The sequence below is a fragment of the Triturus cristatus genome, chromosome 8 (genome assembly GCF_964204655.1).
Source record: "Triturus cristatus chromosome 8, aTriCri1.1, whole genome shotgun sequence".
In the NCBI taxonomy this organism is placed as follows: Eukaryota; Metazoa; Chordata; class Amphibia; order Caudata; family Salamandridae; genus Triturus; species Triturus cristatus.
Genome location: NC_140591.1, coordinates 1,468,698,591 through 1,468,842,769, shown reverse-complemented (window position 1 = coordinate 1,468,842,769; position 144,179 = coordinate 1,468,698,591).

Here is a 144,179-nt window from a genome sequence, read left to right as displayed (position 1 = left end):
AGTGAATTATTACGAATACGCATATCTTGGTTTTCTATCGTTTGGTCTCACCGTATTCATTTTTATAAAGATACTGTTATTTTTATGAAATCAGTGTGGTGTCCATTTGTGGTGTTATCACTGTGTTACTGGGAGTGTGGTTGCAAATACTTTAAACAGTGCCTTGGAGATAAGCCTGGCTGCTCGTGCCAAGCTACCAGGGGGTGAGCAGGGGTTATCTGAAGGTGTGTCCTTCCTTACCCTGACTAGAAGCAAGGGTCCCTATTTGGACTAAGGTACCTACCTCAGCCAACTAGAGACCCCCAGTCCTAACACCCATAGGAGCATATTCTCAAGGATCAATCGCTGAGTTATCGGCAGTTTATCGCAGTGAAAAGTCGCGATAAATTTATGGCCCCATTCACAAGCTGGTGCTAACAGCCCATATCACCAGTTTACCTGCTATAGCAGTCGCAAAAAACATCGCCACAGATGACCCCGGCAACTAATGCTTATGATATGCAGAGTAGGTGTTCCCGTGCAAAAAGCCGTGACAACACCACTTCGCAACATTCTCAACAACCAGCCAGATCGGCGATAAGATCACAAAACATGTGATAAGGTGCATTAGCAGCAGGATTTTAACACCTGCTCTTACCTGGTGTAAAGTTGGACGACAACCGGCACCAGACAAGGGAGCACAGCCCATAGCCACACATGCAGGACAACAGATGCCCTGGAGCAACTGATCATGCAGCCCAGAGCCCCAATAACTCAACAACACCCACCACCACCACCCCCAGGACTCCACCAAACCCCTCCCCGGACCCTACCCCTGGCATCCCACCCACCCCCGTCTTTGGACAAAGATATTGCACATCAACTCTACGAAATCATGAACCAAACAATTCGCCTGTAGTCGCACAATCACAACACCTAACATACATGTGTGGTCAGAAAAAGGGAAATCATACATTCATCTCATAATATCCAAATAATACATGTATTTCAGAATACACCCAAAACAACAATTCTGATGAGTCATGGCGGGTCTTCTCAGGACATTCTGTAAGTCACAGCCTGCAAAACAGAAATCTAGATAAGAAGGTGTGTCATGCGCCCATCAAAGTACAGAGACAGAGAGTGAAAGAGAGAGGGATAGAGATAAGGAGAGAAAAAGAGGGAGAGAGAGAGAAAGAGAGAGTGAGAGAGAGAGAGAGAGAGAGAACAAGAGAGAAAGAGAGAAAGGGAGAGTGAGAGAGAAAGAGAGAGAAAGAGAGGGAGAGAGGGAGAGAGTGAGAAAGAAAGAGAGGGAGAGAGAGAAAGAGAGAGAGAGTTCCAACACAGTGGAGCCAGGCCTCACTGCTCACCTGCTACCACCACTGTATCTCCAACCACATGCCGGTATACACTGCAGTCCCCTAGGTCCCTTATTTGAAACATTTTCCAGAGACATGAATGGCAGAGTCCATGCAGTTGCACACGCCATCATCGCTTGCCTGCTCCTGCGCACACAGGCTGCTGCACCCCTGCCCCTCGCGCCGCCCAGCGGTGATTGCCCGCCCCTGCGCAAGCAGGCCTCACTGCTCACCTTCCGCCACCGGCGTATCTCCAAGAGGGCCCACCATGTGCCGGTGGGAGCTCCAAGCCCGGGGCCCGCGACCATGGCACCCTCCACATCATGCAGCCCCGCACTGCGGGCCACCAGGTCACACACTTGATTCTGGGTCTTGATTTTGCAATGGCAGAGACCATATCAGTGCACACGGCATCATCGCAGGCTGTACACCTGCTCAGCTCTTGAAGTGCCACTAACTCTGTGAACTGCGAGGCAACGCCACGTGGCGGGAGGCCCGCACTGCCCACTGGCTCAGGCCTACACTGCGGTCCAGCAGGGCTCACAGTAATCCTTACCAGTCCGGACCACCAGGATGCTGTATCATCACAGGCTGCACACCTGCTCAGTACTTTAGGTGCCCCTACCTCAGTGCACCGTAAGACACCGTCCCGTGGCGGTGTACCTGTGCCTGCCGCAGTGTATCCGGTGCCACCAAGTCTGTGCACCGCTAGCCATGGACCCTTTATGATTGAGTCCCTTGATGCGGATGTCATTATGTCAACCCCGGCACTGGGCAATGTGCTGTGTCTGGGCCCTAGGCCCTCATGCATAACCACACGGAGACACCCAGTTAGAGTGGAAATGGCATCCAGCACGTGCGCCAGGCCCTTTTTATTGGCAGGGTCACATGTCCTGTGATGCCAGTGCTGGATGGGTGTGGTGTGAGTGTAAACCAGCCGTGAGGGAGTGGCTGAGGCATGCTGACAACTAGACCTGTGATCAGCAGACCACTACAGGGAAGACCTGGGACATGTAGCGTTGTCCCCCCCCCCCCTGTGAACGTAAGCAGAGTGTGCTGTCCTGACTTATGCCAGTCCAGCGTAAGGATGTGAACAATGAACCCGAAGCTCTGGGCGTGGTTCCGTCCTGGGCTCGACAAGGAAGTAACTAATGTGTGTGTGTCCGTAGTAGTGTCGGCGCCACCCGGCCCGCAATCAGCAATGTTTCACCCTGTGACTCAAGTCCCACAGCATGAGCAACATGGACATAAGGGGGAATCACTGACCCTACATTCATCCATACTTTCACACTTGAAATATCATAGACATGACACATCTGTGTGAATATGAATGTTTATTGCACATTCAGTGGAGTATTGCAGCTGGAGCAGTACAGGGCCATGCAAACCCCACTTTACATTGGTGGCCCGTGGAGGGCCAGCCAGAGTCCTTCAGGGAATGACAAGTACATCAGAAGAGGAGGAGTTCAGTCCGCAGTCTGATAGCTGTGTCATTGGTGACCAAACAGAAAATGGCAGTCCATGTCGAGGTCCAAGGTGAGTGTCGCAGAGTGCATCGGGGGACAGTGGAAGGGGATGATGCAGAGGGCAGAACCAAGCAGAAACAGGCCACATGGCGGAGATGAATGCTACCACTTCCTTCTGACCACGAGGGCAGATTTTTCCGCATCTTCGTCCTCTGCTGTTTAAGGTGCCTCACGTGTGGGTGGTGGTGTTCTGTCCCCAGCACTGTGTGGCAGTGACGCCTCAGGGGCCGGAGGTGGAATGTCTGCCGCACTGTGTGACACTGACACATCAGGGGCCAGAGATGTGGATGGAGTGGTAGCTACAGCATGCATCAGCGCAAGGCCTTGAGGCAGCAATGCCATGAGGAGGGTCTTTAGGGCATTGAGGGACCCATCTACCTCTCGCTGGTGTGCAGCCGTGTCAGCCGCTCTTTCCGCCTGCGTCCGCTCCATGTTCTCCATGACCCTCTACATGTCTCCCAACTCCTGTGCGAGATCGCTGGAGACACTCTGACTAGACAGTCGTTCTTGTCGCAGAATCAGGACTCTAGCGATGTCAGCCATGGTTCGTTGGAGAGCATGGAGCAGACTGTGGGTGTCCGTTAGGGACTGTGAGTGGTCCCTGATGGGACTTAGACACCCACGTATGGCGTCTAGTTTGAATGCCATACGGTCCAACCACACCTGCACCTGTTCAGCCAGCTTCTCCTGGCACCCCAACACACGGCGTTGGAAGGCCATGTGTTTGTTGTGGGGGTCCTGGGAGGCAGCTGTGGTGGTGGGTGCTGCCTGCTGAGTGTTCTGTGCAGTGGATGGGTTCTCCTCGTAGCAGCTGGGCTGCCCTGCTCCTGGAAGTGGGCTGCGGAGGCTCTCCACGAGCTGTTGGAGGGCATCGGAGTCGAAGGTGTGGTGGTCCTCTTTGTCATCAGAGAAGAGAGGTTCGGCCTGATCTCCAGGAGGTGTTGGATTTCCCCCTGCAATGTGAAGGGGAGATGCAGTTTAACATTGTGTTCACATGTATGTTGATGCATTGTACATGTTGACATTCAGACTGCATGACAGTGTACATTGTGACTGTTTGGGGGAGCGGCCTATTTGATGCGGGAAGTGGACATTCCGACAACATCACGGATGTATGTTTGTTTTTGTACATTGTCAACTCACATTTTCCTGCAATGCCAAATGTGATTGGCCAGTTTCTATGCACATGCGGCACCAGTTGTGTCCTCTGTTCTGTTATGGACGTGTTGCGGTATGTACCACTTCATTGTCAATGTTGATGTGCTCTGCATGTAATGTGTGTGTGCCAAAATTGGGGGAATCGCACCTGCAGCTCTGATTTAGCTGCCCCTTAACCCTTACATGCGGTGTGCCTCTGGCTTCTGTGCTTATACAGTGCTGAGATGTTGCATACTTGAGTGCATTGGTCTCTTGGTGGGAGTTGGGGGTCTGGGGCATGGTTTGTCTGCAGATGTGCTATGCTTAACTGTGCAGTGTGCCATTGTGCCCATCTCCCCTCGTCCCCCCAGTCCTTGGTCGTTACTCACCCTGTTGCTGTTGTGTCCGGTCATGTTGAGCAGTGTCCGGGCCCCCAACTCCTGCCACCATCTCCCCACTGATGACTGTGGACACCATTTCCTCCATCGCATCCAGGTCCTCCTGTGGCGCTGGACTCCCACCTCCAGTCTGCATTGCTGCCTTCCGGTTGTTTGCGAGTTTCTGCTTGGTTTTGCGCTTCACATCATTCCAGCGCCTCTTGACCTCTTCCATTGTCCTCTTCAGCACTCCGACTGCATTCACCTTGTCCACGATGGTCTGCCATATCCCATTTTTAGTTGCCATTGACACAGTGGAGGTGAGGAACAGTAGTTGATGGTGTTCCACCACCTCCGTTATCAGGATCCTGTTTTCCTGCGGACTGAACCACTTCTTCCTACGCTTCTTGTCCTTGCCCTTCCCTGACCCCGAGGTCCCAGGCTGGTCCTCCGGGGGGGCTTGTGGGGTTCTGACTGTCCTCTGTACTTACTCCGGCTACCTCCATTGTGCTTCGTTGTTTTTGTTTGTTTGTTTTTTTTCTTCTTTTATAGTGCATTTTCCTGAATGACGCGTGGGAATTGCAGGCCTGTGGCTGGTTTTCGCCAATTTTTGTATAGCGAATGGCGTCATCGCTACTATTTTCGCGTTTGTGTTTCACATTTTTGTGGCATCGCGTTGATTTTAACACGTTCATTTGACGCGTTATCGTGAGACTATCGCATGATACCGCCATGTTGGGAATACCACGTTAACACTGCGTTATTTTCCAGTGATAGACTGCGATGTAAAGAGTTGCATTAAGCTAATTTTGCAGTAGTTATCATACGTTCTTGAGAATATGCCCCATAGTGTCTCTAAGGGGGAGAATTGGAGCATCATAAAGGTGGGGGCAGGACAGCCATGGCAATAGTCAACCCACCTGTCGCATTCACTTGTGTCATGATGATGTAAGCTGCAGTGTCAAACCAGAATAGGTGCTCTAACAAACCTGCGTATTTATCTTTGGCAGTGTTTAAGCGAGCTGCCAAGCTGGGATTTGTCATGACATCATTCTATAGCGCCTGCATGCATAACTCCTAAATGCCTTCTGTGAATACCAAAAGTCGTAAAGTTAGGATTTTTCTCAATTTAGGAGTAGTAAAGTTAGGAGTCCTAACTTTACTACTCCTAAACTGAGAAAAAACCTAATTTTAAGACTTTCGGTATTCACAGAAGGCATTTAGGAGTCCTAAAGTTAGGAGTCCTAACTTTACTACTCCTAAACTGAGAAAAATCCAAATTTTAAGACTTTCGGTATTCACAGAAGGCATTTAGGTGTCCTAAAGTTAGGAGTCCTAACTTAACTACTACTAAACTGAGAAAAATCCTAATTTTAAGACTTTCGGTATTCACAGAAGGCATTTAGGAGTCCTAAAGTTAGGACTCCTAACTTCTGTGAATACCGAAATGAGTAAGTGCCTTCTGTGGATACCAAAATGAGTAAGTGCCTTCTGTGAATACCAAAATAGTAGTAAGTTTAGGATTTTGTCTTAAGTCAGTTCTGTGAATCGGGCCCTAAATTAGTAGGATATGGCAAGAAACCAATTGAGGTTTTGGGTTATTTTTATTCTGACCTTAGCTTTAAAGGTAAAACTACAGCTCCTAAAGTTTACGTAGCCAAAGAGGGATCTTGTCTTTTAGGTTGGCCACAGCAACGAGATCTGATAATAACTTTAGATCCAAATCATCCGGATCAAGTATTGGGTTATACTGATTTGATTGTTCAAGTTAGTAATAGTCCCAATACGGAATGGGAGAAAATCTTTCCTAAGGTATTTTTCCCTCAGTTGGGATTATTAAAGAAATTTGTACACAAAATCATATTAAAACAAAGTGCCATAAAGTCAGAAATATTCCGTTTCTATTGAGAGATTCTGTTAAGAAAGAATTAGAGAGATTATGTCAACTAGATGTTATTGAGGAAATAGAATATTCTGAGTGGCTTTCTCCTGTTGTCATGCACAAGCCCAATGTAAAAGTTAGGTTATGTGTGGACTTAAGAGATCTGAATGCGAATGTATGGGTTGACAGACATCTACTACCAAACATTGGAGAGATGTTTGCTAAACTCAAAGACGCCATAATATTTTCTACTTTCGATTTATCAAATGCATACCATCAGATTGCATTACATGAAGATAGCAAACAGTTTACGTCCTTTATTACATCAGAAGGTGCTTTTAGGTATATAAGAATGCCTTTTGGGCTAATTTCAGCTTCCTCCGTATTTCAGAGGGTTATGCATAAATTGTTCAAAGATATGAATAATGTCTTGTATTTTCAGGACGATATTTTAGGCTTTGGAAAGGATGCACAAGAACACACAGAGATTCTACACAAAGTTTTGTCTATTCTACAAGACAATGGTTTAACCTTAACTAAGGAGAAATGTAAATTTGGTCTATCCATCAGTAAGAATGGTATTTCTCCAAAACAAAATCTAGTGAAGGCTATTGAAGAAGCTCCCAAACCTCAAAATAAAGATCAATTGAGGTCTTTTCTAGGTTTGGCTGAGTACTACGCTAAATTTATTCCTTCTTTTGCAGACAAAACAGTGCATATGAGGAATCTAATGAAAAAGCACCAAACGTTTATGTGGGATTTCAGATGTTCTGAAGAATTTTCTTTTCTAAAAAAATGTATATCCTTGGCACCTGCCTTGTCCCTATTTGATACTTCGTGTGAATCTGTTATTATTTCCGATGCAAGCAATGTTGGCATTGGTGCAGTACTTATGCAAAATCAAAAAGGACATCTTGTTACCATTGCATTTGCATCAAGGCCACTAAGAGGTGCTGAAGATAAATACTCCACACTTGAAAAAGAAACTCTTGCTTGTTGGTGGGGAATTGAATATTTTCGTAAATATGTGTACGGTACGACTTTTAAAGTCAGAACTGATCATCGTCCTCTGGTGGATTTATTTACCACTAAAGGATGTGGGAAAGCAACGGCTAGATTTGCCAGATGGCAATATAAATTACAAGAATTTCACTTCAAAGTAGAATATATTCCGGGAGTAAAAAATGTACTGGCTGACTGTTTGTCAATATTACCTGTTGAGGATGACAATGTTATTATTGACGATAGTGATGGTGAAAAAGTGATATCTATATGTGAAGTATCTAATGGATGCATAAAAGAAGATCAATGGAGGTTGTCGTGGAATAACGATGAGGATATTAACAAAGTCATGTCCTTTGTTAGATCTAACTGAGCCAAGAAAGCTGAGTTGTCTCAAGGTCTCTTACCTTTTTTTCAGGTGACAGATGAATTGTCCATTCAGAATGACATTTTAATGAGGGGTTTACAGTTACTGGTACCTCGTGATTTCAGAGAAATTGTTTTAGATATGGCTCATGAAGGACATCCTGGTATGACCAGTATGAAGAGGAGAATTAGAAGCTAATTCTGGGGGCCTGCTGTTGATAGATGCATTGAGAGAAAAGTTAGATCTTGAATTGAATGCAATATTAGTGATAAATCACAAAAAACTTTGGTTTACCATCATGCTCCTGTTTCAAGACCTACACAAGTGTGGGAATATGTGTCATTAGATATTGCTGGACCAATGAGTTTAGGTCATAATCCTGTGTATGCTATAGTCTTGATAGACCAATTATCTCAGTGGCCTGAGGTTAAATTATTTTCACAAGTTACTTCTAAAATTGTTATTCAGTTTTTGAATGAAGTATTTGAGAAAGAAGGTTTTCCTGAATGTATAATAACTGATAATGGTGTACAATTAACTTCTATGGAAATGAGGTCATTCCTTGAGTCATGGTATCACACATAATGGGTCTTCTGTTTATTATCCTCAAAGCAATGGAATTGTAGAGAGATGGATAAGAGTGTTGAAAGAAGGATTACAACTTGCCATTAACAATGGGAAGAATTGCCATGATGCCATAAATAAGTTACTTTGGAATTATAGGAACACACCCAGAAGTGAAGGTGACATATATCCCTTTGAAAAAATGAGAGGTAGGAAGAGTTTATATAATCTGAGTCGGAGATGGATGAGGTATTTAATCTACAAACGTAATGAATTTGGAAAACCTGATGTAGATCAGTCTTTTGGTATGGTTAAATATTCTGACAATGTTTCAAACAAAGTTTCTTCTTGTCCCGTGCAAGTTAATGATTGGGTGCGTGTGAGGGGGAATTGTGAGGTCAGGTGAATCTCGGTTTTCTGCTCCCATGAAGGTTGTGAGGGTTGGAAGACAAGTGGTGGAGTTGACGGATGGTAATGTTTGGAGTTTTTCAAAAGTTGTAAAAGTTCCTAAGGGGTTTTCTTTCAATGATGTTAACAGTGGTGTTCATCCATTACAAGACCAAAAAGTATCACGAAAAAATTTGAACTGGCGAAAAGGTAATCAATATTCTCCCAGTTTTGGAAGAAGGCATGTTAATGTGAGACGAAGACATGCACCTATATGGTGTAAAGATTATGATATGAATGTATGATGATTTCATGATATACTATTTTTATATTATTATAATTATTATTATTGTTTTTTAAAATTTTATTTTCTCTTTTTCATTTGATTTTTCTTGTTCAATCTTCTTTTGTTTGTTAGATAATTTTATCTCATGTTCAAAATGCTATTAACGTTAAACTGTATTTGGTGTTTATAAAATCTTTCAAATGTTTTGTGAAGATGGGAGATGTTTGGTATCCTGCATGCCTAGTGTGGAATCTGGTACACTATTTGCGTGGTCCAGATTCCACAGAAGGTCAGTTGGCTCAGGCTTGATGAGACGACTTTATCTTGATCTCCTGATTTTAATAAATTCAAGAAACCTACAGCTGCTAATTGTATTCATTGAGGAGGATTCTTCAAATAGGTCTTGCATTTAAGCAAGTTTGAGCTATTGACATTGCAAACGACAATGCCTTTTATTTTTTTCCGTTTTTAAAACAGAAAATCAAAGGCATTGTGATTTACAATGCCAATAGCTTAAACTTGCGTAAATGCGAGACCTATTGCATTTGAAAATGCTTGTTAGGACTTGTGCCCTGGACAGGAGATCAGGGGGATGATAGACCGGCATGACAAAAGAAGAAGGGGGAGGCAACAGAAGGGCAGGGGTGGAGACAGAAGCATGGGTAAAGACTAAGGCAGGGAGAGAAATAGAATAGGAGGGGAACAGACAAAGGTGCAGGGGTGAAAGAGAAGCACGGGTAAAGATACAAAGGCCGGGGAGAAACAGAGTTGCAGAGGTAGAAACAGAAGCACAGGAAAGACAGGAAGGCAGGGGAGAAGCAGCAGGTCAAGGGGAGAAGCAGAAGGGCAGTGGTACAGACAGAAACACGGGTAAAGATAAGAAGGCGGGGGAGAAACAGAAGGGCAAGGGGAAAAGCAGAAGGGCAAGTGGAGTGAAAGAAGGGCTGGGGAGAAACAGGAGCCGGATTAAAGACAGAAAGGCTGGGAAGAAACAGAAGGGCAAGGAAAGTGACTGATGGGCATTAAGTAGACAGAAGGGTAAGGGGAGAGAAGGTTATAGGAAAAACAGAATGTTAAGGGAAGAGACAGGCGAGGGGAGAATCATATAGTTGTTGAAAGAAACAGAAGGGAAGGAGGCAGTACAGAAGAAGGGCAGTAAGAAAAGGTTAGGGTATTCCTAGTTTTCATTCCGTTCATAGGGGCTGCACGTAATTTTACTGTTTATGGGCAGGGTGGGCTCAGTACGTGCACCAGAGCACACATGGCAGCGGTACGGCGCTCATAGAGCTGTGCACAAGTGCTCCCGTTCACAAGGGCTGTGCATTATTTTACTGCTTATGGATGGGGCATGCTTGGTGCGTGCACCAGAGCACACATGTTATTGTGTACAGCGGTCACAGAAAGGGTGACTGCTCCCATTCACACAGGCTGCATGTTATTTACTTCCTGCCAAAGCAGTAGCGGACAGGAAATGAGCAACTAGGTTAAAAAGGAACAGGGTAGTCACGGTGCTTAATTCCTGACAACCTGAAACACTCACAAAAACGCTCGTTACTGCTAACCCTGGAAAAATGAGTCTACATTATTGCTAAAAATATAGAACTGGTCGAGACGTCCCTGCTCCGGCCCATTTTAGTATCTCGCAATTATCTACTGGAACCCACTCTGGTCAGATGAACCTTTTTACTTGCCCAATAGCGTGGAGGGAAAAACACAATTATCAAAATTACTGTCCGCAATTTGCCATAATCAAGGACTCGAGACTTAATCTCTTGGCTCTCTGGTTTTTATTATCAGCATAAAGATTTGCAGATACAAAGTCCTCAATACGAGGCACAACAAGTACATAGGCACTAACACAAAAGCTACTCTACGGAGAATCCGCATACGGCTAAAAATAACTAAAAGTACAATCTCTAAAAGCATGAGGTAGAACACCACCAAGCAAATGTCGATACTAGGGACACTGAACCATACCATCTCTGTCCCTACTCTGCACTAGATGACATCCCTACTTAGCAATCCCTTGAGACCCTCATCGAATAAAAGGTGTCAGAGTGAAACTTCATAAGAAGACTTCACTTAGAGAGCTTGGTCTAAGTTGCCCCCTCTATCCCTTCGCCTAGCCTTCCTCTGCTCTGGGCTGCTCTGATCTGCCTCCACCCTCGGGGCGCTGTCCCTAATACAGAACCCCAAATCCCAGAACACGCCCTCTGCGCCTCCTCTTCTGCGGGGTCGACTTTCAGAAATTTTCCACAGAACGCTGTCCAGTTCCATCGTCCATCGCTTGGCCTTGAGTCCCAGACGCCATCCACACTAGGAGTTACGATTGGCACATTCCAATACACTCCCATGTCTGGCTTTTACTACATAAGTCAATTTGTGAACAAAGAGCTTCTCTACTAACGAGCAACTGTCCTTGCACCTGGGGTGAGATCATGCAAAGCAGACATTCTTCACATCTTTTAAGTTGCAATTTACTACAGCCTAAAACCTCTACTGGAATAAATCCTTTTTGGCCTATTGCCCTTGGCTAACATAAGAAAATACCAGGCCTTTCGCCTCAACGATATATGCGAATTCTGGCCACTACTTCGGTTACACAAGCAGGTTTAAATCACAGTATTGACATTTACGTCTTTCTTTCATGTGTGGTCAAACTAAACAGTCTACAGACACAAATTCTAATCTACACGTTTTAACATCACATTGTTCAAAAAGGACTAAGCTCTATGCATGGCTTCAATATATACATAAGATGCTTGTACATAGCTAACACTTCTATTAAAATCGACATAGATTATACAATTCGTAATACATTGCACATAAAATACCTGAGCACACATTTGATTATATGCGGGTGCCAACTAACAGTGAATATAACGCACCCCTACAATTTTCAAACTTTTAAGCGCTACATCAGTTCCCCCCTTTGATGACATCCGTCATCACACCATTACATTTCTCTTCTTTAGAACTGATTTAGACCGCGCTAGTCATAACCTTGCCATGTCGAACTCCCTCCAGTTTCTTAAGACTCTCATATTGCTGCTCCTGGAGCTTCGCCATCCTTTTCTCGTTTGCCCTAAGAGCCCTTTCAACCTTGCCTCCTTGATACCACTTCCATGCCTTCACGCATCCCCACAAACAAATCACGCAAACCACAGCAATGATAATCGGCTTCAACACTGATCCCAGAAATCCTCTTCCCAAATTCGCAAACCAAGTTCCCACTCTTCCAAATCCTAATCCAATCTTCTCCCACACATTCTCCTCCGTCAAATCCATAATCTCCTTGTGAATAGTCGTGATGTTATCTATGTACTTCCCTATCTCCTTCGTGTTGTCTGGAATATATGTGCAGCATTCCTGAACCTTCAATAATTTGCAGACTCCGCCTTCTTTTGCTAATAATACGTCTAAAGCAAGGCGATTCTGCATAACCATATTCCGTATCGACAACATCTCTCCAGCCACCAACAACAAAGATCTCGCAGTGTTCATAGACAACTCATCAACCACAGTCGCCAACCTCCTGATCTTCACATCATTCAACACCACACCCATACTAGGTATCATTGCTCCGTATATGTCCCCAATCACTGCACCGGCGTTTGTAGCCCTACGTTTCCTAGACTGTCGCTTCGTCTCTAACAACTCCAAGTCCTCGGTGTGATAGATCTTCGGGAATATAATGGCCAAATAGCATATGCCATACCAATTCGCAGGTAGCCTGACATAAGCATTCTTCCCACATACATAATATACTGTCGGAATTACCTCTATTGGACCTACCATAAAATTCTTAGCAGAAGCTTCCACTGTGAAGGTCTGAGAACAAGTGCTATGTCCTACTGCGACCTTATCCGTATCGGATTGAGGCCGTCCAATACACAAATTCCCTCTCTGTACCTCATCTAACGCTATTGGTCCATAACTTCCCTTGGATCTGTGAGCCCTCTCCTCGTCTGTCCAATCTACTGGACTATCTCCGGTGTGTCGTGTCTGGGTCAACTGTCTGTATCTGTCCTCTACCTGGTCTATGAATTTCTTCTCTATCGCAGATAACGCACATGTCAGGTTATTCCTGTGAGCATGCGCCGTATCCAACTTCATAGTCGGTCTAAAATACTTCAGGAGTCTGTCCTCTTTCTTATTAGAATCATATTTGTTCAAATGCTTGATTGCTGGAACCTCAGGAAGTACCGTATCAAAATTTGAAAAGAAATACTCGAACTGTCTCCTGTCATAAAATAAACTGAGCAATAAACTACAAGAAATCCCATATGTCAATGGGAGATGATGATACTTGATACCTTCATCCACTGAAGCAGGCAACTGCATACACACATAGCAATCCTTCACATCCATCGCATCAACATACTCATACAGCAACCTTGCATACGCGTTAAGCTTGAAATCACCCTTGGACAAATCCATGTGGAGTCTGCGATCATCCCTCAACTTCGATATTTCCTGTTCTCTAATACTGACACCACTCTGCCCTGGGGTAATAGGTGTGGGTGCTCCCTGAACCTTCCCTTCTTGCCTGTGAGCCACCATGTATGAACTTATCACTACCGCAAATATGGTGACTATCACAACTCCTACCAATGTGCCTATTATCAATTTAGCCCTACGATGTGGGGTTGCAGGATCTGCCATCTTCGGAATATACTCAGCGTCCAATACAGTCTCTGAAAGGGTAAGTCTCTTTCTCATCAGTGTCTCTTTCGTGAACTTTAGGCAAACCTCCCTAACTTTTCTTCGTTCTATAACGGAAAAATCCCTAATTTTGTTCTTCTTCCGCTCGGATCTAGGTTATCTTCTTCTCTGCTTGCAACCTTCTCAAATCAATCTAACATAAGCGCTGGCCCCAACAGTTCCAGGACTCCCTGCAATATTTCGAGCTTAAGAATGATCAGTTCCTGTGGGTCTGGCACAGTCGTGAACGTCGGGAACTCCAAATTGTCCAAGATCATACCTCGAATGACACTCAGGAATGGCGGACTCGGAATATGAATCGTCAAAATTCCTTCGATCTCCAATCCCGGAACCTTCAGCAACACTTCCACCCTCTGGAGCGGGACACTGTTGACCAATGTCATCGACCTCAACCTTCCCGTGCTCGGTAACCCTGGCATCAGTCACTTGATATGCCCACTCTGGTGAAGCGTACTTCCGACTTGGCACTCGAGTTCTCTTGGACCTTCTCACACCACCTTGAGGATTCTCCTCGTCACCTGATTCTTCTTCTGGCTCTTCCGAAACTGGTGCAAGGTCTGTGTCCGGAGCCAACCTCAGGTTTACCCGGTTCTGTCTTGCGGGCCAAACCCTCTCTGCTTCGGTAACACCTCCGGTCTTCTCTTCAATACCCGGTGCACTGACCTCCTCTTCTTCGGCAGAACTTGATTCTGTACTACCCACTGCACCTCTTGCTCCTTCGCCGGTTTCTGGGTCAGTACTTCTTTCACGCTCTTCCCCAATACGATTCAGTGCATCATCAGCCGCTTCAGCAACCCTTACAGCTTGACTGGCCCTCTCAGGAGGCTCTGTCGGCTCACTGGGATCTTTGTTCTCGAGAGGGGCTGTATCTCTCAAGGGTGCTGGAACTCTACGGGTATGAGAAGCATGCATCCAGTTCGGTAAACCTCCACACTTGACGGCTGTGTTCGTGACAAGAATCACTTGGAACGGGCCGCGCCACCTAGCATCCAAACAACTCTTCCTCACGTGCTTTCGGACTAGGACCCAATCGCCTGGGTCCAAGTCGTGGCACCGGTCACTCGCAGCTGGAACCGTTGCTGTCTGCACCTGCTGAGACACAGAACGGACCACGTCAGCAAGGCCTTTACAATAGTCCAGGATCATATCATCAGTGATATTTATCAGAGCAGTAGCAGGTATTGCAGGCAAACGCATCGCTCTTCCCATGAGGATTTCATGGGGTGACAACCCAGTCCTTCTATCAGGCACACTTCGGAGGCTCATAAGGACCAAAGGTAATGCATCAGGCCATTTCAGAGACGTAGACGAACACACTTTCGCCATCCGAGCCTTCAGAGTTCCATTCACCTGCTCCACTATCCCTGAAGCTTCTCGTCTATAGCTACAGTGTAACTTCTGATCTATATTCAAAGCAGCACAAAGCAACTTCATAACTTCGCTGTGGAAATGAGTTCCTCTGTCCGATTCAAAGGACGTCGGGAACCCGTACCTTGGAATGAGTTCTCTCAATAATAGTTTCGCTACTGTGAGTGTGTCACATCTGCGTGTAGGGTACGCCTCCACCCACCTGGAAAAGACACATACTATCACTAATATGTACCTCAACCCATTACACTTCGGCATTTCGACAAAATCCAACTGCATCCTATTGAAAGGTCCCCCTGACCTCCCTATGTGGCTCAACGTCACAGCAGTTTTTTTCCCTACATTCATCTGTTGACAAGTGACACACCTCTGGCACACAGTTTCAGCCACTGCACAAAACTTCGGATTGTACCAAGTCTGACGAAACACTCTCATCATGGCATCCCTACCCAGATGTACAGCACCATGTATCAACCTCGCCATGGGATTCAACAAACTTTCCGGCAACACCGCTCGTCCATCATTCGAAACCCATATATCCACATCTCCCTTCTCACATCCCGCTCGTATCCAACTGTCACGTTCCTGATCCGAGACCCCTTCCTGAAGCTGTTTCAGTTCCTCCCATGAGTCTGCCATTGCTAACATCTGACCGTACACCACCTCCTCCCCAGTTTCCTCGACGTGGGTCTCAGTGAAGTTGCATCCCTGTTCTGCGCAAAATCGAGCTACTTCATCAGCGTAGTTGTTTCCCAACGAGACGAAATCATTTCCCTTTGTGTGGGCAGCACATTTAACAACAGCAATTTCATCAGGACCTTGCAATGCTTTTAACAGTTTCCGTACATGTTCACCATTTCTTATAGGAGAACCTGAAGAGGTCACAAACCCTCTCTGGGACCATAGCTGTCCGAAGTCGTGAACCACACCAAACCCATACTGGCTGTCCGTGTAAATCGTTACACGGATCTTGTCGGCTGCCAAACAGGCACGAGTCAAGGCAATGAGCTCAGCCACCTGCGCGGAGTGTACTCCTTCTAAACAAGCGGCTTCAACCACACCCGTGATGGTGCATACAGCGAATGCTGCTCTCAATCGACCGACACTGTCTCTTAAACATGAACCGTCTACAAAGAAAATCTCATCTGACACTGGGAGCGGTTCATCGACAATGTCAGGTCTCGGTTTGGTGCATAGTTCAGTCACATCGAGACAATCATGGTCCTCACAATCTTCATTATCATCGATAATTGGAATAGGTAACAATGTAGCAGGATTTAAAACAGCACACCTCTTCAATGTCACATTATCGGCTGCAAGGATAACTTGCTCATAACGAGTCAGCCTATTATTCGTGAGGTGCTGCGTTTTAGTCCTAGTCATCAACAGTTCAACAGAATGTGGCACATGTACAGTAAGAGGATGACCCATCACAATGCTCTCACATCTCTCGATGCTGACACCCGTTGCCGCAACGGATCTGAGACATCCGGGCAACGCAGAAGCTACTGGATCTAAAGTAGCTGAGAAATAAGCAACTGGTCTACGGACACCTCCATGATTCTGGGTTAACACTGCTAATGCGCAACCTTCTCTTTCGCAGCAGAATAATGCAAATGCCTTGTTGTAATCCGGCATTCCCAACGCAGGAGCGCTACACAAGGCTTCTCTCAGCCTCAGAAATGATTTCAAACAGTCGTCGTCCCATGGTACCGGATCACTTACATCCTTTCGCGTCAGCCGCTGTAAAGGCTTCGCTTCAAAGGAAAAGTTTGGGATCCACTGGCGGCAATAGCCCACCATTCCCAAAAACATTCTAACTTCCCTCTGCGTCGAGGGAACTGGCATTCTCAGAATCGCATCAATGCGATCTGGAGACACTTTCCTTTTACCCTTTTCAATCCTGTGCCCCAAATACTGTACCTCAGGTAAACAGTATTGCAACTTGTTTGGAGACACCTTGTGACCATTCTCTCCCAGGAAATTCAACAAGGCGATGGTATCGACCCTGCAAGCGTCTTCTGTCTCCGACGCGACAAGCAGGTCGTCAATGTATTGCACCAAAACAGAGTTTTTCGGCAACACAAGACCTTCAAGATTCTTCTTTAAGAGCTGATTAAAAATTGACGGGCTCTCCGTATACCCCTGTGGGATACGACACCATGTTAATATCCGATTCTCTAGCCTAAATGCAAAAAGAAATCTACTCTCTTCATGTAGGGGAATCGAAAAGAATGCCTGACATAAGTCAATCACTGTGAACCATCCAGCTTCGCATGGGATCTGGAACAGTATCACAGATGGATTCGGTACCACTGGACAACATGGAACAACTATGTCGTTTATTTTCCGCAGGTCTTGCACTATCCTGAACTTCCCACTTGGTTTCTGCAATCCCATAATGGGTGAGTTACATGGACTGCCCATGATCTCCACCAGTATTCCCTGCCTAATCATAGACTCAATCACAGGTTTAATCCCTGCAACTGTTTCAGGCGATAGTTTATACTGAGGTGTTCTCGGGAATTCCGCGTTTGGCTTAACCTGTATCTTCACTGGTTCCACTCCCCTGACTAAGCCGATCTCCTCTCCGCTTAGATCCCACACATCGGTCGATACAGACTCCCTCAAATCCGGTGGAAGCTCCTCCACTGTCAAAGCCGGGTACATTTCCACGCACACCCGCTGATTTGCAACCTTAAAGGTCGCGTCATCATCCCTTGTCTGTACCTCTACTCCTTTCGGGGTACAGTAGATTGTGCAATTGAGCTTACACAATAAATCTCTTCCCAACAGACAAACAGGACTAGAATCGCACACCACGAACTGATGTCGATCCCTAAAGTTTCCTATCCTAACTGGAATCGGTTCCGTTAAGGGGCTCACTAGCCTCTTGTTCGCCACTCCAACCACTTGTATGCATTCCCCCGAAAGGGCTACCCCCGGAATTACTGCTGATCTTATAGTTGACCTGGTAGCCCCCGTATCTACCAAAAAGGTGGTAGGGTGTCCATCGAGTTCTGCTTCCACAAAGGGTCCTCTCTGACCTACCTCTAGAATAGCCCTAAGTATGCAATCATCATCCTGACCTAAACTTAGCTGCGCCAGCAAATCTGCATCCCTCTCCTCTCCCACTTCGAACATGGGCATCTGCAAATAAGTCCGAGCTCCCTGCTGTATGTTCTGCATCCTGGGTGGCTGGGGAACCTGCACCTGCGAGACGCCGGTCCCCCCTTGCATCATTCTCGGTACAGTCACCGTCTGTACCTGTTCTGCCCCAGGGACCTGACCCATTCCTCCCTCCATCTGCGGCTGATTATAGGGGTTCAAGGGACACTCGCGCCTCCAATGTCCCACCTGGTGACACTGGTGACAAGCTGTCGTCTTCTTCAAGATTGCTACATCTATGCCTGTCCTAGGGTCCACGGGCCTCGGCCTTCCCTGACCCTGCGCGTTCTGATTCCCTGTCTGATAGTTTCCCTGTCTCCGCACCACCGGACCCCCATTCGGCGGTCCCTGAGCAGCTTGCATCTGAATGAGCAATAGGTTGTCCTTCATCTTCTTGTGCTTGGACTCAATCTCATCCGTGCAGTACCTGGCGTACCGCAAGATCTCATCTACAGGCTTATTCTGCCAACAGATCAAATGCTGGTGTATCATAAGACTGACCTCGGGCTTCAAACCCAGCACGAACTTAGACACAAACTGTCCCATGTCCTTCGTTTCCAGCTCATCTAAACCACTGTACTGCTTAAAAGCCTTCAAAAGTCTCTCATAAAATTCATGTACTGTCTCCTTTGGCTCCTGCACTGTCCTGTCTATCTTCACCCAATCGATGTCCTGGGGTGAAACCTTCGATTTCAACCAGGTAATTACCTTATCGTACAGCCTCATTACCACGGGCGACGGACCATTTGTAACCATGTTCCTATCAGGCTCATAGTCCGGCCAATCAACAGCAATTTTACATGCGTTCCACAGATCTCCCGGAACCACGATATCGAATAAGGTGTTCAGATCTATCCACAACACCTTCGAAATTTTAACGAAACGCTCAACTTGCTTGTACCACTCTGCAGGCTTCTCCCTGAGCCTGGGAAAATCATTCGTAAATGATGCCAAATCCCCCCTGCTCCATGGTACATGCACATATCCTCCATTCGCCACCTCTCTCAAGGGAAGGATCTTTACCTCCTGCATATCTCCTTCAGAGCTCCCTCCTTTCGCTCCCCTAGAATTCTTTTTCCTAGCCCATTTCTCTTGCCATTTGTCAAGCATCAGCCATATTCTCATAGCTACAATCAGTTCCTTGGTATGTGACCTTAGACCAACAACTCTTTTTTCTTCCAATTCCCGCTCAGTACAATGCATCCTATGGTTCCCTTGTAATGCTCTAGTCTTGGACAGATCCACCCCATATTCTCTAGCCAAACCCGCCAGTTTCTCATGTGCCGCTCGTGCTTTACGAGTCACATCTTTTGCTACAAAAAGCAATTCATCTGGAGTATATGTCACTACTCTCTCAAGAGGTAGATTCCCATATATTATTTCATCCGCCTCTGCTTTAAGTCTTACTACATCTATCATTCCTGCCTTCAAGGCCCCTTTCAACACCTGACAACTTGCTCCACATCCCTCATCATACTCGCATTCTGGTTCCTGCTCTCTCCTTTCTTCTGGTGGTTCTATGGGAGCAGAATGGCTCGTAAAGGCAACTGGGGTTGTCCCCGCTTTGCCCATATTCCAGCTCATTTGCTTCTTTGGCGGTACCCATGACCCTAAATCTGATCTCGACTCCATCAGAGTCCTCGGCCTCACCGGTCTCTCGTCCTCTTCGCCCCTAGATGTGTCTGACACCGCTGCTAATGGTGTACTCCATTGTACAGGGCTTGGAGGTCGGGCCGTTGCCCCTTCCAACTCACTTTCCCCGCTTTCTCTCCTCGTTCTTTCTGCCACTCGTTCTGACCTCTCTCTTTCTTCTGATTCCGGACTGTATATCGACACAATCGGTCCAATGGTGACCGGTACCCTTAAGGCATCCGGTAACCTCATCTCTCTTTCAATCCTCCCACTGGCCTCAGACTGACCCTGTGAACTCGCAGTTTCAAACGAAACCAACCCTTCCACTCGGGTCTCAGGCTGGATTGTTACCCTCCTAGTTTCTCCCCTCTCACCCCACCAATCATCCGCTTCATCTGGATTATAAGGGGGTGGTCTCTCGTCTAGCAATCTTTGCAATACCCCATCATCAGAATCACTATCCTCTTCCTGTGCTTTCCCATGCCTTATCCCAGTCTCCTCCATTAGCGCGGGATACAGTTTCGCTTCCTCAATTGTCTGCACTCTCCATCTTTTCTCCGCTGCGTCCCACTTGGCATCCTGAAATGCCCTAATCGACTTCCTGATTCTCTCCTGACTTCTTCCCTTTTCCTTATCATGCGCTGCTCTAATCCACGCATGTAATGCTTCAAACTGTGCTGGTCTTGGCAAGGGTTTTAAGGACCCCATCACCGTCTTCAGTTGGTACAGCACTGCTAGTCTAAATGAGCCGTACCTCGGGAAAGCTAATTCCCCTTCACCTTGTGTAACCTTGTGCCAATTCTCGATCCAAACTATAGTATGTAACCCCACATTCTGTGCCATGTAATGTGCCGGGGTATCCTCGGGAGGGGCTTCTTCTCCCCCACGAACAACCACATGCTTATCGCCTCTACACAACTCTCGCAAAGCCCTAAGGCACTTCATGATGGGCAAATTCGATCTCGCGCTCTATTTACTTCTTGTTCTCGTATCCTCCAATAACAGCGCGACTCACACCAACCGGCCTATCACAGCGCGACACTCTCTGACGTCACCTTCCTTCGCTCGCAGCAGTTCCCTTCTCCAAAACTCGTTTCACGCTTACTCACGTCCCATTCACACACTGAAATAACCAATTAAGTTACTTCTCTGGCTGTCCGTCCACAGCCTCTGACTGTTCGTCCACAGTCTCTCGACTTTGTTGACCTCGATTGGCGCCCGTCTGCCCCCGTCCGGCCAGACAGATCGCCTCTGATAGGTTACTAACACTCCGATCTGCACACCACAACCCACGACCAGCGTTAAGTTGCCATACACACACGCATTCGCTCCCCCTATCTCGGTCCAGGTGATCGATGGTACCTCACGATCTCCTTTGGGTGGTCAACAAAATCTATCTCAGGTGTCTTCTACACCACAATTCCCGGGCTGCGCGCGCTCACAGCCTGATCTCACAATCACACGACATACACAACAACTCCGCAAGACATCACACAACAAATCAACACCGCAATCTACAACATCTCATTTTCATACTCACTACTGGAACTGCTGCTTTCGGCCGTGCTGCTACTCGCCGTCGATGCTCATCTGCTGCCGTCTGCTGCTCGCCATCTGATGATTCAGCATCACTTATCGTCTCTTGGGCCTCAAGGGTCACTTATCCTTATCTAATCTTCCCTCGCTATCAGAAAGAAACCATCCTCGTTTGCTACCAACTGCTCCGGCCCATTTTAGTATCTCGCAATTATCTACTGGAACCCACTCTGGTCAGATGAACCTTTTTACTTGCCCAATAGCGTGGAGGGAAAAACACAATTATCAAAATTACTGTCCTCAATTTGCCATAATCAAGGACTCGAGACTTAATCTCTTGGCTCTCTGGTTTTTATTATCAGCATAAAGATTTGCAGATACAAAGTCCTCAATATGAGGCACAACAAGTACATAGGCACTAACACAAAAGCTACTCTACGGAGAATCCGCATACGGCTAAAAATAACTAAAAGTACAATCTCTAAAAGCATGAGGTAGAACACCACCAAGCAAATGTCGATACTAGGGACACTGAACCATACCATCTCTGTCCCTACTCTGCACTAGATGACATCCCTACTTAGCAATCCCTTGAGACCCTCATCGAATAAAAGGTGTCAGAGTGAAACTTCATAAGAAGACTTCACTTAGAGAGCTTGGTCTAAGTTGCCCCCTCTATCCCTTCGCCTAGCCTTCCTCTGCTCTGGGCTGCTCTGATCTGCCTCCACCCTCGGGGCGCTGTCCCTAATACAGAACCCCAAATCCCAGAACACGCCCTCTGCGCCTCCTCTTCTGCGGGGTCGACTTTCAGAAATTTTCCACAGAACGCTGTCCAGTTCCATCGTCCATCGCTTGGCCTTGAGTCCCAGACGCCATCCACACTAGGAGTTACGATTGGCACATTCCAATACACTCCCATGTCTGGCTTTTACTACATAAGTCAATTTGTGAACAAAGAGCTTCTCTACTAACGAGCAACTGTCCTTGCACCTGGGGTGAGATCATGCAAAGCAGACATTCTTCACATCTTTTAAGTTGCAATTTACTACAGCCTAAAACCTCTACTGGAATAAATCCTTTTTGGCCTATTGCCCTTGGCTAACATAAGAAAATACCAGGCCTTTCGCCTCAACGATATATTGCGAATTCTGGCCACTACTTCGGTTACACAAGCAGGTTTAAATCACAGTATTGACATTTACGTCTTTCTTTCATGTGTGGTCAAACTAAACAGTCTACAGACACGAATTCTAATCTACACGTTTTAACATCACATTGTTCAAAAAGGACTAAGCTCTATGCATGGCTTCAATATATACATAAGATGCTTGTACATAGCTAACACTTCTATTAAAATCGACATAGATTATACAATTCGTAATACATTGCACATAAAATACCTGAGCACACATTTGATTATATGCGGGTGCCAACTAACAGTGAATATAACGCACCCCTACAATTTTCAAACTTTTAAGCGCTACATCATCCCCCTTCATCTGGAGTTACCTGTGCTTGCGTAGATCATACATTTCTGTCACACAAAAAATCTTACAAATTGAGTTCATGCCGGACACGCACCATTTCTGATCTGTCAGTGCATCCGTTTTTAACGGGGATGTTTGGGTACTGTCGGACAGCACTTGGCCTTTCTATTTCCGGTCTGAAAACTGGCATCTAATCTCAGCTCACGTGTTTGGCTGTAGCTTTGTTTACACACGTCCTGGTGAGTGAGTGTGGCGTCTCACTGCCGTTCCTCTTGGAGTTCATATTCTGCCTCTGCTCACTGATGTCTATCCCGGGCTGCCTGGTGTTTTCCATGTGCAGCAACTCATGCTAGACGGATGACCCACCCCTGGCGTCTGATCATTACATTCCCAAGACGAGGCTTCAACGGCGAGGTGTGGCACACATTCACAACACCGTGTGCCGTGAGTAACAAGCAGCCCTGTGTGTACCATGTCTCATAACTCTCAGGGCAAAACCCCCGTGCGCACACCCCAGGCCTATGGCCAAACGTGTAAATCCCTACTTAGAGAACACTGCACCTCCCACGCCCTGAGTTCAGCAAAATGCAATCGAAAGAGGTACAAGAATACACAAAAAACTGTCCAGTTGTTTCTACAGGGAGGACACAGCAAAAAGTATGAGGGAGCTGCTTTGTCTCACAAAAATATACATTTCTGCATGACTAATTATGCTTACAAGCACTATAAAATCTGCATCATGTTCACTGGTTTTAACTTTTTTAAGCTAGATGGACGCAATCTAGGGAACTGGTGTCACTCCCCATTTAAAAAACATGTACCCTCCCAACAGAAAAGGCGTGCATGGGTATAACAAAGGTGCATTTTTATTTAAACTATTTCCATTGTAACCACTGCAGCGGGCCGTCGGGGGTTTGAGGTGTTTGCAGCCGTCGAACAATGCCCCCGCTGTTCCCCTTTCTGGTTACTGTACTTAGCCGTTAAAGAAAAATGTCTGCTCGTAGTCACGAAGGCTGCAGGAAGGACTGCCTGCTGCTCTTAAAAGCTTTTGAAGTCGACAGCAGCCAGAAGTATGTGATCCCTTAATTATCTCATTATCAGGCCCATAGTTTCAGTATTTGGAGGGCCGCATCAGTCTAGGTCCCTCCCAGCCCAGCCTTTCAGAAGCACTTCCCTCCCCGGGCTGTCGGGGCTGCGAGCAGCCCTAATTCCAGCCTACCGGAGCATCGAGAGTGGGTCAGCCTGCACCCAGTACAAGACTACTCTATTAAAGCGTGTATACAACTTGCCTGCATGCACGTTAGTCCGGTAAAAGGTGCATTTTCAGGGGCCTTCTTGCTTACCATGCATACAAAAAGGTATGCAGCCGTGTCCGCCGACTCTGGTGAGCTGGAAAATCACTGTACATATGTAAAATATTCGCCGAGGGATGAGTCCCTGAGCAAACAACATGGTCGCTGGGGCGCGCTGCTGCGCACCAGAGCCCGCGTCCGAAAGATCCCACAGTGTGCATAACATAGTGCTGCTTACTGACTAAATGAAGGAACAGTATAACACTGCAAGGAAACGATCCAGTCCGGGTGGGCGGGGCCAAAAGGAGACAGGGCAGTAACAAAGAAGCCTCATTTTCAATGGGAAGCCAACGTTTAGCATAAATGATGATGCAAGCCAATAGGAATGATGGGTGGGGCTTCAAGTCCCCTTCTGAAATCTACTCGATTACAAAAAGCCATGCAGAGCGAGCAGCGCATGTGCGCTGCAACGCAGGTCTGCGAGACCTAAAAATTGTATCTCTTGTAATGAAAACCTGTTCTACTGTAAAGTGTTCGACCACCGTAAATAAATAAATAAAGACCATAACAACTCTTGCCACGCCGCTGCAAACAGCTCCTTGCCATTACATTAGTCAATCGACGTAGATTCATTAGACGCTCATGTCACTTCATCTCTTTATTCTAAACAGCACTTCCTCCAGACTACACTACAGCAGCCTGCTAACCCTCCTCCCAGTCATCTGCTTCAACTAGCTGTCCATGCACTGGTATATTTGTTAAAAACAAAAACAAAAAAATCATAAGCCACCACATGTTTGCCTCAACACATATTGGGCCACATACTTAAATAAATATATGCGTAGCTTCATGGTTGCCATGGATATCTATACTGACTATTTATCTTCACAACAATGTGATGAAAGGTCTGTTTTTTAGTGAAAACTCTCGCAATCAAATGGCCGGAAATACCAGATTCCCTACCTGCAAGTAAATGACGCTCTTGCCACGGGGCTGCTTGTGAGTTGTACTGGGGCTGCGTGTATACCTACGTCAAGGCAGCAGTAATAACACCGAGGAGCCAATGCCTAGTCACGTACTCAACCTCAGGGGTATTTGGGTCCTTGTGAAGACATGCTCTCGCTATGGGTATCTGGATGCAAGCCAGGTAAGCCAGGTAAGCAGATAGTCACTGGTTCTTCAGATCGTCGCTGGTGTTTCTTGTCTGCTGGTGTGGCAACGGTGTAGGACTCCAGACCAATTGTCCGATACTACAAGGGTGGTGGTGTTGACACACGACATGGGATGGCATCAGAGGGTAGCCAGCTGCGTGATACACCTGGACAACAGGTGGTAGCGACTTGCCAGGATGGTTGAAGGTCTTCTTTCTTGAGTTGTCAACCACCGAGAGTGATGGTGGCCAGGTGTTTCATTTTCCTTTGGGCAGGCATCTGCATCCTTGTGCCTCAATCGTTTTGGGTTGCTGAGCCATCAGTGACTGTGTCTGGATAGACACGCTGAGAAATGTGAGACAAAGACTCTGTTCACACATGCTTGCAGATTACTCTCGGGTCCCCTGCCGTGCGGTCACCTGGTCGTTCTCGTGTCACCCTGGTAGCTTGCAGATGCATTACAAAACTACTGGATTTTAGGAAGGTGTTGAAAACATGGTTGTTCACGGTCTAATGACTAGTTGCATCCCCTCCGCGCTCAGGCCACTGCAGGACATCAAATACAGCGCCAGGACACTTTCGGGTAGCAGTTGCGCTCTATAAATGTCAATAACATTAACATACTTGTGTGTCTGGGTGCGCTCCATCAGCAGCTCGAGTCTTCTCGAGCATGCCTTTCAGGCCTGGCCTCTCACGATTTTCCCTCCTGAACTTGGTCAGTCATCAGGTTCCTAGTGTAGACCAGCAGGTCTCACTATCATCTCTTCTTCTGCGTGCAGTGGCATGCATCATTCTCAGAAGAGGCCAATGCAGGCAAGACTTTTAGCCACTTGAGTCTATTCTTCCAGGTGCAGTGGCATGCACCTTCCCCAAGGTCTGCCAACAAAACCACGCAGTGACCAACTGTTTCGGTAGTTTGGCCACAGGCCTCGTGTCGGCTCTGGCTCAGTGAGAATCACAGCTGTTGCTGATCTGGTTCTCCTCTTCCTCTTGAATGCTGGGTGGTGTCTGGCCACATGTCTCAGGTTCTTTCTTCAGGACCTTCTTGAAGCTTCTACTCTAGATGTTCACTCTTCTAGCAATTGCTTCCATGGGCAGTAGGGAGCTGTGGTGGTGGCAGCTTGCCACTCGCGGTTTGCAACTCTCCTCTTGCCTATATTGGGCCAGTGGTGACTCAGGCTTAAGGCAGTGTGGGGGAGGACACTCTCTGTACAGTCTTTGGCCCACTGTGGGGCAGTGCTGGTGCTGGTGCAGTTAGGGTGAGCACGATCTCAATCCTGCTTTTGGGCCACACGGAGACCCTTCTCTGAGATCTACTTCTCTGGTATCCCCTTAACCTCCCTTCCGCTTCCTCTTCGCTCAAGGGTGCAGTGCTTACACCTCGATGTTGCGCCGTCGCGGCACTGGTTCCTGCCTAAGGTTGTGCGTGGTTGGTCACTTCTGTGTGACATTCTCCTTGATGGGCCAATTGTAGCTATGAGGTGCTGGTCAGCCAGCTGATGATGTCCCTTCCATTTAGCATTGCTTCTTCCTTTTGGAGAGCTCTCACTCCCCCAGGCGGCTGCCCGTGCTGTTCGATTTCTGGGTGCAGCCCTCTGTGCACCTCTGACTTCATGCTCTCAGTCCTTCGTCCTTGAGTTTGCTTTGTTCACCCTAAGTTGTCAGGGTATGCCCAGACGTGGGTCCCTTGCTCACTTTGCCACTGGATTCAAGCTAGCTTGGCTGATGAGGGCAGTTAGCCCGAAAACGGTCCCAGGAAGCTTGTTTCCGGTCCAGGGAAGACATGGCTTGGCAGTTCGGGCTGGACTGTTCCCATGAGGCACAGGGTCAAGACTGATTTGCATATAGCTGTGTCTGAACTGGGGTGGCGAAGTGAGCTAAAGAACGATGATGGATTCAGCCCAGATCTGTGACTGGAGGTGAGCGTCTGAAACGTTTCAGTGCTCCATCCATCATCTCCTTGTGTTTGCTTTGTTTGCCCTAAGTTGGCAGGGTGTGCCCAGACGTCGGTCCCTTGCTCACTTTGCCACTGGATTCAAGCTAGCCTGGCTGATGCGGGCTGTTAGCCCAAAAGCGGTTCCAAGATGCTTGTTTCCGGTCCAGGGAAGACATGGCAGTTCGGGCTGGACTGTTCCCATGACGCACAGGGTCAAGACTGATTTGCATATAGCTGTGTCTGAACTGGGGTGGCGAAGTGAGCTAAAGAACGATGATAGATTCAACCCAGATCTGTGACTGGGGGTGAGTGTCTTGAAAGTTTCAGCGCTCCGTCCATCATCTCCTTGTGTTTGCTTTATTGCCTACCTGGGGGGCACAGTATATTTCCACGGTGCTCTGCAGATAGCGCTGTCTGTCTCACACGTCATTCAGCAGGCGGACGGCACAGCAAGATGTTGGAGACAGACAGTCTCCGTTTTGTTCTCCTTCTGGCAAGGCCATGGTTCGCCCTCTTGTTGGTGCGAGCTGCCCACTTCCACAGGCTAGCAGCAGCAGCCGTACTTGGGGACCTATCCCCTCCTCCATCACGGGTAGTGGCCACAGGCAGCATGGTGTGCAGGGTCTAGAACCATTGTTGCCACTGTAAAGTCGTGGGCTCTAGGCCCACATACTTTGAAATAATGGACACCGATACAGTAGTATAGTTACTTGTAACTGGCCCTGAGCACGTGTGCTTGGGCTCTTTTATTAGCAGGGTCACCTGATCAATGACGCCAGCGTTGGATGGGTGTGGGGTGGATGTATGGACAGCTCTCATAGGAGTGACTGGTAAACCAGCACCTGCTGAGACACTAGAATGTGATTACTTCTGCTGAGTTCTCCGACTGCGATGCGTGATCTTTGCTGACACACTGCTTTAATTAGCTGTTGCGAGATTCAATCGCTCTACACACAGCCTATCAGCCTACTCCATGGAAATTGAAAGACTAGCATGTACAGTTGAGATAACCTGTTGTTTCTACTTCAGATACCCCTCCTTCATTTTAAGGGTTTTCTTCCCTCTTATTGTTGGTCCTGAGGAAGGTGGTTCTCCACCGAAACGCGCGTAGGCCAAGCCCCTAACCACTACCATCATTATAGAGGAGAGGTCCAAGGAGATTCAGCACCATCAGAAAACAACCATTAAAGTGCTTGTTTTTCTCCATTTGATTTTGTTGGACCTTGTACAGCTTCTGAATGTTTTTGTTATTTTAAGAGTATGAGGATGACTGATGTATGTTTGGAATAGAGTATGATGAGAATATTTTTGTGGTTTAATTGGTGGGGGTACTTACATTTATGAATAAGATTTCTGTTTTAGGTGGTCCAATTATAATATATGTCTATTGTATATAAAGTACTTGATGTTATTATTAAAGAAGAATTCAAAAATTGAAAAAATAGAAAAAAAATGACTGTAAAAATTATTTTGTATCTTATGTGTCTTTAACTATAGATTCTTTGTTGGCAGGATAGAACCTGTATAGGTCTCTGTTAAAAGCAATATAGGTCCTGATAGAGGTTTTGACTGTTTTTTTTCTGAGACACTAGAATGTGTCCAGCAGGACACTACAGAGCTGACAGCCCAGCCCACTGTTATCTGGCATAGGCAGGAAGAAGCGGGCGGCCATATGTGTAGTTTTTTAAAATAGTAAGGAAGTAGCTTTTCAGCATTCGGCCCAGGAGCAGATGAGCTCCAAATGTAAGGACTGGGACAAGGAAGGTGGGCGAGGAGGTAATATGTGATTGCAAGAACTCTAAGAGGAAGATGTGCAGGGCTAGACTGGCATGTTATATTATCAGGCATTTCCCAGGTGGGCTGGAGTCAGAGTCGTTTTTCAAAGCTGAGGGTCACTGCTGTTGTCTGTGTCTTCCTCCACTCACAGACATTTTTTGCAGAAGGCAGGGGTGGCCTTCAGAAAAAAAAGAGAGAGAATGGATGTATGGAAAGGAAAGAGAAATAGAGTGAAAAGCTTGAGGGAGCAGGACAGTTTTGTGCATTTATGCAAGGGCTTCTTTTGTTCCTCAGTTTGGTCCTGAGGATGAATAATATCTAAGATGCTTATGCTTCCTTTGCAGGAGCAGGGAATTTCCTCAAGCAGAGGATACAGTGATGAGAGCACTCAGATAAGTCAGAGCTCCACAAGCAACAAAAGAGGTGGGAATACCTTCATGTTTGTCAGGTGTGCTTTGGTAACCATGGTTTCTGAGGTAACGAAGGCAATGGCAAGAACAGGAAGCCTGAAATAAATATTTGTATTTATTTTTTGCAAGCATTTGAAAAAGCCATTAAAAGAATAAAAACAATAACATTATTAATTCTGCCCTAAGAGGTGGAATACCCAAGTTTGAAAACAAAAAGTACCAATAAATGACCCATTGCAAAAATTAATGTAAAATCTCATGAATTAAAGCAGAAATAAAAACACTGAAATTGACTATTTTTTAGGCAGAGGTGCAATGGAGCACAATATAAAACGCCTCACTCACAGGGAAGAGAGCCAATTGTTGAATTGGGCTGTGCCACTGGCCCATGTTTTATGCTGTGACGGGCAGAAGCAAAATGTGGATAACACTCGAACAAAGCACTTAATGAAGAGGGTTGACCGAAAGCCCCTGCACACATACGTTTGCATTGTTATATTTATATAGCCAGGGCTGGCTTCAGCGCTGTGGCACCCAGTCCAACAATCAGTTTCAGTGCCCCCTCCCTACCACGACCTCCTCCTCGGATTTCCTGACTACGACAGGCAAAAGGACCCCTCATCTCTCCATAGCCCCTCTCCTACATACTTTTCATATGTTTTAAAGCGCTGGTAAAAGCCGGCTTCACTAATAAGAATGCATATCTACTCAAACGAACCCTTGTGGGCAACATAAGGAATAGATAATGATAGACTGGGGGAAAAACAGAACGCCCTAACTATTTTATGCACTTTGCATGCAGCTCTTTGATGACAATTCATAACACTCACTGTTCTGTATTAAGGATGTAGCTTACGGACTGCGGTAACACAAGGACCTCTGTGACAAAGGCAGTCATCCACTCAGCTATCCATACAAAATACAGATTTGTGATCTGCACAGTACGAGTTCTTTGCCGCAGGCATATTAATCCTCTGCGCTACTCTATGCCACTAGACAAAGCTCTAATCTTTTTCTCTAACAGGAACATCAATTGCAAGATTTATCTTGACATTTTTATTGCTGCCTGAAAGCTGGATGCACAAGGAACTCTGCAACAGGTGTTTTAAATCGTAAGTTTTTGCTAAGCACAGCACCCCCCCTGAGGTCAGCGCTCCCCTCCGCAGGTCAGTGGCCAGTACGGCCGCACCAGTTGAACTGCCCTAAAGCCGGCCCTGTATATAGCACTTTCTAGGTCTGGCCTAAAAACAGCTTTAGCTTTCTCGCCAGTCTCCTACCTACCTACCTACCTAAACCCATACCCCACGTATATACATATTTTAGACCAGCTCTCAGAAGTGCTACAAGAGCTATGTTTACTTTCTGTATTTTCCACACTTTGCCTTTCCCTTAGCTTCTTGGCAGCAACAAAAAGGCTTCAGTCTTATAACACCACATCAGTGACAATAGTGAGCTTCCAACTAAAACGAGTTTTACTTCACGAGGCTTTGCTGCCATCTGCTGGAAGTTAAACCGTATATGTTGGATCTGTGCATTTCAGCAGCAATGTGTATGTAGCACAGCTGTTTTGTCATTAGCGTGGTTTTCACGGTGTAGTAATGCAAAAAAGATGGGAAGCCTCCTCATTTCCTATTGAAGCTGCAACAATTAACCGCCTCAATAAATTAATCATAAATGGAACATACCAGGTATACATTTGCCTTCTTCTTAATTTGTATACATTGAATGTGAAATACCTTGTGTACTGTTCACAGTATAGCCCACACAACACGAGCACCTTTACTGCAGAAGCAACAACGGAAATGCCAAATGACACCTTGATTTTGAGACATAATTGCATAAGCAAACTTTATTATTTACACTATTTTGGTTACCTTTAAGCATGCAAAGATGTATATAAAATATGAATGTCCTTTACCAGCAACATCTGAAGGAAGAATTTAGAAATGAAAATAAGGGGATGAAGATATTTTTTAATAAATGAAGCAAATGTGTGTCTTCTGTATCTAAGAATGAATTTGAATTTGCATTTTTATGCTTTCGTAATTGAGCATCTCCCAATGAGTTTGGAAATGTAGCAGCAAAGTATCATGTGGCGTTAACAATGAACTCTTCTGCAGATTGCTTCCACCACTGAAAACTATCGTCCCATCTCTTTGCTGCCGTGGGCTGCTAAAGTCATCGAAGCCCACGTGAATGGGATCCTGGCTGACCATCTCGATAAAGCTAACATCTTGGATCCCACGCAAAATGGTTTTCGTAAAGCCCACAGCACGGAGACTGCCTTGTTATACATGGTTGAACATCTGCGCTCCGTGCTGGACACCGGACAAACAGCGGCACTCTTGCTGTTAGACCTGAGTGCCGCCTTTGATACGGTGTCACACGATATCCTGTTGCGGCGCTTAGAGGAAGCTGGGGTTAGGGGGTCGGCATTAGGCTGGTTCCGCTCCTTCCTTTCCAACAGATCCTTTCAGGTTGCGATACCTCCCGGTAAATCCACCTCTAACCCGCTCACCCTGGGGGTCCCACAGGGTTCATCTCTGAGCCCCACTCTCTTCAATCTTTACGTGAGGCCGCTGGCTGCGGTAGTCAAAGGCTGGGGCCTGACAATGGTGTCCTATGCTGATGACACGCAGCTGGCGGTCACACTAAGTGGGGACTCAGCTTTGGACGCCCTCAATTTTTGTGAGGGGTTGCGCTCGGTGGCCAATTGGATGAACCAGAATTGTCTCCAATTGAACACAAAGAAGACAGAGGTGATGGTATTTGGGAAGCAACCTGGTTGTTGGAATGACAGCTGGTGGCCCCCCGAGTTAGGAATGATCCCCTCTCCTGCTATGGAGTTAAAAAACCTCGGGGTCTGGCTGGACCCGTCACTTAGTTTTATTTGCCATACTAAGAAGGTGGCTGCGTCTTGCTTTGGCATTATTAGGAGCATTAGGCCGGTGCTTAAATTTTTTTATGCCAGCACTAGACAGCTCGTGGTCCAGGCATCGGTACTATCCAGGATAGACTATGCCAGTGCTCTGCTTGCAGGCACGAACAAGGCTGAACTCTTGCGGTTACAACGAGTGCAGAACGCCGCCGCAAGAGCGATAGTTGGGCTGCCCAAACGTTGCTCAGTGTCCGGAACACTGCAAACACTCCATTGGTTGCCTGTTGTGCGGCGGATCGAGTTTAAGGTGCTTTGCCTGGCCTTTAAAATCTTGAAAGGCCTGGCTCCACCTATTCTCATGAATCTCCTGACTCGATACATCCCCGCTCGCTCTTTGAGATCGATGGGCCAGAATTTAGCTGTTGTTCCCCGTTTTCGGTTGAGCAGGACTGGAGGCCGCTCCTTTCGAGTAGTAGCCGCCAAGCTCTGGAACTCCCTCCCTAATGACATCCGTGCTTTGGAAGACTTAACCAGGTTCCGACGTGTCATCAAAACGCTCCTTTTTAATAACATTAACTGACTTGGCTGCATTTTGTGATGTTGTGTTCACCTTTCTTGGCGCCAGGACGCCCCTTTGCTGGGGCAGCTGTGTGCGGTACAAAAACCATTAACATAACATAACATAACACTGAGAGGTACAGGGGAATGAAACTGAGGAAGTCATATAACCTTGCCAAATTTAGAGTTGGGTGGTAAAGTATGATCCTTTAATTTCTGGAAGAAGTTCCAAATCCGGAGGGGAATCCGCCAGTAGAATTATTCCACTATGTACATGTTAAAATGAATGAATGGGCGCATGCATGGTCTTATATTAATGAATGATGATTTATTCTTCAGATCCAAATCGTTAGTTACAGGTTATAAGGAGATGTTCTGTTCCTTCTTAATGCCCCACCAGGAGCAGCGTCCTCCCTGCTCAGCCCCTTCTCACCAACTGATCCCACTAGAATCCAAACCACCCTCAACATTCTATCATACCTCATCAAAGGCTGAGCAGGCAGGCAGAGAACCAGAGTAGGGAGAGTGTATAGAGAATAAGCACATTACAACACATCTCCCCCCTTATAATATTTGAAAACAATCAACATGTGTTATGATGATACAACACTCACTGAGCATAGAAGGATGCATTAATAACAACTAATTAAACATCACCCCCCCAGCGATAATGATCATATACAGTAAAATGCATGAAGATAATATAACACACATTTAGTAGAAAAGGAAGATGAATAACCAAAACATTAAACACCATCCTTCCCCTGATAATGATCAACAACAAAATTGCAAAGCTAGCACGAAAACTCACACTACAACTATGGGTACAAGACACTACACCCCACAACGTACCCATTGTGCCTCATAAAAAAAACACAAGACTGCGGCAGAACAGGGATCTACAACCCTAAACTGCACAACTAAGACAAAACAGATCTACCCCTAAGACAGATCTAAGACTAAATCCCTTAACCCTAACCAAACATAGGGTACCATTTAACCCAAAATACTTTATGGGTAACTATAACTGGCAAATCAGGGTATCCCTTAACCCTAAAACACTCTAGCGATAACTATGAGTAACCATAACTCATGACAAATCAGGGTATCCCTTAACCCTAAAACACACTCTCAATAAACACTATGGGAAATTTATAACCCAAGTCAAATTTAGGGTATCCCTTCACCCAAAAACACACTCGCAAAACACTATGGGTATTTATAACCCATGACAAATTTAGGGTATCCTTTAACCCCCAGCCACACCCTCACGTGGGTGACTCAAGACCATTTAGGGTATCCTTTAACCCTATACAAACACAAGGTAACATTGACCCCAAAACAATTCAGGGCAACTTAGAAACCCAAAACAAATACAGGGTAACGTGAAACCCAAAACACACTCAAAATATACTGGCCAAAATGAAATTCCAAAAGTCTACAAGAAATTCGCAGAATCTTGCACACACACCGGCACTGCAAAGAACAGACACCAATTAATACCCAACACATCCCAAGAAACAAAATCCACCCCTTAAAACAAAACAACCAATCAGAAACGCAATGACAAAATGAAGAAAAGGAAAGTCTCTGACTCCGGTGAGCGATCTCTCACCCGAGATTCTCACCAAAGGGTCCACTCAGCTGATAACATCCAAAGCGGTGAACACAACCAGGTTAGCGTCCCAAAAAAAAAAACTACAAAATTTGCCAATGTTATATGCAGCTTCGAATTAAAATAATGTCTGCCCAAACTCTACAAACCTCACAGGCCCTCCGAAGAGTTCACCAGCGCTGTTAACAAAACCAGGCCTGCGACGAACTGTTGAACATATGCTGGCAGCAAACATTTCCATTTTGGCAAACGTGTATTAACGTGGCTGGCAACGTGTGCTGAGATAACAGTAACTAAAAAGGTCTAAAACGCCAGCCCTAAAATGGCGGCATGCAGCGCACGCTGCACCGGGTGGCTCACGGCACGTTGGTGCTGTGAGCACTGTAGAAGCAGCAAAACTCCGCATCACGTCAGAATGGCCACGAAGCTTCTCATCAGGTGAGTGCACTACTCGCGCTCATGCAAAACTTCAAATGTTCAGCGTGACGGTTGAACTGCCTACAGAAGCGTGTGGCAAAAAAACCCCACAAAAACTAGGATTAGTAACAAAATGCCTCACCACACGTGTACTGTGCCGGTACACAAACAGGGAAGAAAAAAAAAATAATTCAGGGACTGCTCAAACTCTCCAAAAGCCAGTACACGCAAGACACATCCCAGGCGTTGGACCATGACCAAACGAGCCATAAGTTGTTGCTTCAACACTTCCCCCTGCACTCTACGACTCAGTCCGAAGGTGCCGGTATCCATGACACGCTTGTAAACTCCTCACGCGATGTTCCTCCCAAAGAAACGAAAGGCTCCTCCAACAAAGACTGCGGCGCTAATCCCAGATGTCAGTCTAAATGTCTTATAATATTATTTCTTAAAGTCTCTGGGGAAACTTGACAGCACTTCCCCTCTGAGGCTCTGGGAAAACTTGCGAGTGACACATTCTTGTTGGTCCTCAGGGAAACTCCTCTTGATGGAGACACACTCCCAAAACAGCAGGAATTGGCAGGCCCAGGCCAAGGCTGACCGTTCCCTTTTTTTGCAGAATTGTCCTTTGGGGAAACACTCACCCAAGTCCATCATCTGGCACATCCACGATAGGGCTGACCGGTCTTATGGTCACTGGTGGGGCTTGTGGAGTGCAAGATTACTTCTTTTTTTTCCTTTAATGCGCTTCTTCAGTTCCCAAATTCATCTAGGGTAGGCTCTTTAGTTACACAAGTCCAAAGTCCTTTGAAGGTACACGCAGGTTCTTTAACTCGTCGCCAGTGTTAAAATGAATGAATGGGCGCATGCATGGTCTTATATTAATGAATGATGATTTATTCTTCAGATCCAAATCATTAGTTACAGGTTATAAGGAGATGTTCTGTTCCTTCTTAATGCCCCACCAGGAGCAGCGTCCTCCCTGCTCAGCCCCTTCTCACCAACTGATCCCACTAGAATCCAAACCACCCTCAACATTCTATCATACCTCATCAAAGGCTGAGCAGGCAGGCAGAGAACCAGAGTAGGGAGAGAGTATAGATAATAAGCACATTACAACAGTACACAGAATAGTGGAGGAAATTCCAGCCTTGGATGTTCTTTCTTCACCAAGACACCACAGGGATATTGTAATGGAACAATTTCCACAGTGGATTATTCCTTTCAGCAGTGCCGGATTCAATACTGTGGAGGTCCCTAGGCAGCTGAAATGTCAGGCCCCCTCTCACAAAGTATCTCCTAATGCCCAATGCACCTGATTCTTTTACAAAATGCCTGAAAATGAGCTTTTAAGAGGCAAACTGTTTATGACTCTGATGTTTCTGGTTTATTTACTTTAAGTTGTTCATGGGTACATTACATTAATGCCGTTTTTTCTCTATAGAGTCTTTAATGCAAAGTTTTCGATTCTTTGAGTTGATTCATTTTTTCCTATATTTTGGAAACAATATTTAAGAACGCTTGATTGTAATTGTCTTTCAAGAGCAAATCAATATTATTTTGATCCGTTGTCGCGGGACCCTAAAAGGAGTGGGGCCCATAGGCAGGTGCCTACTTTGCCTATGTGGTAATTCGGAACTGCCCTACGGTCAGCACTTCCTCCAGAAATCGTGGAATGTTCCATTACCACTGAGGCCCTAGGTAACTGATAAGAAATGTGCCATTAGTACCCTTTTAGGGGCAACTAGGAGGATTTCCTCAAGGAACATACAAGGAAAGAGATACAAGTCCAGTGCTATTTGTTTCTGCCTGAGAAATACACAAAAGACAGAGCAGGACTGGAGGCTTTGGAAGACTTTGCCTGGTTAACACAAAGACACAGAGGATCAAGCACAGACAGTTCCAAGTAAGGAAGTAAGGGCCAGTAGAGGGAGCATAGCACCTCCAGGTTGCTATAAAGGGGCAGCAAACTACCAAGATGGTGCCTGGCAACTTTCTGCTTGTTATGTCTCCCGCTTTCACTTAGTTCGTCACTGGATTGTGTTCCTTCCCCTTTTGTTGTTTCCACTGGTCTTGTTGTCCTATTTTCCTCTCTTACTGCTTATTACTCTTATTGCTTTCCCAGTCCTGAGGCGTAAAGCCGGGAGCTGGACGTACGAGGACCTTGCTGAAATTGCTTTTTAAAATCACAACTGCTTTTAATTCTTGTAACATTGTGTGGTGTCACTTACTCTTTCTCTGTGTTTGCAAAGCGCCACTACCTGACATCTTCTGCAGCGCACAGACGATCTTGTCTCTGCTCGCGCTTGGCATTTCTCGAGCGGCCGCCATCAGCACAGGCGTGCGCGCTGACAACGCCCTCTAAAGGCCACGCCCCCTACTGTTATACAAATGTGCATGCACAGGAAGCGCAGCGGACGAGCGCAGCGGGAGCGCCTAAGGCAAGCCCGTCTGCGCCCGTCCGCGACTGTCCGGGGCTAGGGGCGCGTCACTCTGCCCCGCTCACCACCTATACCCCGGACCAACTACACAAGCTCCAGGGAACCTGGCCCATCGCCACCTCCACCTGTTCCCGCATCCTCTCTCTCGGTCTTTCTCCTGCCGCTCCCTCTCACATCCCCCTTCCCACAGTTGACCCCTCTCTCTCGTCCAGTAGCATCACCCCTCCCACTACCCCTAAATCCCTCACGGTGTTCTATCTCAACACTCGGTCAGCAGTCGCCCATGCACACGAACTCTCAGTCCTGCTGGATCTTCAAGCCCCTGATCTTCTTTTCCTAACGGAGACCTGGTTCAGCGACGACTCCCTCCCCGCCCTATTAGCCACCTTACCGGCCTCCTACTACGCCCTTCGGGCTGATCGCCCTCCCGGCAGAGCTGGAGGCGGCGTGGCGGTCATCGCACGCACCGATCTCCCCTTTCAAATTCTATCCCTGCCTGATATCGCGACCACCGAATACTTGGTTATTCGCACTACCTCCATTACTCCCCCTCTGACCTGTTTTCTCACCTACCGTCCTCCTCAATCCCCTTTACAGTTCCTTTCTGACTTCTTGGTAGTCCTGGCTACCATTACAGTTAATAACTCTTCTATCCTACTCCTAGGCGACTTCAACTTCTGGCCTTCCGACCCAGCTGAATGTTCGTCCTCCAAGGAATTCTCTGAAACCCTCCAATCCCTCAACTTCACCCCCCATGTCCACTCCCCCACCCACATCAAGGGTCACACGCTTGACCAGATCTGGTCCCTAAACTGTCCCGTGGAATCCCTCTCTATTTCGCCTTGCACTTGGTCCGACCACCACCTTATCTCTTTTTCCCTACCCATTCACCCCCCAGCCAAACCCCCTCGCCCCAAAAACATCTGGGTTCGAGCATGGGGCCGTGTCTTCATCCATAAAATTTCTACTATTAAAGCTAACAGCCCGCCCCTTCTCCCTCCTTTGTTGACCCCCAATGCCCCCCTCCCAAGGGACAACTCACTGCCCTCCCCCCCATATCTAAGGAAGCCCTGTCTTCCTTGGTACCTTTGGTTAAATCTGGCTCTCCACTCGACCCCTGTCCTGCTCACATTCTCCGTCACATCTTTGTTTCCTGCCCGGATCCTCCCCTTCACCTCCTCAACAGTTCTCTGGCTAAAGGTGTGGTTCCTTCCCCCTTGAAGTCTGCGGTTATTGTGCCGATTCTAAAAAAACCTGGGGCAGACCCCTCTGTCCCTGCCAATTTCCGCCCCATCTCCCTCTTACCTTTTCTGGCTAAGGTGCTCGAGCGCCATGTCACCGGCGCTCTGAGCTCCTTTGTAGAGACTCATGGAGCTCTCGCTCCCCGCCAGGCTGGCTTCCGCCCCGCACACTCCACGGAGTCCGTTGTTATCTCGGTCTTGGACAACCTCAGGGAGGGTATGGATACTAACCGGCGCCAGGCCCTTGTGCTCCTCGATCTCTCAGCCGCCTTTGACACGGTGGATCATACCATCTTGCTTTCCCGTGTCAGGGCGGCCGGGATCGGAGGGACCGCCTTGGTCTGGCTATCATCCTTCCTGAGCGACCACACCCAGGCCGTTCGCCTGGGTGATTTTACAGCGGACGTCCGAAAAGTCCAGTGCGGGGTTCCCCAAGGCTCCTCCCTTTCCCCCCTCTTGTTCAATCTCTATATTGCCCCTCTTATCTTTTCTCTTCAACAAATGGAGGTCGCCGTATTTAATTATGCGGATGACCTCCAGCTGGTCTTTAACCTCTCCTCTTCTCCCTCTTCTGTCCTTAATTTTCAATCTGTCATGCTCCACATCCGGGACTGGATGAACCACAATCACCTTAAACTCAACCCCGACAAGACCGAGCTGGTATTGACGGGTGGTTCATCCAGCCCCTGGTCCCCTCTCTTCTGGCCCCCTTCTCTTGGCCCCTCTCCGGAACCCTCTACCTCTGTTAAAACCCTCGGCATAAAACTCAACTCTCAACTCACCCTTCACTCCCAGGTTAGCTCTGTGGTATCTTCCTCTTTCCTCTCACTGCGCACTATACGCAGGGTGTCTCGTTTCTTCACCTTCTCAGCTCTCAAACTCATCACCTTAGCCATGGTGGTGTCCCGCCTGGACTACGGCAACGCCCTATATGCAGGTATCCCTGCATATAGTTTACGGCGTTTGCAGCAGATACAAAACCAGGCGGCCCGCCTGGTCTTCAATCTTCCCAAATTTCACCGTTCCTCCCCCCTCTTGAAATCCCTGCACTTGCTCCCTGTGCGAGCCCGAATCCAATTCAAGTTCGCCTCCATCACCATCTTGGTCCGACTGGACCTGGCTCCAGCATTTATCTCCTCAGAGATCACCCCCTATGTACCCACTAGGGAACTCCGCTCGTCCTCCCAGTCCCTCCTCACTATCCCACGCTACCGGACAAAGAAGTGGGGAGGTTCGAAATTTGCTACCCTTGTCCCGATCCTCTGGAACTCCCTTCCCCTGGATCTGCGATCCATCACCCTGTACCCGCAATTTTGCAAACATCTCAAAGCCCATTTGTTCACAAAATACTTTGATTAAATCCCCAGCAGTCTCCCCCGTTTTTTAGCCCTGGATCTGGTTAGCAGTAGCGCCAAGAAACCGCAGGTGTACGAGCGCTTTACAAGTATTTTAAAACTCAAACTCAAACTCAAACTTACAATTCTGAACTTCATTATACTCGGCCGCATTGGTTCTGTTGTTACAGCTGCTTTGCCTGACTGTCTTCTGGGTCAGCGTCAAAATTCATGGGTGCTGCATGGGAAAACCCACTGCAACGCCCATGGAACGCCTCCCTGGCACAGAGTAAGGCAGCGCAGAGACTTGTGCTGCTTTGTCTTACTCCATATCTATGAGGCCATGTAAAGCCATGCAGAGTGGCTTTGTGTGGCCTCCTAGATATGATTGAGAAGCTTGCACCAATGAAGCGTTAAAAAAAATGACACTCCGGTGGCGCAAGCCTCATTAATAAACCCCACATTGTATTCTATCTATGGTTTAAGGGTTTTTAGTTCAGCCTCCTTCAGCCATTGGCTTCTCTGCCTCAGGGACCTTCACCTTTTAGTTTGAGACGTTGTTAGTCATGTCTTGGGTGAGCCCACAGGATTATTTTAGTCTTACCTTCTTCGTATCATATACTTAACCAGGCCAGACAGTGGTGTTGGATGTTTTGTTGCAGTAGCACTTTCCAGGTTGAAGTGGTCATGCGCCCGAGATTTTTGATGGCTTGACTCCTGCATTGTAATGGATTACGGCAAGCTAGATGGAGGCCAGTATGGCAGTGCTCTTGATATGAACTAAAATCTAATACTGTGTGCAGGATTCATGATGGGACAATATGATACAAAGAAGCTGATTCCCAATAGTAACCATTATAGTCCAACCCCCGGTCCTCCTGGCTTTCCTGAAGGTGTGATGTTCATTAACATTACAGCATGTGCCTGGAAGATTGTTCCACAGGTTGTTGTCACGTGTATATAAGGTGAGGTCACAACAACAAAAAGTATACATCCAAAGTCTATGGTAGTCTCTGAATGTCTCACAAAATCTAATTGTAGGCAGAAGATCTGAAGAGTCCATCCTTTCAATAGGACGAAAGATTAGGTCAGGATGTGTGCAGCATTGGAGATGTTCATCTGTAGATGAACGCAGGCTTCTAAAAAGAGAGCAGTGAAGGTATTCTCAGTGCTTGAGGCATGAGAATGGAAATCTAAATATTCGTGGTACCTAGTAGGTTCCTGGTGTAGGATGCAAGGCCAGATGAGATGTGTTTGAAACAGATCCACTTCAAGAGGAGACAAAGCTGGACCATGTTGACATCTTAGCTGTTTAGTGATGTTGGATACCAGACTTGTCTTTATCACTGAGATGACAACATCAATAGATGATAATATGCACTACAAGTTTTGTTATTCGCTCACATTCTAGTTTATTGCATTCACCTGACTGTACCTGGGCTTCGTCGTTAGTGTTTGCACCTTTTAGCATCTGGATACTGACAGATTTAGATGTCTCTAGGCAAGCTAATGAGTTCAATGCTACTGACCATGGGATATAAAAAATGGATACAATGTTTAATTGATCACATTATGTTGCAGATAAAGCAGCAACATTTTGTGCTTACTATTTAAGATACATGGAATTATGATGCCACCATGGGCCTACTGAAGGTATTACAGCCCAGACACGTTGGGTTTGCCAAATTTCCAATGATTGCTTATAGTATGTTATTTGTCACCCTATTTCCTTGCTAATTGTGTGAGATTGTCTGACTCCCTCACAATTATTATTCACTGTACCTTGTCCTTTAACTTCCTGCTCAATGACTTCTCTCCTCCAACCCTTCGTCAAGGTATATAAGACTCAGAAGTTGAGTAATTGAGTTCACAGACCCCATCAAGGTACCGGTGAGGACGTGGGCAGTACATCCATAGTAGTTGACTTTACCTTCATTGTCCAATGCATCAGCTGATTGCTGAAAGTGTCATTTTGGACTAAAGCTTTTGTCAGTCAGAGCAGGAGCATTTCAGTGTGACCGGTTGGTGGAAATGAAAGAGATGTGACAGGTGTTTTGGGGCTTTAAAACAAGGTGTACAAATATGTGTTGAACTTGGTGATTAACTTAGGGCCTGAATTCGATCTCGGTCGGACAGGTTACTCTTTCACAGTGGTGACGGATATCCCGTCCGCCGAAATATAAATCCCTCAGTTAGCTGAGACGTTCTGGCAAATACATGATCACTTTTCATCAAATCATATTATTATACATATTGTTCTTTTTTATTTCTACTGCATTTTCATTGTATTTGTTTTTTCAGAATTTCAGAAACCGTGTGAAGAACGGCCAATAAGCCCAGATTAAGTGACACTGAAATACTAGAATGTGAATGCAGCCCAGATTGTCTCCTATGGTCAAAATACTGTAACCATAATCTGGACACCCCTGATAATGCATAAACATTTCCATCCAGTATAATATAGGGCTTAAGCCACCCATACCACACTGAGGTAACAAAGGGCCAGATACATGAAGAATTGTAGAATCGGGATGTTTGCAGTAGCAAAAATACCTTTTTGTATGTAAGAAACCCAAATTGTTATTCAGTAACATGTTACCAAATCGCTATTTGGGGTTGCCACTGCATGATGAATCTGTATTCAGAAGGGGCGTGTTTCAGGCCCCCCTCCAAACAACAATTCGGAGCAGTATATATCAATCTTTTGCAACTGAAAACCAGTAGCAAAACAGTATTTTACTGACTACTGAAAGGTAGGTGGTAAGGCATTCGCAAATAGGATGGTGAATCCTTTGAGAATGTTGAAAAAACATTTTTTAAGACTACTTAGTAGCCCCATGGAACTTAAAATTGGTTCTGTTTAAAATCTTTAAAAATTGTTTGTAAACCTTTTCATTTTTTTCTAAACACATCCCATTTTCCTTCAAGGAAAAGGAACGAGGCCGAATTTGTTTTTCAAGTTTGCTTCATTAAGAAAGCAATCACAGACATGGTGGTCCCTGTGATGGCAGGAAATCGTAGTGGATCGCAATTTACTATCTACCTCATTAATATTCATGCGGTAGGTCGAACTGCAATCCACTACAATTCACTTTTTTGTAAACCTGCCTAATAGTACATGGGTCAGTTCACCAAATCAAAATGGATTTGGTAAAAGTAGGTGCACAATTTGCTACCACTTTCACCCACATTCATTGTACATCTGGCCCTCATGGAAACTCCTACATGAGCCCAAATCCTATTATATTTTCTAGTGCAAACTTTTCACTCATAGATATATTTTTATGCAATCATACAGCAATCCATATAGGATAGCTACTCATTTACAACAGAGGGTTTTATGACGCTCCACCCTCTTGAAATATCAATGCGTGCTACCCTCAAACCCATAATAGCATATTATTTTGGGAATTTATTGAAGTTTTATCATTCCAGATGCTTAATAGCATACATGTTTTCCTATAGCCTATGGGAACATTTGCTACCTGGGACAGACAGCCTCCAATCCTTTCCCAGAAGGGTCTTGGTCTAGGACATAAAAAGATAATATAGTGTAAGTCACCCATCTTCCCACAGCAATACTACAGATTGGTGCTGACCCTGTCAAACTTCATCAGTTGGACTCTCATGCAGTGACCTCCTTGCAGGATCATAATGTGAACCAATCAAAACCCAATCCTGGTCGCCTCCTCTGTGGGGTACTGCAGTGCTTCCTTCTATTCAGTATCTTCCATTGCCTCCAGGACTTTAATTTTCAAGCCTACCCTAGGTATCAGGTGAGTTATTAATCACTGTCCTGTAAATGATAGAAACAGCTTTACTGCCCAGTCCCTCCATTGGTACCCTATTCTCCATAGGGGAGTAATCGTGAAATAACATATTTTGGGAGATGTGTCCCCACATCGTGACTGAGCTGTATGTATCAAAATGTCTCAATGTCTGCCAGATCATAATTGCTCTGCAGTTGTTTATTCTCTAAGATACTTCTCTCAGAGAGCTTTTTTGAGGAAATTCTAAGATAGCCATCATCCTATAGCAACAGATGCAATTCTTCATTGAGTCTCTTAAAAACTCACCTCTCAGTTAAAGATGGATGAGATGGAAAACTACGCTAGACGGTCGAATCTATGGTTTACAGGGATTCCGGAAGACAGTGAACACATTGATGGCCAGTCTAATCCGGTGGCTTGTATTGAGTCGATGATCAGAGACCATATACTTGAGAAGGCGCCTTAAGATCTCAATGTAATGCGGGTTCATAGAGTCCCCTTCCAGAGAGTCCCAGGGGCTAAATATCCCAGGACAGTGATTGTGAACTTCTCTGATTACTGCATTAGGAAGGCTGTGCTAATCAAGGCGTTCCAAAAAAGGGAGATTGTGTTAGCCAACGGGGCCAGAGTTTGAGCATTCTCCGATATGTCGGCTGCAGCAGCACGAAGACGGAAGGATTTTGTGGGGATGATGGGGCAATTTAAGAGCGCAGGTGCACAGGCCTCTATTGCCCAACAGCCCAAATTGAGAGTTTTAGGGAAAGGAAGGTTCCATTTGTGTCCCACTCGCGAAGATGCCCAAGATTTACTTCAAAAGATTGCCCAAGCAAATGTAAAATAATGGCAGTTTGGGTACACAAGCAGAGACTTTCGCCCATAACAACTGGTTCATCATTGGAAATGCAGACTCTTTCTTTGTTCTTTTCCCTCCTTTTTTGCACTTAGGCACTTTAACCACTTTGATACTAAGTCCGCTTTAAATGTATGAACCTTCTGCCACTTTGCACTTTGATCTCCTTTTGGGGGGAAGATGTACTGGATTGAGCCACTGTCTCTGTAGCTGCTGCTATAGCACTACTCTTTTTATGGCTCTCTCTATTTTTGTGAATACTGAAATGCACTTTGCACGTTGCACTTATTGCAATGTGTTTACAGCTGAAATTTGCATTATTGCACCAATGCACTTTGCACTTTTTACAATATGTTTACGGCTGAAATATCCAATAATGCGCCATTGCACTTTACCTTTCCCCCTTTTTGAGAGGGGGGAATTATACTATTTCTGTCGATGTTCACAAAGTTTTGTGGCAATTCCTCCTTTCTGTTAATGTTCAAAGTATTTGGGGGAACTACTGTTCTTTCCCTGTGGTTAAAATTTGCACTACTGCACTATTGCACTTTACCTTTTTCTCCCTATATGGGGGAACGTTCTAATTTTTGGAATATTGGAGTACATTTTGTACTTTTGTAATGTGTTTATGGCTACAATTTGCACTATTGCACCATTGCGCTTTACCTTATCTTCCCCTATAGGTGGGGGGAACAATATTGTTTCTATCAATTGGTGTACAGCTCTGGGGCAGTTCCCCCCCTTTCTTTTGTGTTCAAGGCATGATGGTTATGTGCAGCAATAGAATTTAAAGCTCGATGCTTATTGCATCTTAAAATATTCTAGAAATCCTAGATATTCCAGACACTAAGCTTGCTTTAGTTCTATTCCTACTTATTTCTGACATCGCTACCTAGTGTTTTTTTTCAGGGGAGAAGATGCATCAGGCACAATTGTTACCATCGGCCCATATTAGATATATTGTGCTTGTTGAGGAATATACAGCATAAGGGCTTAAAGGCTTACCCAAGGCTGCACTATTTAATGCACAAGTACTTTTTTAACAAAAGCAATTTATATTACAGATACCCTGGGGCTTAATTACCTAAATGGTATTGCTCAGAGTGGTGAAGGGGGAGGGAGGACGTGCTCCCAGGTGCCAAGTCAAGGTGCCTTGTTGATTGAGAGAAACTGCGGAGGTGAGGGAAGGGCTACCTCTCTCCACAGACAGTCCGGGGTTGGGGGAAAGGTGGGTGTACCATTAAAAAAAATGAGTGTATAGATAGCGGTCAAACTTGGGATAATGGGCTGAATGTCAACATGTTCAAAGTCAGAGGCCAAGGAGAATTTGGCAGTGTTTCAGTCATCAAGGAGTTATATGTAACTTTATTAATAGAGCTGGTACAATTGGAAGATCGACATACGAGAAAATATAGCAGACTTTTCTTAAAGTGGCGTAATTTGATTGAAGAATGGTACAACTACTGAAGGTAATTTAATGTAATGTGAATGTTTTTTTGAATGTACAAAAAAGAGGAGCAATGTTAAAATGGCTAGGATCCTTCTCCCCACAGGTGAATTTTTACAGGAAACACATTTTAAATCCAACTCCCCCAACTTTGCACTCCCCAAGAAGTATGCTCAAGCACATTTTGCTTCGACCCATGCGGTGGTGCGTGGAGTGGGTATTCTTTTATCCTCAGAGCTAGACTGGGAGGTGGGTAAGGTGATTCCGGATGAGGGAGCAATGTGGATTTGGATAGAAGTCTCAGTTAATGGGATAGCTTTCGTCCTGCTTAACTATTATGGACCAATTGGGGATGACTCTGCGGCCCTGAAACAGGTATACGATCTGTTGGCAAATGCACATGGGTTTATAATTATGGGAGGAGACTTCAACCTAATCCAAGATTTGGGCCTGGATACCTCCAACAAAGGAAAAAAGCAATTAAAACCTAAAACAGATAAACTTAAAAAAAAATTAAAGAGGATTTCGCCCTATTAGACCCATGGAGGAGAGACCATCCAGGCGGTACCGAGTTCATGTGCTACTCAGGGAGATTTAAAACAGCATCTTGTCTGGATTTTCTTCTGATAAGCAATCATCTCGCAAGAGGGGAATCCTTGATTCTCTCTAACCCATTTTCAGATCACTCTCTGGTCTCCATGATAGTACACTTTCCCGCCCCCAAGAGAAAAAATAATAACAGGTGGTACTTTGATAAAACATTGCTCTCGGACCAAAAATGGACGGACGAAACCCGTGATTTTATAATATGTTTTTTTAAGGAAAATGTGACTACGGCATCAGATTGTATGGTTTGGGAAGCTTTCAAGGCCACTTTTAGGGAACGGATGGTGGCATACAGGGCCAATCTTCACAGATTAAGGAAACTTAAGATTGCGGGACTCCAGGAGGTGGTGGAGCGGGCTTGGAGAGAACTTTTGGCCATGTCAACCGGGGAATCGGAGGAAGAGGTTCTCCAGCAGGAATTACTAAGGGCAAAGGAGGAGTTGAAAAGTGTTTTCATTCTTGAGGAAATTGCTGGAAGTAAAGCCTCTCAACAAAAGGTTTACGAAGAGAGCCAGCACATTGGTAAATTCTTAGCCTGGTCTACAAAAACATACCAGAGCAAGCAATCAATTCCACAAATTAGAGATCCCAGCTCTATGTGCCTGGTTAATGTCAAAGACGACATTGCCGGTATTTTTGTGTCTCATTTCAGTAAGATTTATGCTGAAGTCCAGATAGTTCGCCCTCAGGCTCTTGCGGATTATTTTATGACAGCCCAGCTACCTATGATCCGTGAGGAGGACTGTATGTTCCTGAGTGAACCAATTACAACCGCAGAATTAAGGGAAATCATTAAAAAATGGCAAACGCGAAGGCAAGTGGTAATGATGGGATCCCTATTGAAGTTTATAAATTGTTTTTAGACAAACTTTCCCCATTTTTGACATCATTGTATAATCAAATTATGGCCGGAGTGGCGGTCTCAGATAGATTTAAGGTGTCAGTTGTGATCTCTATTCTAAAGAAGGATAAGGACCCAAAAGACCCCAGTTCTTACCGCCCAATAAGTCTCCTAAATGTAGACTACAAGCTCTTTATGAAAATCTGGGCAAATAGGCTATCAGGCTGTGCACAATACCTGATACATGCGGACCAAACAGGGTTTTTGCCTGAAAGATCGATTGCTGCAAATACTTTTTATCTGATCCAGGCCATCAACTACTTTTCTGCTAGAAAGGATAGTGTGGCCATTTTAATGATGGATGCAGAAAAGGCATTCGATTTGGTGGAATGGCAGGCCCTCTTCTTTATTTTGGGGAAGTTTGGCTTTCTATGCAACCTGATCGAGATGCTAGAAAGAATTTATAGGGGAGCTATTGCAAAAATAATTATAAACTCTGCGGAGGTGGGAGAAGTGGCGATAAGGCGGGGTACTAGGCAGGGTTGCCCTCTTTCTCCCCTATCATTTTCACTCTTTATCGAGCCACTAGCAATAAAAATCCATTCTAATGTATTAATCCAAGCTCCCTTAGTAGGAATGGCAAAAATCAAGCTGTTTGCCGATGATTTGATCCTGTACCTGAACCCAGAGAAGTCAAATATCCAGAGAGCGCTGGGAGAAATCCAGGCGTTTACAGAGTTGGGGGTTATAAGGCAAATCAGTCCAAAACGGAGCTTCTTCTATTTAATGCACCAGGAATAGAGCTTCGGGAAGGGATAACATTTCTGCCTCTCAAACCTATTAGATATCTGGGCCTGTACGTCAAAGTGGACTTCCTTCAACTTTTTGATCTGAATTACGGCAGAACACTTGATAGAATAAAAAGTCTGCTAGAAAGATGGTCACTTTTACCTTTGTCAATAATAGGCCGAGTCTCTTTGATAAAGATGTGGATACTTCTCCTGCTGATATTTTTGTTTTTGAATCTTCCTCTAATGGTACCAATCTCGTATTTTAATGAAGTAGACAAGGTGATTCTGGAGTTTGTTTGGGCTAAGAAAAAAACTCGAATTAAGCTATCCATTTTACAATTGGATGTAGAGCAGGGGGGACTTGAATTACCTCATTTAGCTACTTATTACCAAGCGGCGCTACTTAGCTTAACAACACAGCTATTGACCCCTCTTTCAAATTTTGATAATTTTACACTTGGTCTTATGCTAATTAAGAGTGCAATTAAGCTACCAGCATTCCTGCGCATTGCATAGCTACCAAAAAAGACAAGTTATAAGTTCGTGAATACACTCTTAAGCCGTATGCAGCGGTTCAACAAAAACTATAATATTCCAACATGCCATGCATATTCCTCTCTTTATGACTGTGAGTTATGGGCCTTAAGCTCTCGCACAAGGGGATCCTGCCATACAATATGCTAGGCTTTCGGAAGTTAGGTGACTTTGACAATGGCATTAATTTGATAACGTGGGATGCTTTTGCAAAACAATTTGAATCTCAGAGCCATGATCTTTGGTTAAGCTTCAGACAGATTGCATGCTTTCTCTTGACTAACTATAGAGGAATTAATGAGAGTGTCAGGTTGATTTTAAAAGCAGAGGCTTTGAGGTAAATTGGTATTGGCAGTTGGTATGGGTTATTGTGACAGGATATGAATAAGAGCCTTGTTTAACCAATGCTCCCAAAAATTGCTCAGGAAACCAACTGCTGATTCAATATCCAGGAATGGCAATGAGTTTGTGAGCTTGGCCATAGGGCATTGAGGGTGGCCAATTTCAAAAGAATGTCCTTTCTCTCTAGATGGGTGGCTTATTACACCCCCTCCAGACTACATAAATGGTTTCCTACAACCCCAAATGACTGTTTCAGATGTAATTTGCCGGAGGTGGGTGACTGGACACATACATTTTTCACTTGTCCGAGATTACAATACTTTTGGGAGGAGGTATTTAGGTTTAATAGTAAATGCCTGTCAATAGACATCCTACCATTCGCATCGTTGGCCGTATTTGGCTTTTCCTATGTAGTTCTCCATATCTCAATACATAGGCAATTTTTTGTTTTCCTAGCCATAGTGGTAGCCAAATCTTTAATACTGCAGAATTGGAGATGTCAGAAAATCCCTACATTAGGTCAGTGGCTACTTAAGCTGCATCGAACCTATAAATTTGAAGAGGCCTACGCGAAGAGGATAGGGGCGTTGCGGGGATTTGGGCTGACCTGGGAGGGCTATGTCGCGACCATGCAAGCAAATGATATTACGTAACTTAAACGATCTTTTGTATAAATTTATCATCAATGGTTATTAAACCCCGCATGTCTTGGAAACAGTCAAAAGGTGGGTAGTTCCCAGGAGAAAGCTTAGGGTGTAGAATCAAACTAATTATGAAGTACCTCTCTTCAAAGATGTTGTCTGGAATCCCAGAGGTCGTCGAAGTTAGGGGTTACATGTTATCATTTAGCTGCTATTTATAATGTTGGTACTGTACACCATGTAAAATGGGATATGAATTTGCTCTTTTTATTACTGTACGTTTTAAATATGATACTCGATATTTTACAGGCTTAATTCCTTTTGGGTATATCTTGCTTATCATATTTATTTTGTACAAATGGATTATGAATTTGTTCTATTTATTTTCTATTTTAATATGAGATTGGAGATTTTGTAAATTTGTCTGCTTCATGTACCTTGTTTATCATGTCTGCTAGCGTTACGCTCAATAAAATTTAAAAAAAAAATAAAGAGACTCCTAAAAACTCCTCTGGCACCAGTTATGGCAAATACTGAAGTAGATATAGTAAGCTAAGTAGTGTTATTGTTTTATATAGGGTGTGGTGACCCATAAGAAAAAGAGGCAACTTCCTCCAACTAAGCACATCTTTCCTGAACTTGGCTTGGTCCCTGTACAACTTGATGTAAAAGTCTGACTTGTTCATTTTGACATAAAGTATTAAGTACTTGAAACCCTTTTCCTATACCCATCATGAGAATCAAAACTGCATGCTTGGCCACCAGGTACTCAAGAGGGATTGTACAGACTTGCTCTAGCTCATTCTAAACCTGCAGTATTTCCCAAACACCCTGAATATATATACCAATCCGTCTATTGTCCCCTCAAGCTCAGCAGTATAGAGAAGAATATCATCAGCATAAAGGGATATGTTTTCATCCAATGCACTAACCCCTCAGAGAACTGAGATGAGGACATTACTCTAAAACCAATAAACTAGTAGTGAGAAGGTCCCTTGACAAAGAGCATGGGGGACGAAGGGCCTCCCTTTCTCTCTTACCCCTGCCCAGTAAGCAAGACAACACACCATTAATATGCACCATAACTATTGATTGCGTATGAAGCAGTTTGAGTTTGATCCTAGATTGAAGTATCAGCCCATGATTGGAAACATAGCAGACCATCTGATTAAGTTGATCGGCTTGGCTGTGTTTACAGAATGTACCACAGGTGGCTCCAGAACCATCCTTGTGCATTTTCTACAGCCATATAGATGTCTCAGGTTTAGCCTCGCACTACTCTGTGTTATAAAGTCTGATTGGTCTGGGTGAGTTATGTTCTCCGTAACCCTACACAACTGGTTTGCCAAAATATTGATGAGAATCTTTGTCTTCACATTCAGAAGTGACTACACAGGGAGAAGTATTTTTTGAGTTTCCTCAACTTATGACTCACAAGAACCTGGGCTGTGCATGCATACTAGGACAACTAGTCCTCCGCTGCAGCTCCCTTTAGCATTAGTAATATGTAATACATGGGAGGTTGCAATCCTTGAGTTAAAGCCTGTTATTAGTTCTGAATCCTCTAGTCACCTCTAATAACAAAAGGGTGTAACTGCTCAACTGTAAAAAGCTGTTTTCCCCTAAGGTAAGAAAGCCCAAGGGTGTGTGTATAAGGAAAGACGAGCAACCAGCATAAGGAAGCAGCGTTGGTCATCTCATCTACAACATGGAACCTGGTGAGTGTTAGACCTGGCATCATTGGCATGAGTCTCTCCTCCATTGTTTTCTGTTGGCCTCCGCTGTTTACAATGTTTTTACTGGAATATTGCTTTGGGCACTGTGCCACTGCTGATCAGTGCCACAGTGCAAGTGCTCCCTGTGTTAAATTGATACATTGATTGGTGTTACCATGATTGGCTTGGTTGGCTTACTGTTCAGACCCTAGTCTAGTGCACCGCGTGTGCCAAGGGCATGTAAGTTAACTGCTGTTGGTGGGCTTGCAGCACTGGTTGTGCCACCCACAGAAGCAGCTTCTAAAATGTGTCCCAGGCCTGCCACCGCAGAGCCTGCGTGCAGTCCCTGACTGCCATGTCGACTTGGCAAGGAAACCTACTTGCCAGTCTCTAAAAAACCTTCACTTTGCCACATTTCAGACACCTCTATGGTAGGCCCTAGGGCTGGGTGCATTGTTGGTAAAAGGTAGGTCATGCCCTGATGTGTGTGGCATGACCTAATAGTGAATTACAGCCATTTTCGTTTTTCACTATTGAAGGGCTACCTGCCTCCCTTAGGCCAGAATGGGCAGACTGATTATTAACTCCATTATAATCTATCTGACTCAAGGAGCATGGTAGCAGGTCGAGTTTAGTATCCCTGAACTCAGAATTTAATAACACGCCCTTTAGGATGGATGGTTTTTAAATTCTGTGTTTGAAAATAGCCCTTTTAGAAAGTGGCTATTTTCTTGTCCAACTATCCACCGGTCTCTGCTGGTTTGGTGTGTGTGTCAGGGGCTGGGTGGCTCCAGAGGTCTGAATGAGTCAGTGCGGGGTGAATGAGGCATCTGCACTTAGAGTGGGGGAAGAGTAGTCCCTGATAGCCTGCCCTGCCTGACACAATGCTGGCTCCACCTCCTGCCGGGCGACTGATAGCCCTGCTCCTGCCAGTGACAATACTGGCTCCGCCTCCTGCTGGGCAGCTGATGACCCTGCCCTGCTCAGTGAATAGGCCAGGTGCCTCTGCCTGGCAACACAGATACCTAATCACTCCTGAGGCGGAAGCCGGGAGAGCTTGTTCGCATTTTATTTTAAAATTATCTTTGCATTGTACTGCTTTTAAATCCACTGAACACTCACCCTTGAGCACTTTCCCCCTGAAAGCTGCTGTAATCTCCTTCGCACAGCGGATCTTAGCGCTGTTGCGGGTAGGGAACAACATCGCCGCCATCGCGCGCCAAACCCCCGGACCACGCCTACTTCACCCAAGCCTTCTTAAGTCGCGCTGAATCACTAGCGCGCCACAGATACCTAATCACTCCTGAGGCGGAAGCCGGGAGAGCTTGTTCGCATTTTGTTTTAAAATTATCTTTGCATTGTACTGCTTTTAAATCCACTGAACACTCACCCTTGAGCACTTTCCCCCTGAAAGCTGCTGTAATCTCCTTCGCACAGCGGATCTTAGCGCTGTTGCGGGTAGGGAACAACATCGCCGCCATCGCGCGCCAAACCCCCGGGCCACGCCCACTTCCTGAGGCCACGCCTCCCACCTCCCTATATCAATGTGCATTCCCTGGTCGTGCAGCGGGTGCGCTGTCAGCGCGCCAAAGGCGCGCCAAAGAGAAGCCCGTCTGCGCCCGTCCGCGCCAGGCCGGGCCCAGGGCCCAAAACCCCTGGAGGCCATGCTCCAGTATCAAGGGTCTACACGCCTGAACTACTACTCTCCATGTGACTCCCCGTCAAGCAAAACTGTAAGATCCTACCAAATGGCAGGCACAATTCCATCTCGTGTCCTTCCTGCAACTTCCAACTCGATGTCCCCCAGCTCTGTTGGCCCATTTCCTCAGGCCGTAAGCCGGTACACACGTGGCTTCTCGGAAGCTTGAACTGCAGATCCCTTGGCAAACACAAAAGAAACATATATGACCTTTTGTCTGACAACTCACTGGATGCCCTATTCCTCACAGAGACATGGCTACACGCCAGCTCAGGCCCAGACATAGCTGAAGCCCTACCGTCTAACTATGCCATTGTCAGAAAAGACCGAACCACTGGAGTAGGGGGTGGCATAGCAGTCATCTTTAAAAAATCGTTGCAATGCACCTTTGAACCGGTTTCCCTAAACGCCTGTGAGATGGCCCTTTTTAAATTTCAACTCCACCCGAACTTCACCTTCACGGGTCTCCTGATCTATCGACCACCCGGCCCTATTCAACCCTGGGTCACTCAACTTGTGGATTGGGTCGCCTCGGTCCGGGTAAACTACAGCAATTTGTCCATTATAGGAGACCTAAATATACACTTCGACGACCATCTGAATAAACCTGGCATAAACTTAATTCACGATCTTGCTGCCATGAATCTCACTTTGTGGAACTCGGGAGCTACACATAAAGGAGGTCACCTTTTGGACCCAATTTTTTCCAGCTTTTCCCTGTCACTCTGCCATCCAGCCTTGCCCCTACACTGGTCAGATCACTTCCTTATTAATTTCAGCGTGTCTGAGCATATGACTTCTAGTCCCTCCGGCAGGACAGGACAGTCCAGTAAAAAGAATTGGAAGAAACTGGACATAAATTACTTCATGTCCGTCCTAGACTCTGCATCTCTAAATGAATTATTTGATACTGAGGACATAGAGATTGTAGCCACTAATATAAACAAATGGCTACTAGGAGCCTTAGACACCTGCCTTCCCTTGGCTCGCAAAAAATTCACAACCCACAACTCTCCTGCGTTATGGTACAACGAGGAACTGAAGGCAGCGAAATCCAAGTGTAAACACTTGGAACGCCTTTGGAGGACAGACTACTCCCCTGTAGCCTGCCTGACCTACCGAAACGAACTCAAGCTTTGCCATAAAGCCTGCTCTACGGCCAGAGCCAACTACGTGGCGAAATCTATCTCAGGAGCCACTAACAAATCTAAAACTCTGTTCAATCTCGTAAAAGAGTTAGCGGGCTCAAACACATCAGCCAAACCCCTTCCATTGAATAATGTTCAATGTGAAGAATTAGCGCAGTTCTTCACAAAGAAGATTGAGACCATCTACCAGGACATTGTAAAACAGCACCAGACACAAGCAGTGACAGATCCGGATCTCGATCCGAAGGTGGAGGCCATCTCCCCTGCTCCAAACCTGTCCTACGAGCCACTAACATCCTGGCCCGAGATAAATGTTCAGGGTTTTCGAGACATCTTAGGGAATGTAAAATCTAGCTCTCCCATCGACCCCCTCCCAATCTCCGTACTCAGACTCCTGGACACCCCACAACTCTCCGTCATCTGCCAAACTTTGAATCTATCCCTCTCCACAGCAAAGGTCCCAGCCATGTGGAAACATGCCATGGTGTCACCCCTACTTAAGAAACCATCGGCAGATCCGAAAATCCTGGCCAACTTCCGCCCACTTTCTCCAAAGTTCTGGAGAAACATGTCCATGGACACCTCGCCAGTTTCACGGAGGTAAACAACATACTTCACCCCTCCCAATCGGGTTTCCGCCCTGGCTTTTCGACTGAGACGACACTGCTTGGAGTGATGGAAAATCTTCGCCTCCTAGTCGACAGAGGTGACTCCGCTGCGCTGATTTTACTTGACCTTAGCGCAGCGTTCGACACCATCTCCCATAACATTCTGTTAAATTCGCTCTCCACCATGGGCATCAGGGGCATAGCATTGGACTGGATATCATCTTTCCTGACTCTCAGGACGTTTCAAATCACCTCCAGTACCGCGGCCTCAAATGTCCATCTATCCCCCTATGGTGTCCCTCAGGGCTCGGTGCTGAGCCCCCTGCTTTTTAACCTATACGTAACCCCGCTCGCCCAGATCGCCGTAGCAGCAGGTTTAAACATGTTTACCTACGCCGACGATTCACAGATCGTATTTTCACTCTCCAATGGAGATCACGACTCCTCCTCCCTCCTGCAGTCTGGCCTTAGGAACATCGCCACCTGGATGAGTAAAAACATGCTCAAACTAAACGGTAGCAAAACGGAGGTTTTAATACTGGGCCCAAACCAAAATCTCTGGAACCCAAGACACTGGCCATCTGAAATGGGCTCCCTACCCATCCCGTCACAAAAAGTACGCAACTTAGGCATTATTATTGACAACGGCCTAACTATGGAGCCCCAAGTCACTAACCTGACATCCACCTGTTTTACCATCCTGAGGTGGTTCAGGAAAATCATTTGGATGCTACCTGACGACACTCAAAAGTCTGTGGTCAACTCATTAATCACCTCCCGTTTGGACTACGGAAATGTCCTCTACCTAGGGTCTCCACAGGCAGTCATGCGTCGCCTTCAACTGGAGCAGAATGCCGCAGCAAGACTGCTCTGCAATTGCCACAGAAGGGAACACATGTTCGGTCACCTTAAGGCACTCCACTGGCTACGAATTGAAAACAGGGTCAAATTCAAAACACTTAGCCTTATGCACAGAATCAAATGGGGCAATGCCCCCAGATACCTACAAGCCCTCGTGCGAACCTACACGCCAGCTCGCTGCCTGAGATCCTCATCTCAAGGCCTTTTCTGTGTACCCAAAGTACGCCTAGTGAGGATGGGGGGTAGATCTTTCTCCCTACTGGGCCCCAAGCTCTGGAACTCCCTCCCTCAGCACCTACGCCTGGAAACCCGCTATATCCACTTCCGCAAAGCCATTAAGACCTGGCTTTTTAACCAGTAACTTGCTCCCGCCTCTCCCCAGAGTCTTTCGTTCTGCTCATGTGGTGAAATATCTCTTAGCGCGGGAAACCCTTTTTGGGTAGCTGTCGCGCTTTAAAAGCCCAATAAATAAATAAACACCCACAACAAACCTGGGATGGGGGGAATTTCCCTGCTTGGACAAAGGGAACAAAGCAGAAAAGGGGTATAAAAGAAGGACCCCTGAACCAAAAACTCAGATCACTTCTGACAAGGAAACCTCTACCAAGGACAAGAAGCCTGCTGATCCAAGGACTTGCCTCCCCCTTCTGCCAATGTGCTGGGGGGAACCTGAATCTGCTTCTTTATTTTTGCCAAGGAACAAGGAGAGAGGAACTTGGTGTGTACTCTCAAAAGCTTGCTAGAAAATCTCCAAGGGCTGGAAGAGTGCCAGCCTCCTGTTGAAGCCACAGGGCCAAAGGACTTCACCCTCTACTGAATTGCTGGTTGCTGGAAAGTGTTGTTTCCAGTACACAGGGGAAATCTGCAGTCTCGACGTCGCCGGACGCTGCCGAATCCAGCTCGACATTGTGAGTAACGGCTCCAGTGTTACGAGCCTTGGACGCCGGGCCCGATCGACGCCAGTAGCGACGCCAGTGAGTAGTGAGTTCGGCTCCAGCTCCAAGTGACCCCGTCTCGACACCGGTATCGACGCCAGTGAGCGCTGCTCTGGCCCGACACCTCTCGACGCCGCTGCGGATCGCCCCGAATCCGAGGCACGATCGACGGCGACCCTTCGACGCTGACCCCTCAACGCCGTGGATCATCGTTTTCTTCATTCCAAAGGTACTGTGTTTGTGGGGTCTGTTGCAACTCCAGGCTCGACGTAGCGCTCCTCGCGGTCGACGCCGAACCTTGGGAATATCGTAAACTCGACGTCGTGTGACTCCTGTGGGGGTCACATTGTTGCCAAGAACTGTGTTTTCAGAAGAATTCTTACTTTTGTTGCTAAAGAACTATTTCCTAAGAAGAAACTTTACCTGAACTATTATTTTTCCTTCCAAAGAGTATTTATTAAGATTGTGGTATATTTTTGTCATTATTTGGTCTTGTGCTAAGCCTTATATAAAAATACAATTTTTATAATAACTCCTGTGTTGTGTCCATTTGTAGTGTATTCACTTTATTACTGTATGTGGTCATAAATGCTTAACACACTGCCTCTGAGATAAGCCTGTCTGCTCTGCCAAGCTACCAAGGGGGTGAGCAGGGGTTATCTGAGTGTGTAATTCCCTTGCCCTGACTAGAGAAGGTGGGTCCCTATTTGTCAGAAGTGTATACCTCTGCCAACTAGAGACCGCCGGTTCTAACATTGGTGGTCAGCGGTGAGGATTGAACTTTGCATTTATGACCCATGTGCAGTGATTAGTGTACGCTACATAGTGAAAGCAGACCATAGCGCAGCCACAATCTGTTTTGGTAGGATCTTCTATTTTTGTTCTCCGCTTTCCTGGAGCTTATTTTTTAAACACTGCCAGTTTTGACCATGGAGGATGCCGGAGCTGCTACCCCTGCTGTTATTGTTGTGGAGGAATTTGATAAAAAATTGATAAAGAAGTACAAGAAAAAGGAGCTAGAGCAATTTTGCAAGCAGTTTAAAGTTCCTACCACAGGGCTCAGAGTGGCAGAGGACTTCCGTAAAGCGCTGAAGGCCTGGTTAGAGGCCAGAAATCCCTCTGATCCGGTGGTGGTACTGGAAGAGGAAGAGGAAGTGGAAGAGCCCCTGAATGGGCACGTGGCATCTCCCGGCAGCAGTGTTTCCTCTAAGAGCCTTTCTCCTGAAGAGTTGGAAGACAGGGAGAAGGAGAGGGAGTACAAGTTAGAGATGGAAAAATTTAAATTAGGAGGGCAGTTGGAGTTAGAGAATGCAAGAAGCAAGAGAGAAGCTGAAATGGAGAGCAAAAGATTAGATTTTGAAAGAGAGAAATTAGCGTTTGAGCGTGAGAAGATGTTGAGGGAGATGGACCTTAAAACTAAGAGTTTAGAGTTGAATCCCTCTGGTGGCAGAACTCCATCTGTGCCTGCAGAAAGTAGGTTTTATTTTCCCAAAGATGTGATAAAAGATTACAGTAGAAATGAGGATATTGGTCAATGGTTCAAAGCATATGAGTTAGCATTGTTGGCCCACCGGGTCCCTGAGAAAGATTGGGGAGTGGGGTTGTGGGGTCTCTTTGTCAATGAAGGGAGAGATACCTTGTTGGACATGCCTGCTGAGGAAAGGATGTCTTATACTCATATGAAAGATGCTTTAATGTTAAGGTATGGCTTAACTCCAGAAAAGTACCGACAAGTCATTAGAGAATGTAAGAAGTTGCCTGGTACTACGCGGGTTGAATATGTGTCCTTTTTTTGCAGAGCCATGGATGGTTGGGTAAAGGGTAGCAAGGTGGATAGTTATGATGCTCTTTATGATTTGTTTGCATGGGAGCATTTGTCTAATAACTGTTTTCCAGAGCTACGCCAGCACCTTATTGATAGCAAGATATCTAACCCTAGAAAACTTGCTGAGGAGGCGGACCGCTGGGTCAGTACCAGGGTCCACAAGGGTCCAGTGGGAGACTCAGCCAAAGGTGGGCAGGGTCCCCAGCAGAAGAGTGGGGGGACAGGGGTAAACAGAGGGAGTTTCAGAAAGGGCCCCAAAGTAATCCCCAAGGGAACCAAGGGAAGGGTTCCCAGCCTCCCCCTGTAAAGAAGACAGTGGTCCCGACAGGTAAACTTGTTCCCAGGGGCCCAATGACCTGCTACGTTTGTAAGCAGGTGGGACACCGTTATTATGATCCGCAGTGTCCCATGAAGGATTCGAATGCACCACCGCGTGCACCCCCCGTCAGGTGGCGAATGTAGCCCTGGGAGGGAGCGAGATGGGTGCCCCCGGTGGGTGGGGTCCCGCAGAAATATCCCTGGTCTCTTTAAGAGACGTGGAAATGGTCCCTCCAACCCCTCTGCCTAATAACACTAAGAAATATAGGCAGTGGGTGACCATTAATGGCCATAGGGTGGAAGCTCTCAGAGACACCGGAGCAAGTGTGACAACTGTCAAGTGTCACTTGGTGTCCAGAGAGCAGGTGGTCCCTCATGCAATCTACCCCGTTGTAGCTGCTGACAACTTACAGAGTAAGTGTGAGGTAGCTCAAGTTCCTTTTGAGTGGGATGGGGGTCTCAGGTACTCTTCAGGTTGCTGTGAGGCCCGCCATGCCTGTTGATTGTCTCCTGGGCAATGATTTGGAGGACTCCCCTTGGGCTAAGGTGGAGCAAAAAGCGCATCTGGAAATGTTGGGTCTGTGTGCGACCACCCAGTCCATGTCAGCTAGTAAGGGTGTTGATGGGGTCCTGGAGCCTGAAAGTATGGCCCAGGACCCAACCATGAAGAGAAGAGGCAGGGGGCATGGGAAACCATCCCCCATCGTTCCCACGGTCCAGGAGGGAGCAGACCCCGAGGGGGATGCCCTGGAACCTACAGGGGAACAAGTGGCCGAACTGGGAGACCTGCCCGAGTTGACCCATTGGCAGCAGGATGGTGGTCCCTCCAGGGAGGAATTTTGTGCTGAACAGAAAGTGTGCCCTTCTCTTTTGGGTATGAGGCAGCAGGCCTCAGCCCAAACAACAGGTGATCAGTCAGGATCACATTGGATATACTGGGAGAATGACCTCCTGTATAGCGAGCCTAAGGCTGCTGAGCCTGGGTCAGCCCGTGTGCTGGTGGTACCCCAGCGCTTCAGAGCCTTCCTACTGGGGTTGGCTCATGACGTTCCGTTAGCTGGACATCTGGGGCAGGACAAGACCTATGACAGGCTTGTCACCCGTTTTTATTGGCCTCAGATGAGAAGGGATTCAGACATCCATTGTAGGACCTGCCAAACTTGCCAGGCAAGTGGGAAAAGTGGGCAGAAGCAGAAGGCTCCCCTCCAACCTTTTCCCGTAGTCAGTACCCCCTTTGAGCGAGTGGGGATTGACATTGTGGGGCCACTGGACCACAAGCCAGCTATGGGCAACAGGTTTATCCTGATCTTGGTGGACCATGCCACCCGGTACCCGGAAGCCATCCCTCTCCGCACAGTGACGTCCCCCGTGGTGGGACGGGCACTGATGGGTGTTTTCTCCCGCATGGGGTTCCCCAGAGAGGTGATGTCAGACTGGGGCACCAACTTCATTTCTAATTATATGAAGTCTCTGTGGAAGGAGTGTGGGGTAACCTACAAGTTTACCACTCCTTACCACCCTCAAGGTAATGGGCTGGTTGAGAGATTCAACCGGACCCTAAAAGGCATGATTATGGGTCTTGAAGAACCAATGAGGCGTAAATGGGACGTCCTCTTACCATGCCTGCTGTTTGCTTACCGTGAGGTGCCACAAAAGTCTCTTGGGTTCAGTCCCTTTGAGCTTTTGTATGGACACCCGGTAAGAGGGCCTTTGAGTCTGGTCAAAGAAGGCTGTGAGCAATCTCCCAGGAAACCTCCCCAGGATGTATACAGTTACATGCTGGCCTTTAGGAACCAGACTCGGCGCTTCAGAGATCTTGCTCAGGCAAATCTGGAGGCCAGCCAGGAAGAGATGAAGCGGTGGTACGACCAGAATGCCACTCTGGTTGAGCTTCAACCTGGTCAGAAAGTTTGGGTCATGGCCCCTGTAGAACCTTGTGCACTCAAGGACAGGTGGACTGGACCATTTGAGGTTGTGGAGAAAAAGAGCAATGTCACCTACTTGGTGGACTTGAAGTCTCCCAGGAACCCCTTGAGGGTCCTGCATGTCAACCGGTTAAAGCCCCACTTAGAAAGGTCCGAAGTGGGCATGCTCCTCGCCACAGATGCTGGAATGGAGGAGGAGAGTGAGCCTCTGCCTGACCTCCTGTGTGCAAAAGAGCAAGATGGGTCAGTGGATGGTGTTGTCCTCTCTGACACACTGACCCCTGAGCAGCAGCAAGATTGTCGCCATCTGCTGGGACAATTCCCTGATCTGTTCTCCTTAATCCCTGGTGTCACTCAGTGGTGTGTCCACGATGTGGACACCGGGGACAGCACTCCTGTGAGGCACAAGGCCAACAGGGTGACTGACAAGGTCAGAGCATACATCAAGGAGGAGGTCTCCAAGATGTTTTTCCTAGGGGTGGTTGAGTCCTCTAGCAGTCCTTGGGCCAGCCCAGTGGTCTTGGTCCAAAAGGCTGCAGCGCCTGGTGCTTCACCAGAACTTCGGTTCTGTGTGGATTACCGAGGACTCAATTCGGTCACCAAGACTGACGCGCACCCCATCCCCAGAGCTGATGAGCTCATAGATCGGTTGGGGGCTGCCCAGTACCTTAGTACGTTTGATCTAACGTCTGGGTACTGGCAGATCGCCTTGACCGATGGGGCAAAAGAGAGGTCTGCATTCTCCACACCAGATGGGCACTACCAGTTCCGGGTTATGCCCTTTGGGATGAAGAATGCCCCTGCCACATTCCAGAGGTTGGTTAACCAGGTATTGGCTGGACTGGAGGATTTCAGCACCGCCTACCTGGACGACATAGCAGTGTTCAGCGACAGCTGGGAGGAACACTTGCGCCACCTCCAGGAAGTGTTGTTGGCCCTGCGCAGAGCAGGCCTCACAATCAAGGCCAGTAAGTGCCAGATTGGGCAGGGTTCAGTGGTGTACTTGGGGCACCAAGTAGGGAGCGGCAAGGTGGCCCCCCTGCAACCCAAGATAGATACCATCCTGGCTTGGGAACCGCCCAAAACCCAGACTCAGGTGAGAGCCTTCTTGGGTCTCACGGATTACTACAGGAGGTTGGTCAAGGGGTATGGCAACATTGTGCACCCCTTGACCTCGCTGACTTCCAGGAAGCAGCCAAGACTTGTGATCTGGACTGACGCTTGTCAGAAAGCCTTTGACACCCTGAAAACTGCAATGTGTACAGCACCGGTCCTCCAGGCACCCAACTTTTCCAAAGAGTTCATTGTCCAGACGGACGCTTCAGAGCATGGTGTGGGGGCTGTTCTAGCACAGATAAATGAAGAGGGCAGAGACTTACATGTAGCCTTCATCAGCCGGAGGTTACTTCCCAGGGAACAGAGGTGGAGTGCGATAGAGCGTGAGGCATTTGCTGTGGTCTGTGCGCTGAAGAAGCTAAGACCCTACCTGTTTGGGACTCACTTCCGGGTTCAGACAGACCACAGGCCCCTCAGATGGTTAATGCAGATGAGGGGTGAAAACCCAAAACTGTTGAGGTGGTCCATTTCCCTACAGGGGATGGACTTTACGGTGGAACACCGCCCTGGTACTGATCACGCCAATGCTGATGGTCTGTCCAGATTTTTCCGCCTTAGTGATGAGGACTCCCTGGGTGAAGGGTAGTTCTCCCCACATTTCAGCTGGAGGGGACACGTGTTAGACCTGGCATCATTGGCATGAGTCTCTCCTCCATTTCTTTCTGTTGGCCTCCGCTGTTTACGATGTTTTTACTGGAATATTGCTTTGGGCACTATGCCACTGCTGATCAGTGCCACAGTGCAAGTGCTCCCTGTGTTAAATTGATACATTGATTGGTGTTACCATGATTGGCTTGGTTGGCTTACTGTTCAGACCCTAGTCTAGTACACCGCGTGTGCCAAGGGCATGTAAGTTAACTGCTGTTGGTGGGCTTGCAGCACTGGTTGTGCCACCCACAGAAGCAGCTTCTAAAATGTGTCCCAGGCCTGCCACCGCAGAGCCTGCGTGCAGTCCCTGAGTGCAGTCCCTGAGTGCCATTTCGACTTGGCAAGGAAACCTACTTGCCAGTCTCTAAAAAACCTTCACTTTGCCACATTTCAGACACCTCTATGGTAAGCCCTAGGGCTGGGTGCATTGTTGGTAAAAGGTAGGTCATGCCCTGATGTGTGTGGCATGACCTAATAGTGAATTACAGCCATTTTCGTTTTTCACTATTGAAGGGCTACCTGCCTCCCTTAGGCCAGAATGGGCAGACTGATTATTAACTCCATTATAATCTATCTGACTCAAGGAGCATGGTAGCAGGTCGAGTTTAGTATCCCTGAACTCAGAATTTAATAACACACCTTTTAGGATGGATGGTTTTTAAATTCTGTGTTTGAAAATAGCCCTTTTAGAAAGTGGCTATTTTCTTGTCCAACTATCCACCGGTCTCTGCTGGTTTGGTGTGTGTGTCAGGGGCTGGGTGGCTCCAGAGGTCTGAATGAGTCAGTGTGGTGTGAATGAGGCATCTGCACTTAGAGTGGGGGAAGAGTAGTCCCTGACAGCCTGCCCTGCCTGACACAATGCTGGCTCCACCTCCTGCCGGGCGACTGATAACCCTGCTCCTGCCAGTGACAATACTGGCTCCGCCTCGTGCTGGGTGGCTGATGACCCTGCCCTGCTCAGTGAATAGGCCTGGTGCCTCTGCCTGGCAACACCCACAACAAACCTGGGATGGGGGGAATTTCCCTGCTTGGACAAAGGGAACAAAGCAGAAAAGGGGTATAAAAGAAGGACCCCTGAACCAAGAACTCAGATCACTTCTGACAAGGAAACCTCTACCAAGGACAAGAAGCCTGCTGATCCAAGGACTTGCCTCCCCTTTCTGCCAGTGTGCTGTTTGCTGGGGGGAACCTGAAGCTGCTTCTTTATTTTTGCCAAGGAACAAGAAGAGAGGAACTTGGTGTGTACTCTCAAAAGCTTGCTAGAAAATCTCCAAGGGCTGGAAGAGTGCCAGCCTCCTGTTGAAGTCACAGGGCCAAAGGACTTCACCCTCTACTGAATTGCTGGTTGCTGGAAAGTGTTGTTTCCAGTACACAGGGGAAATCTGCAGTCTCAACGTCGCCGGACGCCGCCGCATCCAGCTTGACATCTTGAGTAACGGCTCCAGTGTTATGAGCCTTCGACGCCGGCCGCCGGGCCCGATCGACGCCAGTAGCGACGCCAGTGAGTAGTGTGTTCGGCTCCAGCTCCAAGTGACCCCGTCTCGACGCCGGTATCGACGCCAGTGAGCGCTGCTCCAGCCCGACACCTCTCGACGCCGCTGCGGATCGCCCCGAATCCGAGGCACGATCGACGGCGACCCTTCGACGCTAACCCCTCAACGCCGTGGATCATCGTTTTCTTCATTCCAAAGGTACTGTGTTTGTGGGGTCTGTTGCAACTCCAGGCTCGACGTAGCGCTCCTCGCGGTCGACGCCGAACCTTGGGAATATCGTAAACTCGACGTTGTGTGACTCCTGTGGGGGTCACATTGTTGCCAAGAACTGTGTTTTCAGAAGAATACTTACTTTTGTTGCTAAAGAACTATTTCCTAAGAAGAAACTTTACCTGAACTATTATTTTTCCTTCCAAAGAGTATTTATTAAGATTGTGGTATATTTTTGTCGTTATTTGGTCTTGTGCTAAGCCTTATATAAAAATACTATTTTTATAATAACTCCTGTGTTGTGTCCATTTGTAGTGTATTCACTTTATTACTGTATGTGGTCATAAATGCTTAACACACTGCCTCTGAGATAAGCCTGTCTGCTCTGCCAAGCTACCAAGGGGATGAGCAGGGATTATCTGAGTGTGTAATCCCCTTGCCCTGACTAGAGAAGGTGGGTCCCTATTTGTCAGAAGTGTATACCTCTGCCAACTAGAGACCGCCGGTTCTAACAGTGAGCATGGAGACCAACACTCCAAACCTGCTCACTCTGAGTCTTTCCCAGGCAAAGAAAGGCTGGTGGACCCTACCGAGCGCCACACTGTCTGGACAGGGACTTTGCCTGTTCATAAACAGACAACATTTCCTAGCAGGGCATTAACTCTCACATTGTCTGAGATTCAGCCACCATCTTGGACATCTAGGTATAACTTCACGAATCATGACATCTTTGCTATGCAGTCGTGATACAATCTAGGCGAAGCTGGAATCTTGCTAAACAGAACTAGCACTCATTTAATAAAGACTGCTTCTTTTAGATTGTATTGAAGGACATTTGGGATTCACAGTACTATTTCTGGAAGTTGCATTGTTGGTTAAGACAAACTTTGAACATTCAGATGAACTCCTATTAGATCGTGGGTGTTTGCAATTACTTAAGCGGTTATACTGTGATGGAAAAGAGAGGACTTTTCATGCCAGGACTATGTTGCTCATATTATTTATTAATGTTATGTATAGGGTATTGAGTGCTGCTATGATAAAACAAAATTCTAAATTAGGAAAAAGAAGAATATTTTACGTTGTCATTGATTTTGCAGCGCTACACGAGTCAAGTTGAAACTATAACTCCTCTCCCACAGAGAGTGGTGAAGAAGCTTGAGGTAGTTATTCTATTCATAGGAAAAAGTGTCAATGAACATGTATTAGTGGTACTGATTATTTGTATGTTCAGTCTAAGGAACCGGTAGTCTACAACAATGTACAGAGAATTTTTTACACAGAGGGCTAAGGTCTATCCATTCACTACTGAAGTTAAGTGTATGACTTTCAAGGCAAGATGCTAAGTATATACTCTTTGCCTGCAGATATCAATTGCCATCTGCAGACATCACTGATGACCAGATGTGATGGGTCAGTGAGGTTGAACCTAGTGTCTCTGTTTTCTCTCTTCCCGCATTCACCTTTCCACGTTCCTACTCTTATTCCTGTGAGTGATGTTGGATGGAGATATTTAGACATTATCAGGAGTGTCCAGATGATTGCTTCATTATTTTGATCATGGAAGGCATTACTGGCGCCGTTCGCATGCTTCACTACCTTCAGGTATGTCAATCTCAGTGAGACGGTGAGTGATGGAAGAGTGCATTGCCTCAATTTGAATATGAGCAGAAGGTTAGTTCATCCTAACACCTAGTTACAACTTCAATTGGTGAAGACATTCTCCTTGCCTGGCATGATGCCAGGAGCTAGATGAGTTCCTTCAGCCTTCTGGCTATCCTGCAAGATCACACACTGTTCTGATTCAGATTCTCTAAAATCGCCAACAATTTGGTGTGTTACTCCAAGAGATGAAAGCATCTTGATCCCCCCACTTCTGCCTTGTTCTCCTGCTAGTCCCATGCATCATCCAGTTAAGTGAAATGCAAAGATCCAGCAATCTGGTTGGGGAACTACATCACTTAGAGGGCACCTCTATCTCTCAGCTCGCTCTCTTTTTTTCAAATTCTTTTTATTGAGGCTTTTTACCAGTACAATATGACAGGACGGATAATGACACCATAACATGCACGTCAGGATCAACAGTAAGCAACATGAGCATATCAGTTCGGGGGCAAATCTGTAATGGAGCGTAGAAGTGGGGCAAAACAAGGATTAAGTCATAAGCGGGCGTCTGTTAGATGAGGAAGGGCATGAGTAAGCTGTGCGACACGGGCCGAGGGTTTGTAGAAGTGTGCTGTTCCATCGTGTCATGTGCATATATAGGTACCTCTGAAACAGTGAACTTGGGGTAGTGGTGAGGAAACATGGACATACAAGATGTAGAGGAGTAACACGTTGAGGGAGGAATTACAACTGAAGGGAGGGCACTCATGGATATACCATGGTAGGGGGTCAGAGACCCATGATAAAAGTTGAACAAAAGAGATGGCATCAGGGATCATGAACAGGGCGCGCCAAGAGGGGCATATTTAGTACGCTCTGGGAGCCATGGACATACACAAAAATCAATTGTTGGAGGGGACAGGAGGGAGAGGGACAAGCAGGTGAGGGTGAGGGCATGTGTCTTGACTACTCATGGGTGTCGGGGGATTGTCAGCCTCCCGCATCTCCTCATGGAATTGCGTCAGCATGGTATCCCATGCATCTGCAATTGGTCATTTACAGAAGTCTCAGCACAGGGATCGGTTCACGATGCAACCTTTCAATACAGAAAAAACCCTTGACAGAACCTTATGCTGCAAGTTGTCCAAAATGATTTCAACTGATTGTACTTCTGCCCACTTAGACACTCCTACAATTTTAATGTTATTTTGTTGCAAGTGTTCCACTGCATCTTCCACCCGTGTGGAAAGGAGTTCTGTGTCCTTTTTCAATTATTTGATCTCATCCTTCTTGGTCTTATTGGCTTTTGAAAGTTTCAACACTCTTTTATCCATAGTGACAAACGTTCCCGATAACTTGCAGAGATCTGTGCAAATACAATTTGCATTAATTGCCATTTGACCTCTATTATGTTCAAGGATTGCCCTGGATTTCCACATTACACAGAGCACCTCTTTCAGGGACAGATCAGGATCCTACCCTACCTTGGGCAGCCATACTGTTGAAAATTCTTGGGCACTCCGCAAAGATTATTTAAGTGGAGAAGTGTGGCTCACTGGTTAGAGGAGGCAGACCTGGAAGCAGAGGTCAGCCCGGGACCAGGGTTCAATTCCCGGCTCGGCTGGGTCTTGAGTCCATAAATGTCCATGGACTCGATAATTCTTGCTCCAGTGCATACTCGACTCATGGGTTCACACTCTGCGACTCTGGGCAATAGCTTGCTTAATCTCCACATGGGCCCCTCGCGGCGGGATGCCTGGCTTTCACCTTGCGGATGCCCTGCTGGGTTATCTCACAGGGGAATACCAGGACGGGTTCCCTAAACAAGCGCTTAGAGACCGCTTGGTGATTTGCGCTATATAAATTCCTGCACATTTACATTTACATTTACATTTGACCATGAGATTTTGCTGGGTCAAACTCACTCACTCCTCCAACCCATGATTATGGCGAATGAAGAGTGCTCCTCAGCATTAGGGCTAGAAGGGGGGAGGTCATTCTTCATCTGCTACCCCATAAAGCACTGGTAACATCACTTGCAGTTTCACAATTATAACTTGATTTTTGCCCACACATCAATTGCTTTAGTATTGATGAAATAATACACTCCACTGCGACTATTCTTCCTAAAATTGAACTATTTTTAAAGTGCAGCATTGGAATAAAACCACTTCTGAGCTACCAGTTCCACCTCGAGATAACATCTACTTATTTGTTTAAAAAAGTCTTTAGATATGCCTCTGTATACATCAGATCAGAAAGATATAGAAAATATGACATTGCAAGCCAATTGTAATGGTAAAACAAATGGTTCTTAACTCTACTAATGCATAGAAGAAGCCAGTTGAAACATCTTGAATGTGGATGGATGGATGGCTGGATGTCTGGATGGCTGTATGTATGTATGTATGTATGTATGGATGTATGTATGGATGGATGGATGGATGGATGGATGGAAGGAAGTACTTAAAGAAGTCAAGCATATTGAGGGGTTTGTCTTTGGGCATTGGTGAAACATGACAAAGAGACACAAAGGAAATGGGAGTTACTCAAACAGATGGTTTTTCTACAAGGTTGAATCTAGACAGATTGTATTTCTGGCGGAAACTAATGAAACAAGGCTCCAGAGATGAGGTTACAAACTGGCAAGATATCAAACGTTTTTGGTAGTAAGACAGAAGCTGAAGGAAACAGAATTGTTTGCAAACTAAAATAGCTTCATTACAGACATTTTAAGTGTAGGAACAAAACATTTACAAAAATTAAAAAGTTAACTTTACTTCTTTTATTTACATAGGATTTTCCCATTAGTAAATTAACTTCACTCATCACAGAATTATGTTGGGTCAGTATACTCTGTGATAAATGAGTAAGTATTATCAGAAAAAAATTGAACTTGACAAATATTAGAGAAAAGTCTGGAAATAATTTACTTTAAACTTTGAAGCCAACCTCTGATGCCTTGTAAAACCATCAACAGCTTATAAAGATCGCCTTTAAAATGTATTGTTCCACTACTGAAAATGCATCCTATCACTCTTCTGAGATGGCAAAAATTGGACCTATTTTGTAGATTTCGCCGTCGGCTATATTATTGGAGAGAGATTTGATCAAAAAACTAAACATCATTAAATAAAAACAATGGTTTAGACATGTGCCAGAAAAGTTTAACACAATTATGGGAAAAGAGGTCATCATTGTGGCCGAAGTGGAAATGTTATGGTTGGTGTCAAAGTCAAAAGAACTTATTGAACGCACAAATCACCAAAAAGGTCTCATGGCGCTTGCGGAGACTCCGTATGAGCTGGCGATCTAATGTAACAGCGTTATTGATGGTCGAATAACCAGGTTTTTAATTCCCTGTGGAAGTGCTTGTGATCAGAGATGGAGAGAAGCAGGGGCGGGAGCTTGTTCCAAAGGGCAGGTGCAAGAAAAGAAAAGGATCGACCACCATTTCTTGCCGTGCAAATTCATCGCGGGGTAAGGAGATGTTTGGTGCTAGATCTTAGCGGTCTGCTTGGATGATACCAATTTCATTTATTAGCTAGGTAGCTTGGTCCGGTTCCATGTAGGCTCTTGTGGACAAGACATAGAATTTGGAAACAACCTCTCTTTTTTACCGGAAGCCAATGAAGAGTTCTCAGGCTAGGGGCTGATAGGGCTCTTGGAGGAAGATTTAAAATAAGTCTAGCAGCAGTGTTCTGCAAGATCTGAAGTTTTGAGTGGAGGTCTTCATTTATGGAGGCTAGTAAGACATTACCATAGTCCTTACGGCTTACAATGACCTCCTGTACCAACGTTTTTCTGGATTCAATTGGAATCCATTGGAAGATTTTGAGTAGTTTCCGCAAAATCCCATTACAGGTGCCTAGTACCAGGTTTACAAGATTTTTCATTGACAGCTGATTGTCAATTGTTATTCCGAGGTTGCGCACTGCTTGTTTGGGAGATGGACATGGGCCTAGGGTTTGGGGCCACCAGTCGTTGGACCAGTACTCATCGGCTTTCCCAAACAGAATGATCTCGGTGTCCAGTGGCAATGTACTCATTCTTCTGGACCTATACACATTGTTTGACACGTCCAGCTGTCAGTAACTTATTCATCCACCTTCTGAGGTTGGGGTACATGACAAGTCCTTCGATTGAATATCCTCATTGCTATCTGAAAGATAGCTATGAGCTATAAACTTTTATGTGACTTGGCCAGTGGAAGGATTCTTTTATTTGGATTGATGACACTCACGATGGGGATCCACATTGCAGACTTCTTCCACTGATTCTTGGACCTAAAACTCAATGGAAAAAACATTTGGATCTTCACCCATCTCAGCAATGATCTACAATTTATGTTTAAAACGTTTTTATTGAAACAAAACAAACCATGGGGGAGGGGGATAGGAGGTTAGGGTACACTTAATACAATCAAAGAAAAAAGGTGCAACTCAAGAGGGTTAGCGATGGATAGCTCGATGGGCCAGGGGAAAAGCACAGTAAATGAAAGGCTAGAAATGCAAACTGTGGAATCCCTGCGTGCATATCCAACACCCCAAATCTGAGCAATGAAAGCCAGCAGCAACTCGACAAAGCACAATCCACCCCCCCCCCCATCCCCCCAGTAAAGAAAGGAAGGAAGAAAAAACAATACCCCACCCCCCCCGTCCTATGGTCCCGCGTCAAATTAGTCCTCACCAAGAAGCCCCCCCCCCCCCCCCCCGGAGGCCTCTGTCTCACATGTGATCTAGTCCGCCGGGATCACCAGCGGCGTCAGCCTGAGAAGCCTAAGATACCTCGGACAGGTGAGCTCCCGGAATTCGGTGGACAGCAGCGCTAGAAAGGGTTGCCACAGCTCTTCAAATTGGTCTATTTCCCCCGCCACCGTGAGCGACAACTTCTCCATTCCCAGCACATGCCAAAGCCTATGCAACCAACCCGTGATGGAGGGGACAGTGTCGGTACGCCAGTGGATAAGGATGTTCTGGACCGCAGACCCCAGCGCAATCGCGATCTGCCTACCTCTGCGGGACTTCAGTGGGTACATTAGGTCATTGGGGAGGCCCAGCAGGACATACGCCGGGAAGCGCGGCAGCTCTATCCCAAAGTGCTTATCCACCTCATCCAAAACTTCCTTCCAGTAAGCGGTCAGCCCGGGGCAATCCCAAAGAATGTGTGAGAGGGTACCCTCCTGCCCGCAGCCCCGCCAGCACCCCTTGTCAGTGTGTTTATGCATTTCATATAGTCGCTCCGGGGTGTAATACCAATAAGTGGACACCTTAGTGAAGGTCTCCGTAAGGCCCGTGTGATATGCAGAGTGCCGCGCCCGGTACGCAATTTTGGCCCATTCCTTGTGGCTGAGTGTCCTACCCAATTCCCTGTGCCAGCGCTCCCTCCCCGGATTGTAATAGTGAAACGGCGGGGGCTGTAGGTCCTTGTACAGATCGGTAATTAGCTTAGCGTCGGAGGTCCGGGTAGCCAGCCACCTCTCATACGGTGTAATTTGACGAGCAGCGGTGTCACGCACCTGGGGCTGGAGGGCCCAATGCCGAACCTGCATGTAGCGCAATCTGTCCAGCTCCGTCAGGCCGAACTCCTGGCGGAGTTGCTGAAACGGAATCACTCCCTCCGGGCCATAGATCTGGAAGAGCGCCCTGCAGCCCGCCTGCACCCAATGGGAGAAAACTCCCGGCTCCATCCCTGGGGAGAAGTCCGGGTTGCCCGCTATGGGTGTGAACGGCGAAGGGAAGGTAGTGAGGCCCCGAGCCTCACAGACTGCGTCCCACACCCGCAGGGGGACCCGCGTAATAAAAGAAGCGTAAAGGTTAGGGGGGCGGTGCGCGCGACGCAAGAATGGAACCTCTTGTAAAGTGCGGCCCGCCACTGCCTGGTCTTGAAAGAGCCAGTGTTTGTCGGACTCCCACCTACTCCACTCCACCAAATATCGCAGCTGTGCCGCCTGAAAGTACCTGCGGAGGTCTGGAATACCGAGGCCCCCCGCCTCCGGAGCAAGCGTGGAGAGGACCCTCTTCATTCGTGGCTTGCGGCCCTGCCAGACAAAGCGGGAGATGTCAGCCTGCATTTGTCGTATCCAGCCCACCGGGGGCTGGAGAGGGAGGGCCCGGAAAAGATACAGTATCTGGGGCAACACCGTCATCTTAACCGCCGCGATTCGCCCCAACCAGGACAGCAGGCCTTTGCTCCAGCGACCAAGCTCCTCCTTGATCTTCCTGCTGAGGGAGGCATAGTTAGCCGTAACCATCTCCGGTAATGTGGGCGCCAGCAGAATCCCCAGGTATGGCACCGTGGAGGAGGACCACTGCATGGGGAAGAGTCGCTGAAGGTCCCTCCTGGTGTCCGCAGCCAGGGACACGTCTAACGCCACCGACTTGCTCATATTCATTTTGAAGCCGGCCACACAGGCAAAGACGTCTAGTTCCTGGAGGCAAGCAGGCAGCGACCTCCTAGGGTCGTCCAAGGTCAACAGGACATCGTCCGCGTAGAGACTGACAGTGTGGACATACTGGCCCATCCGGACCCCGACCGCATCCGGGTTATCGCGAATCCTCTGAGCGAACGGCTCCATGTAGAGGGCAAACAAGAGCGGCGAGAGGGGGCAGCCCTGCCTCGTGCCGCGTTCGATGGCAAATCCACCGGAGCTGCACCCGTTGACCCGCACCGACGCTGAAGGATGCTTATAACAGTTGAATACCATGGTGCGGAACTTATCCCCGATTCCCAATTTCTTGAGAACCAGCTCGAGATACGGCCAGTGAACTCTGTCGAAGGCCTTCTCCGCGTCGACGGACAGCAACATCCGCTCCCCCGGGATCCGCGAGGCCTTCTCCAGAACATGCGCCACCCGCTTGGTATTGTCAACCGTCTGTCTCCCGGGTACAAAGCCAGCCTGGTCCGCCTCCACCAATCCGGGGAGGAGCGGACCCAGCCTGGACGCTAGAATCCCTGTGTACAACTTGAGGTCGACATTTAAGAGCGAGATGGGTCGATACGAACCGCAGAGGGCCCGGTCCTTCCCAGGTTTCGGAATTACCGCGACCGTCGCCCTCAGGAGATCCGGTGGGATGGCTCCCGATTCGGAAAAGGAATTAAATAGCCGAGTAAGGACAGGGGCCACAGCCGTGCAAAAAGTCTTGTAAAACAAAGACGTGTACCCGTCCGGGCCCGGGGCCTTACCATGCTTCAGCCGCGCGATAGCGGAAATCACCTCCTCAACATGGATATCCCGCTCCAGGTGGTCCGCCTGAGCCGGATCCAGCACCGGAAGGGTCACCGACTCCAAATAGCCTTCGGCGTCCCGCGGCGAGGAGGGCTCCTCCGCATACAGCGCCTCGTAGAAGCCGCGGAAAGATTCCGCTACCGCGGAGTCCCCGGAGACTACCACCCCGTCCGCGCCCACCAGTTCCTTCACGACGCCACGCTGCTGCGTGACCCGGAGCCGGTGTGCTAGAAGCTTGCCACATTTGTCCCCCCCAGTGTAAAAGGCGTGTTTCAAGCGCAAGGCGGCATACTCCGCCCTATCAAGATCCAATGCCGACAGGAGCTTCCTCGCAGCCTTCAACTGCCTCCACACCCTTGGCGCCCCCGTGCGGCGGTGGACCTGCTCAAGCTCCCGGACCTGAACGGTCAGCTCGTCCCTCTTCCGTTGCCGCTCCCTATTTTCGGCTGCGGAGATAGAGATAAATTCCCCCCGGAGGACTGCCTTCAAAGCCGCCCACTGTGTCGCCTGCGAAGTGTCGGTGTTGCTGTTGTGAGTTAGGTAGTCCTGTATGACCTCCCCAATACGCTGCACGACAGACTTTTTGTGTAAAAGGGTATCCCGGAGGCGCCACACCCCCCGAGAGGGGGAGGCCGCCGGCCACTGGAAAACGCCGGTGACTGGTGAATGGTCAGACAAGGTCAGGACCCCGATGTCCGCCGCCGTGGCAGCGGCATGCATCGGTCCACTCACCAGAAGGTAGTCCAGCCGTGAGTAGGTTTGATGTGCGTGTGAAAAGTAAGAGTAGTCCCTATCCGTGGGGTGCATAGAACGCCAAAGGTCGTGTAAGTCCATTTCCGCAATCCGGGCCTTCACAGCCTGGGACAGTTCCCCCGTCTGCGGGAAGCGCTGCGCCGATCTGTCCATCGCAGAATCGAAGACAATATTAAGGTCTCCCCCCAAAATGACGTGGCGGTCGGGGGAAGCAGTGACATCCACCAACACAGAGTCTAGGAAACGCTCTTGGTGGTCGTTTGGGCTATAAACGGAGCCGACCGTAAACGCTATGCCCCCTAAGCGCATGCGATACGCAAGAAGCCTCCCCTTCTGTTCAGCACATTTATACAAAACCTCCCCCCTAAAGGAGCTCGCTAGAAGAATGGCTACCCCCGCCGTCTTGTTCGCTGCCGAGGAGAAGAACTGGGTAGGGAACTTAGCAGAACGCAGCCTATGACAATCCCGGGACAATAAGTGGGTCTCCTGTAAAAGGCAAATGTCCGCCTGCGTCCCCTCCAATAAAGATAAGATCGCTCTGCGCTTCACGGGGTTATTCAGACCCTGAACATTAAGGGTCACTACCTTTAGGGACGACATTCCTCTCGGGGATCGGGAGCGCCGTGCAATGGGCAGGGGAGCAGCGGGTGGGGCGCGCGGGGCAGCCGCACAGGACAAGCCATAACATACCAAGCGTGGGCATGGACAACATCGGACGGGACCTCCCCGACCCCAGAACAACCCCTACACCCCCCCAAAACACAACCCTGGCAACTAGCCAAACGCAAACTCAGACACCCCATTGTCCCAGTCAAGCCCCAAAACGGGCAAGTCTGTAGAAAGGAACGAAGTGGACGTCCAGCCACTCACCTCCAGCCGCTCCCCTCCAACCCCCCCGCCCCGCACCCAGCGTTTAAAGAAGCTAAAGGCATCTCCCCCCGGAGTGAGTATTAGGCCGTCAAGGCCACGCCGGTGGAGCCGGCCGAGTCCCTGGCCGCCGCCCTCAAAGCGTCGGCCATGTCCGCCCTGATGGTAGGGGAATCAGGACGCCCTGCGCTGGCCGCTGATCGTCGCCTCGCCGACCTCCGCCGGCTCCGTCTCTCCGAGGCCCTCCACGACGGTGTAGCTCCTTCCTCCTCCGCCGCCGTAAGCCCCAAGACTCCACAAATGTCCTGTAAGGAGCGTAGCTGGTGTAGCACCCCGTTCCATCGAAAGATCAGGCGGAAGGGATGACCCTGTGGAAATATGGATTTTTATGGTCGGTTATGTCCCCTATCTTGGACCCCAACGGTTTCATGTATAAATCACAAGTACATGTATGTTCCCTCCAGTTCCAGTTATGAAGACGCAAACACATGTGCGTCCACCGTCAACATGTCCTCTTTCAGATCCGCCATGAATGGGCCGGATATTCTATTCCTAAGTATGAAAGGCCACCGGCTTTATATGGTTCACTTCCCACATTTTTACAGTCCAGGCGAGTAGGCCCTGATTCTGCCACCAAGCCTTTTCTTGCCTTCTGCCTCTGAAAGCTCCAGTCTGAGCCTGCATCTGTGACCATGAACTTTGTCTTACTCCTTGCGCGGCTAACGGAGCCTGATCCAGCCCGTCGCCTGCCAAAAACTGTATTTCACCTTCGAGATTATCTCCTTCGCTCCTCATCCGATGCATTCCTGTCTAGTAGTTTAGGTAAACATTCCTCCAGCTACCGTGCAAAGGGCCAGGCCTCGCTGTCCTCATGCAAGTAATTCATAGCCCCGTTACCATGGAATATTCCTACCCCCTCGCATCTAGTGTAGACACTTAGACGCTTGTACACGCACTAACAGTCAGTATAGTCAGTATAGAATAAGATTCTATCCTAAGAGACCTCTCTTTTTGGATAACACAGTTCTTTAAACATAGGATATTAGATATGATTTGGGATTAGGTTGACATAACCCCAGACTTTTGTCTCCACATGTAGAGCTAAATGTCAAGTTCCTTTCTCCTTCTAGTTGCACGTCAAATCACACGTCATGCTGCTGCACGCGCATCTCTGCCAAGTATTTCTGCTGACATTGCGAAATTCTTTCATAGAACCACCCATTTGTGACATCATACCCAATGACGTTCTTTAGTTACGCCTAGTTACACCCATTTTAGTTACGCATGTATGCCTTTATCTCTGTTTTCAACTGTTACGCCTCCTGCATCTGTTTTACTGTAATGTATTTTCTATAAAACTGCCTATCTGTCAATAATATATGTCCCTTCCTTCCTGAACTTTCGTGGTGATGGAATAGAAGGCCCATAATTCGAATTATGTTCCTTTGTATAGGAATAAAGCCCGTTCCGAACCTCTAATACCACGGATTCTGCCTCTTATTTTATTGAGCTATTCTTGTTAAGTTTCCGCATCAAATTAAGTTCCGGTAATTAAATTATTTACCACATATATGGCGCCCGAACAGGGACACTTTCTCATCTCACGCGCCGGAGGTGCGTTGCAGGCCCGGTCTCCTGCCACAGCTGGACGGACAACAACGCGTACCCACAGGATTTCCTGTATCTCCCTCCTGCCGAGCGGGGGTAACTGAGGCTGCGATCAACACCCAGACGAGGCGGTGAGAAGTGCGAAGTATCCCGACCAGAGCCTAGCTGAGAGAGCAAGATCCGAGGTATACAGAGGCCCACCAGGTTCCGAAGTTCCGAAGTTTCGAGTCGAGTCCAGTCCGGTCCAAGTCCAGTTCAAGTTCAGTTCCGAGGCCTTCCGTTTCGAGCTACCCGGTGAGTACCATTGCCGGGGAGGCGTTCTGACGTGCACATAGGTTGTGCCGGTCAAGACGGGTTTGGGTACACAAATCCGGTCTGCACTGTTTCAGCAGTGTATCTGTACTGTTTAGCAGTATATCTAGTATGTCTAGTATATAATTCAGAATTACCTAGTTAGTGCCGAGTATTATGCTTAGTGACTAGTTCCCTAAATGGCCATCATTGTTGTTCATTAAAAGTTAAATGTTAAATGTTTTAAATACGTTCTGCATATTGTGGTGTGAATGACTGTTCATTATTGTGTTCTGTTGTATTAAACGTGTTCAAAATTAGGTATCAGATCAGTTCTCAATATGCCGCTCTTTTCGAAATTAAGACAGATCAAAACTAGAAAAGGGGTACTCGAAGAAGCTGTTCCCATTCCTCCTAGGGACACTCCAGGGTACTTCATGTATCATAAACATGGCCTAGACGCCATATTATTTCTTGATTTATGGGTAGACTACACCAAGGAATTACCAGAAAGTCAGAGGTGGCCCGCAGCTGGGACCTGGGATGCAGATTGCATCATGAAAGTAGAGGAAGAATTATGGAAAAAGAAAGCTAGACAATCACAGAAAGATGCCATTGAATTATGGCGTAAAGAATCGTATAGACGTACAGAAAAAGCACGTAGACAGGAAGAGAAGAGTAAGGAGAATTCAAATAAAGTCCGAGAAAATCTATTAATTGAAGAAGGTACCCGAGCAAAAGCAGAACAAGTAGACAGACAAAAAAATGCCCTTATGAATGGTATGTATCCTCTTCTGGCCGAAGGGTTACCTAAGGCTACTCCGGAGATACCAAAAGACTTGCCACCTCCATTGTTTCCGATAAAAGCACATCCCAAAGGGCATCCCAGAACCGCAGAAGATGTTTTCCTTTCCTCTTATTTAGACGACGCAGCTCCCGAGTATGCTAATACTGCACCACATAGACCGCCTGCCGAGGGGGTTCAACGCCAAGACCCTCCGTCTGTACCTCCACAACAACAAACTCCGATACAAGTTCCGGCAAACACATCTGTTTCTACAGCTGTACCCACACCTATGGTTGCTATATCACGTTCAACGAATCCTTTCACACCCAGCACCCCAGGCGGTGCTACAGGAGGTACAACAAACATTTTTTCCACGCCACCCAGAGTAAATAAACTTTCCTTTCAAGAATTAGCTCACCAACGTACGCCCAAACTAGTAACTCCCGACATGCTTAAGGAACTTCTAGTAGATTGTAGATATGACCCTGTGCCCGGCAAAAAGGATGAAATGCTGCTGGCATCATTACGTATCCGACGAGCTGCAATATATTTAGGGAGGCTACCAGGAATGACTACATATTTAGAAAATATATATCACTTTGTCCAGGCAGGGCGAGATTCTGAAAGTATTAATAGAGCCATGGAGTACCAGAAAGTGGAGATACAGGGAGAACTGTTACGTTTCCTCATAAATTGTGTGGTCAGAAATCAAGACCGACCAGGAGTAAATCCGGAAGAAATGCAAATTCTTACTACATGGAGTCGGAATATATCAGAAGGGAGACATGATAAACGATTAAGTATAATAGCTATGTGCCGAAAAATCCGCAAAGAAGTAGAACGAATACACGAAGAAAGATTAGCAGTAGACCAGTCTGAACAAACCGAAGAGGAGGAAGAATTAGAACTGCCCACAGGACAGTTAGGAACAATGGCCTATGTAGGTAGAGGAAGATCTTGCAATAATACTAGATGCTTTACTGATCCGATACGTCCGATACGTCCAGATAATAACAGAAATTTCCAAACACCTATAATAAATATAAGGTCCCCCGAACATTCGTTCCAAGCCGCTGACAAATTACTCCGAGAATGAAGGGGTTATCATATACTCGATTCTATGGACGAACAAGAATTAGCCAGGTCAGCCGTTCACTGGGTTGACAGTCCCGGAAAATATAGTGATGATACACTAGCACACACGTTTTTGAACCTCAACCCAGATGAACAGCGTTTTGCTGGTATCTATATGATTCAACAACTCCTCGTATTATATAAAAGCCAACACTCCGATCCTGGTCCCTTACCTGATATATTGACTGAATTACTCACGAATAAATGGAGAGGTTCAGGTACTGAGTTAATTAGAGAAATACTAGAATCCAGAAAGCAGTACATTCTTTTTGTATGCCCCGAACATGTCTCACTGCCCATCAAGGAAAGAACGACGTATTATATGGATAGACAGAATCCCTTACGCGAAGTCCACCCGATAAAAGGTGATGACAATCAGTTTAAACGTGTGTTTGTATACACACCCATATCCAAAATGGAACTATTAGAAATGAAGAAAGTGGTACCCAGTCATGACAAAGACCCAGCGGGTTTCCACCGTGAAATTAAAGACATGTTGCTCATGGGAGAGTATACCTATCCCGACATTATGAAAATATTAAAGGTATTAATGCCTGCGGGCATTTATGAAAAACTCAAAGAAAAGGATTGGGAGGTGGGAGACCAAAAGATAGATTGGACAGCATTAGAAAACGAAGAAACAGCTCGAGGTCCAGGTTTAGGGCTTGGGGAAAAGACCAAAATACTACCAGGTTTACTAGTACAGGTACTGCCACGTTTATTAACTACGAAAAAGGAAGACTGGGGTGCAATCTCAGCCTGTAAACAAAAGCAAGATGAAGACACTAGTGACTTTTATGCCCGATTCGAAAAATGTTTTGGTATAAATAGTGGAATAAAAGCAAGTAGCGAATCGTATCCACATCTGTTTGTGACAAAATTAGTTGAAAATGCCTTGCCCCAAGTTAAGAATAGAGTATTGAAATTCGAGAGTACCTGGCAAGGTAACACTCCGTCACAAATGTTACAAATGCTACAGTACCATCACAATAGAATTAGAGAGGAACAAGAACATGAACAAAGACGCATGAAAGACACGAAAATGAAAATGCTAGTTTCCCAGACAGTTCCAGCTGACGGTCATAAAAAGGGTATGACACAGTCCAGTGTTTCAGCAGTTTCTGTAAAAGGGACATGCAACTATTGTAAACAGCCAGGTCATTATGTACACGATTGTCCAGTTTTAAAACATAATATCGCCATAGGTAATACAAAAGAAAGATCACGACCACTTAGACAGGATCAGAACCAACAAGGAGCTCCGCAGCATGCACAGGCCATGCCAGCTCCGCAACAGTCTATGCCAGCTCCACCACCGCAGCCTATTGCTGCCACACCAACAACGACACGACAGATGTACCAGACCGCGCAGTATGACTACCCTGATTATCAACGATACTCATGAAACAGCCTAGAGAGGGAAGTTGGCTTACCCCTTATCGAGGTCCCTGTAGATCAAGAAGGACCTTATGTACACAGTGAACTATTAGGCCAGGACAGAAAATTTTTACTTGATACAGGGGCAAGCCGAACAACCATAAAACGTAGTGAAGTTCCAGGGGCACCCCTCTCAGGCTCACAGAATATTTCCCTTGGTTTTTCAGGAAAACCTATCATTAACGAAGTGTCACAGCCTCTTCCACTTACGATTGGTCCCTTGACACGAACTACAGATTTATTGCTTACTAAATCATGTCCAGAAAACCTGTTAGGTATAAAAACATTGAAAGCTCTAGGAGCTATAATATGTTGTTCTCCGGAAGGAGTAAGATTGTTTTTACGTGATTTCAAAGGGCACTATGTGTCCCGAGACATGGATCACCGACTGCAGACTTTACCCACACATTTATGGGCACAAGGCCCTACAGATGTTGGTTGCATGAACATTACACCATATCGAGTCACACTAAAGACAGGAGTGGTACTACCACGTATGCGACAATACAAGTTACCACCAGATGCTGTATTGGCTTTACTGCAAATCATTGACGAGCTTATTACCCAAGGAGTGGTTGTGGAAACCGACTCCAATGTATGTAATTCCCCGATAATTCCGATTCTTAAACGAACTGATCCTAAAGCCCCGCCAGTATATCGATTGGTTATTGATCTGCGGGAATTAAATAAATGTATTGTACCACAATACCCCGTAGTTCCAGACATTTCTTCATTACTGACAGCCATTGATTCCGAAGCAACATTCTTTACTGTAATTGATCTCAAGAATGCCTTTTTCAGCGTCCCAATAGATCCGGAAAGCCAATACTTGTTCGGATTTAGTTTAAATGGACGAAGTTTTAAATTCACACGCGCACCTCAAGGATTCACAGAAAGCCCCAGCATCTATAGCCAAGCACTGAAACGAGAACTTGACAGTATCCACATGCCAGTCAACACTGCCCTGCTTCAATATGTCGATGATCTGCTGATCACCGCTAGAAGCGAACCTGAATGTGAAAAAGCCTCACCGACGGTTTTACAATTTTTGGCCGAAAAGGGGCACAAGGTGTCCCCTTCTAAGCTGCAATTCTGTGTTCAGCGAGTTGTTTACCTTGGTCACTCGCTGTCCAAGGAGGGAAGGCAGCTTACACCCGATCGCATCCAGTTAATTATTAACATGCCAATACCCAAGACACAAAAGGAGGTACGGGCTTTTATAGGCCTCACTTCATATTGTAGGCAGTGGATCCCTCAGTATGCATTTCTAGCAAAACCACTCATTCAGTTGACAACACAGGAGGCGGCCACATCGACTGTCCTCCCTTGGACTCAAGAACATACACAAGCTTTTGAAAGCCTAAAGAAAGCTTTATGTCAAGCACCTGTCCTAGCAACACCATGTTACAATAAACAGTTTACACTCTTTGTCACAGAACGCGAAGGTACTGCTTTGTCAGTACTCACACAGGAACAAGCAGGAGCACACAAACCATGTGCTTATTTTTCTAGTACATTAGATCCCGTAGCTCAGGCTCTGCCTGCGTGCCTGAAATCAGTGGCAGCGACAGCTTTAGCAATCAGACAAAGCGATGCCATAGTGTTAGGACATCAATTGACAGTACAAGTACCACACGCAGGAGAAGTTCTCTTGAACCGCACACAAACACAACACTTGACTATAGCGAGACTTACCGGTTACGAATTGACATTGTTTCAGCCACACATAGAAATCAGACGTTGTAGTACATTGAATCCTGCCACACTTTTGCCAGTAAACGGAACAGACCCACTAGCACACGATTGTATTGAAGTTATTACTATCACGACGAAACCCAGACAAGACTTGACAGACGTCCCATTGTCAGATCCAGACCTGACGTTGTATGTAGATGGTTCATGTATGAGAACAAGTACAGGAGAGCTAGTGGCCGCGTATGCAGTTACAACCGACACTGAAGTCATTGAAACAAATCGTATTAATACCTTGTCAGCTCAAGCAGCAGAGCTCATCGCTCTGACACAAGCCTGTATTCAAGCCACAAATAAGAAAGTCAACATATACACAGATTCACGTTATGCATTCGGAGTTGTACATGACTTCGGCGTGCTGTGGCGAGAGAGAGGTTATTTAACTTCTCACGGTACCCACATTCAGCACGGACCCCTCATTCATGCCTTATTAGATGCAATACATCTACCCATTGCGATATCAATTATGAAATGTAAAGCTCATACGAAAGATACTGATATCATTTCCCAAGGCAATGACCTAGCTGACAGAACAGCTAAACAGACTGCTCAGAATAAAACTCACACATCTGACATGACAAAGACAATAGTTCTGACACCAACACATTGCATGACGGTTAAGGATCCCGCTCTTGACGTAATTGACATACAGACACATGCTACACCAGAAGAAATAAAGAAATGGACTGAATTAGGAGGGATCCAAACGGATCAGGGATGGATGACGAAGGAGAAATCTGTATGGTTTCTTCCCGACTCAATGGTCCAAGTCATCATTAACACAATACATAGTCCAGCGCACCTAGGAGAAAAGGCTATGCTAGACAGCATTCAACACATTTGGTTCAACAAACATTTACGAGCCGCAGCTAAACAAAAAGTTCGTACTTGTATGATCTGTTGTCAGTTTAACCCAGGTAAAAGCATTCCCGTAGAACAGGGTGGATTTCAGCCTCCTGATCACCCTTTTGAAGTCCTCCAGATGGATTATATCCAGATGGAACGATGTCGAGGATTCAAATATGTTCTTGTAGTTGTTTGTGCTCTTTCCCGTTGGACAGAAGCATACCCGGTCTCAGATTACACTGCCCCGACTACTGCCAAACAGTTAGTTCGAGAATTCTTCCCACGGTACGGTTTACCACGTGTTGTCTACTCAGATAACGGCCAGCCGTTCTCATCCGAACTAATGAAACACGTTTCACTTTTGTTAGGCTATCAATGGAGATTTCACTGTGTCCGACACCCCGAGGCAGCAGGTCTCGTGGAACGACATAATCAAACTCTGAAAATCAGATTGTCCAAAATATGTAGACAGAAAGGTGTCGATTGGGTAGTAGCCTTACCAGTTGCACTCTTTTACATGAGAATGGTAGCGCACTCTCGAACAGGGCTATCCCCGTATGAGGTGATCTTCGGTAGACCACCAAATATGTGGGGGACGCCTATACCTCGTAAAATTACTGACGTTGACTGTAATATGCTGACAGATTACCTGGCTTCCTTGATGTCTGCACTACAATCTTGTCGTTCACAGGTAGCTGCAGCCTTTCCCGACAACACCGAGGTGAAACCCCATGACGTAGTTCCCGGGGACTTGGTGTTGGTGCGGAATTTTGACCGGAAGACTCAGCTGGATCCGAGGTGGAAATCGCCTCAACTTGTACTACTCACCACGAGGACAGCCGTGAAGATCGAAGGTCGCAAAGGTTGGATACATTCGAGTCATATCAAGAAATTTTATGGACTACCATCCGATATAGAGACTAAACCCTGTATTTCCTCAAAGACAGACTCAAAGCTCCCCTTGGTTGAGCAAACGAACTCAGAACTATATAGACTAAAATTGAGGTCCAGTCAGTCAGACAATTTGATTGTTTAAGTCCTCTCCAAGGTGAATCGGTTGAATTTGTCTCTGACATGTATCCTCTGGACCGGAATAGAGAAAGAAATAATCAAATGCAGTTGAAGAAACATGCGTACTGTAAATCACTGCGTAGTCATTGCACAGTGACGTTATTAATTTTGTTTTTCTTATGTCTTTTAATAATCGCTGCAAGTATATTGTTGCACATATATTATCCTATTTCTAAACATGTTTACAATGTTACTGCTGAACATTCTTTTAGTGAATTACCACCGCATGAGTTGTCATATAGATTTGCGCTGCGCAATAACACTTTTATTAGTATGTTACATCATTCCCATCAAACTAGCAATGCTACAAATTGTTGGATATGCGGCCGACTCCCTCCCTATCAGACCTATAAGGGAGTTTTGCCCCTCTTTCCATATCCGTTCACACACAATGGCTCCTGTGGAGCATGGTTTAGTTTAATTAATTCCTTAGACTCGAATTCCGCAGTTTATCAAGACAACTGGGTATGGGGAAACCTGAACTTAGTTTTGCTTAAGGTCTGCTACCCTAATAAGGAGGGACTTCCCAAAAGAACAGGAACTGATCTAGAAAATGAAGTATATGGATTAGGTAATTTTACACTTAACCTCATGATCCTGAACGTTGAATCTGAAGCTACACCAATCTTGTCCGCCATGTCCGTATTCCCGGTTAAAGGGGAACTATGCATAAGAAAGAATGGCTCCATATACATGGGCCATAGTAAATGCACCACTGTGATAAAATTCAGTGATCAAGGCAAGTCTACATTTAGAGCTTCTCGTCATTCCTACTTTATATGTGGCCAGACCGCATATATACGTCTACCTCTAGATTGGGATGGTACCTGTTATATAGCATTCCTTCTACCACCTGTTTTCTTAGCTCCTCCTGATTATCATAGAAATACTCATTTAGTACACAATAGACAGCAGAGAGATCTCCCAATAGTCGATTACACTGAAACAGCATGGGAAAAATACACAGATTTCAATAAAGGTTTCTTCCCCTATATAGGTACAGTCACTAATAGTAAGTTGATACGTAGATTAACCAGAACCCTTGAAGCAGTAGTGAACGAAACTATTTCCGCCTTAGGCAATTTAACAGAAGAGCAGTCTGCTATGCGGATTGTTGTGCTTCAGAATCGTCTTGTCCTTGACGTCATCCTGGCCGATAGGGGCGGAGCTTGTAGGGTCATCGGATCAAGTTGTTGCATTTTCATACCAGAAAATTCACCGTCAGTATATAAAGCCATAACCCGCCTTCATAAGATTGTAAGCCAGATACACCAGAGTCCAGGCACCTGGACTTGGTCCGGTTGGTTCTGGGGCGTGTTGTCAGCCTGGGGATGGAGAATGCTCTCCTTCCTAGGTATCGGCTTTCTCATACTATTCAGTTGCTGCTTATGTCTACAATGTGGGCCAGCGATTTGTGGTCTGTGTGCCACCTCGTGTATCCCACATCCAAGTTTTCGTTCGAGATCCCGGAAGAAGAAAGAAGAACAAATGATGTTATATGAACAGATCGATGGATTGATGAAGATTGATATCTCTTAAGGGCAAGTAGGGGACAAGGAGGGAATGTGGAAATATGGATTTTTATGGTCGGTTATGTCCCCTATCTTGGACCCCAACGGTTTCATGTATAAATCACAAGTACATGTATGTTCCCTCCAGTTCCAGTTATGAAGACGCAAACACATGTGCGTCCACCGTCAACATGTCCTCTTTCAGATCCGCCATGAATGGGCCGGATATTCTATTCCTAAGTATGAAAGGCCACCGGCTTTATATGGTTCACTTCCCACATTTTTACAGTCCAGGCGAGTAGGCCCTGATTCTGCCACCAAGCCTTTTCTTGCCTTCTGCCTCTGAAAGCTCCAGTCTGAGCCTGCATCTGTGACCATGAACTTTGTCTTACTCCCTGCGCGGCTAACGGAGCCTGATCCAGCCCGTCGCCTGCCAAAAACTGTATTTCACCTTCGAGATTATCTCCTTCGCTCCTCATCCGATGCATTCCTGTCTAGTAGTTTAGGTAAACATTCCTCCAGCTACCGTGCAAAGGGCCAGGCCTCGCTGTCCTCATGCAAGTAATTCATAGCCCCGTTACCATGGAATATTCCTACCCCCTCGCATCTAGTGTAGACACTTAGACGCTTGTACACGCACTAACAGTCAGTATAGTCAGTATAGAATAAGATTCTATCCTAAGAGACCTCTCTTTTTGGATAACACAGTTCTTTAAACATAGGATATTAGATATGATTTGGGATTAGGTTGACATAACCCCAGACTTTTGTCTCCACATGTAGAGCTAAATGTCAAGTTCCTTTCTCCTTCTAGTTGCACGTCAAATCACACGTCATGCTGCTGCACGCGCATCTCTGCCAAGTATTTCTGCTGACATTGCGAAATTCTTTCATAGAACCACCCATTTGTGACATCATACCCAATGACGTTCTTTAGTTACGCCTAGTTACACCCATTTTAGTTACGCATGTATGCCTTTATCTCTGTTTTCAACTGTTACGCCTCATGCATCTGTTTTACTGTAATGTATTTTCTATAAAACTGCCTATCTGTCAATAATATATGTCCCTTCCTTCCTGAACTTTCGTGGTGATGGAATAGAAGGCCCATAATTCGAATTATGTTCCTTTGTATAGGAATAAAGCCCGTTCCGAACCTCTAATACCACGGATTCTGCCTCTTATTTTATTGAGCTATTCTTGTTAAGTTTCCGCATCAAATTAAGTTCCGGTAATTAAATTATTTACCACAACCCCAAGAGTACGGCGTCTCGTGTTCGCGCAAAAAGTCAGTGGCAATCCTGAAGGACCTGCGTTTCTGCAGCGTGATGGCGGAGAGGTCCTGGTAAAGCGCCACCGGCCGTTCCCGGAAAGTCAGGGGCTGTTTCCTGCGGGCCTCAGTCATGATGCGTTCCTTCAGCGGGAAATCGGGCAGGAAGGCCAGAATGTCCGGTGGAGGTGCCGATGATTGGCGCTGCCGGCCAACCCTATGCGCCCTATCAATGCTAATGGGGAAGTCCGCAGCTTCCCCCAGGATCTCTCGGAACAGGTCCCGCAGGTAGCTCCCCAGATCGGACCCCTCGTCTGCAGTCGGCACACCACGCACTCGAATGTTGTTCCTCCGTGATCTGTTCTCAAGGTCCTCAGAGTGGGCCTGGAGCTCAACACACTGCTCCCGGAGGCGGAGAACGTCCTGTTGAAGATGGACTATCTCCTCCTCCCGGCGTTGGGCCTCCGTCTCCACCATTTCAACGCGCTCGCCAAGGCCCTCCACTTCCCTGCGCACTTCCCGGACCTCGCTGGCCACCTCCCGCTTCAGTGTCTGGAAGTCCTCCCTGAGGGAGCTAAACAGTTCCTCCATAAAGGTCCTCGTGACGGGTGGCTCCCCCCCAGTCACGTCCGCCGAGGCCTGGGAGGTCCCCAGCGAAGGCTGTGTTCTGTCCCGCAGTTGCTGGGCCCTGCCAAGCATGTCCGGCAGGGTGCGGTCCCCCTTCTTCGAGCCCCCTCTTCCAGACATCGCAAGCACTACGGTCGGGCACTGGTCCAGCCGCCCCAGGGATGCCCCGCTGCTGCAAGCACTCGACGTGGGTGTCCCCCCACAAGCAGGGTCGCTGCGTCACAGGTGACAAAATGGCGGTCCAGCCCGGTCACCGCCAGCCGCGGGTGCCCATCCGAGACAGGAATGGAAGCTACAGTGGGGGGCTCCTCATCAGCACATCCCCCAAAAAGTCAGCCCGGCAGCAGCGGCGGTCACATACATCCGCCAGCAAGGGCTCCGGCGAAGGCCAACACCACTGATCCCACGGGGACAAGATGGCGGCAGGGCGAGGCAGGGCAGAGCGACCAGGCCCGGCGACACCACCGGGGCCCCCAAAGCGCACAGCAATCAAATAGGGTCCACCGCCGGTTTCAGTCTGTCACACGCAGGGGCCCAGATGGTCCGACCCTAACAGAGAGTCCGCCGTGCTTCGGCCAAGGGACAGGGGCCTACACAGTGCGAAGTGTCGCCGACACAGGTCCGAGTGCCAAAGCACCCGTCCTAAGTCTTCCGCACCGTCGGGTCCCCTCCCGCAGGGCTCCTTCACCCTCCGTCGAGCGACGGGCCAGATTCCCTCCAGATCGCAACTTTCAGCACCAGGCCCAGCCGAGGCGCCCGGACAGCACTCCGATGCGCTCCGCCTCTCAGGCCCTCCTTCGCACCTCGAGCTCGATCGGACTTTTTGGGGGCTTCCCCCGAGGCGATCAGAACCAAAACGGCAACAACGTGCGCACCAGGTGCTCCGCCACGCTCCTCTTCCACGCTGAGCCTCAGCGGGGGGAGAAATGCATAAGAAAAGGGCTCAAGCTAGGCCGGGCCGGAGGAGCTACGGGAGGAAGCGTCCGCTCACCCCGCCATCTTGGCCACGCCCCCATGATCTACAATTTAAAGGTGTTGTGCTACTTTTTCATTGCAGGCAATGGGAATTTGTCCAACGCCTTAACGTAAAAAAGTACTGGGGTGTCAAAATCAATTCAGAACTTGAGTGACAAGATCAAAACAGGGCTTTATTTCCAAACCAACTGGCCAGACATGTATGTACATAAGGGTATTGTGCCTTTTTGATTTCCAATCAAGTGTTGATAGGAAATACCAAAGAATACAAAGCATCACTACCTGTCAAGAGCACACCAGCCTGGGAGAAGCAAAAGAAGTAGGAAGTACCAAACAGCAACAAGACTTTCCAGAATGTCTCACACACACTTCTCTGCTATCCTCCAGGATGCTTGACATGTCCCATTTGCTCAGTAATAGTCATACATTTTTCTCTCTAGCAAAGAATTGTAGTATTTTATGGCTTATATCTTCACAGTTTTAGCACAACAGACAGTGTAAATGAAAAAACAATTAATTGCTCTTCATTTATCATTTACATTATTTGTGTGTACTGTCTCTCATTTCCTATATTTCATTTTATGATTCCAACTTGCAAAAAATAAATATGCAAAAAATAATTAATAACTTTTTTAACAATTCAAAGTGCTGTAAAAAAGGGCGGATAAAATTCAGATTTTTCTGTTCTTATTTAACAATTTCCCCAGAGCACACTGAATGGATCTTTGATTTAGTTCTAACATGTGTCAATCGTTCAAAGGTATTTCTCCCATTTTTGGTCTAACCAGCTTCATATATTAAAAGCTTCATAAATGAAAACCCATACATACATATACATATACAAAGGTTAAGTCAGCCCTCTTCTGCCAAGTAGTGCTCTTTAGTGACAGAGCTGGTAGCCCATTCGCTCCTTTTTTACTGTTGTTTTAGTTGGCGTGCTGTTTTACCTATTTTATTTCAAACACATGTCCACCACCTTTAGATGGTGAGGTGCCATTTTTACATTTTTTTACTATTGCTATTAACATTTTAATTTCGATTGCATATGCTTGCTAAAAAATTGTAGGCCGATCTACTGTGTTTAGGAAGTTTTTGTTCCCATATTTTTATCTGTAGGAAAGAGTCACACCCATATATTAAAATTAACTAACCCTTCCTGTTGTTGTAACTTACAAAAAACCTAGGCTAACAACATATATTGCCAATACCCAAGCTCATGCTTGACTAGAGTGGTTTGTTAAATCGTGGTCATGGCCTCATCTACTAGTTATGTAACTGCAGGTGCTAGCTGTTGGATTTGCTGTTTTGTACAATTTACAATGAAGTGTAACTCCAGACAGCAGTACCAACACAGCGCAGGTGTTTCATTACGTCTATGAATTCACGTTATCCATGATATGCAGTATTTGTGCTGTACCCTAAACTGACGGAAACTTGATAAATGTGCTGTATTTGGACTAATGCACACTTTTCAATTTTTTGGCAGAGTTGTAAATGAGTCCAGCTGCGATATTTGTTCTGTAAGCCTCACAAGGATGGAAGGCAGTGTTGTTGGAAATCAGTGATGTCTCCTCCACTAAGAGGGAGGAGCGTCGCCCCACTGCCTTGAAGCAGCTACAGAAAGGAAAAATAAAATGATAATAACGTAATGTTATTATCATTTTATTTTGTCCTCCTGCTGCAGCAGCTTGAGTAAGGGTGCGGGCAGTGCTGCAGAGCAGAGGAGGAGTGGTAAAACACTCCTAAGTGCACAATGACGGTTTGGCCCGTCCTCTTGGGCTACTCAAAACAGTCATGCGCACTTTCCCTCTTCTCCATGCAGGCTGCATTATAGCCTGCGTGGAGATTATGCCCACCGCTCCAGCCCCTGGCTGAGCGCCGTGTCACGGTCGGTCAGACCAATCACAACACTGCGTTATGATTGGCTGCAGGGAACGTGGGAGCTCTGGTGCTTCCTGTTTCTCCGAAGCAGCCAGGAAGAGGACGCAGAAGAGGCGACCCCTCCCCTGCCCCTACATCCCCTCCACACCTGCCCCACTGCTGCTTCTAGGTAGCAGCCTTAACTGTTGGAAGTTGAAAATGTGACCTGAAAGTTGTGCCCAGATTCCTGGTTATGCTTGTATGAAAAAAAATTCCTAAACAAAAATATTGTGACACAAGAATATTGTGTCAAAAATATTGTCAAAGAATATCAAGTTTATATACTTTAGGGCCGAATCCGATCCGGGTCGGAAGGGCACCGAAGGCGATCCGGCCGGAAAAACTACGAGCCGTACGTGTTTTTTCCGGCCGACTCATACAACTGTACGAGCGAGCAAGTACGATGCGGGCTACATGAAATTCACCGACCGAGTCGTTTCCGGGCCCGAGCCGCTCCGCACGCATCGGACAGCCTGTGCGAGCCGGAGTGTCCGGCTCACAAATTGTCCGGGTGGTTGCCTTTGGGGGTCCGCGTCGGACCCCCTGTCACCCGCAGCCCTACGACTCGGACACAGGGGGAGACCCATGGGTCTCCCCAACACAGGCATGTACGGTGCGGATGGCACCAACGCGTACCCACTGTAGGGGGCATACTTGTCCGCGACATACCCATTCAGTCAATGGGAGCCCATGTACGCGTCGTACTACCGGCTCCCATTGACTTCTATGGGAGTCCGACCGAACCGAGTCCGGCAGCATACAGCCGCATCGTACTTGCTCGGTCGGACTGCAGGACTCCGACTCGTTCGGAAAACACTCCGATTCCGGCTCGGTCGGAGTGCTTTCCGACCCAGATCGGAATCGGCCCCTTTATATGTAAACTATATTAACTTAAATTATGTTGTCAAAAAAGCTAAGTATATCGAAATATTCATGTATATAGCATTAAATATAATTTATTTAAATTATATAACTACAAAATAGTATTGCAATTAAAAATAAGTAGTTTTAATTATTTATGTAAATAAAAATAAACATTTATATATACTTTACAAAATATAAAAACAATCTTTAATCAGTTTCTTTTAATATTACATTACAATAGTTACAGTAATTTAAAAATTAAAATTAACAATCATTTATATAACAAAACCATATATCAAACGTAATAAAAATAATACAGAATCATCAACTTGCCATTTCAGTAAAACACTCAAAAATAATTTAAACAATAAATACAAAATACAAATAATGAAAACAATGATAACAATCAAACGCAAACAACACTAGAGAAAGTGTTGGACTTTGAAGAAGTCCGATTTACTATTTTAACTCCAGCATAAGAAAAAGTAGAAAAAGTATTGGACTTTGGAGGGGCTATATTTACTATTCTCACTCCAATGTAAGCAGCCGAGGGTAAAGTGTTGGATATTGAAGGAGTTACATTTACCATTCCCACTCCAATGTAAACAAATGCAAGGAAAGTGTTCGACTTTTGAAGGTTTAGATTTACTATTTACTCTCCAACATACACAAAATGAAGAAAAGTGTTGGACTTTGGAAGGGGTAAATGTAATATTCCAACTTCTATCTGAACAACATTAGAGAAAGTGTTGGACTTAGGAGGAGTTTCATCTATTTGCAAAGTTTTTATTTGCAAAGTTTATATAGCGCTGGCTAGACCCAGAGGTATCAGAGGTATCAGAGCTCTTTACATGAGTAACAGTTTTACAAGGTTACATTTGTTACAGTAGTATTGTATAACATAAAAGACAGGTCAAGAAGGTGATGGGGGAGGGGGTAGAGACAGGGGGTTGGGAGGAATATTAGATCAGGCAGGCCGGCAATGGAAGAAATTACATCAAGGGTCCAAAAAAAGATAGAGTAAACGAGCTCAACAAACCAGCTGGGGTCACGAAGTCACAGTGTCCAGTGCCACAATTCACTCATTGCGTTGGGTCTAGCTATCACACTGTACCATAAATTAAAGCAGGGATTGTTATGGACTTTGGAGGGATTAGATTTACTGTTCATGGTCCAACATATGTAACATCAGTGAATATGTTGGACTTTTGAGGGGTTATATTTACTACTCCCATTCCAATCTAGGCAACAGCATAGAATGCGTTGCACTTTGAAGGGGTTAGATTTTCTATTCCCACTCTGTTGGAAGGGGCGATCTCAGGGGGGTTACAGAACACGTTCCTGACCACCCGGTGACCCACCCCTCCCAGAACCAGGCCGAGCACCGGCAGGGAGGCCCTTCCAGGAAGGGGTCTCGTATTTTAGGATCGCACTCGCTGAGCTGGCACTACTTGACAAAGGGACACCACACAGTAGGTTTAGTAGACGGAGATCTTTATAAAAGTTTCATTAGATCTTTATGATCCGCAAGGTGGTCTTTGGTCAATACAACAAGCTTGGTAATTCCTTGACAAAGGGGATTGGGGTAGCGGGACAGTTCTAGGTTCAGAGTCAATGCCGAGTATCCTTCGCACAGCTCTCAATCCTCGAGCCGGGGGACACGGTACAGTCTTGGGTCCAGCCGGATCAGTGTATTCTCGGGCCGCGACCACGTCCGCAGGGCTCCGGTAGGAAGGAACTGTCAATCGGGAGATCTTCGGGGAGCCGCGATTCACTCGGCAGGCTCAGCTGGTCTTAGAGTTGGGGGGAGCCGCGAGTCTCTCAGCGGGCTCCGATGGTCTTAGAGTCAGGAGGAGAGCCGCGAGTCTCTAAGCAGGCCCCGATAGTCTTAGGGTCAGGGGGAGCCGCGAGTCTCTCAGCAGGCCCCGGGGTTCGTAGTGTTTTCGGGAGCCGCGACAACGTCAGCAGGGCTCAGATGGTTTCCAAGGATCAGGTAGCGTCCTTCTTTGCAGTTTCGACGAGCCGCGACCAGGTCCGCAGGGCTCTCTTAGTTCCAGGTCTTCTCTGCCCCAGTCCCCTCAGCACCCCCTGTTATACGCCTCATTCTCTTTGAAGTCCGGCGTCCACACAGAGAGGGGTCTTGGCTTCTGGGGTGGTGTTGGGATTTCCTGCCGCTCGGCTCTTTGATCCTTTCAGGTTGGCCTGGGAGGGACTCCATACACCCAGCATGCAGGGAGCCAGCTCCCTGGGGGTCCGGAGGGTGATCGAAACCCTCTGTTGAGAGGAGGTCAGAGGTGTGACAGAGACTACTCCTCCCTGTCTTGCTTGGGGGGGGGGGTTCCCTCTCCCTTGGCCAGGTATGGCGCGTTCAGGGTCTAGGTTTCGCTGGGGCCCCGGGCCGGCCATCGGGACATGGTGGCCAGGGGTCTTCGGTGGCTACGGGGTGGGAGGGACGGCGGCTATAACCAGGGACCAGGGGTGGTGTATGGGTTGGGTCTGGGGGCTAGTGGTCAAGGAGGCCCACGCCACGAGGCCGGGCCCCACACACTCCAATCTTAGCAGCAGTGAAGAAAGTGTTGTACTTTGGAGGGGTTTCATATAGCATTCAAACTCCTAAACATTTTTTATAAGACATAAAAATTAAAACATTTAAACATATTCAAAATAAAGCATATACCCATTATAGGTCAATTAAATTAGATGTAATGAAAAAATAATTGTCATGTTGCAAAATGAATGTAACAAGTATTTAATATAAATTAACCTCTCTCCCGACTACCCCAAAAACATATTAACTTAATTATTAATTGAAATAATTAAAATTAAAACAAATATTAAATACTAAACTATTTTTGAAAATGGTATGTTTAAATACAGTCATTAACAAACTATCAGTTTTTAAAGAAAACAACAAATACTACAATTAATCAATCAAATAATTTACAATAAATAATTTAATGTACATAACAATTAGCTACAATATAACAATAATGTATATTTTAAATAACCTCCCACTCTAATCCCACACAACGCCAACAACCCACTACTAAATAAAAGAATACTACTCAAATGCAAAAGAAATTTAACCGCACATTAAAAAGGCAAATTATACTAAAAAATAAAAGACAATTATCTAACTAGCAATACCTGATAATAATATAACTCATATATATTAACTTAATTAAAAAACATTTTTTAATACAATTACATTAAAGTAAACAATGTTATATACAACCGTATTTAACAAAGTATATTACATAACTAAAAAATTATATTCTCACCTTCTATAGTCTGTCCCACAATATTTTTGAGTTGACAATATTTTTGACACAATATTTGTACACTATGTTGTTTTTCCATAATGATTTTTGAATTCACGATGGTTGTTATAGGGATAGAGAAACAGGTCACTCAAGGAATTCAAAGAACACAGATACTGCAGAAGCAAAGGTTCAAAGGTTAACTCCAGCCTTTTTTTGATTGAAGTTTAAATGTACACTCTCCTACCTTTGAACGAGTCCTGTGCACTGTGGTCTCGCCAACTTGGGTAGGAAGGGCAAATGGTAGAGAAGTGAATAGTATAAGATTGACGGAGGTAATGAAATGTTACCACAATCATTAAGAGGGAAGATAACATGTTTAAGAGATGAGACTCTTGTGTGATGTTTGATGTCTGTTCCTTTTCCTGTTCTTTTACTGTATAAAGGCTTGAGTTTGGTTGAAGGGTGTGTGATCCTTTGCATGCTTCCTCGCTCCCTCCACTTGCTGTTCCTGATTTCTCGCTTCTGACAAAATTCTGTTATCGGATTCAGAATTGTTGGTTTTCTTCAATCCTTTGAGGTATTCATCCTGCAAGTTTTTTTTTTACATCTTTGTCTTTTTCCTCCTGAGAGTGTGGCAGCTTCTTGAGGGCACTTGACCTCAATGGTCGTGACATTGAGGCTTCCGCAATCAGTCACCCTTACTGTACAGCACAAGACCTGGAAACAATTGAAGGTACGTCTAGGTCATCAGATCTTAGGAAGGTGGCTAAGGAATGGGAATGTGGTACTTGAGGGTGGCAAGTGGCGGAATGTGAATAAATTCACAAAGTGTCTGAGGACAGCTATCTTGCCCTCGAAAACACATCCTTAATGCCTTGCCTGTTTGTTGTTCACTTTGGGAACACATCCTTACTGCTCTTGAGGGATACGTAAGTATCTTTCCTGTGGATTCATGGGTCCCTCTTCCTTATTTTCATCTGTCCTCTTCTCCATCGTTTATGCTTCTTGTGAGATTTTTGCTTATTGTCATACTCCATGGGGCCATATTTATGAAAAATTGGCACAGCACCGCCAGTTTCCTTGCTGCTCTGTATCACTGGAAAAGGGCAGGGATGCTTTGTATTTAAGGCAATACAGCGCATTCCTGTCCTGTCCCATGCACTGGCGCACAATGGGCTGCCTAGCGCCAATGCAGGCACCCTTGCACCATGGTGCAACGATGCCTGTGATGCATGCAGGATTGCTTTTGTGCAGGACGGGGCACCTTCCTGCACAAAAACTATCCTAAGAGGCTTTTTCCTAAACAAGTAGAAATACATTTATTTCTCCTCATTAGGCCTTTCCTGCAGAGGCGCATCTTTTTGGCGCATTCCCAGGTTTACAAGTTCTTGTTAAAATCCATGGATGTTGCGTTGGAACACCCCACACAACACCCAGGGAAACGCCTCCCTGGCGCAGAGTAATGCAACACAGCGATTTGTGCTGTGTTGCATTACTCCATATTTGTGGAGCCATTCAAAGCCACACAAAGTGGCTTTGCGTGGCTTCACAAATATGACTGAGAGATTTGCGTCGTGCATGTACCACATTACGTGGTGCAAGCATGACGCAAATCCCTCATAAATGGGCCCCTCTATGTTCCATTGAAAAACCCACATACTGTTCTCCTGGAGACCTTTTGAGCTCCTTTTATCAATAATCTTTAAAGGTGGAGGCTTGGCCGACAGAGGGATGGTGCTATGTGCTTGTCTACCTGAACATGTTTCAATTGTGCTACTTGCCTATCATGCAAATCCATTTGTGCCGGATACAAGTAAAATGAACCCTTCCATGTTGTGTATGTCCCCTGTGAGATCAACGTGGCCATCTGTCCCTGTAATAGCTATTTAATTCAGAAGACCAACATCCATTCATCTTGATCACCTGCTGGGACCTCTCTCAGAGAGAGTGCATAATTACCCCTCCTAACATCTAATTACAGGGAGTAAGGTGATTTATGGAGCTCGAATAAACGTACCTGGTGAACAAAACTCCCTTTTCACACACTATCACAATTGTTTCTAAGAGCATTGTATAGGCGGTATAAAAAACACTGTGCTGTGCAGAGATTCATTTGGAATAAAAAGATAATATGTAAGTGTTGGGCCCAAGAGCCGCGGCCGGCAGTGTCGAATACCAGGGTGGTCGAATACCGAGGCAGCCTAGTCCTCATTCCTCCTTATGCATCTCTGTTAATGTTATGTTAATGTTAATGTTAAGGGGAATTTATTGAGCGCACTGTCACCATAGGTTTCCTGGCGCTGATAGACTACCAAGGCAGAGCAGGAGAAACTTAACGGGGATGTGAAAAGAGCAGAGTTTTCAGAAGTTTCCTGAAAGGCAGAAGACAAGACTCAGTCTTAAGGGAAAGTGGGAGAGAATTCCACAACTTAGGTGCCAGGTGGGAAAAACTGCGTCCACCTAACCTAGAAAATTTGACGCGGGGGGTAACCAGAAGCTGGAGATGAGTGGACCTCAGGGTACGAGAGGGACAGTAAGAGGTAACCAAGGACTTCACAAAAGCCGGAGAGGAACCAGTCTGGGCTTTGAAAACCAGGCAGCAGATCTTAAAGGCTATTCTTTCACTGATAGGCAGCCAATGTAATTGATGGAGCAAAGGTCTAGCCGACTGCCATCTTGGAATCTTGAAGGCGAGTCTAGCGGCCTGGTTTTGAATAAGCTGTAGCCTGGACAGCAAGGATTTTGGGAGGCCGAGGTAAAGGGAATTGGAGAAATCCAAACGGGACATCACCAGTGCTATTATGACCTGTAGTAAGGCTTCCGGGGTCAAGAGGTGGGCAACTTTCCGTATTCTGTAGAGCTGAAACATACAAGTGGAAGTTACAGCGCTCACCTGGGCCTTGAGATTGAGCTCAGAGTCGATAATGACCCCCAGACTCTTTACACGGTCAGCTGGGAGAGGCGAAGGGCCGAGCTCAGAGGGCCAGAACTGAGGGCCCCAGAGGGAGGCGCTCCTCCTAGGAAGGAGGAGCTCAGTTTTCCCAGGATTAAGCTTTAGTTGTTTTTGATTCATCCAATGCTGGATGTGTATCATGACTGCCTGGAAGTTAATAATAGCATCAGGGGAAGTGAGGGGAAAAATAATTTGTAAGTCATCCGCGTAATTAAACACGGTGACGTCCCACTTACCCAGAGAATGGATAAGGGGTTGGAGATACAGATTAAAAAGGAGAGGAGACAGAGAAGAACCTTGGGGGACGCCGCAAGGTGACAGAACGCTGGTGGCTCTGAAAGGGCCCAGTTTGACAGCTTGGGATCTTCCCTCGAGGAAGGACCTGACCCAGGTCAGAGCGACCCCACGGATTCCAGCTGACTCGACACGGTGGAGTAAGATGGCATGATCCACCGTGTCGAATGCTGCCGACAAATCCAGAAGGACCAATGCCTGGGGGGAGCCTCTGTCAGCATTGTTTCTGAGGTTGTCCATCACGGCAAGGATGACCGTCTCGGTGGAGTGGAGAGGTCTAAAGCCGGCTTGATTTAATTCTAAAAAGTTGGATTCCTCAATGAATTGAGAGAGGCAAATGGTGACATGTGCCTCCAAGATCTTAGACAGGTAGGGCAGGAGGGAAATAGGCCGATAGTTTGCGAGGGCCCCAGGGTCCGCGCCAGGCTTTTTCAACAGAGGCACTAGGATAGCCTCCTTGAACGACCTGGGAACTATTCCGGAGCTGAGGGAAGCATTAAGTAGGGGTAAGACACTATGCGGGAGAGTGCGACAGATCTCGCGGAACACAGTAGGGGGGCAGCAATCCTTGGGGGAGCCGGATTTCACGCGCGTGGCCAATTTGGCTAAGGAGTCAGGATCAAGAGTCGGAAAACAGGTCAAGGTAGAAGTGTTAATAGAGGGGGCTGTGACAATAGCCGTAGAGGGAGAATAAGGAATAGAATTTTTGATTGCCAAGATCTTATCGATGAAAAAAGAATTCAAGGCATTGCATGCCTCAGCAGAGGGGGCCTGGTTGGGGAGTGTCCTGGCATCAGATGTCAGTTCAGCCAGAACCTTGAATATCTCTTTAGATTTATTAGGGGCAGTTAGTATTCTCTTAGAGACAAAAGCAGCCTTGGTGGTGGTAATGGCTTTTTTATATTCCTTACGTGCAAGGACGTACATCGCCCTGTCGGCGCTCAGATAATTGCGTCTCCACCTACGCTCCGCTTGACGTAGCTCGAGATGTTGAGATTTCAGAGCTGAATTGAACCATTTATGAGAATTACTGTTTCGGGAGCGGGGAAACCGAGAGAGGGGGGCAAATTGGTCGCTAGCCATTGTAAGCCAGTTGGTAATATTGGCATCCAGAGCATTAATGTCTAAGCTGTCACTGGGGAGAGGTTGAGTCTCAGCAAGAAATGAAAGAAAAGCAGGGAAGTCAAGCGCATTCCATTTCCTGGCAATCCCGCCGTCTAAAGGCGGGAGTCTAGACAAGCCCTTCACCAAAATGGAGGACTCGATCAACGAGTGATCTGACCAGACGCATGGAGAAACAATCGGGCCAGAGAGTGATACCCCCAGCGTCCAGATGTGATCCAAGATGTGACCCCCAATATGAGTGGGAGTGGTGACATGCTGGGTCAGATTTAAGCTGAGGAGTGTCTCAAACAATTCAGAAGCGTGGGGGCCGGCGTTAGCCTGGTCATACCAGTAATTAAAGTCGCCGAACATGGCAATGCGAGAGGAAGCAGTCAACAGAGCAGCAAGCTGTTCACAGAGAGCTGCAGGAAACAGAGGCATGGATGTAGGGGGGCGGTACAGAACAATGAGAGTCAGGGCTCCAGCCTCAGAAGCGAGGCTGATGACGAGATTCTCAACCTCAGGGAGGCAAAGCGAGGAAGACGCGATAAATTTAAGATCTTTGCGTATAATTGCTGCCACTCCTCCGCCGCGGTGGGCTGTAGGCCGGTTAGCATTCAACATATAATAACTAGGGGGCAAGGCTGCCAGAATATCAGGGAGGGAGGAATCAGACAGCCAGGTCTCGGTGAGCAGCAGGACATCAGGGTTCTCAGCTGTCAGGAGAAGAAATATATCGGAGTGATGTTGGGGAAGGGAGCGTGTATTGAGATAGAGTATACGGATGCAGGACTCAGGCGGGGACGTGGCGCACAGAGCCTGATGTGTGAGTCGTGGTGAAGACGTATCAGCCGAGATGCCAAACGATACTAGGCGATCCCAGGTTATAGAGGAGAGGGCACAGGGAGGATGCTGCAGCGCTCTGAGTGAGGCAGCTGAATAAGTGGATCCGGGAGCAGCATTCCAGGGCCCTAGGCCCGTCAGGCCGCGGACGGGCGCAGACGGGCTTAACTCAGGCGCAACTCCGGCGCGCCTACGTCGCGCCCGCTGCGCTCGTCTGCTGCGCTTCCGAAGAACGGGGGCCATTTTATAGGGCTGAGGGCGGGAGGGGCCGAGCGCTAGTCCGCTCGCCTCGCTTCCACTACAGGCTCCTCACCCAAGATGGCGGCCAAAGTCAGGTCCCGGGCAGCGCTATGATCGCCAGCCACGAGACAGATCAGAGCAAATGCGCAACTGAAAGCCCAGTGAGTATATACACATGAAATCAACCTGCACAACAAAAAAGGGGGTTAACAGGCAGAGTACAGTTGAAATGCACAATTCAATATTAAAATCGTTTTTTAAAATCAAGCGTGATCACGGAGCCCGGTAAAGCATCTGGCTACCGTGAACGTCTATCAATGAGCTAAAGTGCAAGAAAGGCTTTTATAGGGCTGAGGGCGGGAGGGGCCGAGCGCTAGTCCGCTCGCCTCGCTTCCACTACAGGCTCCTCACCCAAGATGGCGGCCAAAGTCAGGTCCCGGGCAGCGCTATGATCGCCAGCCACGAGACAGATCAGAGCAAATGCGCAACTGAAAGCCCAGTGAGTATATACACAGGAAATCAACCTGCACAACAAAAAAGGGGGTTAACAGGCAGAGTACAGTTGAAATGCACAATATAATATTAAAATCGTTTTTTAAAATCAAGCGTGATCACGGAGCCCGGTAAAGCATCTAGCTACCGTGAACGTCTATCCTCTTCAACCAAACCTCACCGCCTCCCTGTTATGTCACTATTGCAGGTACTTTTTCGGCCCTGCTTTCCTACTTTGTTACCCCTTTCCTTTCTTTCACTTCCTGTCCTTTATTCTCCTGTTTCCGCCTTTCTCTTTCTAAAAGTCTGATAATAAAAAAACATGTTGCGGTCTCCAAAAACCACCCATAGCAGTGGCGGACTGTCCTATCGGCATTCTAGCAGTGCCATTTTGGCCTTGTCTGCCGGGGCAGTGTGTAGGCTGCTTTTGTGGCTGTGTGTGGGCTGCTTTTGTGGTGTGGTGGGCTGATTTTGTGATGTGATGGGTCCGTTTTGTGGCTGTGTGTGGGCTTGTTCTGTGGTGTGGTGGGCTCGTTTTGTGGCTGTGTGTGGGCTGATTTTGTGTGGTGTGATGGGCCCGTTTTGTGGCTGTGTGTGGGCTGGTTTTGTGGTATGGTGGGCCCGTTTTGTGGCTGTGTGTGGCTGGTTTTGCAGTGTGGTGGCCCGTTTTGTGGCTGTGTGTGGGATGGTTTTGCAGTGTGGTGGCCCGTTTTGTGGCTGTGTGTGGGCTGGTTTTGTGGTGTGGTGGTCTGTTTTGTGGCTGTGTGTGGGCTGGTTTTGTGATGTGGTGGTCTGTTTTGTGGCTGTGTGTGGGCTGGTTTTGTGGTGTGGTGGGCCCATTTTGTGGCTGTGTTTGTCCTGGTTGTGCAGTGTGGTGGGCCGTTTTGTTGCTGTGTGTGGGCTGGATTTGTGGTATGGTGGGCCTGTTTTGTGGCTGTGTGTGGCTGGTTTTGTGGTATGGTGGGCCCGTTTTGTGGCTGTGTGTGGGCTGGTTTTGTGGTGTGGTGGCCCGTTTTGTGGCTGTGTGTGGGTTGGGTTTGTGGTGTGGTGGTCTGTTTTGTGGCTGTGTGTGGGCTGGTTTTGTGGTGTGGTGGTCCGTTTTGTGGCTGTGTGTGGGCTGGGTTTGTGGTGTGGCGGTCTGTTTTGTGGCTGTGTGTGGGCTGGTTTTGTGGTGTGGTGGGCCCGTTTTGTGGCTGTGTTTGTCCTGGTTTTGCAGTGTGGTGGGCCCATTTTGTCTCATTGTGTGGGATGTTGTTAAAACCTTTAAACAAAGACTAGGCAGTAACAAACAGAACTGTGAAGGTGTGGGCGCTTTTATCTCACTGCAAGCAGTGTGGATTGACCAATCACACTCTGTGGGAAGAATATCAGTGACATCTCAATGGTTTTTATCTTTTTGATGGGTAAGGAACAGAGTCGAGCCAATATTACCACACACGTTGCCGGCAGCAAGCACAATATGAGCGGTTCCCCACCCCTCATCACACAGACATCATGTCTTAACAAGGGCAGAGTTGCTCAATGTAACAATGTGGGCCACGTCTTTCATTGGCCGTGTCATAAATGTGGGCCGTATTTATTTTGGTCCCTGTGTGTATTTTGTGCCCCAGTCCAACCCCGACTCACAGCTAATTAATGTTGAACAAGAGCAAGATTTTCCGGTGTAGCTTAAATCGAAGGCAGGTGTAAGACGCAACTACCTATACAAAAAACATTAAATATCATGCACATGCGATTCCTTAATATGTTGTGAGTTCTTTATATGGAATATGAGTCTAACTAGACATAGAGCTATCATTGAATATGGTATGCGCAAGATTATTGTTGTAAAGGATGACAAAAACTTATGTTAAAGAACACCTTTGGTAAAAAAGTAAAGAATTCTTGAAGAATTGTCAGCATCTGTTCTTTATTGACAATTTCATCTTAAAAGACTTTAACACTCATGCGCTGCCCTTTGCAGCACCTTGCGCATTGGAGGTGGCCAGGTGGATAGTGTTGCAGGCACCGACCGATATTCACTACTGCAAACGATGCCCCCCAGTAGCATGGCTACCCATTAGCTCTGCTTACGCTGGCGGCGAGACACTGTAGCTCAGGTGAGGACATCCCGGTGTTCTTCTCCGCTGGACTATGTCCTATAGCAGAGCATGGAACCCAACAGGGCTGCACTGGCACGCGTTACCTGCTTCCGTACCTTGGCTGTGCTGCTAATGGCGCTTGGACCCTCACCGTCCCAGACCTGGCCAGAGTATCCTCCATTAGACTCTTGCATAGGGGCTGCAGGAGGCGCTGGGGTCAGCTCAACACCCAGACAGCACGGGATAGGTGCATCTATACCCCACTCACACGGTCGCCTACCCCCAAAGCCAGTTTGCCAATGCTGGCAGACATTGCTCTCATGTTTGCGTGGTTACCTGTTATCTTCCTTCTCCCAATCATATTCTATGTTTCCTATTGTTGTTTTTCATTGGTTTGCTGTTTTTGCCTGCACCTGCCTAAGCTATTTTCTTTGGGGCAGAACCACCCAGATGCTATTACGATGTATGAAACTAACATACTAACTTGCAATATCCGGGTGATGCACACTCCTTCTCTGTGATACGCGATGTACCCCTTTTTTTGCTGCCGGATGACAAATATAGCGTTCCTACAGGAATCCTACCTCCCTCAGGTAGAGGCCGGGTGGTTACAGAAGTGATGGAGGGGCAAAGTATACTCTACTAACTACTACGCCGACACCTGCAGTTTATTGGTGTGGATAAAAGCGGGGGTCCCCTTTGTTGCGGAAAACACGGTTATCTATCCAGAGGGTTGCTATGTTTTTGTGGAGGATGAACTGGGCGGCCATCAGCTACTACTCGGAGCATTTTATGCTCCCAATTCTGAGCAGGTTGCGTTCCTGGCGTTTTGTCATGGTGGAGCAGCTCTCCTGGCTTCTAGGCGGAAAATACATACATGCCGCATTCATGTGCCATTATGCTTCAATATACACATCAGCAACTGCAGTGACGACAGCAGAGATTAGGTCCTTTATAGCCAACATAGCCCTTCCCCAGGTTTCACTCGAACAGAGGGAGGAGCTCAACGGAGATATTACACTCAATGAGATTAAGGAAGCCATACATGCGATTGCCATTGGCAACACCTGATGGGCTACCACCCAAAATCTACAAGGCCTAGGCTACATCACTAGCAACCAGGATGAATACACTTTATGATGAAAACACGGCAGCATCCTGTCTCCCACCCATGCTGTGTGACACGTTGCTGATATTGTTGCCCAAGCCCTGTAGGAGCCCAATGGAGCTGGCATCTTACAAACCACTAGCGGTCCTAAGCACCAACTATAAAATACTTTCAAAGATCCTGGCCAAGCGGCTAGCCTCTCTGGTCCCACAGCTGGTCCATCTGGACCAGAATGGATTTGTGCCTGCCAGGAAAAACTCAATGAACCTGCGCTCATTTTTTTGGGGTACTGGTGTATGCCCCTATCTCATGGCCGTGATCGGGATGCTGCATGGTGCTCAGCCGAGAAAAGGCCTTTGACTCAATCGAATGGTCCTAACTGTTCAAGGTACTTTCCAGATATAGCCTGGGGGCACCAGTTGTCCGTTTGATCAAACTCATCTACATTAATCTGCCTGCCAGGGTAAAAACAGCCCATCCCATATCTGAACCGACACTGATTCAGAGAGGCACTCGTCAGGAGTTTCCACTGTCCCCACAGCTCTTTTCCCGAGCAATGGAGCCACTTGCCTACATCTGCTGAGAACACGGCCAACAATGGGGTTTACTATGGTGTTGGCTCTTAGAGTTAATTGGACTAAATCATGCTCATTCCCATTTCCTACTTCTAGGGCAGACACTATCCTTCAGTTCCATGGTGCCCTTTTAGAACGGTAGACCATCACATTCCGGATTTACCATACACCAACAGATCTTATGAACAGAAATCTTTTCTGAGAATTGACCTCCAAACTCTGCCAATAGCAGTGCAGACTGAATAGCCCTCACAAAAATGGTCATGCTGCCGTACCTACTGTACTATTTCGACAACTTGCCCCTGTACGTCACAAAACCTTTTTTCCACACTAGGAGCATTTAAAAAGAGACTTTATATGGCATGCGTCGCACCACAGGGTGGCCCTCACCAAACTATATCTTCTGTCTGATCAGGGAGGAATAGGTATTTGTCAGATTTTGAACACTACTACCTGGCATCACAACTACAATGGGTGACCCGCTGGTTTTTGAGTTGGCAGCTGGAAGATATAGTTAAGCACTTCAACAAAGCACCTCCCTTTTAACCAGACCGGATTTGTGGCTAACACTGGCACAACAACTAACTTATTTGCCTTAACTGTCCTGACGGAGAAAGTGGCAACGCAGCAAACCCAGTTGCACTGCTGTTTTGTTGATTTTAAAGCGGCCTTTGACCGCGTACCCCGGGCCCTATTGTGAGAAAAATTTGAGTCCTGGGGCATACCCCCGACCCTCTTACACGCAATCGTCCAACTCCATTCGGAAACATGGATCAGAATCAAGCTGGGTGAATGGCTCCCACGTGTCCAGGAAAATCAGAACCAATTCCGGCGTAAAACAAGGCTGTGTGCTGGCTCCACTCCTTTTGAACTTGTTTATATCAGACCTATCTCTATCACTAGATAGTGTCAACTGCCATCCCCCTCAAATAGATGGAACCCGCATCAGCAATCTTCTCTATGCCGACGACTTGGTGTTGCTAAGTCATAAAAAGTGGGCCTACAGAGGCTTCTTGACGAAACGTTTCCCTACACTATAAGAAATTCCTTAGAACGGAACCTGTCCAAAACTAAAACAATATCTTTCGGGAAGCAAAAGAGGCCACGTGGCGGGTGGTTCTTTAACAAAACAAAACTCGAATCAACATCTCACTATAAATATTTGGGTATCTTTTTGGACCGCAGATGTTCTTTCGTTAAGCAAAAAGAAGCGCTAAGGACCAAAGCCCTGTTACTAGAGGCCGCCGCCGCGAAACTATCAAAACAGCTACTTTGCCCAAGTCTAACTCCCATGCTGAAAGTGATGAAGGTGAGGATAATCAACTCTCTGTCGTACGGGCACGAGATCACAAAGGGCACAACTAGCTCTTTATTAAACAAATTAACAACCAAAATCTTTAAACGTGCCTTTCTTTTGCCAAAATCAAGCTCACCATCGCAGGTTCGTCTTGAACTGGGCCTACTGGATCATCACGGCGTTGAGGCTGGCAGGTTTATAAAGTTCTGCAACAGACTGAGCCATTCAAGGGAGGGCTCCCTGGAGGCCAGAATTTGGCGAGAAATAGCAAAATACCAGACTAGCCAGAAGTACCTGCAACACCTGGACTACAGCCTAAAACTACTAGGAGTCAAAAAACTCTGGGCAAAAAAACCCTCCCAGCCGGTGATAAAGGCTGCTATTAAGAAGAGTGTTCGATTGTGGTCTTCTCATTCAGACAGGGCAACTCTGTCAAACCAGGTTTTGAGTTGCCTTACTTATCAAGCACTTTTGCACTTTACTTGAAACTAAAGTTTTTATCTCTAAGGATGGGTGACTGGCCATTTTTAAAGAACCTGCCTGAATTGCGTCGCTCAGGTAACAATATCGAATGCAGGTTGTGTGACTATCACTCCGAAGCAATGGAACACATAGTTTGTGCATGCCCCGCTATGCTTACAGACAGACGGCTACTACTGAGGGGCGAATGGATCAGGCTAGGAGTTCGAACATGCCGCCAGGCCATAATAGCAGCCATACACCCTGAAAACATCAAGTTATACATTGGGCTCACTAAATTTGTCAACAAAGCGCCAAAGCTGGGGGGCGCTAGAGGGCGCCGGACTGCAATGGCCGCACATCCGTGAGGCTCCCGTCAGCCGGGCAAAATTTAGCTTCATCAGCCCATCCTGCACCCTGGAAATCAACATCTGACCGACGCCGAGTGCTGGGCTGGAGCTGCGGCGCACCTGTGGCGAGTCCTGGGCCGTTCTGCCCAGTGCACCCGGAGAAATAGCCGCCGTAACTTTCAGCGGGAGCAACTGTGGACCCTTCGACGCGAGGCGGCCGGCGGAGGTGTGCACGCGAGGCCGCGGCTCACACGTGGGCGGAGGGCCGCGAGACGCTGCGTCTGCAGGAGGGGGTGAGCGGTGATCGGAGCTCGAGTCGGGACCCCCGGAGGCTGCGGCTGCCCTCCCAGAGTGCCGGTAAGGCGGAAAGGAGCTGGAGGGTCGTTGGGGTGGAGCTGCTTACGGCCCCTACCTACTAGAACTTGGCCTCTGGGGACGGGGGGGGGGGCTGCGTCTCCGGCCCGAATATCGCCCTGGAGACACGAGAAGGTTGGGCTCCTTGCTGCCGGGGGCCCCCCCTTATCTCCCCCCCTCCTCCTCCCGATCCACAACGGAGAGTTACTCGCTGCCTGGGTCGAGCCGCGCCTGACCCGGGGGGGACCCCTACTGCGGGTGTGATCCTTCCGACACCGGCTGGGCTCCTGGGGCTCGGTGGGGCCCACGGAGGGCGACGCTGCTGGCCCTCTCCATTGCCCCATTGCCGAACCAAGTGACCGATATGCCCGGTGGACTGGGACCCTGACCCGGGTTGCCCCCCCTTGCTGAACCGGATTGTGCCGTCCCCCCTGGACTCTTGGGGACTCTGTGGAGTGGGGCTGGTGGACCCGTGGCGGTGCGCTGGGCCCCCTCTTCGAGACAGAGCACTACAGTCGACGCCTTGGATGGGGTGACCCCCCCCCTCTTGCCAATCTAGTGCCCTCTCATCTGCTGACACCAAGTGGGACCGGGTGCGAACGCTGCACCCTATCGAACTACACGGCGTGGTCGTAGCAACTCCGAAGAAGGTTTTCCCATACCGACGCACCTACAGGGCACTTCAGACCTGTTACCTTACTATAATGGGGAAGACAAATACTAAGCAGTCTCGGCTCCCCTTTGAAACTCCAAAGAAAAAATCCCGTGCCCCACTCCCCGGGAGACGGCGATTCCGATGGTAGGGATACTGAAGAAGTGGACTGGAAGGCGCTTCTACTTAACATGCAAACGAGCCTAACCTCCATAGACTCAAAAATTGACGGTATGTCCCGCCGCCTCGACTCAGTGGTGCATAGACTTGATCAACAGGAGGAGCGAGTCAAGGAGTCTGAACAGCGGATCTCTGGCCTGGAAGATGGGGCAACGGCCACCGAAGCCAAAGTATCGCAGATGGAGAGACTGCTTAAGGTGATCGCCGACAAGAATGAGGACCTAGAAGCGCGATCGCACCGCAATAACGTGCGCCTTCTTGGGCTGGCGGAGTCCACCGCGGTAGGCAAAATGGAACTTTTCATTGAAAAACTGCTTGCTGACCTGTTTGGCGCAGATGCCTTCTCACCACAGCTGGTGGTGGAGCGGGCGCATCGTACCTTGGGCCCTCGCCCTGTGCCGGGAGCCCCCCCACGACCTGTACTTATCAGATTTCTGAACTACAGAGACCGCGATACCCTACTTCGCCTCGCCCGGTAGAAGCAGCCTGTCCAGTTCGAAAACGCCACCCTCTCCTTCTTTCCGGATTTCACGCAATCGGTGCAGGAGGCGCGCCGTAAATTTGGATCAGTCAAAAAACGACTCATGCAAAGCGGAATCCAATACTCCATGTTGTACCCGGCCCGGCTTAGGGTGTTCCATCAGGGCAAGCCCCACATTTTTCAGGACCCTTCTCAGGTGGAACTCTTTATGAAGGACCACAGGCGGGCCCGCGGAGCTGCTGGGTCCCCGTCGGAGAGGGCTGGCTCCCGTTCACCCACTTCTGCTCTTGACTGATCATGATCTTCGCACCTGCTGCTCTGGTTCCTCATGTTGCTGAAATTATGCTCTGCTCCCGCCTGGGGTTTAGGCCCGGGTGCTCGCTATGTTTGCTGCTCTGTGCTCTAGCCTGGACTTGATGGGCTACAAACAGTTGAGCCTTAATTATCTCATGGTTTCCTGGATGTGTACTATATCTGGTTTTGCCCTGACACCTACCTCCCCCTCCCGCGTTTTCCGCAGGCTACTACCGCTAGCGGACAGCGGGTGCAATACCGGGGGAGTTGGAGGCAGGTCCGGGGCCCTTGTGTCCCCCAATTGGGTATTCCCCAGTAGGATATGATTCGATGTTGTGGGATTAAGTGGGGTGGGGGAGATGCCCGACGGGTTGGGGTTGTCGGAGTGGGAGGGCGGGGAGGATTTCAAGGGGTTGTTCTTGTTTGGTTTGAAGTAAATACTGATACTGTTACTCGGCATAGTGTTGATACGACGTCCGACACCTTAACGGCACAGTGGCACCAAAGAGGGGACGGCACAGTGCGTCCCCTTACTTGTTCTTCACCTATCGGCAGACATGAGTCACGCCGTGAACCTTGATATCAAAGGGGGGGGACTGCTCTCCGTTATCACCTGGAATGTAAGGGGGCTGGGAGACCCTAGAAAGCGGAGACAAATTCTGGGAGCCCTTGACAGGCTGGGGGCCCAAGTCGCCTTCTTACAGGAGACCCATATGGATCCCCGACGCAGGGGTTCCTTTGCCACCAGGTGGGCAGCGCACTCTGCCTTTGCTTCCTACTCGTCCTATGCGAGAGGCACTGCAATCCTGATAAAAAGAAATGTCCCTTACGTTCCCATGGGTGACGCTGTAGACCGGGAGGGACGGTATTGCATGGCTTGGGGTAGGATGGGAGTTGAAACTGTCACCTTTGCCTGCTCATATGGCCCTAACTGTGATGACCCGAGCAGCTTTATCGCTCTCTGGAACAAGATCAGGGAGGTGGGATCAACACATCTTATTTGGGGGGGAGATTTTAATGCTGTGCTTAATCCCGCTCTGGATAGGTCCAACCCCTCTGCCCAACACTACACCAACACACACAGATACCTACGTGACATTTGCGACGCTCAGGACATCGTAGATGCCTGGCGACACTTACATCCGACTCAGAAGGAGGGCACACACTGGAATACCGCTCATGTCACGTGGGCCAGACTGGATTACATTTTAGTGTCCAGAGGGTTGGCACCCTCACTAGTCGCGGTCCAACACGTGGGTCGCACGTTTTCGGACCACTCCCCGGTGTTGGTTAAGCTCCGCTTACCGGATATAATGGGAAGGCAACCCTCCTGGCGACTCCAACCCAAAATTTTACTCGATGAACTATTCCGCTCTGAACTAGGTCAGGAGATTGCCGACTTCCTTACTCATAACAAGGGTTCGGTGGAGCGAGTTGCTACTCTCTGGGAAGCGCTGAAGGTCACAGTGCGGGGCATCTGCATCTCAAAGAGCTCCGGAGTGCTGAGAACTTTACGTGCCACATTGCACACATTGGAAACTACATTACACACGCTAGAAACCCGACCTGATTATGCCACCGACTCGGATACACAGGCACAATACCGGAAGGCTCTATCAGACTACACCTCCACCGCCGAGAGAGAGGTCAAATTCCGGGGCAAATACTTCAGGGCGAGGGCTTATGGGGAGGGAGAGCGGCCCGGGAAATTTCTGGCGGGAATAGTTCGGCCCCCACGAGGCTCAAATTTCGTTTTGGAGCTGGAGGGAGACGACGGGGTGCCTCTGCGAGAAACGGACTCGCTCCTGGCTGCCTTCACTGCCCATTATTCGGCCCTTTACTCAACTACCAGAGTGGGTGCACTGGACATGGACGAATACTTGAGGGAGCTGACGCTGGGTTGGCTTTCAGATCGTCACCGGGAGTTCTTGGCTGAACCCGTAGGCCTGGACGAAATTAGGGTCGCTATCAGGCAGATGACACCCGGGAAGGCCCCTAGCCTGGACGGCTTGCCTATGGACTTCTACAAAGCATACGTGGATCTACTTGCGCCGGTGCTTCGTGGGGTTTATATGGAGGCTCATGAATCCGGCACACTCCCCCCCTCTATGCAGGAAGCTCTAATTACCTCGCTTCTAAAAACCGGGAAACCGCCTCAATACTGCGACTCCTACCGTCCCCTTTCACTAATCAATTGTGATGCAAAAATTTTGGCCAAAGTGCTGGCCAATCGCTTGCAGCTAATACTGGGGGGCCTGGTACTGGCAGACCAAGCGGGATTTGTCCCCGGCAGAGCCACCTCCCACAACCTCCGGACCCTTTTCTCTATAGTGGATAATGTGGACCCTAACTTGCCTCTGGCGGCTGTCCTACTGGACGCCACCAAGGCGTTTGACTCCCTAGAGTGGGACTATCTACAGTGTATCCTGCGGAACATGGGGATGCCGATAGGATTCACGCAATGGATCGGTATCCTTTACCGAAGGCCAGTGGCTCGGGTGGGGGTGAACGGTCGGATTTCTGAGGCCTTTGCTGTATCTAGGGGGACTCGTCAGGGGTGCCCCCTCTCTCCATTACTGTTCGCCATAGCGATGGAACCGCTTGCTGCTTGTCTTCGACAGCATCACCGGGACAGGGCTCTGCGATGTCTTCAGAGGGAAGTGCTTATATCATTGTATGCGGACGACATCACGCTGTACATCCGCGACCCTGCTGCTAACCTTAACCCTATCTTGAGGGAATTCATTCGGTTTGCCGGCATGTCAGGTATACACATTAATTGGGGCAAATCCACTATATTCCCGCTCACCGCGGCCGCCCAGCCATTTCAACTAGATTACCCTCTGAGATGGTGTGAGGATGAGGTCCGGTACCTGGGCATTCTACTCTCTCGAGATCGGGCAGAACTGATGCGGATGAATTATGGCCGCACGTTTGACCATATCCAAACTTGCGTGACCAGATGGGTCACGCTGCCTCTCTCTTTCGCAGGGCGGGCATCTCTCATTAAGATGGTGATCCTTCCCAAGCTACTTTACCTCTTCTTAAATATCCCATATTACCCGGGCAGGTCCTTCTTCCGCCTTCTGCGCTCCGAGCTCATCCGACTGGTGTGGGGAGGGAAGCGGCCGCGCCTGAGCTGGGACATCTTGACTCGTCCATTCGCGCAGGGGGGCTTTGATTTACCGGAGCTCGAACTTTACTACTACAGCGCTCAGGCCCACTATGTTCACCATTGGATCCACCCCACTCCCTTTATGCCACATATAGCGGTGGAACACTGGTTAGCTGATCCTATCCCATTGGAGGGGGCCATCTTTAGTGCGCCGGAGGCTAGAAATGCACACCACACCACAGTCTCCAGCTCAGCCCTCGCGTGGCGAAAGATAGCAAAAGAAGCCAGAATAACACTGCTGTATTCTCCTCTGTTGCCCCTGGCATATCATCCCCTGCTACCCATTCTGCAGGAACAACTATTTAAGAAATTTATGGCCAAACTCAACATTAAGACGTGGGGAGACCTATATCATAACGGACTATTTCGGTCTCAGACGCACATGCTAGCAGACCTCACACCCACTCCCATGGATACATTTCTTTACATTCGTCTGCGTGGCGGGGTCAGATCGCTGACTGAGGGATTTCCGGACGAACCACCCACTTTAGAACCTTTACATCAGCTGCTTAAAGCTGCCACTCCGGCACACGCGGTCTCCAATCTATATCATTCTATACGCACGGTGTCCGACCCGGGAATCTGCAGGGCCCGTACTAAATGGGAGGCTGACTTAGGAATACCCATAGAAGACGAACTTTGGAGTTATTGTTGTCTCCAGACCGCACAGATCTCCTCCAGTAGTCGATTCAGGGTTATCCACTATAAGTTCCTGCATCGGCTTTACTGTACTCCAGCTCACATGTGTAGGGTGGGCCTCCGGGGGGACGATCTCTGTTGGCGCTGCCGCACACCAGTGGCAGATTTTTTGCACATGGCTTGGGGCTGCGGGGAAATAGCCGACTATTGGCGACAAATATATTCAGGTATTTCGGAAATGATAGGAGTCTCACTTACGCCAGCTCCGGTGCAGGCACTTCTGGGTTACACGAAAACCATCAAGAAACCAGTTCGTCGGTTTGCCACCGTTGCTTTCCTCATTGCGAAGAGGCTAATCGCCTGCAGGTGGGGAAGGGGCAGGGCTCCTAAATACAAAGACTGGATCGAAAACATGGTGCACTGCTAAGATACGCTGCTCTGCTATGCTGAGCTACTGCCCACAGCGTCCAGACTGGTAGATATTTGGAGTCCCCTTACGACATATCTATTATCGCACCCGCAGACATAGCACACCTTCACTTACCCGATTGCTCGAATTCTACGCTGCTGCTTCCACTGGGTCACACCACTTGAGCGGTGGGAGGTAGAGACTCTGTTAGGCAGGGGAGGTCCTAGATCTCACTCTTGACCGGCAAGCCGGAGCTCCCGTTGATAACTGGTGGTCCCTCCGAGAGCTGGCATGCCCCACTTCGTTGGTGCAGAAAGGCGACGGGGTTATGGCCATCCCTCATGTCTCCATAGACAACTAAGCAGGTACCACTGTGACCATGATCTACTATATTCCTCAGGTATGGCATAAGAGGCCACTACACTATATGGATTCAACCTATGCACAAATTGTACTGGTTTATAAGGTTTAATGACAAATACAAATCACATGACGTAAAGTATATTGCAGCCCTATTGAATATCATACTGTTGCATTAATGTTTACTGTAACGCTGCCGGCCCCTGGAGGGGTTGTAGGCAGACAGCTGTGTACTTCACCATCATCCAGTTCGTATATTACGCTGCTGGCCAGTTGCTGGTTGTAGGCACAGGGGCTGTGTACTGCTTATTTCAGACTGAATAAAGGTTTTTGAAAAATTAAAAAAAAAAAAAAAAAAAAACAAAGCGCCAAAGCTGCTGGAAGTAATTAGCGCCGTCAAATCTCCTTTACTTCAGCAGGGCGGCAGCCAACATGCTGGATTAACAACAGAACCCTAGAGTGCAAATATCAGCCGAACTGTTCCCGGTCTCCCAGGTGAACATTATCTGCCCACAATGCACTTGAAGGTTTTAAGTAATTTATAAGTTCTGCATTCTATTTTTAAACAAGCAGTTTCTTCTTTGTAGTTAAGCACTTCGCAGGCTGGAACTTTTGTTCTACAGCCTGGGAGTGTAGCAACCTCTATTAGTGGGTTCTATGGCTGTATGTTTTGCGGCTTGAAGTGGTTAAATGAAGGACAGCGCCCCAGTTCATGCACTGCTGGAGCAGATAGACACATTCTTAGAAGGATTGACATACTCTAAATTGACAGATAACGCCCAGGAGTACTTGGACGCCCCAATTACAAGGGCCGAAATTAAGGCGACCATCAAGGAACTCCCTCGTAATAAGACCCCCAGCCTAGATGGCTTACCGGCAGAATTTTATTCTACCTTTGCTGCCACTCTAACCCCTCACTTTGCATGTCTATACAATGCAGATCAGGAGGCCCAGTCTCTCCCACTAACTACCATGCAGGCCCTCGTTATATCCCTACTCAAGCCAAATAGAGACCCACGAGACATGTCAGGATATATCGACTCCTTTCCACAGAATATAAGATACTTAGTAAGATTCTGGCCAGCCGGCGCCTAGGATATCGACTCCTTTCCTTATTACCCACAGAAATATAAGATACTTAGTAAGATTCTTGCCAGCCGGTGCCTCCCATACCTTCCCAAACTCATACACGAGGATGAGTGTGGATTTATCCCGGGTCGCAATACCTCCCTGAATATAAGGCGCCTACACTATGTTATGGAAGCTGCCGCCAAGATTTCCTGTGACACTGGCTGTATCTCTCTTGACCGCCAACAGGCGTTCGATACGCTAAATTGGGAATGTATGTTTACACTTCTGGACAGATTCAGCATACCTCCTGGTATGAAGTGGGTCAAACTGCTATACACTGTACCCACTGCCCGGGTCCATACTGGATCTCTCATATCCCGCCCCTACCTGGTGGCAAAGGGAACAAGATATGCTGGCCTGTGTCACTGATAGCATTAGAGCCTCAACTCATTAGACTCCAGAGAGATGCTGCAAACAAGGGGATTTTACTAGGTGCAACAACACAAATAGGGTCGGCATACGCTGACGACCTTATAATGTATATTAAAGAGTTAACCAAAGATCTAGAGCCCATCCCTACTATATTTCAGCTATTTCAATGCCTCTCGGGTCCGGCAATTAACGCTACGAAATCACACGCATTCTTTATGCAAGAGAGCGAGGATCCAGGACTCATCCACTTCAGTCCACTTGACTTGTCGGTTACACCACAAACCTTCAAATATTTGGGTATTCAAATATATGGAACACCTCAGGACCTCCTAGAAGGGAATCTCATGAAAGCAATTAGATCACAATGGGCCCAGATATCCTTCTGGACATCACTACCCCTCTCGTTTATGGGGAAAATAGCCATCTCCAAGATGGTATTACTCCCAAGACTATTGTATTATTTCACTAACATACCGATTTTGATACCGGCCAATGTCTTTCATACTCTCCTCATGGAGCTGATATGGGGTAAAGGACGCTGGAGGGTGAGCCTCATAAAATTACAACTGAGACTGGAGGAGGGGGGACTGGGAGCCCCCTACTTTCGAGCATACTGCATGGCTAGCCAGCTGCAATGGCTGTCACACTGGCTGGCAGGCCCCAACTTAAATAAAATCGGTCATACAACGCAAAAATTAGAACTGGGAAATTTGCACACACTGCTTTTGCCTGACTCTAAAATACCACCTGAAAATCCCTCGTTGTTCAAAACAGCCATGTTTTATTGAAAATGTGCATTGAAATACACCAAACGAACTATCCCATACTCACCTAACGTTCCATTACTTGGTGTACCCACAACAGTGGGACCAATTACGAAATGACGGTTCGTACAATGGACACAAGAGGGGGTGACAACTGTGAGAGCGTTGTTGCTAGATGGCACACTAGCCAACCACGACAACTTCACTCAAGCTCAGGGAGTTCCCCACACATTATTCATGATACACGCTACCATTGTTCATCATGTTAAGAAATACTGGTCCCCGAATGGGAGCGAACCCCCCCACACATGGCCTGGTGCACGCAATCTATCTGATGGGAGAAGGATGACATCTAACCCGCTGGTTATATATAGGCATTAGAATGCATGCTGGGGCCTCCTTGGTACCCTTACGGGAAAAATGGGCGAGAGACCTCAGTAAAGAAATGACGGATAAAGAATGGGCGTAAGCACTGGAGTTCCCCAAAAAAGTGTCCCAAAATGCCAAATTTAAATATATCCAATACATGATTCTTCATAGGACATACCTTACCCCACACCGCCTCAACTGTATATACCCAAATGCACAAATCAGTTGTACTAGATGTAAATTGGTGGATGCTGATATTCTACACATGTTATGGAGCTGTCCACGGCTGAGGGGATTCTGGTCAATAGTGGGGGAAGTAATTCAGGATATGACAGGCACCTCTGTCTGGGGTACGGCATGTAGCTGGAGAGAGAGAGACACGCCACGGAGCTCGGGCGGTCCTCATGGTAGAGATATTAACTGGCTTTTTTTTTAACTGTGACTAATGTTTTGCGGGGAATTGAAAAAGCACTGATTGCACCTGGGGAAAGCTGTGATTACCTTGCTGACATTGACTCTGACTAATGTAGTTTTTAAATTGCGACAAATGCTCCCAAGTTGACACACATCCTGCTTTTAAATTCAAATTGTATTTGGGGGGCAGCGTGGGGAGAATTTAATTGGCTTACCTACGGCCACAATCTTTTCTGCCGCACACCCATCTTTAGAGCACTTCCGCTTCTCAAACGTGGTCTAGTGCTTGGGGGGATTACAGCTGCTGCACAGCAGAGCTGATTGGTTGCTGGGCGGAAGGGGTTAACCATAACTGCAACGCTGGAGCGAATGCGCAGCGGACGCGCGCCTCGGGCGCGCCAAAGACGCGCCTAAGACAAGCCCGTCTGCACCCGTCCGCGGCCGGCCGGGGCTAGGGGCCATAACCCCTGGTTCTAGGCGTAGATATTCTGCTTTTGAGCTACAATCCCTGGCCATAGGTAACCATGGACTTAATCACAATGCCACAGCCAAACTGAGAAGTGAAAACATTCTGAGGCAACACGGGACAGTTAGCCACACTAGACTGAGGCCAGCACCTCATAATAACATCAGCCTGGGACACCCTCCGGGTTTAAAAATAGAAGTTTTAAACACAAGATCTCTACAGAAACACCATTTGGAGATCTTCACGCTTCTCCCGGAGGGGGATATGGAATACTGGCACTCACGGAAACTTGGTTGGGTGACACCTCTGTCCCGGACATCATCGCTGCCCTCCTCAGTGACTTTGACGCCCTCTGGCACATCAGGCAAGACAACAGGAGAGGGGGGGTGTGGCGATTCTTTTTAACACCAGGATCATGGCCACCAAGATCATAGCAGAGAGCATAGACAATACAGACATGCTAGGAATTAAAATCTCCTTTAATTCCTCTTGCCTCCTTCTCCTGGTAGTCTACTGTCCCCTGGCGGCAACCCCTGGGTTTAACAACTACTTCGCTGAGACCGTGTCTGATCTTAGTACACGATACCAATGACTCGTGGTGGTTGGAGACTTCAACCACCACTGGGATAAAAAACCCTCGAGAGCCGTATGCCAAACAGCTTGAAATGGCAATGTCCTCCATGGGGCTCCATCAACTGGTGGATCGCCCAACCCACATCAAACGGCACACTTTGGACCTGGTCTGGTCCTCTGACCCGCGGGATAGGCTGATGGATATTCGGCCCTGTGCCTGGTCGGACCACTTGTTGATCTCGTGCTGGGTGCCTATAGAAAGCCCTATTCCACAATTTCCTCTTAAATGGAGGAAGGTGAAGAGATGGATTAAAATTCAGGCAGAGAACTTAGTGGATACACTACAGAGGCTATCCTCACCCGATTTTGAGGAAGGCAATATTGATTTAGAAAGCGTAACTCTCACTAACACCCTACAAGCTGGTATTGATCAGGTAGCACCAGAACGTAATGAAAGAATTAGACATAAAGGCAAGGGGGCCTCCTGGTTTAAGGAACAACTGCGGGAAAAGAAACAAAGCCTTCGTCAAGCCGAAAGACAGTGGAGGAAAGCTTATGACCCCGCCGAGCTAACAACTTATAAATCTCTACTCACACTTTATAAAAAGGCCATTATATCTAGGAAAGCTGAGTACTATGCAGCGCGAACCACCGTCGCGCCTAATATACAAAAGGAGACTTTTAAGATCTTGAAAGAACTCAGCAAAGAGTCAGATGCTAACCTTGCAGGAGTACCCACTGACTGTAATGTCCTACAGGCTTTTTTCCTCCAGAAAGTAGCAGACATTCTTTTAGAGATTGAAAACACTTGTATTACCACTAGCTCCCTGGAATTGGCCACTCCTCTACCCCCCACTGGCAACATTCTCACCAGCTTCCCTCAACTAGACTCAAGGGCTCTTACAATCTTGGCCAATGGCACCATGTCAGGCTCCCCTGTCGACCCATGCCTGCCACGGATCTTCAGAATGGCATTGCCTGCCTTAGAAAGCCAGATTCTCACCCTCCTGAATAATTCCTTGGCGACTGGCCAGGTCCCCGCTAATTTGAAGGAGGCCAGAGTCACTCCTCTTTTTAAAAAACTAGGGGCAGACAGGACCGTATAAAAAAATTATAGGCCTATCTCCCAGCTTCCCTTCCTGGAGAAGGTCATGGAGAAACACGTCCTGAGGACCATTTCAGCATTCCTGGAGAAACACGAGCTTCTCCATGCCCACCAGGCAGGCTTCAGAGCCCATCATAGTACGGAGCTGGTTATGCTATCAGTTCTGGACGAACTCAGGCTTAAGGCCGACAACAAAGAATTGAGCGCCCTGATCTTATTTGACCTGTCAGCGGCGTTCGATACGGTCTGCCACCTAAAAATCCTCACCCGGCTGGCGGACTTGGGCATTCAGGGGCAGGTCCACAAATGGCTAGAATCCTTTCTATCAGGAAGAACGCAGAGGATCCAACTGGGCGAGCAGGTATCGGAAAAGGGTAACATCTCCCCTTCTCTTTAATATATACCTACAGCCTCTGGTGGCTGCGCTAGCCAAAATGGACTGTCGAGTATTCAACTACGCGGATGACACCCAACTCATCCTAAGGATCGATAACTCGGCTCATGCCCAACAGTCAGCCCTGAGCATACTCAGGTTCACAGTTAACTGGATGCCTGCTAACTCTTTAAAAATCAATCCAGACAAGACGGAAGTCTTAGCCATTTCAACTAAAAACAACCCCTGGAGTGATCAGTTCTGGCCCCAGGAGCTAGGGGTCACCCCGAACCCAGCACCAGTGGTGAAAAGTCTGGGGATCAAGATCGACTCGGAGCTTTCTATGACCAATCAAGTTAATTTGGTGGTCGGAACTTGTATAGGTCTTCTTAGACAGCTGAGGAAACTGGTCCCTCTTCTTTCGGTCTCGACAATGAAAACAATAGTAGCTGCAACTATTGTCTCAAGACTTCACTATGGTAACGCGCTTTATGTTGGGCTACCCCAGGCACTCACGAACAAACTGCAGATAGTGTTGAATGACGCAGCCAGGCTCATCTTCAGGCTGCCCAGAAGAACTCATGCCACTCCCCTGCTGAGCGAATTGCACTGGCTGCCCATTAAGCAAAGAGCGAAGTTTAAGGGGTTGTGCATTACCCACAAAGCTCTTTACGGACACGCCCCAGGGTACATAAAAGAACGCTTATTCAAATAGGTGCCAGGGCGCGCGCTGTGCTCAGCGGAATTCGGTCGGCTGACCTGCCCACGCTTTAACACCACAGCCAAAGGAGGGAGAGCTTTCTCGGTTCTTCTGCCACAACTTTGGAATCAGTTGCCCGTTGATCTCCGGAAAGAACCTAGACTTCTCCCTTTCCGGAAACAACTAAAAACCTTCCTTTTCAGAGAAGCTTTAGACATGGCTTAAAGTCCCTCCAATACCTGTAGACCTGGTCCGCCTCTCTGATTATGTCCTCTCCCTCTTCCAGAGCGCTAAGAGACCTGTCGGTGTATATGCGCTATACAAGAGTAAATTAACATAACATAACATATACTAGGTCTACACCCTCGCCCGAAAAAACAGAATACAGTATAAATTTGCAGATATGGCTATCCTCATAGTGATACGAGCTATTACAATGAGGTGGAAGTCGGCTCTCCCCCCCCCCCCCATTACACACATGGCACACAGAGATGGTTAGATGGGGAGGGGCGGAAAGTGCCATCATTAGAAAAGAGGAACTACTTGGGGTGCACAAAACTCCCATTTCTATGGATTGGGACCAGATGTTGGAAACACTGAAGGCTAAAGATCTGGCAGACCCTTTGGGGCCCTGGCGAGTACTGTCCCATCTTTAACGAGTCACTGAGTCCATGCAGTGTGGTGCAGTCCCCCTCTACAACACTCCTCCATAAGGAATCCAACACTAAGAGCACTTGTTAAGACATGATGACCCAAAAGAATACAGACAACGAAACCCCATGTTGATAATTACAGGAGTGAGCCATGGGGTGGGAGGGGGGTTGGATAATGGGGTGTTGGGGAAGTTTATTATGTTCCAGGTTTGATTCTCTTATTACAGAGTCCTCAAGCAGATGTAGAGACACACAATGTATGCAAATGGTCGTAATTGAACATACATAAACTGTTTGACTACAGCAAGAACAACGGAAATGTTATTTGTCACTGAATGTAAGATTGGAAGACCGTTTGAGTACTATGTTAATGACTCTTGTAACATACAATAATGCAAGGCTCGATTGTAATGATTACATGAATAAAATCAATAAAACTATGTTTTAAAAAAAAAGTGGTTGAAAGAAGGACACAGAAAATTGTACTGTTGTTTTATTCTGTTTTAATGAAATGTGATGTTTACAATGCCTTAATGCTTTATTCAAATGTGTTGCTCACAGTTATGATTCTTCATGAGTGTCTGCCAAAGCTTTATTATAATAATTATAATGATTGCAGATGGTTCATCGTTAGTGAGGACGGTGATTGAGTGATGCATTATGATATGTGGTACTTGGTCTGAAAATGTAATAACATTGATAAAGCCAATAGCCCCCTCCCCCTGATTTAAAGTAACACGCCGCCCCAGATGGTTATTGTCTACATTGTAAAGGAGGGGTAGTGTGTTTTTGGGGGTCATGACCCTTTAGGGGTCAAATGTAAAGTCTTCAACATTATTTCCACCAGTTACTGCCTGGTGTGTAATAAATGAACATTTCCCTTTCTAAAGAACACACACAGACTGAACAATCATTTATTGAGTGTTATTATTGTGCACCAGAGAACAGTGATCACTATCTCACAAAGACCTGCCCGGAGTAGACCTTGGACTGCTCTGCTTCACTACCCTTAGAGAGTCAAGCGCTACAATGGGGTGCTTGAGTTCCAGTCAGGGGGTCATTGTGGGCCCTTTACTTGTGCAGGCATCACATGTAACGGCCTAATTCCTTACGTGTACTGTGAGGATTTTCATGGAAACATATGGCACCCCGAAGACAGTTGTGAGAAGACTCCAGATTGGAAGTGTATGTGTAAAACAATATGTGCAATTGGTGATTTGTGTTGCTTACAGATAGAGTCATGTTGTCAGTGATGAGGTCAGGAACTGAGCCCTACTGCTTTTTTTTTACTGTTATGTAGCTCACTGGAAAACTTATCACTAAAGGGAAAATAAACTCCTAAAATATGTGTGGGATTTATAAAATATGAAAAAGCCACTGAAGCAGATAATATGGGATTTAGTTAGTAACCACAAACGTGGCTCCTGTAATGTATGCCAGGGATGAGGACATTCTATGCAAGTTGCAGGAGCAGCTCGATAATCACATACTCCAGGTATTGACATCTAAAAGTATACATAGCAATCCTATTCCAATGTGCAGCAATGTATGCCCAATAGCAGCCTATTATTTCCAATTACAGACTCATATACCCGATTACAGCACTGAAAACCCAGACAAAGACACAGCCTTAATACAAAGGACCCACCTCACGAGACCAGACAAAACAATCATATTCAGAGCCACAACAGGCCCATACGTAGGCATAACCATCATAAAACCCGGCCCATCTTTATGTATTCTGGTATAGATCAAATGCTAGACACAGCCTTAAACTAGGGGGCACAGTAATTGCCTCCTATGGCTTGGTAGTGTCTCAAATTGTCAGCAACCATTTCAATGTCAAGATGCAACCTTGAATAGCAAATTGCTGCCCATTAGATATTCGAATATAGAGGTATTGTTTCAAAGTCTCTCATATTCAAGGACAGCCTCAAATATTCAAAGAGCAGGTATTCATATATATGTATATATGCACAGGCTTGAATGGAAACATAAAGTCTTAAATCATCCGGTCCAGATGCAGAGGCACAAACCTCAATTACCCAGGCACAATGATCATATACACAACACAACATGGTATGCCAAGGCACAAACATTACATTGTAATGAATAGTAAGAGAAGTCAAATACATCATCCTGCTCAAAGGAAAGGTTCACAGCTCTTGCCTTGCAGAAGCAGTGAGTGAGAAGGTGCTGAGGGCAAATGCATCAGCAATAAATAGCAACCGTTTTTACTTTTTTTAAAAACTTCACGCTCACTTTAAGTATTTGTAGAAACGTCCCATGTTTATAAACAGTGACCTCGCCAATTCTAAGCCTTGCAATCTTTTGTCTAGCCTTGTGTATTTACATTTTAAATAACCTTCTTGTATTTTTTTTTATTTCGATAGTTTTAGAGAGCGGGGTTTGAATTGCCATCAAACGTATCTTTGCAGGATTCCTATGGAATTGTAGACACGCCCATTTGCAAAAAGTAGAAGCAGTGATACCGCTCATTAACTACCCAAACATTTATCATTATGTTTCACAATTTCTATTGTGACTTATTCTAGAAAAAAAGGGATTAACTCAGGGATGTCAGCGGGGTTCAAGGCGAGGGTTATAACAGCCAAAACCCTCCATTGGCATTCTGAAGAGTCAGCGCTTCCAGCTGCTTCTTTTTTTTGTAAGATTGAAACCAAAGATGTCTGCTGGTCCTCAACCAAGCAGCTCAACCCAAGAGATTATCTTTATTTCACAGTCATATCAGATTGCTTCAAAATCTCTTCAGGAAATGCAGTTTCTGTACATTGAAGAATCCTTCTATGTGCATCAGCAGAGAGCAGTGTATCTATGTGACACATCCCTCTAATGCGTTCTAATTCCGTGTAATTCAAAATGTCTCAGTATGTATGTCACAGCTAAGAATGTCTATATATATCATAACATGTTTATGTACGTAACATGTATGCATCTACATCTGATAATGTCTAAGTATCTATGTGTTAATACACCTTCATATCTTAACATGAGGAGCCCCATGATGTGAAGATGGAAACAGATGCTGCTCCTCTGGATATTTTTGGTCCCTGTCCGTTTTGTCCTCCTGCCTGAGTGTATGAGATTTATAATGTAGATTTTCTTAGTAGATTATGATGGAAAGTCTTAATTTTATTAAAGACACTGAGGCGAGTATTATGCTTTCTTATCTTGCTTTATTTTAACAGCAGCCAAGATAAGTACTAAAGACTACAGTTCCCATAGGGCCTAGCAAACTGCTGGCCAATGGGAACACACAAAAACACAATATCATAACCAATCCGGTCGTAGTAACAGGTATAACGTCATAACTGACTGCAAACAGTCCTCTTTTCGCTGGTGAGCAGCTCAGATAGAGTCAATAAATAGTGGAACAATAGATAAAACAATACAAAAGGCCAAAGTCCAGGAAAACATTTCTTGACCAAAATTCAACCACATCACTGGAAAAGTAGGGATCCATGTTGCCATTAAGCATGGTAAATCAGCCGCACCTGGTGTGTGGTGTGATGGTGTCGGCATGACATCATCTACAGTGTAACCATGGAGGCCATCTTTGAATGTGGTGAAAGTCTATAGTTCTGGCTATTACCTTGATGTGGATGCGCATCAAGGGCTTAAAATTTGGCATTGAGTGGCGCGGATTTATCAACAATGTGAACAAGAATATATACAGTGCAAAAGCGCTCACGTCACTGTGCTAAATTCGTGCATAAGTTGCTGGCGACAGGCGATATTGACCTCCTGGTCACCTTGGATGTGGAACAACTGTATGCCAATATCCCACAGAGAGAGATTTACCATGCTTAATGGCACCAGGAGAGGGTATTTAAGACAGGAACCGGTAACCTGTCTTTTCCTTCCTGATGCAGCAGTGCGGGTAGGTGAGCCAGACTGCTCTGAGTGGGAGCAGGTGAGTATGGATTACGCATTGAGACTATGCCTAGTCACAAGCTTTTAAGAGAGATAAGAGGTGCTGGGAATTGCTGACAACTTACCGCTGGTCTTTGGGAAGGGTACGCTGACTCTGATGTTCTGTAGAGCTCTGCACTAAGACATAGCTTGAGCGCTGTAGGCGCTCTTAACACACCGCACGATTGGCATAATGTGGAAGCGCATGGTGAAGGCGCCAGCAGCTACGCACGCAGGTCTGGGGCACTTTTGAGTCTGTTGAATAACCTTGTCAATGATACCAATTTCACGACTATGGGCTTACTTTAACCTGAACCATGCCCACTTTCACTTTTAATGCTCTAGAGTCATGGTTTTAGCAACTAAACGTTGTGCCTACAAGCCCACACCCAGCATACCTTGTGATTTGTTTTTTCCTTTTAATAAACAGCGACACTACGTTGAGTGTCCATATACTCTGCTGCGGTCTGATGAAGCAGCACTTGAATCCTTAAGAGGTGAGCTGATACACACTCACCATAATGTTCAATTACTCTAACTGGTTACACAGAGGTTTTTAATTTTTATTTTTTATATTCTAAATACAAACGAAGGCACACTTAGAATGTGATATGCATGAAATCATGTTGTTTTTATCACTTGTATAGATTCAAAGAGGTTGTGTATGGTGAAATACACCCACTGGAATTAATAGGGCCATGTACCAATATCTCCATTTGGTTTTTTGATCCTTTTTAATTGTACTCTAGGTTGGCTGCTTTTCTCCGGGGGAACATCCTACCAAGAGAATAAGTGATATGTAGAACCACACCACACACTGTAGATAGTTTTCATTTAGTCACTAGGTCCTGAGGAATTGCCAACTAATCTATTAGAGACATTTTATAGGCGAGAAACATGTTGACCACTAAGGGGTAGAGTGTAATTTTTGTCAGATTAAAACAAAATAGTCGCCCTCCTTCTTTTTACTTTTTAATCAGGTTCTGACCTCTCCAGAATAAAAATAATTATAGAGGATTCCCTTACCTGCTTTAACCCACACACCACATCTACATCTTACCAGGCCCCTCACACCCACGGTACCTATACGGCAAAGAACAAAAGATCTCCGATAAAGAGCCCCTTTAAGGGTGCCCGTCAAGCATTGCAGAGCCGGCTCGACGAGGAGCAGACCCATATGATGAAGCATGACACCTAGCTTGCTGGGTGTGTGAGGGTCCTAGTTCCGAAAATAGGTATTTCCCTCCTCCCCACCACTCTGAGTACTCACCAGGTGGCCAACTTGCCACCCAGGAACACCTTACCTCTTTTGTCTTCTAGTTCTACCCAGGGCAAGTACGGTGGACCTTTATCAAGCCCTCATTGTTCCCCTTGTTGTTTACCTAATAGCTGCATTGGCATTACCTAAAAGGCAGAAGGCTCGTTGGACCCACAAAGAAATGTCTTCAGCATTCAAATCCTGTCCCTCCAGGCGAGCAGCTTCTGCTAGATCAAAAATGTGAGTCAAGGGACCCACAATATCCAAAAACTTGTCCTGGCAGTTGGACCAAGCTTTGTCCATCCCTTTGCGGGGGGTCTTTGCGAAACTTAGAGAAAAAAGTAAGAAGAGGTTGGTCAATAGAAGGAGCAGCGGTAATGTTGGAAGGTAAGGAAGGTTTAGGACATTCAGACTTTAATTTAGAACGGGCTGATTTGTCAAGGGGGAGCCGAAGTCTGGCCGAAATATATTCAACCACATGAGAAGCTGGGAACCACTCCGTGGAGTTGGGGTGACGGATGGTGGAAGGGTCAAACACGGGGACCCCATCAGAATCTAAAACCAGAGTAAAAGCAAAGGAATCAGATTTGAAATTCTTAGATGGAGGGGACTGAGGGTCTGAAACATCAAAGACATCACACAAATCATCGTCTGTGTCCATAATGGTGGGAATCACCAATTTTTTAGGTACCCCAACATGTTTAGATTTTGATTTTCTTTTCCCGTCAGAATTAGACAACCCCTCCTTCGAAGGAGGCCTGGGAGGAACAGAGTCCTCATTCTGGTGCGAGGGGGGTCTCGCTAATCAAGCGTGATGCATTTTTTGAGACATTAGAAGACACAGAGGGTACCAACTTTTTTTTTCTGCTATCCCCCGCAGATTGGGCCAAAGCTTTAGACAACAGACTGAGCATAGAAGTTTCCATTCCCCTGGAAAAAGGTTTCATAGATGCTTCAACAGCATTTTCTACAGAATTATTAATAAAAGCATTCAAATCACTTTTGAAGGCCTCGCATTCCTCATTATATAGGTCGGACCTAGGGGAGCTGTCAACCTCCATTAGAGGAAAAATGAGAGAGCCACACGGTAAAGAAAGGGTTAACTGAAGGACCGGGAGGAGCCGGAGGTTGAAACCGGGTTGAAAATAACACTGAGACACTCCCATCAGAGGCGGCGTTAAGCAGGGAGAAGAACAAGGCTCCATTCAGCAACCAGTAATGAGAAGCGCCGTCAGAATGCAGACGCGCTCTCTGAGGGAAAGGGAAACGATAAACAGACGCACACGCGACGCGTTGAATTAAACCGTCAACACACGCGCAAGCAGGGAAAAAACAGCTGAGTGCTACACAGCGCAAAAACGTCTGTGAAGGAAATAACTCGGCAAAGTGAGGGAACACAGTTGCATTTAAAACAGAAACCATTAATAACAATTATCACTATTGAGAAAAATAACCATAAATATGCATATAAACACAGCGCAACAAAGAGAAGGCACTTATCTGACTGCGAGCAGCAAGAAAAGAGGGCTGTTCGCAGTCAGTTATGACGTTATACCTGTTACTATGACCAGATTGGTTATGATATTGTGTTTTTTGTGTGTTTCCATTGGCCAGCAGTTTGCTAGGCCCTCTGGGAACTGTAGTCTTTAGTACTTATCTTGGCAGCTGTTGAAATATAGCAAGATAAGAAAGCATAATAGGAGCCTCCTGTCTTGCCATAACATTGCCTTACTTTTGCGATATCGATATGGTCACCTGACCCAATTAACCGTTTTAATATGTCATCAATGCCTAAGATGGACATTGTTGCACTATGTGTTACTTTTTGATTTACTTATATCATGTTGCACTGTTTTTTATTCCTTCCGGATATACCTTCTCAAGCTTGAATCCTTCTATTAATTGACCTGGTCTATGTTCACATGTCTTGCAAAGCGCTCTGATACCCTCGGGTCTAGCTAGCGCTATATAAAATTCTCAAATAAATAAATAAACATTGTACAGAAGATTGTCATGCGCAATAGAAGAAATTGGAAACGTATCTCTCTGAATTTTTAGCCATGGATGATATACACTTTATATAGCACCTGCACATGATAAGGCTATATCTTTCCACTTATTTTATCGATACCTGTTGTTGGGTTACATAGATAGTACAGTTATCCACGCAACTTTACCCCATCATTTCCCCAGCATATAAACTACACTCTGGGAAGTTTGCACCTTCATTTCTGACAAGTTCAAAGACAACATTTGCACTGGTAGGTCGCAGGAAATAATGGTACGACAGTACTTTGGAATTACAGCAGATGTATGCAATTTGGAATTGTCGTACAAAACTGCAAAACTACAACTTGTGTAACCTGTTCGGCTGGCCCCAGACAGATGAAAGGTTACATTAGCCTTTCAACTGGGGAAACACAGGTTCACATCATCCCTTTCTGTGAATGTCTAATCAAATTGGGTAATTTTCTCTGCTTTATGCCTCAAATAGGTATCCTCATGCAGAGTACTTAACACACATTCTCATGCTCATACTCATAAATGCGGAGCCACGCTCAGTCACATCCCCCACTATGTGGGTCCAGATTACATACAAATACCATATAAGAGCAAGCGTGCTCCTGATAATTAAGGTTGTGCACCTTCTTATTACATATAACAAAACCAAAGCAGAACACAAGCTAATCCCACTGTGTGCAGCTCAGTTGGTATTGATGGGCGCCTCCTCACCAGAAGCTGTAGGTTAAGTGTGTTAGCTTTGTTTACTGTTATTAGTTGTGATCAAGGGATCAAAATCTGTTATATGAAGGATGAACACAAACGTTTTTTAGTTATCTCCTTCTGTGGTAAACGCTAATTCAGGTATTTGTTTTGAAGTATGATCTATAGTTAGGGGACAGGACTTGGCCTAACTGCTAGGGCGGCCGACCACGAATCTGGGGAACTGGGTTTGAGTCTCGGCAATGAAGCTGAACATCCTGTGATTCTGGGCAAATCACTTAATCTCCCCGTGCCTAACAAAAATGAATGTGTCCTCATGTAATGTAATGTAATGTAACAGGTGCTATGTGCTATGTAAAGCGCTCTGATACCCGCTTCGGGTCAAGTTCGCGCTATATAAAACTCTGTAAAATAAAAAAATAAAAAATATATTTTGAACATAAATTTAGTTATTTATACAAATACATATATATATATATATTTATTGATATTTAGAGTGTTGTTTAAATCTTTGTTGTTAATGTTATTATTTATTTCGATTGTATTAGTATGATTTCAGGTGTGTCATTTATTGGGTTGATTGGGAATGATTTTGTTGATGTAATTTATTAAATTTAGAATGTGTATAAAATGTTTTAGCTTTATTTCCAGTAATTATTTATATGTATAAAGTGTTTTTAATGATTATGTAAATATTTTGCCATCATATTGTAGTCGATATGGTGTGAATCGATATTTTTGACAAATTATATCTTAATTTAAAGGTAACAATATTTTTGTTTCTGATATTTCTGTTTTCGATCTAGGTTAAAATCGATCTTTTTAAGAAAAATATTTGTGTTGTCAATATTTGTAGTTTAACTAGTTAAGTGTAGGAAGGTAATATTTTTGTTTTCGATATTTAATTTACTGATATTTTTCTGTTTCGATATCATATGCATCAATAATATGTCAGTGATCTGCACAAGCACTGCCATGGCTTCTATATGCCAGCCATCACGCAGCTGGTGTGCATCAACTTCTTTTGAGTACCACAGCAACAAGGAAGTAGTGGAGAGTGATTCATTCTGGTAAATGTTGCGGTGAGGCATGAGAAAGGCACCACAGGAAACATGTCTACTATGTTTCTTATTCTGTGTTCCCCCACTTTTGCTATTTTTGCCTATTCGGTCTACTTCATCTGTATTCTCTGGCAATGAGCAAATCGTGGCTGCAATTCAGTTTGTGTTAAGTAAAGTGGATCAATTTAGTTTTTGAAAATTAAAAATTAGTGTGACTTAATCACAGGCAAATGTAGGACATTTACATATCCACAATCCTTTTCAGTTTCACTTTCCTTACTACACTTATAATAACAACTTGTTTTTCTACAGCACTTCGTATTGCACTAATCAATTTACCGACTTTGGGAGGATGGAAGGCTAAGTCAGCCTTACACATATCCAAACTGGTGACCTGCTCCTCAATTTCAGCCCACCAGGCAGTCCTTTCAGGTTGTAAATGATGTTTTAGGAATTCAACATGTAGAATACGGAATGTATTTTTTTTCTACTCTTTGTATTCTGTAGTTAAAATGTGGGATTGTCACATAGGGTTCTCTGCAGTTAGAGTTGTTCACAAAGTTTTGCATTTATTCTTAGAGCCTCTGTCCAAAAGTCCTCTGCTATCTCTACATATTGGAGACTGCAGTGGCCATTGGCAGATTTCACAACACGTTACAGCAAATCAATTTGCACAACACTTATCAAATTATCCTCTTTCTTACCATATTTGCTGTCCCAAGGGGGACATAATAACTAGCTTTGGAGAGCCCGGAAAAGGCGTGTCTCACCTGGGAACTCTCACCTGAAGATTACGTTTAGTGAAACCCCAATGACATGTAAACACCATGATGCTTCACATTTTCCACTCCATGTTAAACCAGACTGTGGTGCATATGTACAAGCCCCTATCATCACAGGAACGTCACTTTTAATGATGTTCCTGTGACGATAGGGGCTTCGTCTTATTTACAAGACGTCATTAAGTAGAGGAATTACTGCAGGCTTTCCAAAAGGCGGACAGGCTCTCCGAGCCCATCGGAGGATATTCGGCAAAACCGATCCGGATTCCCTTCCGACCGACCCCATCATAATGGGTCGGTGGGAAAGGAATCCGAACGGGCAATTCCGATGCGGTCGGAAGAGCTCTGACCGACGGTCGGAGCCGTTCCCAACAGCATCAGAATCGGGCCCTTAGTGTGAAAGGGGTGGGCAATGTGTGCTGCGGTGGGCGTTCTGCCGCAACACCCATTGATTTTGATGCTGCCCCCTATTTACAAGGGTGGCGTAAATAGGAGGCAGCGCCAAAATTAAGACCAGGGAAAACCTGGTCTTAACATGGAGAAACGAGGGGAAATGTTTTATTTTTCCCTGTTTTTGCTGTTTCTATGTGTGCTGCATTGTGCAGCACACATAAAAACAGCAAAACGCCATGAATGATTGTCACCAGCTTATTTTAGCGTCAGCGCTAGGGAAAACGCAGGGATGTGCCAGATCTTTGTTAATAGGGCTCATGCCTGCGTTTTCGTAATGGCGGTGCGTGGCATTAGCATTTTGTGCTTACCGCCACGCTCCACCATTCCCTTGTAAATATGTCCCTGCATGTTACAGTACAGCTCTTCTCCTCATTTCGCTTGATATGAGGATGTTTGCTAATATGCCATAAGAGTCTAGTAACAACAATCCCTTCCCACAAATCCTCTCAGAACCTGTGTGTGACTTATTGTGCAAATATTTAATGCTGTCGGTTTTCATATAGGTATTCTGGTGTGAGAAACAAAAAGACATTCATTAGTTGGGAGATATTAATTGTGTCCTTTACTGGAGGCCAAGCACAGCTTTGTGCTGCACCCAGGGGAGGGGGTAGCTGAGCTGTCAGCAGATTTTACAAAGCAAGTGCCATGCTTTTGTTTTCATATGATTGGCAGTGTTGGGGCTCTGGGAAATAACCCACCCCCCATGGAACTGTGCATTAGCATCAGGTCTTGGACTCCAGGTCAGAGAGGGCCTCAGATTAAGACCTCTATTGTTTTTTGGGCATTTGATTAAGCTATTAAATTTTGTTATGTATTTGTTATACACACTTCCTCAAAAGAAGGTGCAAGGTTCAAAATACAACCACAGACTCATAATTGAAAATTGCACTGTCGAATAAAATTCATGAAGTCACGTTTCATAATAGAGGTCTAAATGCAAGAAAATAATTAAAACATGTATACAAATGATGGCAAGTACTGCGTATGAACTAGAGTAAAATATAATTGCTTTTATTAAAGAAGTAATGCTTTTCCTCTGTAGTACCAGTGATAGAAAACATACTCTAGAAAGATCTAAACATGGGCATATTAATACACCGTGAGCCATATCCTGATGTGGGCAACAACTTAAGGTACACGTGTTGTTATAATTCCCGATGCCTTGTAAAATCTCGAATTGGAAGTCCACCTGGACGAAAATTATTCTTAAATCTTCTGATATATTCTGTTCGGTGTGGTCTGAAGCTAATGTGTGGCTAGAGTAAAAGAAATACCTAATAATTTTGCAATTATTACGTTTTTGGTACTAGCCACATAACTTTACAGTTTTCTTCAACCATGCATTTAAAGATGAAGGATATTTTCGGTTACAACTTCACAAACATCTAATTTTATTGATCGGTTGATTGATAGGTACGTAGATTTTGCCAGTTCAGAAAAAGCAAATGGCTGTTTGTGTCTGTTACAAGTTTTTTCAAAATCAGACTACGTAATGTATTGGGATTGGTGCGAAGAAGTATTGATCCAGAAACTTAACTCAACCATGACCAAGTTTATTGAGTTGCTTTCACACTCAATATTTTTCTTAATGACAAAAAATGGCTTTCCATAAGCAACCTGCAATTTGTCCTGAATAATTAAAAGGCGTCACAGTTGTACTCTCTATTCCGTTTAGGGTAGTAGTGGGAGTTTTTAAAAGTATTACATATGCCCACCCATAACAAACATATATTATGTAGTCAAAAGCAAGTCTTTTTAAATGGCCTTCTAATAACATTAGGGTAAGAGACAAACAAACTACCATAAATTATTATCTGCTAAACTTGGATATAATTGAGGTCCACTAAAAGCAAGAACAATATCAACGTGTATTATCACATAATTCTTTAAAAATACATTAAAACAAGAGTTTTACAAATTACAATGTATCAAAATCTTATTGATAAAGATCAAATAAATTTCTGCAGTTAATATAGGTAATGCCTACAGGTTAGATAAAATGCATCAATACCTGGATATTCTGTCCTTTGATGTAATAATTTAAAAAGGGGAAACCAGCAATATTCAAGAATCATTTGCGTCCAATGAGGCACATTCGTTGACGTTTTGGGACTCCGGGCTACTAGTGATCTTCTTCATGAGGACAATCAACCACACAATTTAGACATTGTAATTTAGTGTGCTTGTGTTTGAGAAGAAGGTTCTGATATACTACACCAAAGTATGGATACTGTTTGACCTCATTAGGTATATGTAGTAGCCACGCTTAGAGTGGTATGTAGATGGAAGCTTATTTATTCATAAGTACAACAGTGTAGCTTCATGGTAACCTCCAGCTTCTTAACTGACTCCAACTTACAGAACTTCCAATGATGTCATCAAATTACACAATTGGATTCTATAATAGAAGAAGGACATTTCCACACAGATTGAATCAGCTATAATCCATTTCCTGGGTGGTTTTAATTGGCATCTACTAAATATAATTATCTTTGCTTTTTGGAATTAATTTCTAACTTGTGTGAAGTCATAAAATTCTGTACTGCATTGGGTTGAGGCTATAGTCCTAGTGGGGTCTGCCAATAAGAATGTTTCTTTCTGCATACAATTTAATGGGAATTGATGTGGTTCCAATGTTGGTGGATTGCAACCACAATCAATTGAAGATTCTGAGGGGTCTGCCAGGTATATTAAAAACAATAATGAAGCAACCACAAATCCTTGTTGGAAGCCGTTTATTTGGGAAATTTTGGTGGAGTATACATTTTTTGATTTAGTTAAGACTTGCATCCAAGTACTGCATGCAGTTCCATTCTTAATTTTAGTGGGCCATTAGGGATTTCCAAGCTGAAAGCTTAACCCATAATATACTGTGGTCAATTTTATCAAATGTTGTTGTCGGTCAATGAAGGCCCTAAAGGCCTTCTGATTCTGCCTTATTGTCCATTCAACTACCATCTTCAGAGCTAATGTTTTACCAATAGTGCTGCAACCGGCATTGGACCACCTCGATGCTGCAGAATTATATGTTATTCATGTACCTACTTTTATAAATGTTGTTGGATGTGCTTTAAAAAGATTTTCCCTGGTGTGACTAGGAGTGCAATGGGGCAATAACTGGAAGCCTGATTTCTCAGTACCTTTTGATAAATGGGGATGATCAAACTACCATTCCAAGACATAGGAATGGAGAGGGAAGAGAAATAAGCTTCGAACAATTGCGACTTTAGGCTGTGATGACTTTGATTTACATATGATCAATTAGGTGTGTTGTGGAGACACATGACAGGACATTGAGGGAACACCCAAGAAATTTTATCTAAAATTATGTCTGATATTTAATTAAATGAGACCACAGTTAGAAAATGGTTTGGCCATTGGTATTCATTTAATGCACTTTATTACTTAGATTGACTTTTACTCATTACAAAAACCACAATCAGAAAGAACGACCAAATGCTACTTAAGTGCATAAAGCCTTATGTATATTGTGCCAATTTTAGGCTCCAGATGAATCCTGCATACATTTCATAAATAAAGTCGGTAAATTACCTATATTCTGTTTTGTGCTTTCCTACTATTCCCACCTTTGACATGTTGTTTTATAGAAGGCTAGACCGTAATAGTTTCTAAAACAGATTTTTTAATCAACTGAAACCAGTCAAAGATGTCATCAGCTAAAGTGTTTAAATAAGTCTCAACAAATAGCAGGAAAGACATCAAATCGAACTCTCTTTTGTGGTGGATTGAGTGATGGATTGTTTATGGCACACTAGTGCCTCAAGTTGTGGTGGCATGATTTTTAGAACATGATTTGTGAAACTGAACTGCACATTTATGGCCAATTGATCACTTAATGTGCTTTGCAGTATTCCCCTATTTAAGACCCCTTCCACCAATGGTGGTTGAGAGGCACGATCCCGAAGGGCCTGCCGATTAAAACAACTAAATTCATTGTAGAGGCACGGTCTAACAAATGACGATCATGCAGATCCCTATACTGGTTACATATCCAGGGATTATATATATTTCCAGTGCTTTATCTAGTGCCAGTAACTCACTTAAAAGCCATAGAGCAGATTTATCCTGGGCATTGAAGTCTCCCAAATACAAAGGTGCCAATTACGATCCGGTAAAAACCGGGTACGAACCGTCGGTCGGAGCGTATTCTCCGTCCGACTCGTACTCGGTTGTAAAACATTACAAACATGGAATTACGATTCGCACGGAAACACCATTTCCGTACGAATCGTAAAAAACACCGACCGACGAAAATATACATACGAATGTGATCCGGGAATGCTGCGACGTGACGTCGGGACGCTTCCAGGCAGCGTTTCACGACCCAGGAAGTACGATTCGAACCGACAGCAGTCCGGACGGCAATATTTTTACGGCACCCAAAAAGTGCCGGAAATGCGAAGTACGGCGCGAAACGACCAGAGTAGGTGGCCCGGTAAGCGCCGTACCCCCCACCCAGCCCCCGCATGTACGCGCCGTACCCCCCCCAGCCCCCGCATGTACGCGCCGTACCCCCCCAGCCCCCGCATGTACGCGCCGTACCCCCCCCAGCCCCCGCATGTACGCGTCGAACCCCCCGTGTATGTACACCCGAGTACGTGTCGAACTGTACGTGTCGAACCCCCCCGTGTATGTACACCCGAGTACGTGTCGAACTGTACGTGTCAAACCCCCCCGTGTATGTACACCCGAGTACGTGTCGAACTGTATGTGTCGAACCCCCCGTGTATGTACACCCGAGTACGTGTCGAACTGTACGTGTCGAACCCCCCCGTGTATGTACACCCCCGTACGAGTCGAACCCCCCCGTGTATGCTACGCGCTGGGGGTACGCACCGTACATACACGGGTGGGGGTACGACTCGAACGTACTCGGGTGTACATACACTGGGGGTTCGACACGTACTCGGGTGTACATACACGGGGGGGTTCGACGCGTACATGCGGGGGCTGGGGGGGGTACGGCGCGTACATGCGGGGGCTGGGGCGGGTACGGCACCTACCGGGCACCTGTTTGGACGTCTCCATGGTTGTTATAGGAGTTCGGTGTGGACGGTCTTTTAACCATACGGTTGTACATTCGGACGCCCGGGACTTCGCTTTTCACGTTTGTACGGTAAATCGCCCGAGGATGTGTCGGACACATTTTCCGACCCGAGGACGTGTGGGAAATCATTCCCGATGCGGTTCGTATGGACTTTTTACCATGCGAATCGTGATTGCCAGTTCGTACGGCACTTGTACGATTCGTACGGTAAAAAGACCGGATACGAGTCGCACGGGGAATTTTTTTACCGGATCGTAATTGGCACCCAACTAGGCACTATAGGTATAGTATGTGAAGACCTTGAATAACTTTTATCCTGTGATCATATAAAGCAGAGTTCTTAATACTTGATGGGATATGCATGTTTAGTATAAGTAAATCTAGATGTGATGTACCTTTACACTATATTGAAACCTTTAATATCAGCATTTCAGAATTATCAAAAATGATATTGACAGCATTCCAGTTAGTGTTGCCTCTGATTGCAAAATGTCCCCCGTGTGTGTCCTTTCAAGCTTGGTACCCCTGAATAAGAGTACATCTGATAAACGTATCAAGCTCCTAGGTCATTCAGGTTTCTTGAAAGTATATTATTTTGGGCATATAAAAAGAGTAGGAGCATCACACCAAATAAGAAGTGAGAACAACCAACAATATTCGCGTTAATTAAGGAAAAGAGATCATTATGAGCTTTGGAATTTGTCTTTGTGTTAGAGATGTGCAAAGCTGCAGTGGTCTGATTCCTTGAGTCTGTCTCATTCTCAAAAACAGGTAGAGGGTGTAAGGTGGTTTGTTGAACCCCGCACATTTTGCCCAACAGAGTGTTCATAAAGGAAACTCATTTTGTGTGGTTTGAACAAATCAATTTTAAATGTAATATGAAGCAAATTGTATTTAACAAATGCCCCCCATTCGGGGCTATTGCTTCATGCCCTCCTGAAAAATGTTTACGAAAAAATTTTACTTATCATAAGAGGAGTTGATTGCGGATATAATTCATGAGGGAAATATAAATGCACAATGATAGCAGTAGACTGAGGAAGCATATCTTGGTACAAAATCCTTTTGTAATGTGTCAAGTCTTTCTTCTTATTCTTCACCTCATATTTACTTGCTATTCAAATGTTCCTTCATATCATTCTTGCATTTCAAACTTGCTACCTTGTGCTTTTTTTGTGCTCTTTAGCCCCTGCTGACAATCTGATGTGGTGCTGTGGTAGGCCGGACAATGACATCCTCAACCACCTGCAAAATGTCCTGCCCACTCTCACCATCCTACAGGCAAAATTCAAATGTCCTATCAGCGTTTGCACCTCTTTATTCATAACTTTGTTCTTTGCCAATATGGCATCCAGCAGCAATAGCATTGTACATTTGTTTTCCAGTGGTAGGCAAGCCTCCTTCGCCACAGAGTCAATTTCAATGCCCAAGAATGACAGCACCGTACTAGGTCCAACTTTCTTCTCCCCCAGGCACCCCCATATCCTCCATGATGTCATGAAAACTGGCCAGCATCAGCACCCAATCCTTGGAACCGGGTTTCCCCACAAAAAATAAATCATCTAGAGTGCACCAAGAAAACACCTATTGGAAGAAGGTACTGTAACGATCAAAGTGCACACATGACATGGAACACCCAATTGGGAGCACTTTATCCACATACTATTGTCCCTCGAACTGAATGTCTAACAGCTGAAAGTCATCTGGGTGAACCGGGACTAGGCGGATAGCTGACTTGATGTCGCGCTTACCCATGAAGGCCCCCTTTCCTAACTCTTCTACTATGGAAAACACTACACCCACTGACGAGTATTTGACTGAAGCTTGGTGCTCTGGGATGAAATCACTAATAGCAGTGCTTTGGCCATGACAGGTGGTGAATTAGCCTAAACTGACCCTTGTCTTTTTTCGGAATCACTCCAATGGGAGACACAATTAATTGTACCATGGGCCAGTCGTCCAATAAGCCAGCCATCCTCCCTTCCTGTACTTCTTTCCACAGCTTGTCTCTTACAACTTATTTGAAGGTGCTGGCTGATTTGAGATTACTCACCCGCCTGATTTGAGATTACTCACCTGCCTGATTTGAGATTACTCACCTGCCTGATCACACTTGGGCCCTGGTACCCCAGTTGGAAACCCCTTGTGAACCCCTCCCTCAATGACCTGCGTCCTCCATTTTATCCTAGAGTGCCAGCCAGAAAATCAAATGATCTAACTTAATGGTTGTACAAGGTTTTTCCCCCAGGTAATTGTGCACCCTTGTCACCCCTAAAATCCGGGAGTTTGGCTGAACTGCTGACCACCTTTGGGCCCCTGCTGCTGCTGACCCTGCCCTGAGAACTTTCTGGAGTGTCCTCCCGTCCTGTAGCTATTAACTAGTAGGTGTTTGCGGGCACATTTTGAACATTCATGTCAGAACTTGCAGTATTCCCTAGTGCACACTCCCTTGTTAAAACCCCAGGAGGGGCCCATTTGTCCCCCTGTTCCTTTTCTGGTCGCTCCCACCCCTCCCCAGGTGGGCCACCCTTAAAGGGGCGGTACACAATAGGTAATCCGCTGGCTGACTGTCTTGACGAACTTTGAAGGGTTCATGCTATGGTGCCACAGATCTGGGTCTACCTTCCACCACTGCGCCTCAGGCTCCATGGCCATGGGTGCCCTCAACTCATCATCATACTGGGGCCAAGCATAACCCCTATAATTGATCTGTATCTTTTGTATCTTGTCCATGTATTTAAAGAGCGCTACATACCTCTCAGAGCTTTTTTTCACAGTAAACGCTGGCATAAATTAGAAGGGCCGCTGCCCAATTCTCTCTTGTCAAGGGGACCTTAGGGCGCTTGGCAAGCTCATATTCTTCCTCCTTGGACTCCCCTTTAGCCTTCGACTCCCTGTGTAGCAATTTCGACATCCAAACATATTCCTTGTTCCAAAGTGTTTATTTTGTTGCTAGCATGAGGTGTGCTCCTAAGGACTTAAAAAGCCCCATGTAGGTCAGGTTTTTAATCTTCAATTCTTTTCTCTCCTTCTCTTCTACCGCCCCCCCACGCTTGTCTCTGCTAACTTGGCTTGTGACTCTGTGCACCTCCATTCCTATCATTGGAACCTGCAGCTGCCTCCGCGACCCTAGGCTTCTTGTCCTCGGGTCCATCTGTCATGTTTTCTGTCCAAACGGAGCTCTGCTCCCTCATGCCTATCCTCATGTATGACACATAAAAACATTTGCACAAGCGTATCATGCCCCCATCCTGTTACTCCATCGCACCCACCCCAACTGGCACCATTGCAGCAGGCATGGGCTCACCTCTGTGATCCTTACCTGGTGCGATGGTTGGTGCCTGTTCTGGAGCCCACCGTTTTGCCACTCATCCGCCCTGTTGCAGCCCGCCATGGCCACCATGCTGCTGCGGCCCAGCGCTTCCACTCTGTAAGACAGCATCAACACCTTGAGGAATGTTCCCCCGCTGCCACCCGCCCCGTGTTGCCCCCATTGTGCTTCCTCCAGCTAGAAGGCGGTGCTGGACTGCAAGATCACTGCCCCAAGAAGGTTAAGAACGACTTCAGCGGTGCAACAGGCTGGAGGGTACGTGACAACCCCTGGTGACAGAAAACACAGGACATGGCGTCCTGCATCGGAGGCAGAGTTGGGATGGCAGGGTACAGTCCCCCAACACGAGCTGGACCACAGTACGGGTCTCAAAAATATGGTCAGGCCATGGTGGCAGGCAGCAAATGCTGACACAGGTGTGGAGGTCACTGCACCAGAGGATATGGTATGATGTTAGATTACGATGAGGAGAGCTTGGAGAAAGAAGGACAAACAATGAGAAGTAAAGATATTTCTCCTTGTTACGCCTCCACTGGGAAGGCAGAGCATTTTAACGCATTCCCAGGTCTAAATTTAGGCATGCACCAAAATTAATGAGTGCAAGCATGGAAACATCCACCTATGGAACAGCTCACTGGGGCTGCGACTTGTGCTGTCTTGTGTTACTCCATATTTACCAAACACGGCAGGGCCACGCACGGTGGCCTTTGTTGGCTTGGTAAATCTGAGTTTAGTGTTGCGTTGGCCTTGTGTTAACTTGCATGACGCAAGGGCGACGTAAGGGCAACGCAACACTTTGATAAATATGGCACTACGTCTTCAAGACCAGGATAATCAGCCTCCATCGATAAGGAGGGATTTGTATCTCTTATTTAAACATGTTGGTATCCATGATCCATGGTACCAGTTTTGCCTTCTTCAATCAAAATGGACTTTGTGATTTTACACGTTAGAGAAACAGTTAATGGGAAGAGGTTGTCTAGGATATTCTAAACATTCAAGGGGAGTTCATGAAGATATGTCAGGTGTTGACGTGCTTCCTGGATGAAGGACGAAGAATGACTTGTAGATCCGTAAGAAGGAAGTCACCAGCTGGTATATCAAGTGACTGGAAGCTCATGAAGATAGGAAAAAGGCTAGAAGGGGTTGAGCATCAGAAAACGAATGGAGACCAAGGCACTGCAGACATAAGGAGTGATTTGATTTTCCTGGGGCGGGGAGGGGTATATGGTGCAAAAAGTATTCTTTAGCATGTATGAGGCTTATTCGCCGCTAGAGTAAAAGCCATGTATGTGCAAACCGTTGCCCGTATTAACTAACATTTTTGCAATGCAGCATTGCAAAAATTGGGAGAGAAGAATATAGTTGTAGCACCAGATTTAACACTAAACAAGATGTTGTGCTATGCTCAAAAGTGAGGCAGCGCTGTCTTGTGTGAGGTTTATACACAAGATACAGCCTCGCAGAACAGCCATCCAAGGGCCAGCTGCATAACACAGCTATATACTAGGATCTTCAGCGCCCCCTGGTCTGCAGCTGGCATCCTGTTACACAAAGGCACGTCAGATTGGTTAATTTTATAGATATGGATTTTCCTGAACTCCTGTGGGTGTTTCCTTCATTGAAATTATTGGATGACAACGTTGTTGCACACACATATGGCTCGGGATGCTGTTGGCACCACTGTACAGAGATGTGAGCATGCGTCACTAGAAAAAAAAAGCGAAAACAACTCAGTGAAAATTGAAGGCATGGGCAAAGGGGGCAATTGCCCAGGGGCCCCACCTTCCAACCCCCCCCCCCCCCCCACCGATTTTGAAAGTGAACATTCTCTCTAGTTCACTTTTTTGCATCTTAACTTTCAACATGTAATTGGATAATGTTAGACAACTTAGGGCTTGATTTATCAAAAATTGGGTAATTGGGTAACACAATTCATAGTTGTTCCGAAAGGAGACACCAACAATATTTCTTTCCGAGCGCCCTCAAAATCCTTAACAAGACACTGATTAAACCCGGGTTTAATAGACTTACTCTGCCTTAATGGTAAAAAAACATTTCGTCAATTTAAAACTGTCTCCTTTCTGGCTTTTTCTGCTCTAAGGTTGAATTTGCGTAGCTCTGTCTTTCCACAGTAAACACTATTATGGGAAGCGGTGCATTGGCACAGTAATGCGCCAGTTGTACCGTTAATCTTGGTACACAGCCTCCTGTTACGTTCTGTTCCAGGTTTCGATCATTTCTCCGATGCATTAGGAAACGCTGTTAGGAATCTATCACTGAGGCAGGCGGGCACCGGATGAAGTCATCGTAGAGAGGACAGAACGAGCAGCCATAGAATGCTGGCAGGCTGGCACTGGGTGCGATGCCACTGTAAACAGCCTGGCAGAAGGTTCACGCTGCTTTCCAAAGCCCTCTGTGTGGGCACAGGTGCAAGCAGTATCGAGTGCAATACAACACAACGGATTACAGAATATGTCAGCTGCACCTGAGCATCCTTCACAGGCAACCGGGTCACGCTGTACATCTCACAACAACACAAAGAGGACGTTCGCTGCTTGAAAGCAAATTAGAAAAACACAAAATCACATGTATTGGGGAACCGCCCCTCCCGCAGTCTGCATGGTGAAGTTTCTTCTGGGAGTACTGGTCAGGCTATTTCCCACCAATAAATATACCAATTTTATATACTAATAGCGATTTAAACAGGGGGCTTGGCCCTCACAGGGAGCTTCTAAGGATCTTTTTAGGTTTAGCCTATTGTTTTTAATATAAACTTAAAAGGTACTTACATCGGGCCTACTCTCTTTCCTAGCTTCTCATTTGTTCCTCTGCGTGTCACATACCTGTTCTCCATTTCTATTGGCTGTAGCATGTTTTCGTGCATTGACCATGTTTATTCCTCGTCTGCTTCTCTTATCAGTTTCCCACTGCCGAAATACTGTAAACATCTGATTAAGTGATTTGCATAGAATCACATGATGTTGTGTGGTGGCGACCAGACTCAAACTGGGATCCCCACCTCTCGAGTCAGCAGCTCTGCCCGCTGCACCACATCCTCTCCACTCCTGTGTTTTCTGTCAGGGAGCTGTTTCCTTCTCCCGGACTATGATTGATGAAAACAGCTCTTATTCAGTACATAGGCAAAACCGTTGCATTACCAATGCTTGTTTCACTTGTCAGCACTGTTGAGAGACTATAAAATGAAGGTGGGACTTGATGGCCCGCTCAGTAGTCAAATACAGTGCAGTTTTCAGGATATCCAATATGAATATGTATGAGACCAATTCACATGCAGTTAGGTCCATTCAAGATTATGTGCAGAGTCACTGCTATTGTGAAAACACTACTGGAGTTTGCTACTTCATTGTTTGAGAAATCTATCTCTGTATATAATAAATTATGGTTAGGTGCAACTGTCCTAATTAGTTCCATCAAGAATTGTCATGGCCCTTGCTATTTTTGACCAGTCCTGCCTTATTAGTGAAGAGCTCAATGCATTGTGGGACTTGTAGTTTTCAGTTTGACATTATAAATGAAGGTCGATAGGTCACAGCAAACAATATGCATTTAGATAACTTGCCTGGAATGGCTAATGTTAGTTAGTTAGTTAGTTAATGACATTTGTTAAGCGCTTGGTTGCACAGAGAACAGTGCGTCCCCGCGCTGACAATCCTACCAACATCTCTTCAGCTTAGCTCACAGAGGGTGAGCACTAGGGCCAGGGACATACTATGCTGAATTTGTCTTGGGAAAAAGATGGGTTTTCAGCCTCTGTCTGAACCTGGTTTCAGACGGCTCCATCCTCAATTCGATGGGTAGGTCATTCCAGTCTTTGCTGGCATGGTGTCTAAAGGAACGTCCTCCCATCCTTGCTCTGTGTATCCGTGGCACCACTAATAGCATGCTGCCCATCGACCTCAGAGGGCGTGAGGGGCGATAGACTGGAAGCAAGTCCTGGAGATATGGAGGTGCTTTTTTGTGAGCTATACGGTGGGTGATGCACATAGTTTTAAATTTGAATTTATTGGGAGCAAGTGCAGGGAACGTAATGCATGTTTCCCAGAGGCTCTCCTAGGGAGGTTAAGGACCAGCCTGGCAGCTGCGTTCTGGACGCGTTGTAGCTGTGTTAGGCCTTTTTTGCTGAGTCCACATAGGAGGGAGTTCCCATAGTCTAAATGGGAGGTGACCAAGGCATGTACCATAGTTTTTCTGGAGCTGGGGGGGAATAGGTCCAGGATTTTCCTCAGGACCTTCAAGAGGCCATAGCATTTTCCGGCAACCTTACCAACATGATTGGTAAAGGCTAGATTAGAGTCCAGAAGAAAGCCAAGGTTTTTAACTGTGTCTACCGGGGCCGGGACAGGGCCCAGTTCAATGGGCCACCAGGCAGAAGTCCAGATGGAAGGACAGGGACCTACGATAAGAACTTCCGTCTTATTACCATTAAGGCGGAGATAGTTCTGTTTCATCCAGCCGTCAAGTGCCACCAAGCAGGCCGAGAAATTCTCAGCATCCACAACTGGATCACGGGACAGATTGATCACCAGTTGTGTATCGTCTGTATAGGAGACTATTGCAACACCATATGACTCCACCAATTTGGAGTTACACATGACATTTGGTTATTAAAAGAAAGCTGTAGGAAATTGGGGTTTTGGTGGGGGGAGGGGTTGAAAACACTTCTAAAGAAACAACCACAATCCCATTCAGGGTGAACCACAAAAGCCACTAAATTAACATGTGCTCAACACTCTGCTAATTTGGCACAAATTCAGTCAGGTTTAACTTAGAGGCAATGTGTAAAGGGGCTTATTTATGAGCCCTTGCGTTACTTTTGCGCCGCTCGTGCGTCACTTTTTGTGACGCACCAGCAGAGTAAAAAATGCGCCATGTTGCGTCATATGTACAAAGTGACGCATCTAGGTAGATGCATCAGTTTGTAAACCCCAGCGCCACAGTATACCTCCGCCAGGTATAATGTATGCAGGGGGGCCTTCTGATGCAAGTAAGCCTCGTAGAAGTGAGGCAGTGAAATCTATGAGATTTCACTGCGTCATTTCTAGGATGCAAATGCGTCAATATCTTATGCCTGCCTCACAGTAGGCGTAAGATGGACGCAGGCGCATTTGAAATGGGGCTTGCCCATGTGAAATGACCCATTGCTGAAGTTGCGTCACTTTTGTGACACACACCAGCAATGCGTCATTTTTGCGCCTACGGATCTGTAACTCCTTGCGACATGATGCATCCGGCATGTTGCAAGGAGGGCACAATTAAAAGTTATGCATCTCTGTTTTCACGCAGCGATGCGTCACTTTTCATAAATGAGGGCCAAAGTATTTATGCAGCACTTAAACTGTAATAAAGTGAAAACACAACATAAGAAAAATCCCACTCCAATTTACAAAAATAGAGTCAAATTTAAGAAATTATTTTGGAACAAAACAACAAAAAAACAATCTGCTGTGCAATTTTAAAGTTTCAGTCCAGTTCGTGGTGGATGAGGCCATAAGGAGCAAGGAGAGTGCCACAGATGGTCGTCGCTGTTATGCAAAGAGCAGTCTGAGCATCTCGGAGTGTCATCACTGTAGCGCAAAAATGATGTTGGCTGTTGCAGATGGTCATTGCTGGCGCTTTCTCGCTAGTGGTCACAATGGCTGTCGATGCTGTAACAGGAAGTGCAGGGCTCGCATAGCCGGTTGTCACTGGTGGTCTCTGTAGCGCAAAGAGTCAGGTCCACTGGAGCTTCGAATTGGCAGATGTTGTGGGCGGCAAGATCTGAGCGCAAACTGGCCTATTCGCGGTCACGAAGAGCCCAAACCTCAGGATCTCTCCTTTTCTTCACAGGAGGAGCTCAACTGATGCCAGGCAGGGGTGCATGGCCTGGGAAGGCACTTTTTAGGGATCAGAAGCTCATTCCAGAAGAGGTCAGCAGAGTTCAAGCCGTTCCAGTTGCAGATCCAGTGCAGCAGATCAGTCGGGCCATTGCAGGGAGGCCTCTGGAGCTTGTTGTGTCCATGTAGCTCAGAGCAGGAGGTCTGCCACCTGACGTATGGAGTCACTGTGCCTGGGATAAAGTAAGCATGTCCAGTCTTCCTTCTCAGAGAGAAGGGCAGTCCTTTGGCAGTAGAGCAGTCCTTCTTCTGTAGTGTCCACAGGTCCAGAAGAGTACTGAAGAGTTCGTCTGAGGGTCCAATATGTATACTTGATGCCAGCTTAGAAGTGGCAGAAACATCTAGACATTCTCCCACATCAAGTTCTGGAATTTCTTTCCCTTCCCAGCCCAGGCTCCAAGGACTCTGAGGTGACAATAGACTAGTGGCAAGTTCTTTGTGAGTGTGCTG